At 37.1% G+C, this 144179-nt stretch overlaps 1 long non-coding RNA gene and 1 pseudogene across 1 annotated transcript; both read left to right on the forward strand.

The window, feature by feature from the left end:
* The first annotated feature begins 607 nt into the window (after positions 1–607).
* LOC145523746 (uncharacterized) lies at positions 608–92194 on the forward strand. The gene is made up of 8 exons (XR_014066869.1): positions 608–955; positions 11088–11199; positions 11560–11637; positions 78124–78177; positions 82825–82920; positions 86676–86718; positions 88978–89093; positions 91944–92194. It is a non-coding gene; the product is annotated as an uncharacterized LOC145523746 (long non-coding RNA).
* Positions 92195–95777: 3583 nt separating this feature from the next.
* LOC145522335 (ataxin-3-like) lies at positions 95778–96643 on the forward strand (annotated as a pseudogene).
* Positions 96644–144179: the final 47536 nt, after the last annotated feature.

Raw genomic sequence — 144179 nt, forward strand, 5'->3', positions numbered from 1 at the left:
CTGCAGTAGAACTGTGCCTGCAGGTGCATCTTATGGCCTTGGACACTCATGTACCTGAGGCAATGGGTCACTCTGGGATTCCGAGTGGTTTTAAAGATGAAGCCTCAGCTGACTTCTTGATGGTCCAAGTACCCAAGGGAAAGAAAAAATTAATTGTTGGACATTGAATTGATAATAATTCACAGGAAAAATCAGAAACTTTCCATGACAGGTCTGAGGAGGGCTCTGTCCCTTGCAATCCCAGGACAAGTACGGCAGAACTCAAAGCCTGGTGGGAAGAATATTTTACACTAAAATAGCATTTCCCTGATAGCTCAGTTGGTAAAGAATCTGCCTGAAATACAGGAGACCCCGGTTCAATTCCTGGGTTGGGACGATCCACTGGAGAAGGGATAGGCTACCCACTCCAGTATTCTTGGGCTTCCCTTGTGGCTCAGCTGGTAAAGAATCCACCTGCAATGAGGGAGACCTGGGTTCGATCCCCCTGGGTTGGGAAGATCCCCTGGAGAAGAGAAAGGCCACCCACTCCAGTATTCTGGCCTGGAGAATTCCATGGACTGTATAGTCCATGAGGTCATAAAGAGTCGGACACGACTGAGCAAATTTCACACTAGAATGATGGGCACTGAATAAACCATGAGATCAGGAATGGGAACATTTAAATAGACACAGAAATTCAGAGAGTCCTAAACCCCAGACTCTTAAGGGAGACCACATTCTTCTCAAATGATTTCCAATTATTCATCCTGAAGTACTTGCTTATAGGAAGTTCCTGAAGACACAGACCTGCAATCTTCCATCATTGTGAGGCCACTGTGAGATTTAAATCCCAGAATAAGGGAGAGAGATACAAGTACAAGAGTCACTTTTGAGGAAGAACTCACCCTCACACTGAAAAGCATGTATTCATGATTTTGTGTAGGCAGCAGAGTACATACGACAGTTGAAGGTCACTGTAAGTCCAGATGGGACCGGGTTAATTAAAATGAGCTTTGTCACCTAGGATTTAATGGGTTGACTCATGAACCTGATACTGGCACTTACTTTCTGCTATTAGTGTAATTGGAGCCTGATGCAATGCTTTCATGAGTTAAGTAAGGTTCAGAATTTGAGACATCCTCATTACACTATCAGAAGGAGACAAAGTTTCAAGGGGGTGGTGTGGTTTGAAGGGACTATGTGTAAACAAGTCACTCAGCCTCCAATCACACTCCCCAGGAGAGCTCTGAAGAGGCTTTCTTCACTGAGGCAAAATAATTTGATGAGGGGTGTGCATTGTCCTTGACATTTTCCTTTCCTTTGAGGTTCGGGGAGGGAAAAGAGTAGTGGAAATTTTGCAGCAGAACTAGGTCCTCCAGGCTCTGTGGAAATTACATGATCTGGCAATGAGGGTGGTGTGACCTACACAGATGTATGGGAATCCCAGTTCCCCAAAAAGAAAAAAAATAGCATGTTAATGTGTTGTTACAATATTTCTAGAAATGATGGGCATAAACAAGTCACGTAGTGGTGTCTGATTCCTTGCTACCTCAAGGACTGTAGTCTGCCAGGCTCCTATGCCCATGGAATTTCACAGGTAAGAAAACTGGAGTGGATAGGCATTCGCTTCTCCAGGGGCTCTTCCTGACCCAGGGACTGAAGCCAGGTCTCCTGAGTGGCAGGGAGATTCTTTACCATTTGAGCCAAGATAATTGAAGATAAGCTGTCGTTTTCATTAAAGGGGATGGAACGCAAAAGTAGGAAGTCAAGAGATACCTGGAAAAACAGGAAACTTTGGCCTTGGAGTACAAAATGAAGCAAGTCAAAGGCTAACAGAGTATGTTAAGAGAACGCACTGGTCATAGTAAACACCCTCTTCCAACAACACAAGAGAAGACTCTACACATGGTTATCAACAAATGGTCAATACTGAAATCAGATTGATTATATTCTTTGTGGCCAAAGATGGAGAAGCTCTATACAGTCAGCAAAAACAAGACCGGGAACAGACTGTGGCTCAGATCATGAACTCCTTATTGCCAAATTCAGACTTCAATTGAAGAAAGTAGGGAAAACCACTAGACCAATAAGGTATGACCTAAATCAAGGGACTAGATCTGATAGACAGAGTGCCTGAAGAACTGTAGATGAAGGTTTATGACATTGTACAAGAGGCAGTGATCAAGACCTTCCCACAAGAAAAGAAATGTAAAAAGGAAAAATAGTTGTCTTAAGAGGCCTTACAAATAGCTGAGAAAGTAAGATAAGCTAAAGGCAAAGGAAAAAAGGAAAGATATACCCATTTGAATGTAGAGTTCCAAAGAATAGCGAGAGAGATAAGAAAGTCTTCCTCAGTGGTCAATGCAGAGAAATATAGGAAAATAATAGAATGGGAAAGACTAGAGATTGCTTCAAGAAAATTAGAGATACCAAAGAACATTTCATGCAACAATGAGCACAATAAAGGACAGAAATGTTATGGACCTAACAGAAGCAGAAGATACTAAAAAGAGGTGGCAAGAATTCACAGACGAATTAAACAAAAAAGATCTTCATAACCCAGATAACCACGATGGTGTGATCACTCAACTAGAGCCAGACATCCTGGAATGCGAAGTCAAGTGGGCCTTAGGAAGCATAACTATGAGCAAAGCTAATGGAGGTGATGGAATACCAGATGAGCTATTTCAAATCCTAAAAGATGATGCTTTAAAAGTGCTGCACTCAATATGCCAGTAAATTTGGAAAACTCAGCAGTGGCCACAGGAATGGAAAGGACAGTTTTCATTCCAATCCTAAAGAAAGGCAATGCCAAAGAATGTTCAAACTACCACACAATTGCACTCATCTCACACGCTAGCAAAGTAATGCTCAAAATTGTCCAAGTCAGACTTCAACAGTACATGAACTGTGAACTTCCAGATGTTCAAGCTGGATTTAAAAAAGGCAGAGGTACCAGAGATCAAATTACAAACATCTGTTAGATCATTGGAAAAGCAAGAGATTCCCAGAAAAACATCAACTTTTACTTTATTGACTATGCCAAAGCCTTTGACTGTGTGGATCACAATATACTGTGGGAAATTCTAAAAGAGATGGGAATACCAGACCACCTGACCAGCCTCCTAAGAAATCTGTATGCAGGTCAAGAAGCAACAGCTAGAACTGGACATGGAACAACAGACTGGTTCCAAATAGAGAAAGGAGTATGTCAAGGCTGTATATTGTCACCCTGCTTATTTAACTTATATGCAGAGTACATCATGAGAAAGGCCAGGGTGGATGAAGTACGAGATGGAATCAAGATTTCTGGGAGAAATATCAATAACCTCAGATAAGGTGATGGCAATAACCTTATGACAGAAAGTGGAGAAGAACTAAAGAGGCTCATGATGAAAATGAAAGAGGAGAGTGAAAAAGTAGGTCCATCACCAACACCAAGAGCTTACTCAAACTGATGTCCATCGAGTTGGTGATGCCATCCAATCATCTCAGCCTCTGTCCTCCCATTCTCCTCCTGCCTTCAAACTTTCCCAGCATCAGGGTATTTTCCAATAAGTCAGATATGCACATCAGGTGGCCAAAGTATTACAGTTTTAGCTTCAGTCCTTCCAATGAATATTTAGGACTGATTTCCTTTAGGATGGACTGGTTGAATCTCCTTGCAGTCCAGGGGACTCTCAAGAGTCTTCTCCAACACCATAGTTCAAAAGCATCAATTCTTCAGTGCTCAGTTTTCTCTGAAATCCAACTCTCACATCCATACATGACTACCGGAAAAACTGTACCTTTGACTACATGGACTTTGTTGGTAATGTAATGTCTCTGCTTTTCAATATGCTCTCTAGGTTGGTCATAGCTTTTCTTGTAAGGAGCAAGGGTCTTTTAATTTCATAGCTACAGTCACCATCTGCAGTGATTATGAAGCCCAAAAAGATAGAGTCTCTCACTGTTTCCATTGTTTCCCATCTATTTGCCATGTGGTGATGGGACCAGATGCCATGATCTTAGTTTTCTGAATGTTGAGGTTTAGGCCAACTTTTACATTCTCCTCTTTCACTTTCAACAAGAGGCTCTTTAGTTCTTCACTTTCTGCCATAAGGGTAGTGTCATCTGCATATCTGAGGTTATTGACTTTCTCCCAGCAATCTTGATTCCAGTTTGTGCTTCATTCAGCCCAGTGTTTCTCATGATGTACTCTGCATATAAGTTAAATAAGCACGGTGACAATATGCAGACTTGAGGTACTCCTTTCCCTATTTGGAACCAGTCTGTTGTTCCATGTCCAGTTCTAACTGTTGTTTCTTGACCTGCATACAGATTTCTTATGAGGCAGGTCAGGTGGTCTGTATTCCCACCTCTCAGTATTTTCCATATTTTGTTGTGATCCACACTGAGGCTTTCGCGTAGTCAATGAAGCAGAAAGAGATGTTTTTCTGGAACTCTCTTACTTTTTTGATGATCCACAGGATGTTTGCAATTCGATCTCTGGTTCCTCTGCCTTTTCTAAATCCAGCTTGAGCATTTGGAAGTTCACGGTTCACATACTGTTGAAGTCTGACTTGGAGAATTTTGAGCATTATTTGCTAATGTGTGAAATGAGTGCAATTATGCGGTAGTTTGAACATCTTTGGCATTGCCTTTCTTAGGGAATGGAATGAAAACTGACCTTTTCCAGTACTGTGGCCACTGCTGCGTTTTCCAGATTTGCTGACATAGCGAGTACAGCACTTTTACAGCATCATCTTTTTGAATTTGAAATAGTTCAACTGAAATTCCATCACCTCCACTAGCTTTGTTCATAGTGATTCTTCCTAAGGCCCACTTGACTTCACATTCCAGGATGTCTGGCTCTAGGTCAGTGATCACACCATCATGGTTATCTGGGTCATGAAGATCTTTTTTGTATAGTTCTTCTGTGTATTCTTGCCATCTCTTCTTAATATTTTCTGCTTTTGTTAGGTCCATACCATTTCTGTCCTTTATTGTCCTCATCTTTGCATGAAATATTACCTTGGTATCATTAATTTTCTTAAAGAGATTTCTAGTCTTTCCCATTCTGTTGTTTTGCTCTATTTCTTTACATTGGTCATTGAGGAAGGCTTTCTCATCTCTCCTTGCTATTCTTTGGAATTCTACATTCAAATGGGTATATCTTTCCTTTACTCCTTTGCCTTTCACTTCTCTTCTTTACTCAGCTATTTGTAAGGCCTTATCAGACAACCATTTTGCCTTTTTGCATTTCTTTTTATGGGGATGGTCTTGATTCCTGTCTCCTCTACAATGTCATGAACCTCCATCCATAAATCTTCAAGCACTCGGTCTATCAGATCTAGTCAGTTGAAACTATTTTTCACTTCCATTGTATAATCGGAAGGGATTTGATTTAGGTCGTACCTGAATGCTCTAGTGGTTTTCCCTACTTTCTTCAATTTAAGTTTGAATTTGGCAATAAGGGGTTCATGATATGAGCCACAGTCAGCTCCCAGTCTTGTTTTTGCTGACTGTATAGAGCTTCTCCATCTTTGGCTCCAAAGAATATAATCAATCTGATTTCAGTATTGACAATCTGGTGATGTCCATGCATAGAGTCTTATCTTTTGTTGTTGGAAGAGGGTGTTTGCTATGACCAGTGCATTCTCTTTGCCAAACTCTATTAGCCTTTGACTTACTTCATTTTGTACTTCAAGGGTAAATTTGACTGTTACTCCAGGTATCTCTTGACTTACTAGTTTTGCCTTCCAGTTCCCTATAATGAGGAGGACATAGTTTTTGGGTGTTAGTTCTAGGAGGTCTTGTAGGTCTTCATAGAACCTTTCAACTTCAGCTTCTTCAGCACTACTGGTCGGGGTATAGACTTGGATTATTGTGATATTGAATGGTTTGCCTTGGTAACAAACACAGATAATTTTGTCACTTTTGAGATTGCATCCAAGTACCGCATTTCACACTCTCTCATTGACTATGAGGGTTACTACATTTCTTCTAAGAGATTCTTGCCCATATTAGTAGATATAAAGGGCATCTGAGTTAAATTCACCAATTTCTGCCCATTTTAGTACACTGATTCCTAAAATGTCGATGTTCACACTTGCCGTCTCCTGTTTGAGCACTTCCAATTTGCCGTGATTCATGGACCTAACATTCCAGGTTCCTATGCAATATTGCTCTTTACAGGATTGGTCTTTACTTGCAACTCCAGTCACATCCACAACTGGGTGTTGGTTTTTGCTTTGTCTCCGTCTCTTCATTCTTCTGGAGTTATTTCTCCACTCTTCTTCAGTAGCATATTGGGCACCTACCAACCTGGGGAATTCATCTTTCAGTTTCATACCTTTTTGCCTTTTCATACTGTACATGAGGTTCTCAAGGCAAGAATACTGAACTGGTTTGACAATCCCTTCTGCGGTGGACTACATTTTGTCAGAACTCTCCACCATGACCCGTCTGTCTTGGCTGGCCCTACAGGGCATGGCTCATAGTTTCATTGAGTTAGACATGGCTGTGGTTCATGTGATCAGTTTGGTTAGTTTTCTGTGATTGAGGTTTTCATTCTGATTGCTCTCTTATGGAGAAGGGTAAGAGGTTTATGGTCACTGCCTGATGGGAGAGACTGACTGAGGGGGAAATTGGGTCTTGTTCTGATGGGCGGGGCCATGCTCAGTAAATCTTTAATCCAATTTTCTGTTGATTTGGAGCTGTGTTCCCTCCCTGTTGCTTGACCTGAGGCCAAACTGTGGTGGAGGTAATGAAGACAATGGCGACCTCCTTCAAAAGGTCCCATGCACGCTCTGTTGCACTCAGTGCCTCTGACCCTGAAGCAGGCCACTGCTGACCCATGTCTCCGTTGGAGACTCTGGGACACTCACGGGCAAGTCTAGGTCAGTTTCTTGTGGAGTCACTGCTCCTTTCTCCTAGGTCCTTGTGCACACAAGGTTTAGTTTGTGCCCTCCAAGAGTTTGTTTCCCCAGTCCTGTGTAAGTTCTGGTGGTTCTATGGTGAGGTTAATGGCGATCTCCTCCAAGAGAGCTTAAGCCATACCCAGGTCTGCTGCACCCAGAGCCCCTTCAGCAGGCCGTTGCTGACCCGGACCTCCATAGGAGACACTCAGACACAGTTCTGCCTGAATTTCTGTGGGCTGGGCATGCGTTTTGTGCCCTTCCCAGGTCTGAGCAGCTCAGGGGACCAGGTCCTTGGCGAGCACAATATTTACTGTTGTAAATACCTTTGATGAGTATTTAGACTATTTCTTGCTTTGCATTATTACAGGTAAAGCTGTTATGAAATATTTTGCACATATCTGGTGGACATATATATATATGTGTGTGTATATATATATACATATATATATGGATTTATTTTGGGTATAAATGTTACAGGGTATATATATGTTTAATTTGCATAAGTAATAAGTAACGATAGACTATTTTCCAAAATGACTATATCAATTTGTCATCCCACTAAGCACATAGAAATTACAATGGTTACATATCTTCACTAACATGAGTATCTGTAGCCTTTTAATTTCAGTTATTCTGGGGTGTTTGTAGTATTATCTCATTATGGTTTCACTCACCTATGAAGTGAATTAACCAGTAGTCAAAGTCAAGTCTGTTGTTGTTACTGCTGCTGCTAAGTTGCTTCAGTCGTGTCAGACTCTGTGCGACTCCATAGACAGCAGCCCACCAGGCTCCTCCATCCATGGGATTTTCCAGGATTCCCCTTTATTCTCTAACCTAAAGCTTAATGGCTTAACTCCACTAATCCAGTAAAATTGGCTAGTTGAAATTTCTAAATTTAAAATATTATATTTCCTTTGAAACAGCCATGAGCAAATAGCAAATGTGCCATTAAGTAATTTTTTCCTTTAAATTTCTAATATATAGGCATAGTTTATGGAAATATTCAGTGAGCTATCTGTAAAAAACACTGTGTTTTCAGGGCACAGATAATTAAATGAACAAAGAAAGGAAGGAGGGATGGGAGAAAGGAACGGGGTAGAAAGGGAGGGTTCTTCTTTTTACTGATGACACCACCTTTCAATATTTTATTTTCCTGAGAGGAGTAACAATCCTATGCAAGAAGGTTATTTAAATTGTATTTGCCAATGTAATTAAGTTTTAAATAGGTGAAGCTTAGAGGAAAAGAAGTATACCTGTGTGTATCATTTCTGAAGATAATGTGCATCAGAATGTGAATATGATCCCACGTGTCTTTTGCATGGGCATCTTCTTGCTATTATCAAGTTGCAATACCAGTTTTCCAGCAGTTGTCATGTCATGGATCTGCCCCTGTGGGATGTACAGAGGTCTGAATGTGTGTGTGTGTGTGTGTGTGTGTGTGTGTGTGTGCGTGTGTGTGTGTCTGTTTCCAGTATTAAAGTATGGTGAAATTACCCCCAAAAATTGTGACAAATAATGTTTAAATATATTTTCAAGATATCTTGTTTTCATATCAAGACAAATAAAACTATAGAAGCCAAAACAAAAAATGAACTAAATAGCAAATAATCTTGATATCTCAGAAAATGTCCGTTTAAGCATTTAACTATGACACAGTATAACAATATAAAAATAGAGTTGATATACTCATCATCCCTCTAGAAAAAATATACTCTATGTTTATATATTTTATATAAAGGACACTATGTAATGCTGGGAAAGATTGAGAGCAGGAGGAGAAGGGGACAACAGAATATGAGATGGTTAGATAGCATCACTGACTCAATGGACTTGAGTTTGAGCAAACTCTGGGAGATAGTGAAGGACAGGGAAGCCTGGTGTACACAGTCATGGGGTTGCAAAGAATCAGACTTGATCTAGAGACTGAACAACAACAAAAGACTTTAAAATTAATTACTTATGAAATAAATTACTGATAAAGTGTGAAGAAATATACTCAGTAATAACATACATTTTTGTAATTAAAATCATATTAATATTACATGTAAATATTGAGATATTTAGAAGCATTTAATCACTATAGGAGACTATGTTGCTTTAAGTGTGGGCAGTCAAATGCAGTCATAATCTTATTTAACACTGCACTAACAAAGAGACTGTTGGTCATGCTCTCTTCCTTAATTGCCCTCAAGTCAGCCTGAAATCTATGCTCCAGTAAAAATGCATCAGAATTAACTACACGTTTTGTTTATTTATTCACACAACCATCACTGTTGTTCATGAGGAGAGAAAAAAGGAAAAGAAGAAAGTATTTACTAAATTGCTCTTAAATTGCTAAAATCTCTACACTAGAAAATATTTAGTTGTGTGTCCATGAGATAAAATATCTTTCAAAAAACACTAAAAATAAATTTAGTAAATAAATAATACAAAAGACTATGTTGCAATAAAGCCATTCTTAAAGTGAAATAAAAATTAACATAATTTTCTCAAATTATCAAATCCATCAATGACCAAAGCATAGAGTTGTTACAAAACTTGAAGTAAATAAATTATTCTTTATATTAATCCTTAGCTAAATTGAAGATATATTTCTTTAGAATTTTAAAATGATGTGCCAAATACTTGTTATGCATCTTTCAATCCTTTGGCAATGTATGAGCTGGCTCATGTGCACACATGCACACGTGCACATACATATGTGCATTCAGTTCAGTTCAGTCGCTCAGTCGTGTCCAACTCTTTGCGACCCCATGAATTGCAGCATGCCAGGCCTCCCTGTCCATCACCAACTCCCAGAGTTTACCCAAACCCATGCATGCATACATACATACAATCACTTGCTTCTATGGCTGAGCCAAGAGGACTTTGGCATGTAGTTCATTTGTGGAGAACAGTGAATGGACTGAGGCTTTCAACTGTCTGGTTCAACAGAGCAGCACATCTACTTTTCATGTGTTGCATTCACTGGGCTTCTGTGTAATATACAATTGGGGAAAAACAAAATTGGCAATCTTATCCTCCTCTTCACAGACAGATAAGAAATAATAGGCTCATCATGAAGGATTTGGTTTGGATAGGTCAAGAGGTAAGTCATAAGATTTCAGTAAATCCCAGATCTCATCATCATTATCATTATATTGTTGAGTGGTTAATATCATCATTATAATTAATAAGGAAATATACTTTCATACAAGACAGTCTGAAAAAAACTTTCTGCTACATGTATCACCCCAAGAGTGGCCCCCAGAGGACAGAGATGCACAGTTTTCTCTTCTTTCCCCTGCCATTTCCACAATCATAGTAGGAAACGTATTTATGGTCTTTAGATTGAAGTAGAAATAACATAGTTTAAGAATTGCAAACCCTGTGAAAAGTTTATTTTTGTAGTATTTCTCCAATTAAAAATCATATGATATTTTTAGGCTTCATTTGGTTTACATTCCCTGAAGGACTCCTGTGCACGTGAGGAAGAATGGTCTGGTTTAGTGCTGAGGTATTGATAACCAGGCTTTTCTGGGTCCATGCCCAGAGCTGGAGTTGAGCTATGTTATGATGACAGGGTGGAAGGTGATGTCCTGTGCAGAGTGGAAGGCAGGTGATAGCTGTAGGAAAATCAGGTGACTGATTGTCATCATTGTGTTGTCTGTTATGCTCTAAGGTAACACATGATGCATAGACAGAAAAATGGGTAAAATTCTGTTACCTGACTTAGAATAAATGAGTGCCTATCACATCACTCCAACACCCTAGAAACTCACACTATTGTCACTTTCCAATCACAGGTTACTGCTCATAGATAACCACTGTCCTCAACTTTCTGATACTCCTTAACTTGCTTTTCTTTACAAACTATATGTGCATTTTTTTTTTTCTGTTCTTGCCTTCTATAGTAAATTGAGTTTCATTCCTTTCCTTTTTTCACACAAAATTATGACTGCAAGGATCAGTCCATATTTGATAGCTGTAATTTGTCATTTCTGCATGCTGCTGATAAGTTGCTTCAGTAGTGTCCGACTCTGCGACCCTATGGACTGCAGCCTACCAGGCTCCTCCGTCCATGGGATTTTCCAGGCAAGAGTACTGAAGTGGGCTGCCATTGCCTTGTCCGCATTTCTGCATAGTACTTTATTATATGAATTAGCAATGTATTCATCAATTCTACTTTTGATGGATGTTTGTTTTCATTTGTTTCCTTTTCTTTAGCTATCATGGCATTCCATATACAAATCTGAAGTACACAGAAATGGATGCTCTTAAGACATCTATTCAAGAGTGAACTTTCTGGATTGCAAAGTCTTGTATTCAACTTTCATAGGTATTGTCCAACTATATACCAAATGACAGATGCCAATTAATATTCTTTTTTAGCATATGGAAGTTTCTGTTGTTCCAATCTGATTAATTGTTATATCCTGACACTTAAAGTTTGGTTTATCAGATCATTTCTAATTATACCTCATTGTGGTTTTAAATGGCAATTTTCTTGATTCAAAAGTATTTCTTATAAAGGAAACTTTAAATATTCTGACATCTTGATGATTCTGGAATATATTATCTTCTACAATAATTATATTAGTCTAAATAGTTAAGTTTGCAATCTACCTGAAGCTGAAGCTGAAGTAGTAACATTCTTTTATCTCTTTCCTTCTTTCTCTTTCTTTTTGCACCTGGTAAGCCTCCTGCCCAACCAACACTTACTGAACTGACACTTCTTCATCTACTGCTCTGTTGGGACACATCTGTCATACACCAGGTCAGGGCGGGGGGGTGCATATTATAGACTTTGTGTTGTCTCATTAGTCTCTCTGTCTCTCTTCATTTAAATAATGCCTTGTTATTTATATTATCTCTATGTTTAGTTGTAATAACTGATTGAGCAAGACTTTAGCTTTATTCTTTTTCATCAAGTGTGTCTAAGTTCCTCTTGATTTCCTCACCATATAATTTTTGGAATAAGCTTGTCAATTTTCATGAACTACTCTTTTGAGGAATTTGATTGTAATTCAGGTAAATCTAGAATTCAATTTTTTAAATAATTTATGTCTGATACATTTAACTTTACAATCTGTGAAACCAATCATATTTCTCATTATATAAAGGTCTTTAATTTTTTCCAATATAATTCTCCTACAAAGTCTTACACAGATTTTATAACATATAGTCCTAGGTAATTACAAATTTCATTTAATTTATCTCTGGCCTTTAAACTACAACACTAAATATTACTTTGTAATGATCATTTCAGATATTAGAGTATACATTTCTTTAAATTTACTTAGAGTTACTGTTGTACCATTTCCCATTAAATGTAAAAACTTTGTAATTGTATAGGTCCATTTGTTATGACCTTCATTTTTTATTCAATGGTAACCATATATACTAGTTGTATATATTCTGAAAAATTTAAGACAGAAAGTCTTTTACACTTCCCCACTGAAAAGACAAAAAGATATGGCACTGAAAGATGAACTCCCCAGGTCAATAGGTCTCCAATATGCTACTGGAAAAGAGTGGAGAAATAGCTCCAGAAGGAATGAAAAGGCTGAGTCAAAGCAGAAAAAGTTATGGGTGTTTCTGGTGGTGAAATTAAAGTCTGATGCTAAAAGGAACAATATTGCATAGGAACGTGGAATATTAGGTTCATGAATCAAAGTAAACAGGAACTGGTCAACTAGGAGATGGCAAGAGTGAACATTGACAATTTACTAATCCATGAACTAAAATGGACTGGAATGGGCAAATTTAATTCTGATGACCATTATATCTACTACTGTAGGCAATAATCCCATAGAAGAAATGGAGTAACCCCCAAAGTCAACAAGAGAGTATGAAACACAGAACTTGTGTGCAATCTCAAAAATGACAGAATGATCTCAATTCATTTCCAAGGCAAACCATTCAGTACCAGAGTGATCCAAGTTTGTTCCCCAACCACGAATGCCAAAGTAGCTGAAGTTGAACATTGCCATGAAGATATACAAGACCTTCTAGAACTAACACCCAACAAAGATGTGCTTTTCAAAAGTAGGAAGTCAAGAGAGACCTGGAGTAACAAGCAAGTTTGGCCTTGGAGTGCAAAATGAAGCAGGGCAAAGGCTAACAGAGTTTTGCCAAGAGAAAGCACTGATCATAGCAAACACCCTCTTCCAACAACACAAGAAACAGCTCTACACATGGACATCACCAGATGGCCAATATCAAAATCAGTTTGTTTATATTCTTTGCAGCTGAAGATGAAGAAGCTTCACACAGTTGACACCACAAGACCGAGAGCTGACTATGGCTCAGATCATGAAAACCCCTTATTAAAAAATTCAGGCTTAAATTGAAGAAAGCATGGGAAACCACTAGACCATTCAGGTATGACCTAAATCTAATCCTTTATAATTATACAGTGGAAGTGAAAATTGATTTAAGGGATTAGGTCTGATAGACAGAGTGCCTGAAGAACTGTGAATGGAGGTTCATAATATTGTACAGGGCACAGTGATCAAAACCATAACAAGAAAAAGAAATGCAAAAAGGCAAACGATTACCTAAGGAGGCCTTACAAACAGCTGAGAAAAGAAGAGAAGTGAAAGGCAAATGACAAAACAAAAGCTATACCCATCTGAATGCAGAGTTCCAAAGAATAGCAAGGAGAGACAAGAAAGCCTTCCTAAGTGAACAATGAAAAGCAATAGAGGAAAAGAATAAAACAGGAAAGACTAGAGATCTCTTCAAAAAATTAGAGATATCAAGGGACTATTTCATGCAAAGATGGGCATGATAGAGGGCATAAATGGTATGAATCTAACAAAAGCAGAAGATATTAAGAAGAGGTGGTAAGAATACACAGAAGAACTATACAAAAAAGATCAAAATGACCAGGATAACTATGATGATGTAATCCTATTATAGATGATGTAATCCTATTATGATGATGATCACTCACCTAGAGCCACATATCCTGTAGTGTGAAGCTAAATGGGTCTTAGGAAACATTACTATGAACAAAGTTAGTGGAGGTGATGGAATTCCAGCTGAGCTCCTTCAAATCCTAAAAGATTATGCTGTTAATGTGCTGCACTCAATACATCAGCACATTTGCACACCTCAGCAGTGGCCACGTGACTGGAAAATCAGTTTTCATTCCAATCCCAAAGAAGGACAATGCCAAAGAATGTTCAAAATACTGCAAAATTGCACTCATTTTACATTCCATCATGGTAATGCTCAAAATCCTCCAAGCTATGCTTCAACATAACATGAATAAAGAACTTCCAGATTTAAAAGCTGAATTTAGAAATAGTAGAGGAATGACAAAAAACTGGAAGTAGAACTGCCATATAACCCAGCAATCCCACTGCTGGGCATACACACTGAGGAAAGCAGAATTGAAAGAGACATGTGTACCCTAATGTTCATCGCAGCACTGTTTATAATAGCCAGGACATGGAAGCAGCCTAGATGCCCATCAGCAGATGAATGGATAAGGAAGCTGTGGTACATATACACAATGGAGTATTATTCAGTCATTAAAAAGAATACATTTGAATCAGCTCTAATGAGATGAATGAAACTGGAGCCTATTATACAGAGTGAAGTAAGCCAGAAAGAAAAACACCAATGGAGTATACTAACACATATATATGGTATTTAGTTAATCGGTAAAGATAACCCTGTATGCGAGACATCAAAAGAGACACAGATAAATAGAACAGTATTATGAACTCTATGGGAGAGGGCGAGGGCAGGATGATATGGGAGAATGGCATGGAAGCATGTAAATTATCATATGTGAAACGAATTGCCAGTCCGTGTTCGATGCATGATACAGGGTGCTCGGGGCTGGTGCATTGGGATGACCCGGAGGGTGAGAGGGGGTTCTGGAAGGGGAAAACATGTACAACCATGGTGGATTCATGTCAATGTATGGCAAAACAAATACAATATTGTAAAGTTAAAAAATTGATAAATAAACTAATTTAATAAAAAAGAAAAGAAAAAAAAAGAAATAGTAGAGGAATGAGAGATCAAATTGCCAACGTCCATTGGATCATAGAAAAAGCAAGAGAATTCCAGAAAACATCTACTTCTGCTTCATTGACTATGCTAAAGCCTTTGACTGTGTGGACCACTATGAACTGTGAAAAATTATGCACTAGATGGGAATACCAGACCACCTTAGCTGCCCCCTGAGAAACCTGTATGCAGGTCAAGAAGCAACAGTTAGAACTGGGCATGGAACAAGGGACTGGTTCAAAATTGGGAAAGGAGTACATCAAAGCTATATATTGTCTACTTGCTTATTTAACTTCTATGTGGGTTACATCATTTGAAATGCCAGACTGGATGAAGCACAAGCTGGAATCAAGATTCCCGGGAGAAATATCAATAACCTCACAGCCCCCCCTAGTACAGCCACTATGGAGAAGAGTGTGGAGATTCCTTAAAAAACTGGGAATAGAACTGCCATATGACCCAGCAATCCCACTGCTGGGCATATACACCGAGGAAACCAGAATTGAAAGAGACGCGTGTACCCCAATGTTCATCGCAGCACTGTTTACAATAGCCAGGACATGGAAGCAACCTAGATGTCCATCAGCAGACGAATGGATAAGGAAGCTGTGGTACATATACACAATGGAATATTACTCAGCCATTAAAAAAAATACATTTGAATCGGTTCTACTGAGATGGATGAAACTGGAGCCCATTATACAGAGTGAAGTAAGCCAGAAAGAAAAACAACAATACAGTATACTAATGCATATATATGGAATTTGAAAGATGGTAACGATAACCCTATATGCGAGACAGAATAAGAGACACAGATGCATGGAACAATTTTATGGACTCTGAGGGAGAAGGTGAGGGTGGGACGTTCTGGGAGAATAGCATTGAAACATGTATATTATCATATGTGAAACAGAACACCATTCCATGTTCGATGCATGTGACAAGGGCTCAGGGCCGGGGCAATGGGATGATCCAGAAGGATGGGATGGGGAGGGAGGTGGGTGGGGGGTCCAGGAAGGGGAACACATGTAAACCCATGGCTGATTCATGTCAATGTATGGCAAAAACTATTACAATATTGTAAAGTAATTAGCCCCCAACTAAAATAAATAAATTTATATAAAAAAAAAATAACCTCACATATGCAGATGGCACCACCCTTATGGCAGAAAGTGAAGAGGCACTAAAGAGCCTCTTGATGAAAGTAAAAGAAGAGAGTGAAAAAGCCGGCTTAAAACTCAACATTCAAAAAATGGTGATCATGGCATCCAGTCCTGTCACTTCATGGCAAATGGATGGGGAAACAGTGGAAACAGTGACAAACTATTTTCTTGGGCTCCAAAATCACTGTGAATGGTGACCCCAGCCACAGTATTAAATGATGCTTGCTTCTTGGAAGAAAAGCTACGACAAACCTACACAGCATATTAAAAAGCAGAAACAAAGGTCTGTTTAGTCAAAGGTATGGTTTTTCCAATAGTCTTGTATGGGTGTGAGATTTGTACCATAAAGAAAGCTGAGCACCGAAGAATTGATGCTTTTGAACTGTGGTGTTGGAGAAGACTCTTGAGAGTCCCTTGGACTGCAAGGAGATCCAATCAATCCATCCTAAAAGAGATCAATCCTGGGTGTTCATTGGAAGGTCTGATGTTGAAGCTGAAACTCCAATACTTTGGCCACCTCATGCGAAGGGTTGACTCACCGGAAAAGACCCTAATGCTGGGTAGGATTGGGGGCGGGAGGAGAAGGGGACGACAGAGGATGAGATGGTTGGATGGCATCACCAATTCAATGGGCATGAGTTTGAGCAAGCTCCAGGAAATGGTGAAGGACAGGGAGGCTCTGAGTGCTGCAGTGTATGGGGTCACAGAGAATCAGACTATACTGAGCAACTGAAATGAACTGAACTGAACTAAACATATTTACCATTTATGATATTCTCCCTTCCTTTCTGATGATATGAGTGATTATTGTTATCATTTCATTTCAACCTCAATCACCTTCAAAATCTCTTGTGGTTCAGGTAAATTGATAATTATGCAGTTGTTGGAAAATGTTTCTATTTAACCATCATTGTTAAAGGATATTTTCACTGGCTACAGAGTTCCAGATTGGCAATTCTGTTCGCCATCATTTTAAGATGGTTTCATGTCTTCTGGTCTTCATTATTTAGGAGGAGAATTCATTGCTTATTTGTATTGTTTCTGTTCAGTCACTCTGTCATGTCTGACTCTTTGTGATCCTATGGACACCAGGTTTCCCTATCCTTCATCATTTCCCAGAGTTTGCTCAAACTCATGTCCATTGAATCTTTTGTCCTGGTCTCTCCTGTCTTCTATCTTCTGAGCATCAGTGTCAAAATCCTTCAAGCTAGGCTTCAACAGTATGTGAATCGGGAAATTCCACATATTCAACCTGGATTTAGAAAAGGAAGTAGAAACAGAGATCAAATTGCCAACATCCGCTGGATCATAGAAAAAGGTAGAGAATTCCAGAAATGCATCTACTTCCCCCACATACGTTTGTGCTTTTGTTTATTCACTGGATGATTTAAAGATTTTCCATTCATGTTTGATTTTCAGTATTTTTATTATGAAATACCTAGATATGTCTTACTTTGATTTAGTCCAGTTGATATTCTGGAAATTCTGATAAAGATGGTACTTACAGGGCAGTGGTGAAAAATGGTCTTTTTTAATAAACAGTGGCTCCATTGGAGATATATGCAGGTAAAAAAATGAATCTGTTATCTCATCACACACAAAACAAATTCCCAGTATATTCTGGATTGAGAATGGTAAAACTTTGAGACTTTTAGGAGAAACAGAAGGACATCTTCATGACCTTGAGTTGAGCAAAATTTTTCTTAAATAAAACTTAGCAAGCCCTAGTCAATATAAATTTAGGCTACATTTTAATAATGTTTGGAACTTTCTATCAACTGACACCATTTAAACAGTAGAAAAGCAAGCCATAAAATAGGAAAAGTTGGCTACAACATATGTATCTGATAAAGGGCTCATACCTTAAATGCCTCAAGGATTAACAAAACTCAATAACAGAAAGATAGGCAAAAGAAAAAAAAGGACAAAATTCGTGAATAATCTCTTCAAAATGAGGTTCTTTAAATGACCAATAATTGTATTAAAACTTTATGACCAGGGGTTCAACATCATTAGTTGCCATGGAAATGCAAATAAAAACTATAATTAACCACAATAATAGGATTACAAGATGGCTAAAGTCAAAAAGGCTGACAATAGCAAGGATGTGTAGTAACCAGAGCTCAACTTCACTACTATGGGAGGGAAAATTATTCAACCACATAAAAAACTACTTGGCAGAATCTTGTAAATTTAAAAAATACACTGTCTTGGCCTAGGTCTTACAGTTGCAGAATCTTAACTAAGGATTAAGAGGCCAACCTTTTATAAGAAAGATGAAAGTTCATGGCACAGAGGAAGCAAGGAAAGAACAGAGACAAAGCAATGTTATGTGATATATTATTTCACTGGCCATTGCTTCACAATTAGTCCAAGTTTCATTGAAAAGTTTGCATGGAGGAATAGCTCGAAAATATTCTAGGACATATACAAATTATAAAGAAAATTATCTGCCCTGTATTCTACTGGTCTAGGTTAACCTAAAGGGGAGATAATTGTTCTATTTCCTATTCAACTCTTTTAAATTTTAGCTCAGAAATGATTTCTGCATTTGAATATCAGTGGAACTTAGGGCCATTTCAAGTTTGGAGCTAGTAACTGAGCTACTTCACTTTCATTTTTCACTTTCATGCATTGGAGAAGGAAATGGCAACCTACTCCGGTGTTCTTGCCTGGAGAATCCCAAGGACGGCGGAGCCTGGTAGGCTGCCGTCTATGGGGTCGCACAGAGTCTGACACGGCTGATGCGACTCAGCAGCAGCAGCAGATAGAATGCTGCTTCAGTTGTTTCTGAACAATTTTGTGCATGTGTAAAAAAGTGAAAATGTTAGTCATTCAGTCGTTTCCAACTCTTTGTGACCCCTTGGTCTTTAGCCTGCCTAGTTTCTCTGTCCATGGAATTCTCCAGGCAAGAATACTGGAATGGGACTTTCTGGTGGTCCAGCGGCTAGGTCTCCAGTCTCCCAATGCAGGGGGCCTGGGTTCGATCCCTGGTCAGGGAAATAGAGCCCACATGCTGCAACTAAGATCTGGTACAGCCAAATAAATAAATAAATATTGAAAAAAAAATACTGGTATTGATAGCCATTCCTTTCTTCAGGGGATCTTCCTGACCTAGGCATCGAACCTGGGTCTCCTGTGTTTCAGGCAGATTTTTTACCACCTGAGCCACCTACATCCATGCATTTCTATTCGTTTCACAACTAGGGGTAAATTTCTGAACCATACAGTGTGAATGATTAGATGTACCTTTTAAGTTTCCCAGAAATGCTTCCATGTTTCTATATCTTGTAAAATACCTCATTAGCACAATATTGGACTTTTAGTCTGAAGGTAAAATTAATTTATTTGTAATTTCCATAGCCATTGAAATATCTTTAACATTATCTTCTTATTTTAATGTCTTGAATTATATGAATAAAAGTAAAATACAAAAAAAAAAATTCCCTTTACTAAAATGCCTCTGTTTAGTTAAGTCATGTCTGATTTTTGCAACCCCATGGGTGGTAGCCTGACAGGCTCCTCTGTCCATGGAATTTTCCAGGCAAGAATACTGAAGTGGGATGCTATTCCCTCCTCCAAGGGATCTTCCCAACCCAGGGATCAAACCTGCAACTCCTCTGTCTCCTGCTGCAAGGAGGCAGATTCTTTACCACTGAGCCACCAGGGTATCCCTTTCTAAAATGAATTTGTTTCAAATATGGTATTCTTTTCATATTTTACTGGACTTGTTTTGTTAACTTTAAAAGATTTTTGCATCTATGTTTATAAATGAGCTCAACCTCTAATATGTGTTTCTTATAATGTCTTTGTCAGGCTTGTGTTTCACAAGGACTCTTTTCTTTTATTGGAAATGTTTCTGTTTTTCTAGTCCCTGGAAAAATTGGTAAAATACTACTGTTCTTCTTTAAATACTTAGTAGACTTGATTATCATTGAAGAAATATAGGATGGAATTTAATTGGAGAAGATTTTTTATAAAGATTCAATATATTTAACATATATGAGCTATTTAGGTTTTCTCTTTCTTTTGTTTCAGTTTTGGTAAATTGTTTTTTACAAAGTTACATATTTTTTTCTAAATTTTGTTTGCCTAAATATAGTAAGGACTGAGGATCAATTGCTTAAAGAAATCAGTAGGAGATTTTAAAAAATTGCAAAAGAAACTATAACTATAATAAATAGATAAGAGATAAGGATGAAAGTGCAAAATGTGATATCCAAAACACAAAATTAGAATATAGCACTAAGAAAATGTTTTTCAGAATGTGATTGAACCTAGAGGATTCCAGTTTAAAATAAGTAGAGATAGACATCAACATATAAAAACACACGGTAACCAAGAATCCAAAATCTACAATAGACACAGTAAAATTAGAAAGATATGAGCATAAGCATAGTATTAAAGAAATTCATTAAACCACAAGGGAAGAAACAAAAAATAAGAATAAATAAACAAGGAAGAGTTAAAAAAAATGGAAAACAGGTAACAAAATGGTAATAAGTACAAACATATCAATAATAATTTTATATATGAATGGGCTAAATACTCTAATCAAAAGATGTAGGATGGCTCATAGGATGTTTGACAGAGAGACTTCAATATGCTGCCTACCAGAGATTCACTTCAGGCCTAAATATATATATGGGGTGAAAGTGAGGGGATTGGGAAATAAATTTTAAGAAAATGGAAACGATAAGAAAGTGGGAGCAGTGATACTCATCTCAAACAAAATAGATTTTAAAACAAAGCTAATGACAAAAGACAAATAAAGGCATAAAAAAGCAAAGGAGAAAAGGAAAGATATTCCCATCTGAATGCAGAGTTCCAAAGAATAGCAAGGAGAGATAAGAAAGCCTTCCTCAGTGATCAATGCAAAGAAATAGAGGAAAACAACAGAATGGGAAAGACCAGAGATCTCTTCAAGAAATTTAGAGATACCAAGGGAACATTTCATGCAAAGATGGGCTCGATAAAGGACAGAAATGGTATGGACCTAACAGAAGCAGAAGATATTAAGATGAGGTGGCAAGAATACAAAGAAGAACTGTACAAAAAAGATCTTCACTTCCCAGATAATCACGATAGTGTGATCACTCACCTAGAGTCAGACATCCTGGAATGTGAAGTCAAGTGGGCCTTAGAAAGCATGACTACAAAGAAAGCTGGTGGAGGTGATGAAATTCCAGTTGAGCTATTTCAAATCCTCAAAGATGATGCGGTGAAAGTGCTGCACTTGATATGCCAGCAAATTTGGAAAACTCAGCAGTGGCCACAGGACTGGAAAAGGTCAGTTTTCATTCCAATCCCAAAGAAAGGCAAGCCAAAAAATGCTCAGACTACCACACAATTGCACTCATCTCACATGCTAGTAAAGTAATACTCAAAATTTTCCAAGCCAGGCTTCAGCAATATGTGAACTGTGAACTTCCAGATGTTCAAGCTGGTTTTAGAAAAGGCAGAGGAACCAGAGATCAAATTGCCAATATCCACTGGCTCATCGAAAAGCAAGAGAGTTCCAGAAAAACATCTATTTCTGCTTTATTGACTATGCCAAAGCCTTTGACTGTGTGGATCACAATAAACTGTGGAAAATTCTGAAAGAGATGGGAATACCAGACCATCTGACCTGTCTCTTGAGAAACCTGTACGCCGGTCAGGAAGCAGCAGTTAGAACTGAACATGGAACAACAGACTGGTTCCAAATAGGAAAAGGAGTACGTCAAGGCTGTATATTGTGACCCTACTTATTTAACTTATACACAGAGTACATCATGAGAAATGCTGGGCTGGAAGAAATACAAGCTGGAATCAAGGTTGATGGGAGAAATATCAATAACCTCAGATATGCAGATTACACCACCCTTATGGCAGAAAGTGAAGAAGAACTAAAGAGCCTCTTGATGAAAGTGAAAGAGGAGAGTGAAAAAGTTGGCTTAAAGCTCAACGTTCAGAAAACTAAGATCATGGCATCTGGTCCCGTCACTTCATGGGAAGTAGATGGGGAGACAGTGGAAACAGTGTCAGACTTTATTTTTTGGGCTCCAAAATAACTACTGATGGTGATTGCAGCCATGAAATTAAAAGACGCTTACTCCTTGGAAGCAATGTTATGACCAACCTAGATAGCATATTTAAAAGCAGAGACATTATTCTGCCAACAAAGGTCCATTTAATCAAGGCTATGGTTTTTCCAGTGGTCATGTATGGATGTGAGAGTTGGACGGTGAAGAAAGCTGAGAGCCAAAGAATTGATGCTTTTGAACTGTGGTGTTGGAGAAGACTCTTGAGAGTCCCTTGGACTTCAAGGAGATCCACCCAGTCCATCCTAAAGGAGATCAGTCCTTGGTGTTCATTGGAAGGACTGATGTTGAAGCTGAAACTCCAATACTTTGGCCACCTCATGCGAAGAGTTGAGTCATTGGAAAAGATCCTGATGCTGGGAAGGATTGGGGGCAGGGGGAGAAGGGGATGACAGAGGATGAGATGGTTGGATGGCATCACCAACTCGATGGACATGGTTTGGGGTAAACTCCGGGAGTTGTTGATGGACAGTGAGGCCTGGCATGCTGCAATTCATGGGGTCGCAAAGTGTTGGACACCACTGAGCGACTGAACCAAACTGAACTGAACAATGATAAAGACATTAATACAAGAACAGGATATTATATTCATTAAAATAAGTGTACACTATACAGAATCATGTAAATACATGATGCAAATAGTAACAATCATAAAGGGAGAAATTGAAAACAACACAGTAATAGTAGGGGACTTTAATATCCCACTTACATCGATACACAGAACATCTAGACAGAAAATTAATAAGATAACAGAGATATTAAATGACAAAATAGACTTGTTGGACATAATAGAAATCTACAGAACACTGCATCCAAAAATAGCAGAATACTCACTTTTATCAAGTGTACATAGAATGTTTTCCAGTATAGATTACATACTAGGCCACGCAAGTCTCAATAAATTTAAGAGGATAGAAATTACATTAAGTATTTTTTTTCTGAACACAACCAGTATGAAACTAGAAATCAACTACAAAAAGAAAAATAGGAAAAGAATAAACACATGGAGACTAAATAAGTTGCTGCTAAATAATGAATGAGTCCATGAAGAAATCAAACAGGAATTTACAAAACACCTCAACACAAATTAAAATGGAAATGCAGCACTCCAAAATATATGAAATGTGACAAAAGCAATTCTAAGAGGGACGTTTAGAGGGATACAGTCCCTCAACGTACCAAAAAAATAAAAAATAAAAAAAACCTCAAATAAACAATATAACCTAACACCTAAAAAAATTAGATAAAGAAGAACAAATAAAGCCTAAGGCCACAAGAAGGAAGGAAATAATAAAACGAGAGTAAAAAAAAATAGAAATAAAAATACGGAAAAGATCAATGAGATCAAGAGACGGCGTTTTTAAAAAGCTAAAAAAAAAAAAAAAAATTGGTAAAACGTTAGCCAGTCTCACCAAATAGAAAAAAGATAGAACACAAATGAAAAGGATAAGAAATGAAAGAGGCCAAATAACAATCAATACCACAGAGATGTATAAACTTATAAGAGAATACTATCAACAGGTACATGCTAATAAATTGATCACCCTAGAAGAAATTAAAAAAAAATACAGAAATTAAACAAGAAAACTGACAAGACTGAATCAATAAGAAACAGACAGTTTGAACAGACCAATAATTAGTATGGCAGGAGGGTTCTTTACCACTAGTGCCACCTGGGAAGCCCTCACTATTAAAAAGTCACAAGATCATCTCAATAGCTGCAGAAAATGTATTTGACAAAGTTCAGCATTTGTTCATGTTAAAAGTTCTTATCAAAGTGGCTCTAGAGGAAATGGGTCTCAGTGTTACAAAGACAGTTATGAAAAGCCCAGAATAAATAACATATTTAATGGTGAAAACCTGAAAACCCTTCCTCTAGAATCAGGAACAAGACAAGAATGCCCACTCTCACCACTTCTCTCCAACAAAGTGTTGGAAATCCTAGCCACAGAAATTGCACAGCAAAAATAAATAAAAGGCATCCAAACTGGAAAGGTAAATGTAAGACTGTCAATATTTGCGGATTACATAATGCTTTATAAATAGAAAACATTTAAGTCTCCACTCAAAACCAGTTAGAACTAATCAATAAATTCAGCAAAGTTGCTGTATGTAAGATTAATGTACATAAATCTGTTGCTTCTCTATACCCTAAAAATAAACTAACAGAAAGAGACAGTAAAAATAATCCCATTCAAGATTTCATCAAAATGAAAAGAGAAAAAAAAATAACTAGGAATAAATTTAACCAAAGTGTTGAAAGACCTATGCTTTGAATACTATAAAAAAATTGAAGGAAATTGAAGATGATACTAATAAATAGAATGATGTTCCATCCTTTTGGATTGGAAGAATTAATATTGTTATAACACCCATGCTGCTGCTGCTGCTGCCAAGTCTCTTCAGTCATGTCTAACTCTGTGCGACCCCAGAGACGGAAGCCCACCAGGCTTCTCCATCCCTGGGATTCTCCAGGCAAGAATACTGGAGTGGGTTGCCATTTCCTTCTCCATATAACACCCATACGCATACACACATACACAAAACAATCTTCAGATTTAATGCATTCCCTATGAAAATATCCATGACATTTTTCACAGAACTAGAACAAATAATTCTAAAGCCATATGGAACCACAGAAGATCCCAAATTGCCAAAGCAATTTTGAGCAAAAAGAACAAAGCTACAGCTTTTACCCTCTCAGACACAAAGCCATAATATAAAGCTATGATAGTCAAAACAATATGGTACTGGGACTAAAACAGACACATAGATCAAAGTAACTGAATAGAGAGCCCAGAAATAAACCTACACATCCATGGTCAATTAATCTATGACAAAGGAAGCAAGAATATATAATGGAGAAAACACATTCTACTCAATGAGTAGTGCTGGAAAAACTGGACGGCTACATATAAGAATAAGATTAGAACATTTCCTCACATCATATACAAGAAAAAAAAAAAACCTCAAAATGGATTAAAGACCTAAATGTAAGATCCAAAAACATAAAATTCCTAGAAAATAACACAGACAGAATACTCTTCAACATAAACTAGAGCAATTATATTTTTTGTATCTGTCTCCTAAGTCAAAATAAATAAAAGCAAAAATAAAGATCAAAACCTAAATAAACTTAACAGTTTTTCACAGCAATGGAAATCATTCTCAAAACAAAAAGAAAGCCTACTGAATGGGAGAAAATATTTTCATATAATATAATTGACAAGGCATTAATATACAAAGCATTAATATGAATATTAACTAAAGAGCTTATACAACTCAATATCAAAAACAAAAACAACCCAATCAAAAAATAGACAGAAGATCTAAATAGACATTTTGCTAAAGAAGATATACAGATAGCTAACTAACACATAAAAAGATGCTCAACATCACTAATTATTATAGAAATGCAAATCAAAACAATAATGAGATATCACTTCATACCTAACAGAGTGGCAATTATCAAAGAATCTACAAGTTCCAAATGTTAGTGAGAGTGTGGAGAAAAGGGAATCCTTTGCATATTGTTGGTGAGAATGTAAATTGGCGCAACCACTATGGAAAATATTATGGAGATTCCTCAAAAAAACGAAACATGGAACAACCATATGATACAGCAATTTCATTCATGGGTATATACTTGGAAAAAATAAAAACTACAATTTGAAAAAGTAAATACATAGCGGCACTATGTTACAGTAGCAAAGCTGTGGAAAAAATCTAAGGATTCATCAACAGATTAATGGATAAAGATGTGGTAGATACACCATGAAATATTATGCAGCCATGAAAACAATAAAATTTTTTCCATTTGCATCGTCAAGGTGGATGGACATAGAAAATACTAGGCTCAGTAAAATAAGTCAGACAGTATAAGACAAACACTATCTGATGTAAATTACATGTGGAATCCAAAAAATAATACAAACGGATATAGCAAAATAGAAACAAACACAATAAAGAAAACATAGGTGAGAGGAAAGGGAGGTCGGCCAAGTTAGGGGTATGGGATTAAGAAATACAAGCCACTATCAACAAAATAGGTAAGCAACAGAGTGTACTGTTTATCCCTTCCTTGGTGGGCTCAGATGGCAAAGAATCTGCCTGCAATTTGGGATACCCAGGTCTAATTTCTGGGTCAGGAAGATCCTCTGGACAAGGATATGGCAACCCACTCCATTATTCTTGCCCAGAGAGTTCTATGGACAGAGGAGCCTGGAGAGCTATAGTCCATGGGATTGCAAAGAGTCAGACGTGACTAAGTAACTAACACACACATCTTATAGTAACTTTGAATGGAGTATAACCTGTAAAAATACTGAAATGCTATTCTGAACAGCTGAAATTAATACATATCTATTGTAAATCAAAACTACACTTCAAAATAAAATTTAAAATATGAATTTTATTTGCATAGATTTGCTGATATTATTTGATTCCCTTTTAAATATCTGCAGTATATTTTGATAATCCATTTTTATTACTGATATTGGTCATATTTGTCTTCATAAATATGCTTATTCCTTCCTTCCAGAGATTTATTAATTAATCACAATTGCCCAAATCAATTATTAAATAGGATGGGCAAAAATCATACTTTTCCTGATTCACTCAGTTATTCCCTATTTATTGGCTGGCATTATACTTTGGGGGGAAGAAAAAATTATGCTTTCTGAAACGATAAAATGTTCCATACTCACACTAATGATATATATATTTTTTCTTCCTGGAGCCTATAATTAAGCCTTTTTTCCAAAGAATATCAGTTCCTTATAAATGGAAAGAGATTTACACTCTAAACTCTGGGTGATCTCATCACTAATTAGCTATCAATTCTTCTGAGCAGTGAATTCATCCCCAAACCTCAAATTCAAATCTAATTTATTTTGATTTGAGAAATCTATTGGATTTGTCCTCAGATTTCTCCACCTATATAGATTTTTCCCTTCTCCCTTATTTGGTTATATAAATTAGCAATAATTTTACTCATTTAATGTATCCTACAATACATATAAAAATAGTTTCAGGATGGTGATATTTATAAAATTTGAGACAAGCTTACTATGTAAATTTCAAAAAAATTTTTGCAGATTTGTTTTGTTTCTGGTTTTGTTTTCATTGTTTGAATTGCCCTGCATATTTTGTGAGTGTTGTTTAGCCATATCATCTCTAAAATAAATTTATCTAGCTCTAGAGATAGGGGTTTACAGTTTTTTTAAGTATAATTGCATAAAACATATAGTTTTGCAAAAGGAGATTAGATATATTCATTCAGTTGAATCATTCAATCCAAGAACAAGACTTTTTATTTTAATTTGGCTCACACCTACTTTTGTGCTTCTGAGAGATATTTAATAATGTTTCTCATAGATATTTTGCATATTTCTCATTATGCTGCTTTCCTAGGTATTTTTAATTTTTGTTACCAAAATGAAAAGGTATTTTCTTTTCCTTATATCGCCAAACAATGCATTGTTTGTATATATAAATGCTACTGATTTACATATACAAACTTATTGAGATATTGCAAAAGTTTGACTGCACCATCTCCTTTAATCTACTTTGACAAATATAATCACCTGGTAATGATCATCAAAACCAGATGTAGACTATTTCCTTCATGTTAGAAAATTGCCTCACCTTATTATGCAGTCAATCTCCCCACTCCCAACAGCAGATCTAGGCTGTCACTGCTTATTAGGTTTGTGTGTGTGTGTGTGTGTGTATAAAATTATTTACTTATTCATTTATGTATTTTTTGTGTGTTTTTGTGTGTGTGTGTGTGTGTTTTATAAATTTATTTATTTTAGTCAGGGGCTAATTACTTTACAATATTGTAATAGTTTTTGCCATACATTGACATGAATCAGCCATGGGTTTACATGTGTTCCCCCTCCTGGACCCCCCACCCACCTCCCTCCCCATCCCACCCCTCTGGGTCATCCCATTGCCCCGGCCCTGAGCCCTTGTCTCATGCATCGAACATGGAATGGTATTCTGTTTCACATATGATAATATGCATGTTTCAATGCTATTCTCCCAGAACGTCCCACCCTCACCTTCTCCCTCAGAGTCCATAAAATTGTTCTATGCATCTGTGTCTCTTATTCTGTCTCACATATAGGGTTATCGTTACTGTCTTTCAAATTCCATATATATGCATTAGTATACTGTATTGTTGTTTTTCTTTCTGGCTTACTTCACTCTGTATAATGGGCTCCAGTTTCATCCATCTCAGTAGAACCGATTCAAATGTATTTTTTTTAATGGCTGAGTAATATTCCATTGTGTATATGTACCACAGCTTCCTTATCCATTCGTCTGCTGATGGACATCTAGGTTGCTTCCATGTCTTGGCTATTGTAAACAGTGCTGCGATGAACACTGAGGTACACGCGTCTCTTTCAATTCTGGTTTCCTCGGTGTATATGCCCAGCAGTGGGATTGCTGGGTCATATGGCAGTTCTATTCCCAGTTTTTTAAGGAATCTCCACACTGTTCTCCATAGTGGCTGTACTAGTTTGCATTCCCACCAACAGTGTAAGAGGGTTCCCTTTTCTCCACACCCTCTCCAGCATTTATTGCTTGTAGACTTTTGGATAGCAGCCATTCTGACTGGTGTGAAATGATACCTCATTGTGGTTTTGATTTGCATTTCTCTAATAATGAGTGATGTTGAGCATCTTTTCATGTGCTTGTTAGCCATCTGTATTTCTTCTTTGGAGAAATGTCTGTTTAGTTCTTTGGCCCATTTTTTGATTGGGTCGTTTATTTTTCTGCAATTCAGCTGCAGAAGTTGCTTGTATATTTTTGAGATTAATTGTTTGTCTGTTGCTTCGTTTGCTATTATTTTCTCCCATTCTGAAGGCTGTCTTTTCACCTTGCTTATAGTTTCCTTTGTTGTGCAAAAGCTTTTTATTTTAATTAGGTCCCATTTGTTTATTTTTGCTTCATTTATGTATTTATTTGACTATGTTGGGTCTTAGTTGCAGCACATGGGATCTTTTGATGAGGTGCATGGATTCTCTAGGGCTTCCCTCGTAGCTCAGTGGGTAAAGAATCTACCTGCAATGCAGGAGACCCAGGTTAGATCCCTGGGTCGGGAAGGTCCTCTGGAGAAGGAAATGGCAACCCACTCCAGTATTTTTGCCTGGAGAATTCCATGGACATAGGAGACTGGCAGGCTATACAGTGCTTCGGGTTGCAAGATTCGCAAATGACTTAGCTGCTAAACCACCGCCACCACCATGGATTCTGTAGTTGTGGTGCGAGGGCTCAGTAGTGTGGTGCACAAGCTTAGTAGTTGTGGCACACGTAGGCTTAGTTGTTTCAGTGTATGTGGAATCTTAGTTCCCCAACCGGGGATCAATCTACAATCCTTGCATCACAAGGTGGACTGTTTACCACTGGATCACCAGGCAAGTCCAGGCTTTATTTGTTCTTGAATTTCACAAAAATATATTCAATCAAATGGTGTCAGAGTGATGTATACACATTAACCCCGCATATCTGTGACTATTGCCTTACACTGCAAAAAGAAATTTGTCAATGACAAGAAACAGTCTGGAGAGGCACTATACACGTTGTGTTGAGCTACAATGTAGGGGTGGAGTAGGGAGGAGAAAAAGCCATACAAGATGATTTTGAGTGAGCTCCAGTTGTACATCCTAACATCTGAACAGGAGAATCAGTCATCGTTTTGTGTCTGTTTCCTTTTTCTCACTGTAATGTCACTGAAATCCATCCATGCTGTCATCTGTTTTAATGTTGAGAAATATTCCACCATATGTCCATAACACAACATATTTATCCAGTTTTCTCAATGTTGTTCTAAGCAAATGACTATTATCAATAAAGCTGCATTTTGGAATCATAAACTTTCATTTATAATAAGTGACAAGCAGAATAACTGAGTCATTAAGTAACTTTATGTTTACTTTATAAGCCATGGCCAAGTTGTTGTTGTTGTTGAATAGCAGTTATATAATTTTATATGATCATCAACAGTGTAAGGGAGTTCCGGTTGCTTCATCCTTTCTGGCCATGGGTTCCAGTCTTATTTATTTTACTCAGTCTGCGGTGGTGTCTCATTTTCATCTTAATTCGCAAATCCCATTTTTGTATTCTATTAACATTTCAATTTATATCTCATTTTAGACAGCACTTGTTCATTAAAAATCTCATTCCTAAATATAACAATTAAATAAATAATTTAAACTCATATTAGGGATGTTTTTCTTCTTATTAAATTGTAACAGTTCTTTATATCTTCTGAATAGAAGACCTTTAACATAAGTATATGTCGCAAATATGAGCTAGTAGCTTGACCTGTCGTTTCTAAATGATATTTTTTTAACTTTTTATTTTGTATTGGGACTTAGTCAATTAACAAACAATGTTGTGATAGTTTCAGGTGAACAGCAACAGGACTTGGACATATATATATATATATATACATATATATATATATATGTCTCTGTGTGTGTGTGTGTATACATATACACGTATTCATTCTGCCCCAAACTCTCATCCCATTCGGCCATTCAGCCTGCCACATAATCTTGAACAGAGTTCCATGTGCTATAGAGAAAGTTCTTGTTGGTTATCCATTTTAAATAAAGCAGTGTGTACATGCTCACCCCAAACTCCCCAACAATCCTATACCCCATTCTTCCTTCTGGCAACCATAAGCTTTTTCTTGAAGTTTGTGACTCTGTTTCTGTTTTTTAAATTCATTTGTATCATTTAGATTCTACATATAAGGGATGTCACATGATATTTCTCCTTCTCTCACTTGTTTCACTCCGTATAACATTCTCTAGGTCAACCCATGTTGCTGCAGATGGTGCTATCTCATTCTTTTTGATGGCTCAGTATTATTACATTGTATATATGTGTCACATATTCCTATTGATTCCTCTGTTGATGGATATTTAGGTTGCTTCGATGTCTTGGCTATTATACATGATGTTTCAATAAGCATTAGGGTGCATATATCTTTTTGGATCATGTTTTTCTCTGGATATATGCCCAGGATTGGAATTGCAGGGTCATACGGTAACTCTGCATGCACACTCAATCGCTTCAGTAGTGTCTGACTCTATGTGATGTTATGGACTATAGCACACAAGGCTCCTCTGACCATGGGATTCTCCAGGCTAGGACACTGGAGTGGATTGCCATGCCCTCCTCCAGGGGATCTTCCCAACCCAGGGATTGAAGCAGCATTTCATGTGTCTCCTGCATTGAAAAAATATTCTCTACCACTGAACTGCCAAGGAAGCCTACATATGGTAACTATTTTTAGTTTTTCAGGAAACTTCATACTGTTCTCCAAAGTAGCTGTACCAACTTACATTCCCACCAACTGTGGAGGAAGGTTTTCTCCATTCCACACCTTCTCCAGCATTTACTGTTTGTGGACTTTTTCATGGTAACCATTCTAGCTGGTGTGAGGTGATACCACATTTTAGATTTGATTTGCATTTCTCTAATAATTAGTAATGTTGAACATCTTTTCATGTGCTTATTGGCCATCTGTATGTCTTCTTTAGAGAAATACTATTTAGGTGTTCTCCCCATATTTTCAAGTGGGTTGTTTGTTTTGATGGCATTAAGTATCATGAGCTGTTTGTAAATTTTATAGATTAATCCTTTACTGGTTACTTCATTCACAAATATTCTCTTCCAAATAAAAAGAAACCATTGTTATAATTCATCATATTAATTCATCTAGGGAAAAAATGGTAGGGTTATCTCTATAGATGTGAAAAATTGTGTTAAAACTTTAAACACTCATTCATATTCAAAACAGCAAACAATGAAAATTTATTGATAAATCTTTAACATGACAAAATACACACACACACACACACACATATATATATACACCTAGCTCAATAGCTAGCAATTTACTTAATGTGAAAATGCTAGAGTCTTTTCCATTTAAATATTTATGAAAGAAAAGAAACTATGTCAAATATAAATTAACATTTTGAGAATGTAACTATTATTTTCAAATATAAGCAAACAATTAGTGCTATAAAATATTAGTTGCTCAGTAGTGTCAAATTCCTTGTGACCCCATGGACTGTGCCTCTGTCCATGCAATTCTCCAGGTAAGAACACTGAAATGGGTGCTATAAAAATGGGTTTTCTTTTTATTTTGTTTATTGTTTCTTTTACTGCGTAAAGCTTTAGAGTTTAGGTAGGTCTTCTGCTTAATTTTGTTTTAATTTTCATTATTCTATGAGACAGATTATAAAAGATATTTCTGCAATTTACATCAGAGAGTATTGTGCCTATGTTCTCCTCTAGGAGTTTTACAGTGAACATACCTCAACATAATGAAGCCCATATGTGCAAACCTACAACTAGCATCATACTCAGTGGTGAAAAGCCAAAAGCATTCCCTCTAAAATCAGGAATAAGACAAGGATATCCACTATCACCACTTTTATTCAACATAGTTTTGGAAATACCAACTACAGCAATTAGAGAAGAAAAGGAAATAAAAGGAATCAAACTGGAAAAGAAGAGCTGTCATGTTTGCAGATGACATGATACTACACATAGAGGTCCCCAAGAATGGTACCAGAAAACTGCTAGAACTCATCACTAAATTTGGTAATGTTGCCGGTGACAAAATTAATACACAGAAATCTGTTGCATTTCTGTGTACTAAACAATGAAAGATCAGAAACAGAAATTCAAGAAAAATTCCATCTACTGTCCCTTCAAAAATAATAAAATATCTAGGAATAAACCTACCTAAAGGATACAAAAGACCTGTATTCCAATAAAGATAAGACTCTGATGAAAGAAAACAAATGGAAAGATAAATGTTCATGGGAAAAATCAATATTGTAAAAATGACCAAGAAAATCTACGGATTGAGTGAAATCCCTATCAAATTACCAATGGCATTTTTCACAGAACTACAATTAAAAAAAAAAAACAAAACCTCAAAATTTGCATAGAGAAACAAAAGACCCCAAATAACCAAAGCAACCTTGAAAGGGAAAAATGGAGCTGGAGGAATCAGACTCTGACTTCAGACTATACTACAAAGCAATAGTCACCAAAACATTATAATACTGGCATAGACAGAAATATAGATTAATAGAACAGAATAGAAAACCCAAAAATAAGCCCATGCACCTATAGTCAATTAAACTTTGACAAAGGATGCAAGACCACACAATTTCGGAAAAAATAATCTGTTCTACAAATAGTGCCTGGGAAACTGGACAACTGTATGTAAAAAAAGGGGGGGGGATTAGATCATCCTTTAACTCCATACTGGAGAAGGAAATGGCAACCCAGTCCAGTATTCTTGCCTAGAGAATCCCGTAGACAGAGGAGTCAGGTGGGCTGCTGTCCAAAGAGTCACACAGAGTCGGACACGACTGAAACGGCTTAGCATGCATAGCGTGTATTAACTCCATATGCAAAGAAAAAGAAGCTCAAAATGACTTAATGCTTAAAAAGACTTACTTGTGAAACTGGACATGATATTCTTTTTAAATTTACTTTTCCAACAATCAGAAGCTAGTGTTAGAAATACAGTTGGTGTGTCCTATCTTTGTTTCTCTGTGAATGAAAGCAGGTTTTGGTTTTTTTTTTCTTTTCAATGTAGATAGTTGTTTTGTTTTTATTTTCTAATTGCATTTTTGAAGTTATTTCATAAAACATTTAATAAATGATGAGTAGATATCCTTACATTTTCCCTAATCTTACTGATATGTGTTCAATGTGTAACATTCAAGTATGTTAATAGCTACAGTTTTCTTCATAGATATTTGTATTAGTTTTCAATTAGTAAATAACAAATTGCCATAAGTTTATCAACTTTGAAACGTCTTAAAATGAAGGTCAGAAATTCAAGACAGGTCTCCACAGATTAAAATCAAGGTATGGGCAAAGATATGCTCCTTTCTAAAGTTTCTAGGAAGAATCTTTTGTTTTAAATTCTCCTTCTTTTCCTAGCTTCTTAAGGTGGAAATTTAGATCATTGAAATTGACATTTTTCTTCTTTTAAAATGTAACATCACTATGAGACTGAGTCATCTAATCTATGAATTATCTGTTGCTATTCATTTAAGTCTCTTTCTTTTCTTTTTGAAATGTTTTGATGTTTAAATGTGTAGGTTTTGTACATATCTTGTCATGTTTCCTGTTATTTTACACTTTTTCCACAATAAAAGGTATTGCCTCTTGCTTTATTTCAGCAGACTAGGCTTTAATTTTGAACATATAAAGCCTATTGTTTTTTATTGATTTTTTTAATTTATCAGTTCAGTTCAGTCGCTCAGTCGTGTCCGACTCTCTGCGACCCCATGAATTGCAGCACACCAGGCCTCTCTGTCCATCACCAACTCCCGGAGCCTACCCAAACCCATGTTCATTGAGTCGGTGATGCCATCCAACCATCTCATCCTCTGTCGTCCCCTTCTCCTCCCGCCCCCAATCCTACCCAGCATTAGGGTCTTTTCCAATGAGTCAACCCTTCGCATGAGGTGGCCAAAGTATTGGAGTTTCAGCTTCAACATCAGACCTTCCAATGAACACCCAGGATTGATCTTTAGGATGGATTGATTGGATCTCCTTGCAGTCCAAGGGACTCTCAAGAGTCTTCTCCAACACCACAGTTCAAAAGCATCAATTCTTCGGCACTCAGCTTTCTTCACCGTCCAACTCTCACATCCATACATGACCACTGGAAAAACCATAGCCTTGACTAGACGGACTTTTGTTGGCAAAGTAATGTCTCTGCTTTTAAACATGCTATCTAGGTTGGCCATAACCTTCCTTCCAAGGAGTAAGCGTCTTTTAATTTCATGGCTGCAGTCACCATCAGCAGTGATTCTGGAGCCCAAAAAAGTAAAGTCTGACACTGTTTACACTGTTTCCCCATCTATTTCCCATGGAGTGATGGGACCAGATGCCATAATCTTAGTTTTCTGAACGTTGAGCTTTAAGCCAACTTTTTCACTCTCCTCCTTCACCTTCATCAAGAGGCTCTTTAGTTCTTCTTCACTTTCTGCCATAAGGGTGGTGTCATCCGCATATCTGAGGTTATTGATATTTCTCCCAGCAATCTTGATTCCAGCTTGTGTTTCTTCCAGCCCAGCGTTTCTCATGATGTACTCTGCATATAAGTTAAATAAGCGGGTGACAATATACAGCCTTGACATACTCCTTTTCCTATTTGGAACCAGTCTGTTGTTCCATGTCCAGTTCTAACTGTTGCTTCCTGACCTGCATACAGGTTTCTCAAGAGACAGGTCAGATAGTCTGGTACTCCCATCTCTTTCAGAATTTTCCACAGTTTATTGTGATCCACCCTGTCAAAGACTTCGGCACAGTCAATAAAGCAGAAATAGATGTTTTTCTGGAACTCTCTTGCTTTTTCGATGATCCAGCGGATATTGGCAATTTGATCTCTGGTTCCTCTGCCTTTTCTAAAACCAGCTTGAACATCTGAAAGTTCACCGTTCACGTATTGCTGAAGCCTGGCTTGGAGAATTTTGAGCATTACTTTACTAGCATGTGAGTGATACTTAATATTGGTTTTCTAGTTTTTTCATTAGTCAAATACAAAATTATAGACATTTGATTCTAATTTTTATAGCACCCACTTCAGTATTCTTACCTGGAGAATTACATGGACAGAGGCACAGTCCATGGGGTCACAAGGAATTGGACACTACTGAGCAACTAATATTTTATAGCACTAATTGTTTGCTTATATTTGAATATAATAGTTACATACTCAAAATGTTAATTTATATTTGACATAGTTTCTTTTCTTTCATAAATATTTAAATGGAAAAGACTCGAGCATTTTCATATTAAGTAAATTGCTAGCTATTGAGCTAGGTGTGTGTGTATATATATATATATATATACATACATATATGTGTGTGTGTGTATTTTGTCATGTTAAAGATTTATCAATAAATTTTCATTGTTTGCTGTTTTGAATATGAATGAGTGTTTAAAGTTTTAACACCATTTTTCACATCTATAGAGATAACCCTACCATTTTTTCCTTAGAAGAATTAATATGATGAATTATAACAATGGTTTCCTAATAGCAGGCCAATTTTACATTTATGAAATAAACCCTTCATTTTGGTTTCTTAGCTGTTTACCATGCTGTTGAATTTTGTTTGCAAATATTTTACCTAGGTATTTTATATTGGCATATTTATCTGAAAGCTTTATTTTTGCTATTGTTATCAGGTTGGAGTGTTAATGATATCATCTCTAGACAGCAAGAAATTGAATTTTTCTGTATTTCTTCTTCTCATAATTTGTGAAATATTAGAACCTCTGCTTTAGAAGGATTTACAGAATACTTATGTAAAAACACTGGGCATACTGATTATTTGTGGAGGCTCTTGGATAAATTTGGATAAATTCCTTTGTTTTCAATTGAAACATAGTATAATTTCCTCAGAAATTACCCATATTTCTTGGGTTTCCAAATTGATTTGTAAAGAGTTATTCAAACTTAATTCATAATTAATTTTTTCTGTTCAAATCATTATTTCCACTTATGTCAACATGGACATATTTATGATTTCTTGGTTTTCTTTATTGTACATGTAATAGTTTATTCATGTTGTTTAAAATTAAAGAATCAGCATTATAATTTATTTTGCAGTTCTCTGATTTTTCTGTTTTCTTTATTAGTTTTAGATGTTGCCTTGTCTTTCTTTCCTTCTTTAATTTATTTTCTCTTTTGATTCCTATGCTTTTTGAATTGGGCATTTACTTATTTTTATTATTTCATTTGTATACTTATAAATATGCAAGGCTATGATTTTTTTTTGTTTTTTGAAGCTGCTTTACTTTAGTGCATAGATTCTGATTTGTAGTGCATTATAATTGCTGTTGTAACAAAATATGAAAATTTGAACTTTCATATATCTAGAACCAAATGTTGATTGTTAGAACTATAAAATTTTCAAATATATGTGACATTTTTTCTTGATTGTTGTCACTAATCTATGGTTGTATTGCATGGGATTTCCCATATTATTTAGTGAGGTTTTTTACATGAAAATTAACTACCAAGATTCTTGTGTTCTGTTGAAATGTCAATAAGTCTTCTTTTTTTAAAAAAGCTACATTTACTATTATTGTTATTTGAAAATCATATATACATACATATATGTAGAGGTATAAGCCTTAAACAAATTTTATTATTTATGACTTCTATATTTTAATTGGGCTTCCCTGGTGGTACTGCAATGTGGTAGACTGGGGTTCAATCTCGGGGTCTGGGTTGGGAAGATCCGTGGAGAAGCGAATGGCTACCCACCCCAGTGTTCTTGCCTGAAGAATTCCATGGACAGGGGAGCCTGGAAGGCTATAGTCCGGGGGTCTGTTTCTTCTTTAGCAAATTGATGCTGTGTTATGCAATGTACACTGTGTATTTTATGATACTGTGTTTTATTTCTCAATGAGATTTGCCTTTTAAAATTTTACTATTTATTCCTTTTTGTGCATATTAAACTGCACATTTTTGTGCAAAGAGAAGAATTTCATACTTCTTATAATGTACTAAACTCTATTTTTGCTCACTATACTTTCTACAGTTTATTTTTAATAGTATTATCTGAAGTGCACCTATTCTTTATCATAAATTAATACTACCTTTATCTTTTTGTCACTCGTTTCCTCCAATTTTAACTTGTTTTTATTTAATTAAATCATATAACATTGTATTTAAAAAATCTTCCATTCCAAATTTCAGTTCAGTTCAGTTGCTCAGTCGTATTCAACTCTTTCCAATCCCATGAATTGCAACACTCTAGGCCTCCCTGTCCATCACCAACTCCCGGAGTCTACCCAAACCCATGTCCATCGAGTCAGTGATGCCATCCAACCATCTCATCCTCTGTCGTCCCCTTCTCCTCCCGCCCCCAATCCTACCCAGCATTAGGGTCTTCTCCAATGAGTCACCTCTTCGCGTGAGGTGACCAAAGGATTGGAGTTTCAGCTTCAACATCAGTCCTTCCAATGAACACCCAGGACTGATCTCCTTTAGGATGGATTGATTGGATCTCATTACAGTCCAAGGGTCTCTCAAGAGTCTTCTCCAACACCACAGTTCAAAAGCATCAATTCTGCGGCACTCAGCTTTCTTCACCGTCCAACTCTCACATCCATACATGACCACTGGAAAAACCATAGCCTTGACTAGACGGACTTTTGTTGGCAAAATAATGTCTCTGCTTTTAAACATGCTATCTAGGTTGGCCATAACCTTCCTTCCAAGGAGTAAGCGTCTTTTAATTTCATGGCTGCAGTCACCATCAGCAGTGATTTTGGAGCCCAAAAACATAAAGTCTGACACCGTTTCCACTGTTTCCCCATCTATTTGCCATGAAGTGATGGGACCAGATGCCATGATCTTACTTTTCTGAACGTTGAGCTTTAAGCCAACTTTTTCACTCTCCTCTTTCACCTTCATCAAGAGGCTCTTTAGTTCTTCTTCACTTTCTGCCATAAGAGTGGTGTCATCTGCATATCTGAGGTTATTGATATTTCTCCTGGCAATCTTGATTCCAGCTTGTGTTTCTTCCAGCCCAGCATTTCTCATGATGTACTCTGTGTATAAGTTAAATAAGCAGGATGACAATAAACAGCCTTGACGTACTCCTTTTCCTATTTGGAACCAGTCTGTTGTTCCATGTCCAGTTCTAACTGTTGCTTCCTGACCAGCATACAGGTTTCTCAAGAGACACGTCAGATGATCTGGTATTCCTATCTCTTTCAGAATTTTCCAAAGTTTATTGTGATCCACACAGTCAAAGGCTTTGGCATAGTCAATAAAGCAGAAATAGATGTTTTTCTGGAACCCTCTTGCTTTTTCGATAATCCAACAGATGTTGGCAGTTTGACCTCTGGTTCCTCTGCCTTTTCTAAAACCAGCTTGGACATCTGGAAGTTCATGGTTCAGATATTGCTGAAGCCTGGGTTGGAGAATTTTGAGCAATACTTTACTAGCATGTGAGATGAGTGCAATTGTGTGGTAGTTTGAGCATTCTTTGGCATTGCCTTTCTTTGGGATTGGAATGAAAACTGACTTTTTCCAGTCCTGTGGCCACTGCTGAGTTTTCCAAATTTGCTGGCATATCGAGTGCAGCACTTTCACAGCATCATCTTTCAGGATTTGAAATAGCATAACTGAAATTCCATCACCTCCATTAGCTTTGTTCGTAGTGATGCTTTCTAAGGCCCACTTGACTTCACATTCCAGGATGTCTGGCTCTAGGTGAGTGATCACACCACCGTGATTATCTGGGTCGTGAAGCTCTTTTTTGTACAGTTCTTCTGTGTATTCTTTCCACCTCTTCTTAATATCTTCTGCTTCTGTTAGGTCCATACCATTTCTGTCCTTTATTGAACCTATCTTTGCATGAAATGTTCCTTTGGTATCTCTAATTTTCTTGAAGAGATCTCTAGTCTTTCCCAATTTGTTGTTTTCCTCTATTTCTTTGCATTGATCGCTGAGGAAGGCTTTCTTATCTCTACTTGCTATTCTTTGGAACTCTGCATTCAGATGGGAATATCTTTCCTTTTCTCCTTTGCTTTTCACTTCTCTTCTCTTCCCAGCTATCTGTAAGGCCTACTCAAGCAACCATTTTGCTTTTTTGCATTTCTTTTCCATGGGGAGTGTCTTGATCCCTGTCTCCTGTACAATGTCATGAACCTCTGTGTATAGTTCATCAGGCACTCTGTCTATCAGATCTAGTCCCTTAAATCTATTTGTCACTTCTACTGCATATTCATAAGGGATTTGATCTAGGTCATGCCTGAATGGACTAGTGATTTTCCCTACTTTCTTCAGTTTAAGTCTGAATTTGGCAATAAGCAGTTTATGATATGAGCCACAGTCTGCTCCCGGTCTTGTTTTGGCTGACTGTATAGAGCTTCTCCATCTTTGGCTGCAAAGAATATAATCAATCTGCTTTCGGTGTTGACCATCTGGTGATGTCCACGTGTAGAGTCTTCTCTTGTGTTGTTGGAATACGGTGTTTCCTATGATCAGTGAGTTCTCTTGGCAAAACTGTATTAGCCTTTGCCCTGCTTCATTTCCAAATTTACTTCTTTTTAAATCTGAGATTTATAATTAAATTCTGTTGATGATTACTGCCAGGCATATTCCCTCAGTCATTTCTTAGTGCATTAACCATGTTTCTCTCGGATTCTTTACAAGACGCTTTTGTAAATACTTTCCTAATATTAAGGAAATGCATACTAAAACTACAGTGGGACACCACTACTCATATATTAGGATGGATTTTAAAAAAACACTGAAGATATTGAGCTTTGGCATAGACATGGAGCAATTTGTAGACATTGCATGTGGAATTGCAAAATGGTGCAGCTGCTTCGAAATAAAGTTAGGCCATTTCTTAGGAAATGAAACACACTTATATAACCTAGCAATCCACTTTTAGCAACTTACACAAGAGAAATGAAAACCAATATTCAAAGGAAATAGCATGTCTTGAATACTCTTTGGCATTTTATATCCCCAAAAGTAAGAAATTCTTTCTCAATTTTAATCAATTTAAATCAGTCTGGAGGAAATTCGCTTCTTTGTATTTTTGAGTCTTCATTAAGAAAAGAGATACTTTTAATATATTATATTCCTTTTTGCTGGAATAAAACACAGAGTAAACTTACATATTTTGACCTTTTATCCAATAAGCTTGACAACTAGTGATATCTTCTAATGATTTATATAGAAATTTTTTTTTATAAATTTATTTATTTTAGTCAGGGGCTAATTACTTTACAATATTGTAATAGTTTTTGCCATACATTGACATGAATCAGCCATGGGTTTACATGTGTTCCCTTTCCTGGACCCCCCACCCACCTCCCTCCCCATCCCATCCCTCTGGGTCATCCCATTGCCCCGGCCCTGAGCTTTTGTCTCATGCATCGAACATGGAATGGTGTTCTGTTTCACATACGCTATGGCTGATTCATGTCAATGTATGGCAAAAACTATTACAATATTGTAAAGTAATTAGCCCCCAACTAAAATAAATAAATTTATTAAAAAAAAGAAAGAAAGAAAGAGACGCGTGTACCCCAACGTTCATCGCAGCACTGTTTACAATAGCCAGGACATGGAAGCAACCTAGATGTCCATCAGCAGACGAATGGATAAGGAAGCTGTGGTACATATACACAATGGAATATTACTCAGCCATTAAAAAAAATACATTTGAATCGGTTCTATTGAGATGGATGAAACTGGAGCCCATTATACAGAGTGAAGTAAGCCAGAAAGAAAAACACCAATACAGTATACTAATGCATATATATGGAATTTGAAAGATGGTAACGATAACCCTATATGTGAGACAGAATAAGAGACACAGAAGCCTAGAACAGTCTTATGGACTCTGAGGGAGAAGGTGAGGGTGGGACGTTCTGAGAGAATAGCATTGGAACATGTATATATAGAAATTTTTTAAAGATTTTTTTACATACATGAACATGTCTTCTGTAAAACAAGATTAATTAACCCAGGAATTGGATTGCCTAGAAGCTGGCTTGTTGATGCACCTTAAGGTTGAATGAGGATACCAGGTCACCTCTCCTCCCTTGCTGAAGATCACTTTTTCTCTCATTAACCATGAGTGCATTCACATTTTTGCTCACTTGTCAGTTTCTTAGCACCTTTACTGGAAGCAGAAACCAACAGACAATACTGTTTTTATGAATTGTCAGAAGCTTCCAAAGGAAATATGGTCCCAAATACTGGATCCACTATTGTCTCAATTTCTTTAGCATTTCAAGCATAATAGTCAGCCTTCAGTCAACTTAATATTACAAATTATGAGATAAGTCAAATTATGAGACAAATTATGAGACATTATCAAAAGACCATAATGTCTTTTATGTGATATTCTTATCAAATTGCAATGGTAAGTCAAATCATGAGAAAACATGTGAAATGAAAAACATGAGTGCTTTTGCACAATTAGTTTGTAATTTTCTTTTTTTTAATCATTTTTTTAAATAAATTTATTTATTTTAGTTGGGTGCTAATTACTTTACAATATTGTAGTAGTTTTTGCCATACATTGACATGAATCAGCCATGGGTTTACATTTTCAATACTGTCATGAGATAATCATTTCTATACATTCTAGGTGATCAATGGTAAACTTTTTTTAGAATGGCTTGGTGTAAAAGGTAAGGTCAAGTTTATAGCTTCCAAAATCACAGTCCATCACACCTTGAAGAATCCTTTTAAATTCATAGGCAATGAGCTCTCTGTAAATATCTGGATCACAAAGAAAAATTCTTTCATTAAAAATAATTTGCTGAATGAATTTTCATATAAATATATTCACAGGAAAAAAAGGAAAGAGAAAATAAGGCAATATTTTTGTTGTTGTTTGTGTTACAAGACATTTAGTCAGTAATCTGCTAAGAATAGGTGTCCATGAGAATTATCAGCTTTTCCACAAGTTTCCTAGCTTGGGATGAATTAGTCAGAGACTGAGATCCTAATACTTTTCAAGATGGATGAAACTGGAGCCCATTATACAGAGTGAAGTAAGCCAGAAAGAAAAACACCAATACAGTATACTAATGCATATATATGGAATTTGAAAGATGGTAACGATAACCCTATATGCGAGACAGAATAAGAGACACAGATGCATAGAACAATTTTATGGACTCTGAGGGAGAAGGTGAGGGTGGGACGTCCTGGGAGAATAGCATTGAAACATGTATATTATCATATGTGAAACAGAACACCATTCCATGTTCGATGCATGAGACAAGGGCTCAGGGCCGGGGCAATGGGATGACCCAGAGGGATGGGATGGGGAGGGAGGTGGGTGGGGGGTCCAGGAAGGGGAACACATGTAAACCCATGGCTGATTCATGTCAATGTATGGCAAAAACTATTACAACATTGTAAAGTAATTAGCCCCCAACTAAAATAAATAAATTTATAAAATTAAAAAAATTAAAAAAAAAAAGAAATTAACTGATTAAAAAAAAAAATAGTGATCCCCATAATTTTGTAAACCTCTGGAAATTAGCTAGGGTTAACTATGTCAATGTGAAGAACAGGGAAGCCTGGCATGCTACAGTCCAGGGGTTAGCAGAGTCAAACATGACCTAGCAACTAAACAACCACAAACTGTATGTCAATTCAGCAACTCTTACTGCAGATGATATTCATTCTCACAAAAGCATAAGAATCAAAACCACAATGAGGTATCATTTCACACCAGTCAGAATGGCTGCTATCCAAAAGTCTACAAGCAATAAATGCTGGAGAGGGTGTGGAGAAAAGGGAACCCTCTTACACTGTTGGTGGGAATGCAAACTAGTACAGCCACTATGGAGAACAGTGTGGAGGTTCCTTAAAAAACTGGGAATAGAACTGCCATATGACCCAGCAATCCCACTGCTGGGCATATACACTGAGGAAACCAGAATTGAAAGAGACGCGTGTACCCCAATGTTCATCGCAGCACTGTTTACAATAGCCAGGACATGGAAGCAACCTAGATGTCCATCAGCAGACGAATGGATAAGGAAGCTGTGGTACATATACACAATGGAATATTACTCAGCCATTAAAAAAAAATACATTTGAATCGGTTCTACTGAGATGGATGAAACTGGAGCCCATTATACAGAGTGAAGTAAGCCAGAAAGAAAAACACCAATACAGTATACTAATGCATATATATGGAATTTGAAAGATGGTAACGATAACCCTATATGCGAGACAGAATAAGAGACACAGATGCATAGAACAATTTTATGGACTCTGAGGGAGAAGGTGAGGGTGGGACGTCCTGGGAGAATAGCATTGAAACATGTATATTATCATATGTGAAACAGAACACCATTCCATGTTCGATGCATGAGACAAGGGCTCAGGGCCGGGGCAATGGGATGACCCAGAGGGATGGGATGGGGAGGGAGGTGGGTGGGGGGTCCAGGAAGGGGAACACATGTAAACCCATGGCTGATTCATGTCAATGTATGGCAAAAACTATTACAACATTGTAAAGTAATTAGCCCCCAACTAAAATAAATAAATTTATAAAATTAAAAAAATTAAAAAAAAAAAGAAATTAACTGATTAAAAAAAAAAATAGTGATCCCCATAATTTTGTAAACCTCTGGAAATTAGCTAGGGTTAACTATGTCAATGTGAAGAACAGGGAAGCCTGGCATGCTACAGTCCAGGGGTTAGCAGAGTCAAACATGACCTAGCAACTAAACAACCACAAACTGTATGTCAATTCAGCAACTCTTACTGCAGATGATATTCATTCTCACAAAAGCATAAGAATCAAAACCACAATGAGGTATCATTTCACACCAGTCAGAATGGCTGCTATCCAAAAGTCTACAAGCAATAAATGCTGGAGAGGGTGTGGAGAAAAGGGAACCCTCTTACACTGTTGGTGGGAATGCAAACTAGTACAGCCACTATGGAGAACAGTGTGGAGGTTCCTTAAAAAACTGGGAATAGAACTGCCATATGACCCAGCAATCCCACTGCTGGGCATATACACTGAGGAAACCAGAATTGAAAGAGACGCGTGTACCCCAATGTTCATCGCAGCACTGTTTACAATAGCCAGGACATGGAAGCAACCTAGATGTCCATCAGCAGACGAATGGATAAGGAAGCTGTGGTACATATACACAATGGAATATTACTCAGCCATTAAAAAAAAATACATTTGAATCGGTTCTACTGAGATGGATGAAACTGGAGCCCATTATACAGAGTGAAGTAAGCCAGAAAGAAAAACACCAATACAGTATACTAATGCATATATATGGAATTTGAAAGATGGTAACGATAACCCTATATGCGAGACAGAATAAGAGACACAGATGCATAGAACAATTTTATGGACTCTGAGGGAGAAGGTGAGGGTGGGACGTCCTGGGAGAATAGCATTGAAACATGTATATTATCATATGTGAAACAGAACACCATTCCATGTTCGATGCATGAGACAAGGGCTCAGGGCCGGGGCAATGGGATGACCCAGAGGGATGGGATGGGGAGGGAGGTGGGTGGGGGGTCCAGGAAGGGGAACACATGTAAACCCATGGCTGATTCATGTCAATGTATGGCAAAAACTATTACAACATTGTAAAGTAATTAGCCCCCAACTAAAATAAATAAATTTATAAAATTAAAAAAATTAAAAAAAAAAAGAAATTAACTGATTAAAAAAAAAAATAGTGATCCCCATAATTTTGTAAACCTCTGGAAATTAGCTAGGGTTAACTATGTCAATGTGAAGAACAGGGAAGCCTGGCATGCTACAGTCCAGGGGTTAGCAGAGTCAAACATGACCTAGCAACTAAACAACCACAAACTGTATGTCAATTCAGCAACTCTTACTGCAGATGATATTCATTCTCACAAAAGCATAAGAATCAAAACCACAATGAGGTATCATTTCACACCAGTCAGAATGGCTGCTATCCAAAAGTCTACAAGCAATAAATGCTGGAGAGGGTGTGGAGAAAAGGGAACCCTCTTACACTGTTGGTGGGAATGCAAACTAGTACAGCCACTATGGAGAACAGTGTGGAGGTTCCTTAAAAAACTGGGAATAGAACTGCCATATGACCCAGCAATCCCACTGCTGGGCATATACACTGAGGAAACCAGAATTGAAAGAGACGCGTGTACCCCAATGTTCATCGCAGCACTGTTTACAATAGCCAGGACATGGAAGCAACCTAGATGTCCATCAGCAGATGAATGGATAAGGAAGCTGTGGTACATATACACAATGGAATATTACTCAGCCATTAAAAAAAAATACATTTGAATCGGTTCTACTGAGATGGATGAAACTGGAGCCCATTATACAGAGTGAAGTAAGCCAGAAAGAAAAACAACAATACAGTATACTAATGCATATATATGGAATTTGAAAGATGGTAATGATAACCCTATATGCGAGACAGAATAAGAGACACAGATGCATAGAACAATTTTGTGGACTCTGAGGGAGAAGGTGAGGGTGGGACGTTCTGGAAGAATAGCATTGAAACATGTATATTATCATATGTGAAACAGAACACCATTCCATGTTCGATGCATGGGTCAGGGGCTCAGGTCCGGGGCAATGGGATGACCCAGAGGGGTGGGATCGGGAGGGAGGTGGGTGGGGGGTCCAGGAAGGGGAACACATGTGAACCCATGGCTGATTCATGTCAATGTATGGCAAAAACTATTACAATATTGGAAAGTAATTAGCCCCCAACTAAAATAAATAAATTTATTAAAAAAAAAAAGAATCAATCCAGAATGATTTTATACAAAATCAACAGAAAAGAAAGTCATTTGTCTACTAAGAAAATCAAGGAGATTTTCTTCTCCAGAACATTTACATAAACTCAAATTTCCCAAAAGCGCATTAAAATATGATCAAATTCAATCTTCTGGTAACAAAGATAAACAATAAATGCAGTTCAAGGCAACTGACAATGATGGTGCTGAAGTATATAACAAAATTTATTAAATGATAAATCTTGATCCCTAAGATTGTGAAAACATTTAATCTCATCAATTGTTTCTTGCCAGATTTCCTTAAAGGCTAATGGCTAGTTAGGTCAATATTGAGTTAATCAAGACAGGTAGCAATAGAAGAGGTATCTTCTAAATACTATGCCACAAGCAGTGTAAAGCTTTAGATCTTTACAGTGAAGGACTACCAAGCCAAATACTTAAGAAATATGTGTTTACTAGCACAGTGTTAGAAATAACTTCTAACCAGAGGAATAGTTCATTTGAAAGTGCTTCCTGAAAAACCTTATCTTAAATGAAAAAAAAAAAATGTATGCATACTTAAATATATATGGGCTTCCCAGGTGGCACTAGTGGTAAAGGACCCGCCTGCTAGTGCAGGAAACATAAGAAATGTGGGTTCAATCCCTCCGAAGTTCCCCTGGAGGAGGAAATGGCAGCCTACTCTACTATTCTTGCCTGGAAAATCTCATGGACAGAGGAGCCTGGCAGGCTACAGTCCATAGGGTATCAAAGAAATGGACACAACTGAAGCTACTTAGCAGTCATGCATGCATTTGTATGTATGTATGTGTGTGTGTATATATATATACCTGTGCTCTTTAAAAAAGATTTATTTATAAGCAGAGCAATCTTAAATTACATATGAAAGAAAGATACTTTATATTTGCCTTTTCTGACAAGCAATATTTTTAAAAAAGATTATTTATAAGAAATTAATTTTATTATAAAGTAAAATTAGTATTTGTAGAAAATTCAGAGAGTGAAGAAGCTAGATTATAATAATTCTGCCATCTAGAGATAATTAATGAAAACTTTGCATTTTGTTAGAGAAAAAATAAGCCTATCTTGCAGTATAATCTTGTGAGAGAGTCTCTTTAGATGCATTACTTTTGCAAATTCCTGGCTTCTTTCTCTTGTGACTCATTATTATCTGTCTCTTTGAAATGTTGAGTGAAGTCACTCAGTTGTACCCCCCTGTTTGCAACCCTATGGACTGTAGCTTACCAGGCTCCTCTGTCCATGGGATTTTCCAGGCAAAAATACTGGGGTGGGTTTCCATTTCCTTCTCCAGGGGATCTTCCCAACCCAGGGATCAAACCCGGGTCTTCCGCATTGTAGGCAGACACATTATCATAAGTTAGTCTTTGTGAAATAAACTACTCTCTGAAATATTTGATATCCACCAATCCACTCCCTGCCCATGTCCCAAAAAAGAAAAATGTTTTAGAGGACAGTGATTAAAGCTGAGACTCAGAAAAGGCTGAAACTAATAGTCTGTGTTTCGTTGGGAATCTCATGTTTGCCTATATAATCTAGACTACAAAGAAGGCATGATTTCCATGATAAAAAAAATATATATCATCTTTTTGCTTTTATCATTACAGAGGAGTGGCATATTCAAACTTATAAATGTAGTTAGGAGCACAACTGAGGACATTTGCCTTGCTGATAATAGTAGACTAGATAAACCAAAGCAACACTTCTACTGAGGAAACTGGAAAACTCTGATGAAAATATTGTAAAAGCCCCTTGGAAAGAAAAAAAAAAGTTTAAAAAGCAAATATGCAAGGATAAATAATTAATGATTGTAGAGATCATTATCTGGTTGGGGAAGCATTACTAAGTGAAGAGAAGAAATGGCTCAAGAAGGCCGGTTTCCTAATGAGAGCATCTTTACAGTTGACTTGGTATCTGGGAATATAGGGGAGGGCTGGAAAGCTATGGATAATTTTGATAGGCTCAAGGGGCTCAGAGAATGGGAATCGAAATCCAAGACTACATAGAAGGAATTATGTGAATGCTCTTCACTTTGAGTTGTGATCCTAAAGAATTATATCATAGGATAAATGGAACCATAAATAAATATATAGTCAATAAATATTTTGTCTAAATATATTGACTAAACAGTCAATTAAATTATAATTTAATTTAATTCTGAACTATTTTGATCCCCAAAATGTTTCATACTGTTTCTATAAAAAATTTTGGAAAAATAAAGACTTCAGAGCCTACAAAGACTATAACAAGAGACAAAGAAGGACATTGTAGAATAATAAAAGGATAAATCCAAGAAGATATAGCAATGGAAAATATGCATGCACTCATAATAACAGCACCTAAATAGATAAAGCATAATCAACAGAGATAAAAAGAGATATTGACAGTAACACAGTACTGTGGGATTTTAACATTCTACTTTCTTCTAGGCTGTCCAATAAATTGGTCAATTTTCTAGAAACATGCAGCTTGTCAAAATTAAATCAGGACGGAAACATATCATTTTCTGTGGGAAAATCATTCAGTTCAGTTCAGTCACTCAGTCGTGTCCGACTGTTTGCGACCCCATGAATTGCAGCACGCCAGACCTCCCTGTCCATCACCAACTCCCGGAGCCTACCCAAACCCATGTCCATCGAGTCGGTGCTGCCATCCAACCATCTCATTCTCTGTCGTCCCCTTCTCCTCCTGCCCCCAATCCTACCCAGCATTAGGGTCTTTTCCAATGAGTCAACTATTCGCATCAGGTGGCCAAAAGATTGGAGTTTCAGCTTCAACATCAGTCCTTCCAATGAACACCAAGGACTGATCTCCTTTAGGATGGATTGACTGGATCTCCTTGCAGTCCAAGGGAGTCTCAAGAGTCTTCTCCAACACCACAGTTCAAAAGCATCAATTCTGAGGCACTCAGCTGTCTTCACCATCCAACAATCACATCCATACATGACCACTGGAAAAACCATAGCCTTGACTAGACGGACTTTTGTTGGCAAAGTAATATCTCTGCTTTTAAATATGCTATCTAGGTTGGCCATAACCTTCCTTCCAAGGAGTAAGCATCTTTTAATTTCATGGCTGCAATCACCATCAGCAGTGATTTTGGAGCCCAAAAACATAAAGTCTGACACCGTTTCCACTGTTTCCCCATCTATTTGCCATGAAGTGATGGGACCAGATGCCATGATCTTACTTTTCTGAACGTTGAGCTTTAAGCCAACTTTTTCACTCTCCTCTTTCACTTTCATCAAGAGGCTCTTTAGTTCTTCTTCACTTTCTGCCATAAGAGTGGTGTCATCTGCATATCTGAGGTTATTGATATTTCTCCTGGCAATCTTGATTCCAGCTTGTGTGACTTCCAGCCCAGCATTTCTCATGATGTACTCTGTATATCAGTTAAATAAGCAGGGTGACAATATACAGCCTTGACGGACTCCTTTTCCTATTTGGAAACAGTCTGTTGTTCCATGTCCAGTTCTAACTGTTGCTTCCTGACCAGCATACAGGTTTCTCAAGAGACAGGTCAGATGGTCTGGTATTCCCATCTCTTTCAGAATTTTCCAAAGTTTATTGTGATCCACACAGTCAAAGGCTTTGGCATAGTCAATAAAGCAGAAATAGATGTTTTTCTGGAACTCTCTTGCTTTTTCGATAATCCAACGGATGTTGGCAGTTTGACCTCTGGTTCCTCTGCCTTTTCTAAAACCAGCTTGGACATCTGGAAGTTCATGGTTCAGATATTGCTGAAGCCTGGGTTGGAGAATTTTGAGCAATACTTTACTAGCATGTGAGATGAGTGCAATTGTGTGGTAGTTTGAGCATTCTTTGGCATTGCCTTTCTTTGGGATTGGAATGAGAACTGACCTTTTCCAGTCCTGTGGCCACTGCTGAGTTTTCCAAATTTGCTGGCATATCGAGTGCAGCACTTTCACAGCATCATCTTTCAGGATTTGAAATAGCATAACTGAAATTCTATCACCTCCACTAGCTTTGTTCATAGTAATGCATCCTAAGGCTCACTTGACTTCACATTCCATGGTGTCAGGCCCTAAGTGAGTGATTGATCACACCATCATGATTATCTGGGTCGTGAAGATCTTTTTTGTACAGTTCTTCTGTGTATTCTTGCCACCTCTTCTTAATATCTTCTGCTTCTGTTAGGTCCATACCATTTCTGTCCTTTATCGAACCTATCTTTGTATGAAATATTCCTTTGGTATCTCTAATTTTCTTGAACAGATCTCTAGTCTTTCCCAATCTGTTGTTTTCCTCTATTTCTTTGCACTGATTGCTGAGGAAGGCTTTCTTATCTCTCCTTGCTATTCTTTGGAACTCTGCATTCAGATGGGAATATCTTTCCTTTTCTCCCTTACATTTCGCTTCTCTTCTCTTCCCAGCTATCTGTAAGGCCTCCTCAGACAGCCATTTTCCTTTTTTGCATTTCTTTTCCATGGGGATTGTCTTGATAGAAGTGAAATAAAATATAATGAAAAAGGACACTGCAAATCAAAGTCCAGGACTGGATGGCTTTACTAGCGCAATATAGTAAACATTTAGAGAGGAGGTAACACCTATCTTTCTGAAACTATTCCCAATATTTAGCGAAAAGTATTGTAAACTCATTTTTTAAGATCAGCATCACCTTGATACCAAAACCAGACAAAGATATTGCACGCAAAAAGTAAAGAAAATTAAAGGCAAATGTCACTGATGAACATAGATGCAAAAATCTTCTGCAAAATGTTAGTAACCCAAACTCAACAATCCAGTAAAAGCGTCATACACCATGATCAAATGGGATTTATCCCAGTAATACAAGGAGGGTTCAATATCTGCAAATCAATCAGTATTATCACATTTATTAATTGAAAAATTAAAATCATATAATTATTTTATTAGATGCAAAAAAGGTTTTGACAAAATTCAGCATCAGTTTATGATAAAAACTCTCAACAAAATGGGTATAGAGGGAACATGCCTTAGCATACTAAAGGCTATATATGATAAGCCCACAGATAACTTTATATAAACAATGAAAAGTTGAAAGCATTTCCTGTATGATCAGGAATAAGATAAGGAAATTGACTCTTGATATTTTTATTCAACTTAATATTGAAAGTAAAAGCCACAATAATAAAATAAGAAAAGTTAATGAAAATAGTTCAGACTGGAAAAGAAGAAGCAAAACTGGCACTGTTAGCACATGACATGATATATACATAGAAAAATCTCAAAGATACTACAAGAAAAACTTTACCAATGGATTTGGTAAAGGTGCAGAATACCAAATTAATATAAAAATTAAAACAATCCCATTTTCAAGAATAAGACTGCCTAGTAGTAAATCTAAAGATATATATATAAAAAAAAAAAAACCCTTTACTCAGAAAACTATGAGATAGTGCTGAAAAAATTGAAGAAGAAATAAATAAATGGAAAGATACACTGTGTTCATGGATTAAAAGAATTGATATTGTTCAGATAACCATACTACCCAAGGCAGTATACAAATTCAAAGTAATCCCTGTCAGTTGCCAATGGCATTTTCCACAGAGCTAAAATATACAGTTCTAAAATTTGTATGGAAACACAAAAGTCCCCAGATAGTCGAAATAATTATAAGAAACAAAAACAAAGTTTTTGTGCCATAAACCCTGGAAGTGCCATAAACCCTAATTTCAATTATACTGCAAAGTAGCAGCAATCAAAAGAGTATGGAACTGGCACAAAAACAGACACACAGATCAATGGAACAGAATAAAGACCTCAAAAATGAACCCCCATTTATATGGGTAATTTATTCAGGAAAAAGGAGACAAGAATCTTCAGTAGGGAAAAACAATCTTTCCAATAAGTGCTGTTGAGAAACTGGACACGTACATACACAAATATTAAACTGAACTACTCTCTCATGCCATGCACAAAATTAAATTTAAAATAGAAAATTCAAATACAAGACATGAAGGCATACAGTTTCTACAATAAAATACAGAGAGTACAGTCTCTGACATTGGTCTTAGTAAATATTTTATTGAGTATTCTCCTCAGGTAAGGAAAACAAAAGTAAAAATGCCGGAGTCCCACTCCAGCTGGTCCAGGGGTCCCCAAGGGATGAACGGCGTCGGCGAAAGGAAAAGAGACAGAGAGTTTTTTTGATGGCCTAAAGATCACACTCTTTATTGCTTTAGTCTCTATTTATATAGCATATGATCTTCTACATAATGATTCTTACAATATTTTTCCATTTAGATCAACATCCCCTGATTGTAAGATGTGTTAAAAGTTTTTTCCTAGTCTATTGTCACATTTTGGTTACATGTTTACCCCGAAACCTATTTTTATTTTACTAAAACATAATCTATAAATTATATTATTCCATCTGTTTATTTTGTACAGCCTGCTACTACAGTGAGTACAGCATCTTGCTTCAATGACTAAAAACTATAGTGATGGCTAAGGGCAAAGTTTTTCATAGTACAGCCATTGTCAGTGGTGGCTTGTTTACCATCTACCCACATACCACAAGACTATTTCTGGCAAGGGGAAATCTTTTGCAGTTTACCTAGATACTATTTACAATACAATTTATATATATCTTTTCTGTTTGTGCTTAGATTTTGAGGGGAAAAGGCAATTGGCTTAGTTTCTGTAACCCTCCCTGATACATGACCCAAGTTTTCCAGTCATCAATAACAATTTTCTCATGAGGCCAGGTCACAATAGGCTTAGGGCTTGTTTTCCAAATGATCATGGCCTTATTCCCTGGCTGAATGTTAGGCACCCACCAGTCAGGGGCCTCAGTAGGTTTAATCATTTTTGGAATGTTTCTCTGGGGCAAGGGATCATTTTTCTTTTTATTGAACTCTCATGATCTCATCATGGAAGCCCCTATAACTCCAGCCATCAAAGAATGAAACAGAGTTAGCCACAACAAAAGCATAGAAACAGGAAGGAGGGAAGGTTCCGATCCTGGAGAGAAACCGCTTTGCAGTCTCTTCTTGATTGGTGCCGTGACTTTGTCATCCGGCAATAGATCCAGAACGGCTCCCAACAGAGAGAAAGAAACACAGCTAGCTACAACAGAAGCATAGAAACAGGAAGGAGCAAAGGTTCCGATCCTGGAGAGAAACGCTTTGCAGTTTCTTCTTGATTGGTGCCGTGACTTTGTCACCCGGCAGTAGTTCCAGAACAGCTCCCAACATAAAAATAAGCAAAAAGGACTCATTTTAAATAAATAATTTTGCAAAATGAAGGAAACTTATCAGCAAAATAAAAATGCCAGTTACTTTTGGGAAAAGATATTTGGAAACATTATATCTGATAAGGGGTTAATATACAAAAATAAAGAAATAGCTCAGACAACTAAACATGAAAAAAATAACCAATTAAAATTTGGCAGAATATCTGAATAGACATTTTTGTAATGAATACATACAGATGACCAAAAGAAATCTAAAACGTGCTAAACCTCACTAATCATCAGAGAAATACAAATCAAAACTATAATCTGATATCACCTTATACATGGCACAGTAGCCATTATAAAAATGATAACGAATAACAAGGGTCTGCCAGGATGTGGAGAAAAGGGAACAGTTGTGAAATTTTGGTGGGAATATTAATTGGTGTAGCCACTATGGAGAACTTCAAAAAATTAAAAATAAAATTAGCCAGAAATTCCACTCCTTGGGATTTTCCCAAAGACAATTAAAGCACAAATTGGAAATGATATTGTTGTTCTTCAGTCACTAAGTTGTGTCTGACTCTTTATGACCCCGAGGACTGTAGGCCATCAGGCTCCTCTGTCTTCCACTATCTCCCAGAGATTACTCAAATTCAAGCCCATTGAGTTGGTGATGCTATATAAGCATCTCATCCTCTGTGGCTCCCTTCTCCTTTTGTTTTCAATCTTTCCCAGCACCAGGGTCTTTTCCAATGAGTCGGCTCTTTGCATCAGATGGCCAAAACATTGGAACTTCAGCTTCAGCATCAGTTCTTCCAATGAATATTCAGGACTAACTTCCTTTAGGATTGACTGGTTTGGTCTCCTTGCAGCCCAAGGGACACTCAAGAGTCTTCTACAGCACAAGTAGAAAGCATCAATTCTTTGGTGCTAAGCCTTCTTTATGGCCCAACTCTCACATCTGTACAACACTACTGGAAAAACCATAGCTTTGACTATACAGATCTTTGCCATCAAAGTAATATCTTTGCTTTGTAATACGCTGTCTAGTTTTGTCATAGCTTTTCTTCCAAGGAGCAAACATTTTTTAGTCCATGGTTGCAGTCACTATCACAGTGATTTTAGAGCCCAGGAAAAAGAAATCTGTCACTGCTTCCACTTTTTCCCTTTCTATTTGCCATAAAACGATGGGGCTGGATGTCATCCAAGATCTTTTTTTTTTTTAATGTTGAGTTTTAAGCTGGCTTTTTCACTATCCCTTTCACCATCAAAAAGAGGCTCTTTAGTTTCCTCTTCACTTTCTGCCACTAGAGTAGTATCATGTGTGTATCTGAGATTGTTAATATTTCTCCCTATAATCTTGATTCCAGCTTGTGATTCATCCAGCCTGGCATTTCACATGTTGCACTCTGTATACACGCTAAATAAACAGGGCGACAATATACAGCCTTGTCATACTCTTTTCCCAATTTTGAAATAGTCCTTTGTTCCATGTCTGGTTCTAACTGTTGTTTCTTGATCTGCATACAGGTTTCTCAGGAGATAGGTAAGATGGTCTTGTATTCCCATTTTTTAAAGAATTTTCCACAGTTTGTGGTGATCCACACAGTCAAAGGTTTTAGCACTGTCAATGAAGCAGAAGTAGATGTTTTTTCTGGAACTCCCTTGCCTTATTCATGATCTAATAATTGTTGGCAATTTGATCTGTGGTGCCTCTGCCTCTGCTAAACCCAGATTGTACATCTGAAAGTTCTCAGTTCATGTGTTGCTGAAACCTAGCTTGAAGGACTTTGATTATCACCCTAATATTCATTACAGCATGATTTACAGTAGCCAAAATATGGACACAATCACTGCTAGATGAACAGATAAAGAATATATATATATATATATATATACATATATAAAATGGAATATTATTCAGCCACAGAAAGAATGAAATCTTGCCATTTGTGACAACATGGATAGATCTAGAAGATATTATGTTAAGTTAAACAAGCCATACAAAGAAAGACAAATGATGTATAATTTCACTTATATGTGGAAATTAAAAAAAAGAACAAACACAACGAAACAAAAACAGTTTTGTAGATATAGAGAAGAAATAGGTGGTTAAAAAAGAGGTGGAATGTGAGGGGAGTAAAGAAATGGATAAGGGAGATAAAGAGGTACAAAATAGCAATTGTAAAATAAACATCACAGGAATGAAATGTACAGTGTGAGAAATATATGGTAACCTATCATGACTGATTTATCATGGTGATCAGTTTGAAATGTATGGAAATATATAATCACTGTGTTGTGTAACAGGAAATGAAAAAATATCCTAGATGTCACATTATTTCTGTAAACAATTTTGTAAAGACAATGCCCAGTATGCAATAAACAATAACCAGACATATCTGGAGAAAATATACCATTCAAAAAACAAATATGAGCAATAGAAAATAAAAACAGACCAATAGAAATACTCAATACTCACATTATCATGCACAGATACTAACATTGTGCTCAGTCTTAAAGGTAAGATGATGACATGGAAACAAGACTTGATCTATTCGATCCTTCCTCTCTAAACTGATAATTGAAGTAGGATAACAGGAAAAAAAAAAAGTCCAGATAATATCTTCAAAAAAAACTAACTGATAATATTTTTCTAAAGATATCAGATGCTATGTTAAGAAAAATGTTGATAGAGAAGAGGCTAACCCATCAAGAGTAATTATAAAATATTAATACTATTTCCCCCAAAAGGAAATCTCACACTTTAATTGAATACTCAATAGATAGGTCTGTGACAGCCATTGAAACTGTGTTAAACCTTTACATTTTCATTATGACTACACCCAGCAGGGGATGAAAGCAAACAATGAGTATGATAAGGCAAACTAGGCCTTCAAAATCTCAGACATATTCTGACAAATGTAAAGGTTTACACTGAGTAAAAGTTGATCACAATAGCAGAGAAATTTTCATACAGATAATTCTGATATTGAAGCAGAGAAATTCCTTGTTGGCAAGGAAATAAGAAGGGACATATCTCTGAAAGTGTTGAAGAAATTATCTTCATAAGAGACCCTTTTCTTGAAGTCTCTAAAGTCAAAAATGCCACTCTTGGGTATATAGCCAAAGAAAATGACATTGAAGCAATATCTGTACTCCCATGTTCATTACAGCCAAGAAATGGAAACAATCTAAATTTCTTTAATTGGATGAATAGATAGAGAAAATATGGCATACATATACACAATGGAATATTATTCAGCCATTCAAAATAAGGAAGTGCTGATATTTGCAACCACATGGATAGAATTTGAGGGCATTATGCTAAATGATATATCAGAGAGAAAAACACAAACATTGTATATCACATATATGCAAAATTAAAAAAAAAAAAGCTCATTTCATGGAGAAAGGCTAGAATGTGATTGTCAGGGACCTGGGGCAAGATTATGTGGTATTTGAAAAACTAATGGCTGAGAACCTTCTGATTCTAACAGAAAGCACTGGGTTATAGTTTACAGAGGCCAGCCCAGCAGCAAGGGGCATGACTGGTGGAAAGTACAGTAGAGAGAGACATAGACCAGATCAACACCCCCAAAGGAATGGAAAGAAAACTGCCATCCCAAATAAATAAAACAAAAAATAAGAAAACGGTGGTAGAAAAAATTACTGCCAACTAGAGCTAAAATCTATCATCAATATATTTCAAGAATTGAGGATGGAAGAAGATATTTTCAGACAACAAAATGAGAGAAAATTTGTGACCCTGACCCGCGGACCTCTCATAAAAGAAAGAGAAAAGGGTGTTTTTATCACAGAAGAAAGAGAATCTTAGAGGGAAAGCTCAAGAGATGAAAAAGAACAGAAAGCAATTGTTGTTCAGTCGCTCAGTCATGACTGACTCTTTGCAACCCCCTGGGCTGCAGCACACCAGGCTTCCCTGTCCATCACCATTTCCTGGCGTTTGCTCAAACTCATCCATTGAGTCGGTGATGCCATCCAACCATCTCATCCTCTGTCGTCCCCTTCTCCTCCTACCTTCAATCTTTCTTGGAATCAGGGTCTTTTCTAAGGAGTCAGCTCCTCACATCAGGTAGCCAAAGTATCGGAGCTTCAGTATCAGTCCTTCTAATGAACATTCAGAATTGGCTTCCTTTAAGAATGACTGGTTTATTCTCTTTTCAGTCCAAGGGACTCTCAAGAGTCTTCTCCAACACCACAGTTCAAAAGCATCAACTCTTCAGAGCTCAGCCTTCTTTATGGTCCAACTCTCTCATCCAAACATGATTACTGGAAAACCATAGCTTTGACTTTACAGAATTTTCTTGGGAAGTAATGTCTCTGGTTTTTAATATACTATCTATGTTTGTCATTACTTTCCTTCCAAGCAGCAATCGACTTAATTTCATGGCTGCAGTCACTGTCCACAGTGATTTTGGAGCCCAAGAAAATAAAATATGTCACTGTTTCCATTGTTTCCCCATTTATTTGCCATGAAGTGATGGGACCAGATGCCTTACTTTTTTAAATCCTTTAAATGACTTTATTGAGATCAAATCCAAATACCATATAATTCACTCATTTAAAGTATACAGTTCAGTGGCTTTTTGTATATTCACAGAATTGTGTGTCTATCACCACTATAAATTTTAGAACGTTATTGGTGGTGGTGGTGGTGATCTAGTTACTAAATCATGTCTGACTCTTGTGACCACATGGACAGTAGCCCAACAGGCTCCTCCATCCATGGGATTTCCCAGGCAAGAATAGTGGAGTGGGTTGCCATTTTCTTCTTCAGGGGATCTTCCTGACCCAGGGATAGAACCAGGGTCTCCTGCATTGCAGGCAGATTCTTTACCAACCCCAGAAAACTTTGAAATTTAAGTCTCCACTTCTCATTACTCTTAAATCCTCCAGGTCTAAGCAACTACTAATTTTCTACTTTCTGTCTCTACAAAGTTGCCTATTATGTACACTTTCTAAAAATGGAATTATAGAACATGCGGTCCTTTATACAATGGAATATTATTCAGCCATAAAAAGAATTTTTATTTTTGAATGGTGAGTTTTAAACTAGCTTTTTCACTATCCTCTTTCACCTTCGTTAAGAGGCTCTTTAGTTCTTCTTTGCTTTCTGCCGTATGGGTGGTGGCATCTGCATATCTGAGGTTATTAATATTTCTCCTGGCAATCTTGATTCCAGCTTATGCTTCATCCAGCCCAGCATTTCACATGATGTACTCTGCATCTAAGTTAAATAAGAGGGTGACAATATGCAGCCTTGATGTACTCCTTTCCCAATTTGGAACTAAACAGTTGTTCCATGTCTGGTTCTAACTGTTGCTTCTTAATCTGCATAGAGGTTTTCCAGGAGGGAGGTATGTTGGTCTGGTATTCCCATCTCTTTAAGAATTTCCAAAATTTGCTATGATCCACACAGTCAAAGTCTTTAGTGCAGTCAATGAAGCAGTACTAGACATTTTTCTAGAATTTTCTTGCTTTTTCTATGAGCCTACAGATGTAGACAATTTGATCTCTGGTTCCTCTGCCTTTTCTAAATCTATCTTGAACAGCTAGAATTACTTGGTTCATATACTGTTGAAGCCTAGCTTGGAGAATTTTGAGGATTGCTGCTCATAGCAAACACCTGGTTCCAACAACACAAGAGACAATTCTACACATGGAAATCAGCAGGTGGTCAGTAATGAAATCAAATTGATTACATTCTTTGCAGTGGAAGATGGAGCAGTTCTATACAGTCAGCAAAAACAAGACCAGGAGCTGACTGTGGCTTAGATCATGAACTCCTTATTGCAAAATTCAGACTTGAGGAAAGTAAGTAAAACCTCTAGACCATTCAGGTATGCTCTAAATCGAATCCCTTACAATTATACTGTGGAAGTGACAAATAGATTCAAGGGATTAGATCTGATAGACAGAGTGCCTGAAGAACTATGGACAGAGGTTCGTAACATTATACAGAAGGCAGTGCTCAAAACCATCCTCAAGAAAAGAAATACGAAAAAGTAAAATGGTTGTCTGAGGAGGGCTTACAAATAGTTGAGAAAAGAAGAGAAGCAAAAGGCAAAGGAGGAAAGGAAAGATATACCCGTCTGAATACAGAGTTCCAAAGAATAGCAAAGAGAGATTAAAAAAAAAAAAAAGGCCATCCTAATTGAGTGCTGAAGAATTGATGCTTTTGACCTGTGCTGTTGAAGAAGACTCTTGAGAGCTCCATGGACTGCAAGAATATCCAACCAGTTCATCCTAAAGGAAATCAGTCCTGGGTGTTCATTGGAAGGACTGATGTTGAAGCTGAACCTCCAATACTTTGGCCACCTGATGCGAAGACCTGACTCATTTGAAAAGACCCTGATGCTGGGAAAGATTGAAGGTGGGAGGAGAAGGTGATGACATAGGATGAGATGGTTGGAGGGCATCACCAACTCAATGGATATGAGTTTGGATAGACTCCGGGAATTGGTGATGGACAGGGAGGCTTGGCATGCTGTGGTTCATGGGGTTACAAAGAGTCGGACACAACTGAGTGACTGAACTGAACTGAACTGAATGGATCAGTGCAAAGAAATAGAGGAAAACAATAGAATGGGAAAGATTAAAGATCTCTTCAAAAAATTAGAGATACCAAGGGACTATTTCATGCAAAGATGGGCACAATAAAGGACAGAAATGGTATAGACCTAACAGCAGCAGAAGATTTTAAGAAGAGGTGGCAAGAATACACAGAAGAACTATACAAAAGAGATCTTAATGACCCAAATAACCACAATGATATGATCACTCACATACAGCCAGACTCTTGGAGTGCAAGGTCAAGTGGGCCTTTGGAAACATCACTACAAACAAAGTTAGTGGAGATGATGGAATTCCAGCTGAGCTATTTCAAATCCTAAAAGATGATGCTGTGAAAGTACTGCACTCAATATGCCAGCACATTTGGAAATCTCAGCAGTGGCCACAGGACAGGAAAAGATCAGTTTTCACTCCAGTCCCAAAGAAAGGCAATGCCAAAGAATGTTCAAACTACCACACAGAAATCAATGGAAGACATAATTATATGTGATCATATTGTCTTTAAATATGGGTCCCTAACCTCACATCCCAGTGTTCATACCAGGCTTCTAGGCAGCGTGTTTCCAAACCCTCAAAGCCACCACCACATACTTTCCTATTTTCTCTCAGTGGAAAGTCTTCTTCTTCTTTTTTTTTTTTTTTGGTCTCTCTCTAATTCATGAGAATTTTTACACATTTCTACAACCTGTGGTGATATGCTATTAATATTATCAACACAGTCAATAATCGTGATTTCTTCTGCACTTCCTTTTTCCTCTCCACAGCTGCTACTCTGAGGTCAGCTTGATTCACTTTTCTATTTTACAGAGAATTGGAATAATGTACCAAATGATGAGAGAATTTTCCAAGCCTAACTGTAGTCTTTGATGCACAGTTAATATTGGAAAATACAGGAACTGAAGTTCTTAACTGCTGTCAGCTAGATGAAGCCTTTTGTCACAGCACAGCCTGATAGAAATGTGTAACCTGAATACTTATATACCAACACTATTTCATATCAGATACTGATTTGGTGCCACTGGACACTCACCTTTTTCTGAAATTAAGAGAGTTTCTATTTCAAATGTGTAGGAGATATCAGAAATACAATAATTACTACTTATTTCTTCCAGATGGATTTTTCTTTATCAAATACATAACTGAATGGTATTGAAAACCAGTTTTCCCCTAAGCAAAAGTAAAATAGACTGTAGTATGTGAAGTGAGCTTTGCTGCCTTAAAGAATGATGCCTTTGTTATTAGGTTCATGCTAGGAGCTTAATTACCTAACAATTCACTTAGGGGAAGAAGAGGAATAATAAGAAAAGGAAATGTTCCTTATTGAACATGATTTTAATTTCATTCCTCTTGGTGCTTTTTCCACTTTCAATAGACGTTAAATCAGTCACTGAGGTGATTACCTCCTATGCCTTAAGCACAAACACATCAATTTACCAAACATCACCCAAGATGACATATGTGGTTGCAGTTTTTCATTGACAATAAAGACTCCACAAAACAAAGATTATCAACTATTATGAATTGATACTTTAATCCTTTTAGCTTTGCTAATCATAATCATTTTCACTTAGCATCAAAAAAATACAACTCAAGTGTGCTAGATTTCCCAGCCATTTTAGTTCCACTGAAGTATTCATTCCAGTCTTTGTACAGCAGGTAAAGCTGTGTCTTCCTCCCTCATATAGGGAAGTAGGTTCTATCAGGTTTGTATTTGGTTGGTCTGTCCTATCATGGAAGTTTTCAGTTACAATAGAGTGACAGAGAAGGGAAATATACAGTTAGATTATTAAACCTACAAAGAAGGATCTAATACATAGTGTCTGTCATATTGGAAGATCATTTAAAACATGCAAATTTGAAGAGTTGATAAGAATCTTCGAATACACTATGGCCTGTGGTTTTCACAACATCCTTATGCAGTTTATACTATTATTCTTTTTTTTTCTTTTTATTTTTTTTTATTTTATTTTTTTATTTTATTATTATTATTATTTTTTTAGTTGGGGGCTAATTACTTTACAATATTGTAATAGTTTTTGCCATACATTGACATGAATCAGCCATGGGTTTACATGAGTTCCCCTTCCTGGACCCCCCACCCACCTCCCTCCCCATCCCATCCCTCTGGGTCATCCCATTGCCTTGGCCCTGAGCCCTTGTCTCATGCATCGAACATGGAATGGTGTTCTGTTTCACATATGATAATATACATGTTTCAATGCTATTCTCCCAGAACGTCCCACCCTCACCTTTTCCCTCAGAGTCCATAAAATTGTTCTATGCATCTGTGTCTCTTATTCTGTCTCGCATAAAGGGTTATCGTTACCATCTTTCAAATTCCTTATATATGCATTAGTATACTGTATTGTTGTTTTTCTTTCTGGCTTACTTCACTCTGTATAATGGGCTCCATTTTCATCCATCTCAGTAGAACCGATACTATTATTCTTTAGTGCCGTCAAGCCTCATTTTCAGTTGTAGGAGAAACATGATTGTTCATATATGTTTCTTCAGCCTTCTCTAATAATGAAAAATAATCAGTCAGTTCAGTCCTCAGTCGTGTCCGACTCTTTGTGACCCCATAGGATTGGAATGAAAGCTAACTTTTCCAAACCTAAGGCCACTGGTAAGTTTTCCAAAATGTGATGGCATATTGAGTGCAGCACTTTCACAGCATCATCTTTTAGGATTTGAAATAGCTCAGCTGGAATTCCATCACCTCCACTAGCTTTGTTCGTGTGATGCTTCCTAAGACCTACTTTACTTTGCATCCCAGGATGTCTGGCTCTAGGTGAGAGATCACACCATCATGGTTATCTGGGTCATTAAGGTCTCTTTTGTATAGTTTTTCTGTGTTTTCTTACCACCTCTTCTTAATATCTTCTGCTTCTGTTATGTCCATACCGTATCTTTCCTTTATTGTGCCCATCTTTGCATGAAATGTTCCTTTGGTATCTCTGATTTTCTTGAAGAGATCTCTAGTCTTTCCCATTCTATTGTTTTTTTTCTATTTCTTTGCATTGATCACTGAGGAAGGCTTTCTTATCTTTCCTTGCTATTCTTTGGAATTCTGCATTCAGATGGGTATATCTTTTCTTTTCTACTTTGCCTTTCATTTCTCTTCTCTTCTTAGCTATTTATAAGGCCTCTTCAGACAATCATTTTGTCTTTTTCTTGGGGATTGTTTTGATCACTGCCTCCTGTAAAATGTCATGAACCTCTGCCCATAGTTCTCCAGGCACTTCTGGCTATCAGATCTAATCTCTTGGATCTTCCACTGTAACTTTCACTGTAACATCATAACTTCCACTGTATAATCATTTAAGGGATTCAGTTTAGGTCACATCTTCATAGTCTAGTGGTTTTCACTACTTTCTTCAATTTAAGTCTGAATTTGGCAATAAGGAGTTCATGATCTGAGCCACAGTCAGCTCCCGATCTTATTTTTGCTGACTCTATAGAGCTTCTCCATCTTTGGCTGCAAAGAATATAATCAATCTGATTTCAGTCTTGACCATCTGGTGATGCCATGTGTAGAGTCATCTCTTGTGTTGTTGGAAGAGGGTGTTTGCTATGACAAGTGCGTTCTCTTGGTAAAACTCTGTTAGCCTTTGCCCTGCTTCATTTTGTACACCAAGGTCAAACTTGCCTGTTAATCCAGATATCTCTAAATTTCTACTTTTGCATTCCAGTCCCTTATAATGAAAAGGACTTTTTGGTGTTTGTTCTAGAAGGACTTACAGGTCCTCACAGAACTGTTCAACTTCAGGTTCTCCAGAAGTAGTGGTTAGGCCATAGACTTGAATTATTGTGATATTGAAAAATTGATATGATCACATATTCAGTCTTCAGAAGTTGCTCAGTTGCTCAGTCTGACTCCTTGCCATCCCGTAGTAGCCCACCAGGATTCCCTGTCCATGGGATTCACCAGACAAGAATACTGGAGTGTGTTGCTATTTCCTAATCCAGGGGATCTTCCCAACTCAGGGACTGAAACCAGGACTCTTGTGTCTCCTGCATTGTTAGGCAAATTCTTTACCACTGAGCAACTCTTTAGAATGCTTTATTTCACAAAGCTATGAAACTGTATATTGTTTTCAATTTCTGTGACAGAATACTCTGCATTATGGGTTTGCTTATATCAGTATATGTGTGTATGCAATAAATACTCTTTCTTGATATTAACCAACAGTTAAGTCTGAAACTCTAAGCCTCAGAGAATTGCTTGAACAACATAGAGTCCTTTCCACTTTCATTCTTGTCTGCATTATTTATCTTATTCAAACAACAAGACATAGAATTATCTAAAAATGATACTCTTTGGAGGGGTTGTTTGTTTTGATGAGTTTTTGGTGAGTATTTTTACTGAATATGGGCTTAGCATTATTGCCTCAACTTCCACAGAGAAACACATAAGAATCATACAACCACATAAAATGTATGTTTATGTTGGGAACGCTATTTGGGGTGTTGTCTACAACATCACATTTTGCCTCTTGTAGGAGTACTCAAGGGAGTAACTTCCCTTCAAATTTCTGTGTTCCTTTCCTGAGAAAATGGTTTGTTCTTCTCTTGAGTACATATTTTATTTGTTTCTCTGAGCAGTTATTTAAGACCTTATGATATTCCCTTCGGAGAAGGCAATGGCACCCCACTCCAGTACTCTTTCCTGGAAAATCCCATGGATAGAGGAGTCTAGTAGGCTACAGTCCATGGGTTCGCTAAGAGTCGGACACGACTGAGCGACTTCACTTTCACTTTTCCCTTTCATGCACTGGAGAAGGAAATGGCAACCCACTCCAGTATTCTTGCCTGGAGAATCCCAGGGACAGCGGAGCCTGGTGGGCTGCCATCTATGGGGTCGCACAGAGTTGGACACGACTGAAGCGACTTAGCAGCAGCAGATATTCCCCATCTTATTATCCTTTACCATGTACTTCTCTCAATATTTAGGGCTCAATATATTTGAGATATTTCTATAACTTTTCCAAAAAAATGACATGCATATGAAAGAATATAATGCAGTACCACCTTCAACACATTGTTGGAATAAGTAAGTCTCAGAGAGATTAATGAACACATTTTTAAAATCAGGATTGAGCTTCCACGATTAACTCAACCTAGATTCTAAAATTTAGCATCTGATTCTTCTGCCTAGAAATCTAGAAATGAGTCACTACAATGCTAGCAAAAAAAAAAAAGAAGTCTGTGTAAGCTACAAAATCGTAACACATTCTGAAGCTACCTGACAGCTGAGATTATAGGGAAACTAAGGAGCCCAAGATCTGAGGAAAGGCAGGCCCCGATATGGAGAGAAAGGATGTGCAGACTGGAAAACCTGGCCAAAGCACAGAAGTAAGGAATGGCTTCCATATGGGTGGGTGAAAATAAATCAGCTAAAATTCAATGATTGTTTGCTAGCAGGGAAGAAAAAAGATGCTGGGAAGTTGAGACAGAGGAAATTAACACTTTAAGTCTCTTTTCCATGGACCTCCACTTAATGTCCGCAAGAGAGATAGGGAAGGAGCTGGGCACCAGACAATATCTCCCTATGTGCGACAGATGTGCAAGAAACAGCCAGACCTGCAGGAAAGTGTGAAGGCCACACCCTCCCTCCTACTCTCTTCTGTCACATAAACCAATCACATTCAGCATTAGCAATCAAACTGAAGGTCATTACTCCTCACAGTAAGAAAAAAAAAAAAAACCTGAACAAGTTGAAAACTATCAACTCTTTTAGAATCATCAAAGAATTGAAGTTATAGGTCAAACAGCTGCCCTAGGTGTTGGAGACATAGATGAATAGAAAACCGAGGATTATCAAGAACAGAAGCCCATGATCAGAAATTGACTGTGTGTACCTGTAGGAACACCAAAAGTGTGATCCATGAATTGCTGGAGGTTCTATGTGGAAGAGATTGAGATAAAAACAAACAAACAATCAAAGTTTATGTGAGCAATCGAGATGTTCCTCAGCAGGCAAATTAATGAAAAATGGTGGTATATCCATATAAAAGAATATTATCAGTGATAAAAAGAAATGAGCTATCGATCCATGAAAACATAGATGAAACTTAAAAAAGCATATTGCTAAGAAAAAGAAGTTAATATGAAAAACTACTATATGATTCCAAGTATATGACATTCTAGAAAAATAAAAAACTAAGGAGACAGTAAAATATCAGTGGTTTCCCAGGATATGGGGAAAAGGAGATAGCGCTGAAATCAGGGGGAATGAAGGCAGGGGGAATAGAGTAAGACAACAATTCTGATACTGTGATGATAGATACAGATCATTATACATTTATCAAAATTCACAGAGAATGGTCCCCAACCTTGCTTCCGATGGTAAAGAATCTGCCTGCAATGCAGAAGACCCAGGTTCGATTCATGGGCTGGGAAGATCCCCTGGAGAAGGGAATGGCAACCCATTCCAGTATTCTTGCCTGAATCCCATAAACAGAGTAGCCTGGTGTGATACAGTCAATGAGGTTGCAAAGAGTCGGACACGACTGAGTGACTAAACACAGTTTAACAGAGAATGGAACTCAAAGAGTGAAGTCTGATGGACTTTAGCTAATAATATGTATCAATAGTTATCTGTCTTTTTCCAGTAGTCATGTATGGATGTGAGAGTTGGACTATAAAGAAAGCTGAGCACCAAAGAATTGATGCTTTTGAACTGTGGTGTTGGAGAAGACTCTTGAGAGTCCCTTGGACTGCAAGGAGATCCAACTAGTTCATCCTAAAAGAAATCAGTATTGGGTGTTCATTGGAAGGACTGATATTGAAGCTGAAACTCCAATACTTTGGCCACCTGATGCAAAGAGCTGACTCATTTGAAAAGACCCTGATGCTGAGAAAGTTTGAGGGCAGGAGGAGAAGGTATGACAGAGGAGAGGATGAGATGATTGGATGGCATCACCAACTCAATGGACATGAGTTTGGGTAGACTCCCGGAGTTGATGATGGGACAGGGAGGTCTAGCGTGCTGCCGTTCGTGGAGTCGCAAAGAGTCAGATACGACTGTGCAACTGAACTGACTGAACTGAGTTATCTGTCTATTGTAATAAATGTAACAGAAAATGCAAGATGTAAAAAAATGAGAAAACTATGGGGATAGGTGAGGTTGAGGGTATACAGAAACTCTGCTTACTGCTCAATTTTTCTGTAAATTTAAAGTCACTCTAAAAAGCAAAGGCTATTAATTAAAAATTTAAAAAGAACATCAAACTACTCTTGGGAGAAACACAGTAGAGATAAACTCATTCTTGAGTATAGATAAACATACTGAAGGGAAATATAAAAGGTGAGGCTAGAAAACAAACACAGAAAATTTCTCTGAACTCTCATTTCACTCTCATCACAAAATGCTACTAAAAAGATATGACACCTACAGTGCTTATATTGTCAATCTGTGACAATGTAGCCAAGACTATAGAATGAGAAAGTACAGTCTCTTCAATGAACAGTGTGGGGAAGATTGAACATCTACATGCAAAAGCATCAAACTGGACTATGTTCTCACTCCACATAAAAATAAACTCAAAATGGATTAAAGATTTAAACGCAACACCTAAAACCATAAAACTTCTAGAAGAAACTGAAGGCAATATTCTCGGAAGTATTCTCTTGAACATCAGTCTTAGCAGGATTTATTTTGGAATTTACCATATAAACATAGGCTTGTTTCTAGGCTCTCTATCCTGTCCCATTGAGCTATGTGTCTGATTCGTATCAGTACCATATTATTTTGGTTACCATAGGTTTGTAGTGCAGTTTAAAGTCAAGGAGCATGATACCACCAAGTTTCTTCTTCCTTGAGACTGCTTTGGCTACTCAGAGTCTTTTGTGTTTCCACACAGTTTGGAGAAATGTGCCTGACTCCTGAAGCAAGGCAAACAAAAGGAAAAGTAAACAAAATGGACAAACTAAAAGGATTTTGCACAATGCAGTAAGCTATCAACAAAATGAAAATGCTGCTTACAGAATGGGAGAGGTTATTTGCAAATGGTATATTAAATAAGGGATTGATATTCAAAACAAATAAACAGCTCATACAACTCAGCATCAAAAAGCAAATAACCTGATTAAAACACAGACAAAGGATGTTGCTTTAAAGAAGGAATACAGATGGTCAACAGACACATGAAAAGATCTTTGACATCACTAATCACCATGAAAATGCAAATCAAAGCCACCAAAAGATCCTACCTCACACCTGTTTGAATGGATATCATAAAAAGACAACAAATAATAAGCATTGGTGAGGATGTCATGCACTGTTGGTCAGAATGGTACATGTTGGTACAACCACTTGGAAAACAGTGTAGAGGTCTCTCAAAACATTAAAAATAGAACTGCCATGTGCTCTAGCAATTTCACCTTCCTTCTCAGTATACACACACGCAGACGGGAATATTACCTAACCATAAAAAATTAAATCTTGAAATTTATGACAGCATGGATAGATATAAAGGGTATTATACCAAGTGAAATGTCAGACAGAGAAAGGAAAATGCTGTATAATTTTACTCAGTTGCAAAATCTAATATCTCCTCCAAAAAAAAAAAAAGAAAGAAAGAAAGAAAGAAAGAAAAGAGAGAGAGAAAGAAATGGAAACAGTTTCATAGATAACATAGAATAAACACACATTTGTCAGAGGACAGTGGGTGGGGACTTGGGTGAAGGGGGTTAAAAGGTATAAATACAAACTTCCAGAGAGAAAATAAGTAATCCATGGGTATGTAATATACAGCATAAAGTCTATGGTCAATAATATTGTAATAACTGTGTGGTGACAGATGGTTAGTATACTTGTCATGCAAATATCAACTCACTATTTTCTACATACTAATGGATTTAGCTATAGTTCAATAACTTTAAAAATTAAAAAAATAAATTGATAAAATCTCATAAAAACTAAATAAAAGAAAATAAGAAAATTAATTGTATGATAACACTAGCACAACTTGAGAGGAAGCAATTGGAAGTAACATAAATTTCTTACATTAGAGATGAAGCAGTATAATAATTTGAATATGGATAATAATATATCAAAATTTTATATTGTAAACTCCTTGGCAACACTGAAGATATTAGAAAAATGCTATAGCTAATTAGCCATAGTGGAGGAAAAATGGATCACAAAATCAAATATTCAATAATCTAAAAGCAAAAAGAAAAAGAACAAAACATAAAACAAAATAAAAAAATACTAACAAAATGGTAGATCTGGCTTTAACCATATCTATAAATACCTTAAATGTAAATAGTATAAACACATCGATTAAATGATAGAATTTTAATACAGAGTTAAAAAGCAAGACAAATTATATATAATAGCAATACATTTTATTTAAATTTGTAGGTGTAATGTTACAAATTTTAAAAGATAAACTGAAAAAAAAAAAGAAAGACATCTTATTTTAACACTAAACAAAAAATGCTAAAGTGGCTGGACTTCATAACAAGGAATGTACCAGAGATAAAAATGAGAAATAAAACCATAAGAAAGGGACACATTTCTCAAGAAGATAACAATCCTGTGTATCACATAACAGCGGAGTTTCAAACACAAGAAGAAAACTATAGAACTGAAAAGATCACAGGCGCATCCATTATGAAAGCCAGTGATCTCAACATTCTCCTTAGTCATCAGCAGAGCAGGCTGCTAGAGTTACTATGAACAGAGGAAACCCTAACACCATACTTCAACACTCCACTCAACAACAGCAGACTAACATTTTTATAGTGGAATGTTCACCAATACAGTTCAGTTCAGTTCAGTCGCTCAGTCGTGTCCAACTCTCTGCGACCCCATGAATTGCAGCACGCCAGGCCTCTCTGTCCATCACCAACTCCCGGAGTTTACCCAAACCCATGTTCATCGAGTCGGTGATGCCATCCAACCATCTCATCCTCTGTCGTCCCCTTCTCCTCCCGCCCCCAATCCTACCCAGCATTAGGGTCTTTTCCAATGAGTCAACCCTTCGCATGAGGTGGCCAAAGTATTGGAGCTTCAGCTTCAACCTAGATAGCATGTTTAAAAGCAGAGACATTACTTTGCCAACAAAAGTCCGTCTAGTCAAGACTATGGTTTTTCCAGTGGTCATGTATGGATGTGAGAGTTGGACGGTGAAGAAAGCTGAGCGCCGCAGAATTGATGCTTTTGAACTGTGGTGTTGGAGAAGACTCTTGAGAGTTTCTTGGACTGCAAGGAGATCCAATCAATCCATCCTAAAAGAGATCAATCCTGGGTGTTCATTGGAAGGTCTGATGTTGAAGCTGAAGCTCCAATACTTTGGCTTCACCAATACAGACCACAGCTAAAACTTTAAACATTGTAAAGTTCTGTCTCCATACATAGTGTATTTTTCGACCACAATAAAATTAAACTTGAAATCAGTAACAGAAAAAGCATCTGAAAATAGGCAAATATTTGTTAAACAACATATCTCTAAGTATCGCTTATATTTACAAAAAGAGCCAGTACACAGACATGTATAGTACATTTACTCCTAATATTCAAATATTGAGAGAAATGCCCAATGAACCATTAGATAATCAAACTTGTGGATCAGCACAAATACTATTTAACAATAAATGACCAGTTACTGAGCAATGCAGTAACAAGAATGCAGTAGCAAGAATGGGTCTTAATATATTGTAATAAAGGAAAAGAAGCCAGACTCAAAAAGTGCACAGTTCATAGATCCATTTACATTCTGGTTTGGAAAAGGCAATCAGTTCAGTTCAGTTCTGTCGTTCAGCTGACTCTTTGCAACCCCAAGGACTGCAACACACCAAGCTTCCCTGATCATCACCAACTCCCAGAGCTTGCTCAAACTCATGTCAATCGAGTCGGTGATGCCATCCAACCATCTCATCCTCTGTCGTCCCCTTCTCCTGCCTTCAATCTTTCCCAGCATCGGGGTCTTTTCCAACGTGTCAATTCTTCATCTCAGGTGGCCAAGGTATTGGAGCTTCAGCTTCAGCATCAGTTCTTCCAATGAACATTCAGAACTGATTTCCTTTAGGATTCAGTGGTTTGATATCCCTGCAGTCCAAGGGACTCTCAAGAGTCTCTCCTTTACCCTTGGACATGGGGTACCTTTTTGTGGTGGGATCCAACATTCTCCTGTCAATGGTTGTTCAGCAATGAGTTGCAATTTTGGAGTTCTTGCAGAAGAAGATGGAAAAGACAATAAAATGGGATCAGAAAACAAGTAAGTAGCCACCAGTGACAGGGGCTGGGAAGAGTGGCTGTTTGCAATGGAAGAAAGGGAACATTTTAAGGTAAAGATTTTGAAATGTGTGTCTTGATTACTCTAGTACTTACTATGAATCTGCCTGCAATGCTGGAAACCAGGGATCAAACCCTGGGTTGGGAAGATTCCCTGGAGAAGGGAATGACTACTCTCTCCAGTTTTCTTGCCTGGAGAATTCCATCGACTGAGGAGCCTGGCAGGCTACAAACCCATTAATTAAAGGATTATGAACATGACAAATGAGTGTCATATACAGAGCATTTTGTATTCAAAGAGAATAATCTTAGAATCTAGCCTATTTACGTTGCCGTTTTAGCATATAAAAAGGAATTTAACTGGAGCCTGAATTCTTCTAAAAATAGAAATTTATATAAGATCTTTATCCCAATCTGTTTTGTTTCTTTGTTCCTTGGAGGTCTTTAGGATGTAAATATACTCTTAACTCTTTCTCTTTTAACTTCCTAATGTAATAATTAGCTGTTAGAGACTTCAGGATGAGTTCCTAATCCTGTGATCTCAGCCTGGATCTCGGCTTCCCTGGTGGCTCAGATGGTAGAGTCTGCCTGCCGTGCGGGAAAACTGGGTTCAATCCCTGGCCACAAAGATCCCCTGTAGAAGGAAATGGCAACCCACTCCAGTATTCTTGCCTGCAAATTCCCATGGAAAGAGGAGCCTGGCAGGCTGCAGTCTATGGGGTTGCAAAGAGTTGGACACGACTGAGCTACTTCAGTCACTACATCACTATTTGCCAACATTCATAGCACAGGGCATTTAGAATGTGAATTCATGTGAAGCAGGAAACTATGTATGGGTTAATGTATGCAAAGTATATCGTAAGACATCTAACATAAAAAACAATGAAATCTCTTTCAGTCTGCCTTACCTCGACCTCGGAATAAGCTAAGCTTTTGTACCTGGGATACAAAACATAACTTCTGCGGGTGATGGTGTGGGAAAAGTCTACTTCTGCCCATCTTTGAAAGCAGGGCTAGTTATACAGGAAAGATTATAAGCATTATCTGCTTTTATACCATAGGTATAATGGCAGAACTAAATTGATAGGTAAAACCAATTTATTCTAAGGAAACACTGTTTCTTTGCAATGAAAAGAGTTAACTGGAAAAGATAACTTTGAATTTGAATTTTTCATTGTTGTTGTAGTGAGAGTTTAATATTTATTCAGCAAAAAATAAATAAATAAATCCAAACTGTGAGAAGTATGTTATTTTCCAAAGATACTTAAGATTTTCAGTGTTAAGAGTGAATCAGTAATGCATTTCAGTTGCTTTTCTGGAAGCTACAGTCTATTTTTGATGACTCTGGAACATCATACAGCTAAATATTTTAAATTATATTATTACAGTGTATATTTTGTAAGAACATGCATTGAAATCTGTTAAAAATTAAAAAAGATCTTCTAAGGTGTATTTGGTTTAATTTGGTATCTTGTGTCTAAGTCTAATGAGGGCAGATTTATATAAAGTTCATGAGTCAGTGACCAAAGCAGCAACATGAAGTACTTTATTTTCAAATATAAATTATTTGAAGATGTCAATAGTCTAAATTTGATGTAATTTTAAGTTCATTGATGGGTCATTTTGTCAGTTAATTGTTTTATAAAAAATATTAGAGCTACAAATTTCATTTCTCTTCTAGTAAATGCATCCAGATTCAAGCAAAATAGGGTCCTCACACTACAAACAAGTGTGCGCTTAAAGTTCATCATGTAGGCTAAGCAGTAGAAATGTCAGGGATCCTAGAAAATAGTATATAGTACCAAAGGAACGTTGTTTAGTGAAGTTATTACTTGTCTTATAAATCTCAGAACATAAATGTATAGCTCATCCTTATAGCTTTATTTAAATTATTTTTTTTTAATTTGAAGTTTAGTTAATTTACAATGTATTGTTAGTTTCAGACGTACAGCAGCAAAGTAACTCAGTTATGGATATATACATATATTGTTTTTTCTGATTCTCTTCCTTTATTTATCATTACAAAATGTTGAATATAATTCCCTGTGCTATACAGTAGGTCCTTGTTGATTATTTTGTATACAGCAGCACATGTGTGCTAAGTTGCTTCAATCATGTCCAACTCTTGTGACCCTGTGAACCATAGCCCACCAGGCTCCTCTCTCCATGAGATTCTCCAGGCAATACAGCAGAGTGGATTGCCACACCCTTGTCCAGGGGATCTTCCTAACCCAGGGATCAAGCCCGTGTCTCTCACATCTCCTGCTTTGGCAAGCGGGTTCTTCTTTATCACTAGCAATACCTGGGAAGCCCATATGCAGTAGTACGCATCTATTAATCCCAAACTCCTAATTTATCCCCTCACCCCTCTGGTAACTATGTTTGTTTTATCTATGTCCATAATATATTTCTGTTTTGTTTATAAGTTTGTTTGCATGACTTTTTTAGATTCTATGTATAAGCGGTATTGTATGATATTTGTCTGACTTATTTCATTTAGCATGATAATCTCTAGGTCCATGCAGCTTCAAATGGCATATTTCATTCTTTTTATGACTGATTAATATTCTGTTTTATATATGTACTACATATTCTTTATCCATTCTTCTGTTGATGGATATTTAGGTTTCTTCCATATCGTGACTATTGTAAATAGTGCTGCTATGAACAGTGAGCTGCAAATGTGCTTTTGAATTAGAGTTTTCTCCAAGTATATGCCCAGAAGTGGGATTCCTGGGACATAAGGTAGCTCTATTTTTAGTTTTTAAGAAACCTCCATACTGTTCTTCATAGTGGCTACAACAACTCACATTCCCACCAACAGTATAAGAAGGCTCCCTTTTCTCCACATCTTTTCCAGCTTTTATTATGTATAGACTTTTTTTTTAATGGTGCCATTCTGACTCTTGTGAGGTAATACCTCATTGTGGCTTTGATTTGCTTTTATCTAGTAAATAGCAATATTGACCATCTTTTCAAATGCCTGTCAGCCATCTGCATGTCTTCTTTGAGAAATGTCTGCTTAGCTCTCCAGCCTATTTTTTTAATAAAGGACTTGTCTACTAAAACAAGGCTATTCCAAATAAGGATAGTGTCTACTTTCAATTATTCCATCCAACTGAAATATTGAGAAAACAAGTTAAATGTTTTCTGTTTCTAATTATGTAAGGTACCCCTTAGTACTCATCCAAAATGAATAAATATTATGCATTTTAAAGATAAATCTTTACAAGTCATCTGTTATATCAAAATATTAAATTGTGTCTGTGTAAGGTTATGCTTAAAATCCTCCAAGCTAGGCTTCAGCAATGTGTGAACTGAGAAATTCCAGATGTACAAGCTGGGTCTAGAAAAAGCAGAGGAGGCAGAGATCAAATTGCCAAAATTTTTGGAGCATAGAGAGAGTAAGAGAATTCCAGAAAAAAACATTTACTTCTACTTCATTGACTACACTAAAGCCTTTGACTGTGTGAATCACAGCAAACTGTGAAATTTTAAATGATGTGGAAACACCAGACCACCTTACTTGTCTCCTGAGAAACCTGTTTGCAGATAGAAAAGCAACATTTAGAACCTTACATGGAAGAAATCACTGGTTCGAAATTGGAAAAGAAGTACATCAAGGCAAAATATTGTCACTCTGCATATTTAGCATCCATGCAGAGTACATCATGCAAAATGCCAGGCTGGGTGAATCACAAGCTGGAATTAAGATTGCAAGAAGAAATAACAACAACCTCAGACATGCCAATCATACCAGTCTAATAGAAAGTATGAAAAGGAATTAAAAGTGAAGCTGAAAAGGAAGTAAAGAGTTTCTTGATGAGGTTGAAAGAACAGACTGAAAAAACTGATTTAAAACTCAACATTCGAAAATCTAAGATCATGGCATTCAGTCCCATCACGTCATGGCATATAGATGGGGGAAAAGTGGCAGCAGTGACAGATTTTATTTTCTTGAGCTCCAGAATCACTGTGGATGATGACTGCAGCCATGAAATTTAAAAAAAAAAATTGCTTGCTCTTTGGAAGAAGAGCTGTGACAAACCTAGACAGCATAGTAAAAAGCAAAGGCATCACTTTGCCAACAAAGATCCATTTAGTCAAAGCTATGACTAGTCATGTATGAATGTGAGAGTTGGACCATAAAGAAGGCTGAGTGCCAAAGAATTGATGCTTTCGAACTGTGGTGCTGGAGAAGACTCTCGAAAGTCCCTTGGGCTCCAAGGAGAAGAAATGATTCAATTCTAAAGGAAATTAACCCTGAATATTCATTGGATGGACTAATGCTAAAGCTGAAACTCCAATACTCTGGCCACCTGATGCAAAGTGCCGACTCATTGGAAAGCCCCTGATGCTGGGAAAATTGAAGGCAAAAGGAGAAGGTAGTGGCAGAGAATGAATCGGTTAGATAGGATGACCAACTCAGTGAAAATGAATCTGATCAAATTCTGGGAGATATGAAGGATAGGGAAGCCTGAAGTGCTACAGTCCATGCAACTGAACAATAACTATCTTATCCAGTTTATATTTTATTTCATATTATTTATTTTCCATCACTAGAAGTTATTTTGAAGTTATTGCAAATTCTGGATTCCAGAAAATAATTATCAGGCATGCAAACAATGTGGATGATATGATTCAGTCAACAGACTTGGAAACAACAGACGTAATAACACTAGCAAACTAGGATGCAAATCATGTTATAAATACGTTCTATGTGTTAAGGTAAAAGAAACCATAACCATGGTAAGATTCTTTGTCTCAAAATGTACTGATAACAATACAGTCACTACAGCTTTCTTATAATTAGTGTGGCTTATATTTTTTCCATCTTTAAATATTAAACCATCTTTGTCTTTATAATAAAAGTATGTTTTTGTAGTTTTCATCCCATCTGGCATTATCTCCAATGTATTTTGTGTGCCTAGTTTTTATACATATAATGTAATCAAATGCATTTATATGGGTTTAAATGTATCATTTTCCTGGTTTTCAATTTTTTATATATATATATATGTGCATACATACATATATATATATATAATTTCCTGGTTTCTTTGGATAAGTTGACATTTATGTTATTCTATTTTAAAAGCAATTGGACTTTAGCTATACCTTCTCCTTCTTAATTTATTATTGTATACATATTATTTGTTCTTAACTTCTGATACTTTTTCATGAATTAGCATTATAATTCTTCATATATAATGTAAAAATCAAAAACAAGTGACTATTTAACCCTCACTGTTTTTGCACAGTTGTTGTTACACATTATATCTAAATATATTATAAACTTCATAATGCATGCATGCTAAGTCGCTTTAGTCATGTCCAGCTCTTTGTGACCCTAAGGACTTTAGCCCACCAAGCTCCTCTGTCCAAGAGATTCTCCAGGCAAGAATACTGGAGTGGGTAGTCTTGCCCTCCTCCAGAGCAAACTTCATAATATACGGCTATTAATTTTGTCTATACATAGAAAAATCCTAGTTGAATAGTTCTTCTTTTCCTTACTTCACTCAGTTTTCTGACCTGCATTGTTTTCAGCAAGAATTAATGGATTTTAAATTACTATTCCCTTGTGTTATTGTCTTGTTTTATTATAGTGATCCATGGTCTGGTTTTGGAGGCCTTTTCTAGATTGGAATTTATTAAGGCTCTTGGATCTCTGTGTATGTGTTTCCCTAATTTGGAAGAAATATCACCTAGTACATAGTCATTTTTTTTCTACCCTAGTTTATCTTTTTTCTCTTCTTCCGGGTCTCAGATTGTCCATATGATATTGTCCTCAGGTTGTCAAGATTTTATTTATTTTTTCACTATTTTTTTCTCATCTTCATGCCCTCAAATTTTTTTATCTGCAGTTTCTCATGTACATTTAGGCCCACTGAGTGATTGTTTTTCCCACATATTCTAATTTCTAGTTAGAGAATTACAATTTTTGTTACAATATTTTCTAACTTCCTTCTGATATCATATTCTTCACTTATTTTATTTGTCTTTTACTTTACTTCCATAAGTAGTAATATAGTATATACTTTAAAATAATTGTCAATATCAATATCAGTATCATTTCTCAGTGGTAAAGAATCATCCTGCCAATGCAGGAGAAGTGGGTTTAATCCCTGGTTCAGGAAGATCCCCTGGTGAAGGAAATGGCAACCCACTCCTGTATTCTTGCCTGGAGAATTCCATGGACAGAGGAGCCTGGCAGACTATAGTCCCATGGAGTTGCAAAAGGGTTGGACAAGTCTTAGCAACTAAGCAACATCATTGCTGGGTCTGCTTATATGCTGCTTTCCTGCTATATAAAGTATTAGACCCAGGTTTGGGTATAGTGTTTTATAGAAATGAGATTTATGTTTTATGCCCTTAAAAGCTGTTGATTTTTATTTTTTTCCTAGAAGTCAGTTAATTTCCATTGACCATTTTGATACTTGTTTTTAAGCCTTGGCAGGTAAAGTCTACACGAGTTTGACTTGGAATTACTCTGATACCCAGGTGTTACGAGAACCCAGTCCCCACACCTCTGTTCTCTGCAGTTTTCCATCTTTGGTATTTCTGTTTCTCTTACAGTTACTAGAGGCTGTTCTTTTCCAGGTCATGGAACATCCCTTTTCATGGGCTGCGAAGTGTGCAGCCAGGGACTTTGCGGTAAGTCTATATAATTCTGTGCAACCCTGTCTGCAAGTGTTAGTCACTCAGTTGTGTCCAACTCTTTGTGATCCCATGGACTGTAGCCTGTCAGGCTCCTCTGTCCATGGGATTTTCCAGGCAAGAATACTGGAATGGGTCTCCATTTCCTCCTCCAGGGAATCTTCTCAACCCAGACACTGAACACAGATCTCCCACATTACAGACAGATTCTTTACTGCCTGACCCCCAGGGAAAACTCAGAGACCTGCACAAAAGCCAGCAGTTCAGCGTCCCAGAGCTATCTTCTCCATCCCGTCACCTCTACAGGACTGTTTATTCTGTTAGGCATGTCCTTTCTGCCCTTCATTCTGCAATGTATTTCTGTCCAAAGAGGCACTTCAATATGTTGCCTGTTTCCTATTCTCAGAGATCACATTATTATCTAACCTCCGAAAAGACTTGTTTCATATCCTCTCCAGGTGCATGGTTTCTGAAGGCAGAATGGCTAGTCTGGTGGTAGTCTAGATTATGACTAGAATCTGGTACAGAATTTATCATTTTTTTAAATCAATATTATTTATGTCAGGTTGTAAAAGAAAAGTATGAAGGTATGATTCCTTATTTGTCTCTGGAAGAGCTAATGCTGTATTACTATTATTTCTATCTAAAATAATGAAATTCACTATTGAAGTCAAAGTTTCAAAATTTCTTTTAAGGTATGTCTTATTATAAAACCAATTCCATTAATAGATGTAGGACTATTAAGTAACTAAGAAATAATTACAAGAGCCCGGAAAAAAAAGTTTCTCTAAAAGAAAAGTGTTTGCTTCAGACTTCCACAAATCCTAATATCCACAGCTTCAAAGGGCTTTATATTGTGAAGCAAATGCTCCATCCTCAGAGAGGCTATCATTTATGTGTGTGAAAAAAGGAATTTAGACAAGCAAGGACTATGAAAGTATAACACCCACATATCCTTTCTAAAAAAGTTACTTGAAATATTTCAGCAGCTTGAGAGATAAATGAACCTTTCAAATCAGTGTTTTTATAAAAAGAAGATAAAAAATGAACACAAGAGAAAATTTAACAAAATTGGGCAAGAGGGGAAAAAGCTACATATAAGTTAGCTTTAAGGGCAAAATATAAAGTAACATGATAGAATTAAAAGCATACATATCTTCATTTATTATTTACACAGTGATAGCACATGGATCAAAGTTTTATTCTCCTATGGGACCAAAAACAATGTGATACTCAAAGAGTTGAATATAAGAGATGGGCAATGACTTCCAGTTGCAAATGATACAAATTCAACTTCTATCAACTTGAAAGACCCCATTTTAACTTACTTCACTGGGATGTGGACTGGTTTTAGGCACAGCTAATGCAATAGTTCAAAACGATGCTTGAGACAACATGTCCGTACCTTTCTCCATTTGGGGGCTCTGTGTATCTCTAACAGACCTAATTCTATAAGTAAGTTTATTTCTCCATGCAAGATTGAGAGCCACTGGAGAGCCAGACTTACAGCATTCCATGGGGTCAGAATTGCTTAGGCTTGATTCATGATCCCACCTGGAATCCTGGAGATGGTGCAGAAAGCTTAAATCACATTGGGTGTCTTCCTTCTAAGAAAAAACTATATTCATAAGATTGGGGGAAAGAGTTCTAAATCAATAAAATAACAAAACCAGAACAGAAGACAAGAGAAATTAACAAACCTTTGACAATAGTTGTTTATATTTAACTCATTTCTGTATGTGTATAATCTATACTGTAAGCAATAATCACATACTTTTGATATTAATTATGAATTGTAGTTTTTTATTACAATGAGAAGAGAGGATTCCTCTAAAATAAAGTGCCTTGTAAACTATAACCAGAGATGAATATTTTTATAAGTTAAGTGAATTTATCCCAGAAAAACATATTTTAAAATATTGCTGCACTGTCACCTTTAATGGCTTCCTAGTATTTCATTTTGCATATGGAATTTAAAGTTCTGTCTAATAACGAACATTGACATATTTCAATTTAAATATGCAGGTGTGTGTGTTCGTGCATGTATGTAGGGAGAGAGAAAATTCCTTACATGCTTAAATTTAGGTGTAAAACCACATCAAACACTGAGCATATCAAAGATTATCCTAAAGCTTCTGATATGTTTAACATATTTGAATTTTCATTCAATCCAAATAAATTTAGTACTAATAACAAAAGTATTGTGAAATATGGAGATTTTCTTTCTCATATTGGGTGTCATTTTTTTCTGGACAATTACGATTAGTCCAGGAGGAAGGACGAGCTGGTGCTGAGTAGTTAAGTTGGGCTGTGGTGTCAACTTAATGGAGGCGAATAGCAGGCAAAAAGGCTGGAATGATGGCTTGAAAGTTTAAGGCAGCATCCACTCATGATGGATCAGGAAAGCTGGGTTGAAAGCATTGAGTTTCTATTTTACTCAGTGAAGAAAAAAAGAGATGAATGATATTCAAAGTCTCTTCCTTAGGCAGTGAGTTGATTGGAGCAGGTAGAATACTGTATGAAGACAAAGGGTGGAATCTTTCATTATTTAGGCTCAGTGCCACTGCTCTCCAGACTTCCTCTGCAGGGAATACTTCAATGTCTTGTTTTTTTCAGGTCTGTACAATTAATTCTGCTATTTTCAGCCCAATACGAAAGGTAAAAATGTCTGTAAATGTGGCTTATGTTCTAAATCTCTCAACTTCAGGTACAAATAGCTTTCTTTTATCACTCTTTGGATGTGTATCTCTTAGTGCCATATATCCTCTTGATCTTGCAAATACACTGGAGGCTTTATATTACTTGCAAGTAAATTATAACTAAATAGTATAGACTAACACTATACCTTGAAGCTGTAATTCTTTATTAAATGACTCTGTATAACACAATTAACTTAAATGTACTATAAATTTAAACTGTTTCTTTTCTGTTGGGCTTGTAGCAGGATTACTGTAAACAATTTCTACATAGGACTTGAGCTGATTTATACTGTGTGTTGTTCATGCATTGTGCTTCCTCTGTATGTTACCTTCTCTTTCCAAGCCTGGGTTCACTATGGCAAACACATAACACATAAGTAATCTCTTTCAGATGTTAACCAATAACAAACACTTTTTCCTTTGCCTCTCAAGACATCAGTTCACTTTATGATTCAGTTAATTTAAAAACATACTTCTGAGAATTGAAGAAATAGCTACAGGCACTAAGCTTGCCTAGAACCATCAGTCCTACTCTTTTTTGTTTGCTGCTAAGATTTACTAGAAAAGAATAATTTTTCCTCTATTCTAAAATTATCTTTTAAACTTAGTTTGAGCATTCTGTTTCAAGAAAGAATGTCATAAATATTAAGGAAACTGAGTGTGAAAGATGAGAAACAATGAAAAATATGTTTAGATACTTATCACAATAAACCCTATACTTGAATACTTTTTGAAGGAGGAAGAGCCACAAACAGAGCCTACGGTCCCTTCAAGGACAAAGTGTGTGTCCTAAACTAGAGCTGATTCTGCCCACCCTGCAGAAGTGATGAGATGGGGTCACAAGTAAACAACATCTGCTTTTTGAAAGAGGCCAACATAAAGTTAATCGAGAAATAACAAAAAGGCCCAAGAGAGAAGATCCAGAAGCAATAGATAAATTTTTTTAAATGCATAGTTTTGTAGATAAGTCATTATTGTCATATTTTAGATTCCACACATAGGTGATATATAATATCAATGAAATAGAAACAAACTCACAGAGAACAGACTTCTGGCTGCCAAAAAGGGTGGTAAGGACAGGTTGGAGTAGGAGTTTGAAGTTGGCATATAGAAAGTATTATATTTAGGATGGATAAACAACAAGGTCCTGCTGTATAGCATAGAGAACTATATTCAATATCCTGTTATAAATCATAATGGAAAGAATATATATATATATGTATATATGTGTGTGTATATACATATATATATTCTTATACAAAAAAGTGAAGTGTTAGTCACTCAGTCATTTTCATCTCTTTGCCACCCCACAGATTGTAACCTGCCAAGCTACACTGTCCATGGGATTCTCTAGGCAAGAATACTAGAATGGGTTGCCATTTCCTTTTCCAGGGGATCTTCCTGACCCAGGGATTGGACCCAGGTTTCCAACATTGTTGGCAGATTCTATACCATCTTAGCCACTAGGGAAGCCCTATATTCTTATATATATGAATAACTTTGCTGTACACCAGAAAATAACATAGCATGGTAAATCAACTATATTTCAAATATTCATTTCAAAAATTATTTAATTGAAATAATTTTAAATGAATAATTTCCCTCACAATATGAGGTTTCAAAATAAGAACTATTTAACCCTGAAATGGTTTTTGTAAGAACCAAGTTCATTTCCTTCCACTTTGAAGTATTCAAGGATGTAGTCACACATTGTAGAAAGGATTTCTGATATGTAAGGAGACAAAAGCCTGCCTTTAATGCAACTGAACCTGGACTTAAGGGTACTGAAACAACTTTATCTTAAAGATGTGGTTTGATTCACTATAAGTCTTTATCTGAATATTGGTTAAATGTCTACTGTATTCTTAACTGAATGCTGCAAATTTCATTGAATTCTGCAGTTCACCCACCCACTGCTAATCAAATTCATTTTGTCTTTCTACAGCCTTTACAAAACTTCATTAAGATCCCCATATCCAACACTTGTCTGCTTCATCAGTAGAAAACCTTGTCTACTAACTCATTAAGAACATTGAAACAGGTGTGTGAGCCACATGAATATATTTCATATGAGAGGCGGTGATGATGACTCAGTCTTTATTATTAGCATTATTTCATGTTGGTGTCATTTTCTATTGCTGTTATTAATGATAGTTTTATTTCTTAATATTTTATACATGTGTAGAAACCCATGAGTAAGGAATCTTGCTTCAAAAACAAGGAACTCCTTTGGAGACTAAGTTGCATCTCCAGAACTTAACTGGTCCCCTTCCATCCTTGGCTTGCTATGATGATGAGATAAATCTGCAATACTGATAAAGCATATTTCTCTTCTTGGATCAATAGTTTAGAAGAACTGGCCATCTTTTTCAGAAAATTGCTTGGAAGGATGGATAAAGGAAGTAGTAAAGCAATAATTTGCCAGAGGGGCTGAATATTCCATCCAATGACACTAACTTAGTAGATGGATGGAAAGATGATCAGAGACCCAACTGTGCCTCTGAATCCTCTAACAAATTCCAAGGAAAAATGTGGCACCTATTGGGACTATAACAGCAAAGTGGACTTGCCCTGGGCTTCCTAGAGAGAGGAGTAGATGGTAATCAGAAGTCCACATCAAACATGCATTATGTTAGTTTTATTAAAAAAAAAAAAGAGAGAGAGAGAACAATTACAGTTAAATACAGTACATAACCTTCCAAAAATTAAATAAAATAAAGACAATAATAAACACAGCAAAAAAGTCAACTAAAAATAGATATTGCCCAAAGAAAGGCAATGCCAAAGAATGCTCAAACTACTGCAAAAATGCACTCATTTCGCACGTTAGTAAAGTAATGCTCAAAATTCTCCAAGCCAGGCTTCAACAATACGTGAAACATGAACTTCCAGATGTTCAAGTTGGTTTTAGGAAAGGCAGAGGAACCAGAGATCAAATTGCCAACATCCACTGGATCACTGAAAAAGCAAGAGAGTTCCAGAAAAATATCGTATTCTGCTTTATTGACTATGCCAAAGCCTTTGACTGTGTGGTTCACTACAAACTGTGGAAAATTCTGAAAGAGATGGAAATAACAGACCACCTGACCTGCTTCTTGAGAAATCTGTATGCAGGTCAAGAAGCAACAGTTAGAACTGGACATGGAACAGCAGACTGGTTCCAAATAGGAAAAGGAGTATGTCAAGGCTGCATATTGTCACCCTGTTCATTTAACTTATATGCAGAGTATATCATGAGAAATGCTGGGCTGGATGAAGCACAAGCTGGAATCAAGATTCCTGGGAAAAATATCAATAACCTCAGATATGCAGATGACACCACCCTTATGGCAGAAAATGAAAAAGAACTAAACAGCTTCTTGATGAAAGTTCAGTTCAGTTCAGTTCAGTAGAGTGAAAAAGCTGGCTTAAAGCTCAACATTCAGAAAACTAAGATCATGGCATCCGGTCCCATCACTTCATGGCAAATAGATGGGGAAACAGTGGAAACAGTGGCAGACTTTATTTTGGGGGGCTCCAAAATCACTGCAGATGGTGAGTGCGGCCATAAATTTAAAAGACACTTGCTTCTCGGAAGAAAAGTTATGACCAAACAAGACAGCATATTAAAAAGTAAAGACATTCCTTTGCCAACAAAGGTCCATCTAGTCAAGGCTATGGTTTTTCCAGTAGTCATATATGGATGTGAGAGTTGGACTATAAAGAAAGCTGAGTGCGGAAAAATTGATGCTTTTGAACTGTGGTGTTGGAGAAGACTCTTGAGGGTCCCTTGGGCTGCAAGGAGATCCAACCAATATTCCCAAAGGAAATCAGTCCTGAATATTCATCAGAATGACTGATGCTGAAGCTGAAACTCTAATACTTTGGCCACCTGATGCGAAAAACTGACTCATTTGAAAAGACCCTGATGCTGGGAAAGATTGAAGGTGGTAGGAGAAGGGGACGACAGATGATGAGATGTTTGGATGGCATCACTGACTCAATGGACATGAGTTTGAGTAATCTCTGGGAGTTGGTGATGGACAGGGAGGCCTGGCGTGCTGCAGTCCATGGGCCACAAAGAGTCAGACACAACTGAGTGACTGAACTGAACTGAAAAATAGATATTAAAACATAAATCATGATACAAATTGGCAAAGGTAAGATTAATATTTGAGTCAATTAAGATTGATAGTTTACATTTCTCTATGAAAAGGCAAAGGATGATTCAGTAAATGAAAAAGCAGTAGGAGATATTAGAAAAAATATATAATTGGATAATAAAGAAGACAGATGTATCTGTAATAACATATGCTGAAATAAATTTTAGATTAATTGCAAAGTTGAATTTTCCTAAATAATTAAGGAAATAATGTACTTTGTCAATTCTAACATATATATATATATATATATATATATATGTGTGTGTGTCAACATTTTAGTATAATTAAAAGAGTGATGCACATTACAATGAATAGCATGTCATAGTTTTATTTCATAGGAGTGCACAAAGTAATTGTGTATCTTAAAACCAAGATGTCTTGATTTTGATGGAGAATGATAAATACGTGCTGTGTATGCTCAGTCGTGTCCAGCTCCTTGCAACACCATGGACTGTAGCTTGCTAGGCTCCTCTGTATAAAACTCAGTAATTACATATCTGATCATGAGTTGGAGAAGTATTTCTAAGCAATCTGGAAATTATTCAAAAAATCATAGAGAAAACTTCTGTGATAAATAATAATAATAAACAGTGATGGTGTTAAAGTACAATAAACTGGAAAATTTTGGAAAATCAATGACATATAATAATAGGTAGGTTATGCAATTTTTTTTCATTGTACATAATTTCATATATAGAAATTAAAAAGCTAGAATAAAGAATTCCAGTATACTCTTCACAAAGATTTTTCAAATGCTAACATTTTCCGTTATTTGCTTTAGCTTTGTATCTTTTCATGGCAAGGTACTTATAAACATTATGAATCTGCATATACTTTGAAAATAAATGACAGAGATACTGTTCTTCAATCAACAAGGATATTTTCACATAATCACAGCACAATTTAAAAAAGAAAACTAACATCGATACAACACTATTGTTAATGGATAGCCACTATCAAAATTTTAATAAGTATTTCAAAAATTTTCTTTATAGAAATAAACTTTCAGATTTTGAGTTACATTGAGTTATTATGGTCTTCTTCTTTTCTTTACTCTGGAATTGTGTTAAATTTTACTTTCTTTAGTGACTTTGAGTTTTTAATAAGTACAGGAAAACTAATTTATAAAATGCCCATCAATTTTACTTTGTCTTCTTTTTCCTCACCGTTGAATAGATTTTATTCATGTTTGTCAGAAATACCCTAGAAATTTTATGATGATCTTCTCATTGCCTCATATCTGAAGTCACAGAATATCAATTTGTTTCAGTACAGATTTTATCAACCACTTGATTAGATTCATGTCTGCCATATTTCTCCACTATAAAACTCTATTTTCCTTTTATAATAAATAACTATCTGTGTGTAGGTACTCTGGGAGAAGGAAGGCAATCCACTCCAGTATTCTTGCCTGAATAATCCCATAGACAGAAGAGCCTGGCAGGCTACAGTCCATGGGGTCACAAAAGTGTTGGACATGTTTTAATGACTAAATAACATAGATACTCTGATAACATGTAAAAGCCCTATTATTCATCAAACATTCTCTCTCTAGTTTTAGCATCTACTCATGTGCCTTGCATAAAACAATTATTGCTGCAATGGTTACCATGTTATAATTTCCTAATTCTATCATTTTTTCTATAAATATTAGTTGGCATTTTCCTGTAAGAAAAAGCTGCCTACCATTTACTAATGTAAGTATAAATTTGTGGATTCTTATTTTATTTCACAGGTAATAATCAATTAGTATAATTTATTTTGGCATGCAGATTGTCTCAGGGTAATCTGATGGGAGTCTCTTAAATCCAGCTCTGGGGTGTGTGTGTGTGTGTGTGTGTGTGTGTGTGTGTGTGTGTGTGTGTTGTCCTTAACCATTTCCTTACTTTTTGGCACAGAGATGTTTCAGGTTCATTTGTCATTTCTCTGGCTCAGCCATGGCTCTAGCCATTTCTCCAAGGAACCCTGGTTCTTTTTAGTGAATATGTGCAATAGATTTCCTAATTATTACTATGGTATCATTCCCCTAGCCTTTCTCAAAGAACAGAGCTGATAGATAGATAGATAGGTAGATAGATAGATCACATATCTTGATAGAGAGATAATATAATTAGATGCATAACATATAGATATAGGTAGTTACACTCAATATGTATTTATCTCTTTACCTATATATCTACAGTGAGACTGAGTAGTTATACACATACAATTATCAATCTATGTAATTATATCTATATATAATTATATCTGTATATATATAAACATGTAAATATATATTATCTATTGTTCCATCTATATAAAACTATAATTTCATATCCGAGCTTTTGATTTCAACATAATGCTGCAGAGTTCATTTCATATTTATAATTTTCATATCTGACAGTGAGAAACCTAGTTCCCATTAGCCACAATATGTTTATTTATTTGTTCAGTCCTAGAGTGTACAAAAAGGCACTTCGGAATAGCTAACCTATATAACTGCAAGGAAAAAATAGCCAGCAGTTATTACCATTTTTCTGCTTGTTTGTTTTAGCTTGAGGATATAGAGTCAAAGTACTCTGCAAATATCACTTGAGTTTGTTCTTGTGTCTCTACCCAGTGTTGCAATGTTATTCATTGTTAAAAGCATTAAGCATATTAGTTTCTATTTCAGATTGGACCTCTTTTTTTGGATCTTTGTTGAGAGTGTGAAATCCATAGCTGTGTGTGTGTGTGTGTGTGTGTGTGTGTACAAAATATGAAACAATAATAGAACTCCAAATGTCAACAATCTAAGAAGTTATAGTCAGAGAAGTGACCCTCTCAATTCTTTTTATGTCCTTCCCAGGACATCACGTTCCTTCCCATTCTTACCAGTGAATGTAGGTATTACCAATTATTAAAAATAAAATAATCATCTGTTGAGGGACATTAAGTTGTTTCCATGTCCTAGCTATTGTAAACAGTGCTGTAATGAGCATTGGGGTACATGCTTCTTTTTCAATTATGATTTCCTCAGAGTATATTCCCAGTACTGGGATTGCTGGGTCATATGGTAGTTTTATTATTAGTTTTTGAAGGAATTTCCATACTGTTCTCCATAGTGGCTGTATCAATTTGCAGTCCCACCAATAGTGCAAGAGGGTTCCCTTTTCTCTACACCCTTTCCAGCATTTATTTTTTTGTAGACATTTTAATGATGGCCTTTCTGACTGATGTAAGGTGATACCTCATAGTTTTGGTTTGCATTTCTCTAATAATGAGCAATGTTGAGAATTTTTTCATGTGTTTATTAGCCATCTGTATGTCTTCTTTGGAGAAATGTCTGTTTAGGTCTTCTGCCAAATTTTTGATTGGGTTGTTTGTTTTTCTGGTACTGAGTTGCATGAGCTGCTTGTATGTTTTGGAGATAAAGAAGTTGAAGTACATACATGCAATGGAATATTATTCAGCTATAAAAAAGAATGCACTTGAGTCAGTTCTAATGAGGTGGACGAACCTGGAGCTTATTATACAAAATGAAGTAGGTCAGAATAAGAAAACCAAATATTGTATATTAATGCATAAATGTGGAATCTAGAAAGATGATACTGATGAACCTATTTGTAGAGTAGCAATGGAGATGAAGATATAGAGAATAGACTTGTGAACATAGTAGGGAGGGAGAGGGTGGGAAGAATTAAGACAGCAGCATGGATACATATACATTACCATATGTAAAATAGATAGCCAGTGCCCTGTGACAATTTAGAGGGGTGGGATAGGATAAGAGGTAGGAGGGAGGGGACATATGTATACCTAAAACTGATTCATGTTCTTGTATGGCAGAAACACATGGATTTTGTAAAGCAATTATCCTTCAATTGAAATAAATAAATTTAAGAAATAAACTGAAACAGTTATATTTGACATAAAGACTATATATCATATAATTTGTATATAATATTGGAAACAATACCTTTGTTTTATGTCACCAGAACCACGGCTTGAGTTAAGGACACATGGGCAGGCTAGTTATTGAGAGTGTATCCCTAGAAGGCGTTGAAGAAACAAGGGGAGAAGAGAAAGAAGCCCAGCAGGTGTGGGATTTCAGGTAGATTGACATTCTGAGTATTTGGGAATCAACAGAACCAGTTGACAAAGGGTGGCTCTCTGATGGTGGTGGACTCTGTCAATTAGAAGTTAAGAATGCAGAAGATGGAAGAGCATAGCTCCCAGAACAGAAAGAAGAACTGGATGGAGTATCGAAATCCTCTATTCCAACATGGCTCTTAAAATACAGTCACAATATTGTAAAGTTAAAAAATAGAAAATAAACTAATTAAAAAAAAATACAGTCACTCAGCTTTATTGAAACATTCAGTTCAGTTCAGTTCAGTTCAGTCGCTCAGTCACGTCCGACTGTTTGCGACCCCATGAATCGCAGCACGCCAGGCCTCCCTGTCCATCACCAACTCCCGGAGTCTACCCAAACCCATGTCCATTGAGTCGGTGATGCCATCCAACCATCTCATCCTCTGTCGTCCCCTTCTCCTCCTGCCCCCAATCCTTCCCAGCATTAGAGTCTTTTCCAGTGAGTCAACTCTTTGCATGAGGTGGCCAAAGTATTGGAGTTTCAGCTTCAACATCAATCCTTCCAATGAACACCCAGGACTGATCTCTTTTAGGATGGATTGATTGGATCTCCTTGCAGTCCAAGGGACTCTCAAGAGTCTTCTCCAACACCACAGTTCAAAAGCATCAATTCTTCAGCTCTCAGCTTCCTTCACTTAGTCAAATGAAAACAGGAAAATGAGGAGGTGGATATTGGATAAAGCCATGAATAAAACTGAACATGTCTATCATCTTCACTTACACATTTGATGATTCTGAATATCAGGTTTGCCTCTAATCTTTCCAACGATAAAAATGGAAAAAATAATTCACAATCAGTTAAAAGATAGGCAAATATATAAATAGATAAGTAGATAGACATAATTAAGTATATTTAATTATGTACATATATAATTGTAGTAAGCTACAACTTTTCTTAGTACAATGACTGAAAATAAATTTTCATCTCCTTGAGTACATAAAGATAATTGTGAAATACTATGAACAATTTATTCACAATATTTGTACTATAAATCCAGCTGGTTTTTACTGTGATTTTAATTTCAGCTGTGCTTTTATGCTAAAGCAGAATTCAGTGTTAAAAGTTGTATAACATATACATTTCATGAGGCATTTTGCTTTTATAATTCTGATTGATTTTATAATTCTTAAATTTTTTTCTTAATTTGTCAGTAAAAAGTCTATTGAACTACCACTATTCCACATTTTATAACAGAAAATAAAGCTTAGCATCATCTTTCCTGGAAGTTTTGTCTTTCATGGATAGAGGACTAAAGGGAAAGTCAAGATGGAAAATGGATGTGAAATAATGTCCCAGGTTGGTTCAACAGTATCTAGCCATCTAGCTTCATCTCTGTATCTGTATCCATCCATCTATATCTATATCTGTTTATACTTGTGGCTTAGTGGTAAAGAATCTGCCTGCCAATGAAGGAGACCCAAGGTCGATACCTGGGTCAGGAAGATCCCCTGGAGAAGGAAACGGCTACCCACTCCAGCATGCTTGCCAGGAGAATTCCATGGACAGAGGAAACTGGTGGTTGCAAAGTCCATGGAGTTGCAAAGAATAGGACACGACTGAACAACTAACACATAAGGAAAGTGAAAAGAAAGTGGAAGTCGCTCAGTCGTGTCCAACTCTTTGCGACCCCATGGACTAGTACAGTCCGTGGAATTCTCCAGGCCAGAATACTGGAGTGGTAGCCTTTCCCTTCTCCAGAGGATCTTCCTGATCCAGGTATTAAACCCAGGTCTCCCACATTGCAGGCAGATTCTTTACCAGCTTAGCCACAAGGGAAGCACACATAAGGAAACACACATAATTATACACACACACACACACACACACACACACACATCCCTCTATATAAAACTTTGAATTGACATTGGTGTCTCTGACTTCAACCAACATCACAAGATTGTAAAGACTGACTTACCAGATATTTGAGAGTTCAGTTTAGATAATTTCCCAAACTTCAGACAAAGAAGGTTCAGATAGCAAAATGTCTCATTATATCCCAGAGCATGTCAAGAAGACTGCACACAGGAGTGTGTGACCTATAGCAGGAGGGACATTGACTCACTGAATTGGACCCAGAGGAGAGCTTTTTGCAATGGGAAATAGCCTTGAAACTGAGTTGTATATAACACAGTCAAAGGAACTTGAATATATAGCTTGTAGAAGAGAGGACTTAAAGAACAGAAGAGGGTGTTTTCAAGTTTTGAAAATGATTTTATGTACTGGTATTTAGAATTTGTGCATAGTGAATTTGCTGAGTTGAAGTTAATTTATGGATTAAAGGGAGACAATTGAAGAAGGTGAATTTTGAACAACTAAAGCCCCATATCCCCAAAAATATAAATGTCATGAGAGAAAACTTCCCAACAAGTTTGCAACTAGATGCATAAGATTTGGGTAATCTTTCCATTTTCACATCAAATTTCTGATGTTAAAGTAAGATATTCAGTCACTCAGTCATGTCTGACTCTTTGCAACCCCATGGACAGTAGCCTACCAGGCTCCTCCATCCATGAGATTTCCCAGGCAAGAATACTGGAATGGATTGCCATTTCCTTCTCCAGGGGATCTTCCTGACCCAGAGATCAAACTCATGTCTCCTGCATTGGCAGGCGAATTCTTTACCACAGAGCCACAAGGGAAGCCCATTAATTATTTTCAGAAAAGAAAGTACAAGAAAAAAATAAAAAATAAACCTGACACATAGCAAAGGAGCTAAGAATATCAATTTACCAAAAAAAAAAAAAAATCTACCTGGCACATAGTGGAAGAGCTAAGAATATTAATTTACTTCCTTCCTTTCCATTCCAGGTTACAGAATTTGTATCAAGATCCATTGAGACAAAGACTTGAAAGCACATAGTAAGATATACGACAATAGCATGGAACCATGCTCTTACACATAAGACTCAGTGGATTTATGAAAAGACCAGTAAGCAAACTCTGAATCTTGAAATATATTCCCATCTGTGTCCCTGTAAGTCTCTTTCCTCATTGCAAAATAGAGGAAACACCCTCATTTATCTCATAGGGCTGTTGTAAAATAAAATGATTAAAATGTACACAGAAAACTTTGGTAAAGTAATATTAAAATCCTATGTGATGATAAAACTAGTACCCTATTATTATAGTCATAACACTATAAGTAAAGTGTGTAGCCGAAATGTTAGGCCTAGAGTAAAAATATTATTCTTTTCTTGAATAGCTTTCCTATTTTAACTCATGGAAAATTTTCTTTGGATAAATGTATGTCCCTTGATCAACTTTCAGATTTGAGTATTTGGGAAAGCTGTCACATCAAGTCATGTTCATGCCCCTCACATTTAATTCTTAGGTCACAGACCTGCAGTGTTGTCCCAAATTTTATCATTAGCAGTGGTCTTGGAAAATGGCAAATAATCTTTCTTCATAGTCTAATTAGCTTTCACAGTCTAAAAAACAAAATTCTTACTTATCACTGTCTACCAATCAGAGCATTGCTTTTAAAAACTTATAAAATCATGTATACCCATGGTGGATTCATGTCAATGTATGGCAAAACAAATACAATATTGTAAAGTTAAAAAATAAATAAACTAATTAAATAAAAAAAACTTATAATGATTCATCTATTTCATAGAGTAGGATCATTGCAAGGACTCACAAGGCTTCATAGGGTGAACTCATGTAAAGCTTAAGTAAAGATAAAGAATACAGAGAAAAATTACCCAAGCAGGCATTGGGTACCTAAGAGAATTACAAACATCCTCCTTTCTCCTGGGTCCTTTCTCAGATGCACAGAATTTACCTTGCAGTAATCAACCTACTATTCCTGGCACTTCCCTAGTATTAGCACTTAAAAGTTCACATTCTAGGAAATTCTTGAGTGGTTGGTCACCAAAATCAAGCTTCAACTTCAGAATAGGAATAAAAATATGCATGAAGAAAGTTGCCTTCAGGAAGCCCCAGGCAAAAGTTTCCAGTGAGATCTATATGTCCCACTGGTCCTGCAGCAAATTCAGGCTGAATAACGTGGTGTACACAGGTATAAACCTCCAATCAATACATTTCTGAAAAATGTAGAGACACTAACCTTGAGTGCCTCCAGGGAAATTCCATTATAATTCACCAGCTAGCTCATCTCATTCTTATCCTGGACAAGTGTCAGTATGAGACTTTCAGGCCTACCAGGAAAAAGCACAGAGTTGCCCCAGTTAAGCTATAAGATTATCCAATCTTTTGCATTATTAAACTCAGAATTTAAGCACTTTAGAGTTGTAGAACAATCTTTAGAGTAATCAGCCCATGCAAAGTGGGAAGACTTTGAGCTCATCCCCTTCCATTGAACACCACAACTAGAACATATAGAACAACTACCTCTGAGAATGAGCTGAAGACCAGCAGAACAGGTTTTCTACAACTAAGAATATAAATAAAAGGCCACATGGGAATGGGGAGGAGGGACAGAGATGTGGTACAATCAGAACCCATACCTCCAGAGCAGTGACTCACAATTGAAGGAATATTCTAAATGTGGAGGACCCTTGAGGAAGAAGGGGTCCAAGTCCCAATCAGGCTCCCCAGATGAGGAGACAAGCCTTGGTAATATTTGACTTTGAAAACTATCCAAATTTACATCTGGAAAAGCAGCTGTGGGAAACCAAGACTCCTCTCTTAAAGGGCTCACATAAAAACTCACTTCAAATCCCAGCACAAAGGCAACAGCTTGAAAAGCACCTGGATCACAGAAGAAGGAGACTCACTGATTAATTTTAGGGTGGGTGCCATACGGGAAAAATCTGATAGAAATTACTCCAAGGATAGAAGTTCTCACAGGTGCATTTTTTGAAATTCTCCTTCTACCTAGTTAGCTCAGTCTGATGGGCAACTTTTATGTCACTTTCCATCAATTTAACTTACACTGTGCACACCACATTGGCATTGCCTTGAGTACTAGCCCCACTCAATTCACCTACCCGATGGCTGGCATCGCCAAAGCATCTCTGACCCTTCACCAGCTGGGAGGAGGATATTGCCTGCTCATGCCACCAATCCCCTAGGCCGCTCACCTTCTGGGAGCCAGATCCACACAACAGCAAGCCCACAAAAGTTATGGTTGAGCCTCACAGCCAATTGTGCAGGAGCACCCACAACAGTCATGACATAAACAAGCCTCATGACTATTTAACAGATATGCCTAATACATAGAAACAAACAGAGAGACAAAATAAAGAGGCAAACATCTTCCAAACAAATAAGACAGAACAAGATAAAAACCCAGACAAAGAACTAACTGAAAAGGAGATAAGCAATTTAATATATTAAAGAGTTCAAAGTCATGGTCATAAAAATCTCACTGAACTTAAGGAAAAAAACATGAGGTGGGCATAAAAATGTAGTGGTTTTGGAATTCACTCCAACTTAAACAGTCATCAAGTTAAAATAGACTATTATACATAGGTCGTTATACAAAAACATCATGGGAGCTACAAAATGAAAACCCACAACAAATGTAACAAATAAAGAAAAAGGAATATAAATACAACACTAAGAGAGTCATCATATCACCAAGGATGAGAATAAGAGAAGAAAATAACAGAATAATTACAAAACATTCAGAAAACAATTAAAGTGGAAATAAGTCATACCAGGCAATAATAACTTCAAAAGTATGTGTGTTTTGTCATTCAGTCATGTCCAACTCTTTGGGCTACAGAAGTATTCTTGCAACAGGTTATTCAAGCAAAGTTGAATAGCCTACCAGGTTCCTCTGTCTGTGGGGATTCTCTAGGCAAGAATACTGGAGTGAGTGCCCTGCTCTCCTCCAGGGGATCTTCCCAACCCAGGTCCCCCACATTGCAAACAGATTCTTTACCATCTGAGCCACCAGGGAAGCCTAAGAATGCTGGAGTGGGTAGCCTATCCCTTCTGCAGGGGAACTTCCCAACCCAGGAATTGAACCAAATCTCCTCCATTACAGTCAGATTTCATTACCAGTTGAACTACCTAGGAAGCCCATGAATTAAATGCTTTGATTAAAAGACATAACAAGACTGAATGGATAAAAAAATAAAAGCTATATATGCATTCTACAAATGACTGTTCTGAACTAAATACACATGAGATTGAAAGGGAAGAGATGGAAACAAAAAGAAATTTTGGGTAGGGATACTCAATTCCAACAAAATAGACTTTACAACAAAGGCTGTAACAAGATACAAAAAAAGGATATTACATAGTGATAAAACCAAACAAGAGGTTATAACATTGTAAATAATTATGCACCAAACATAGAAACTCCTAATACATAGTGCAAGTATTAACAGACATAAAGGAAGTAATTGAGAGTAATACAATAATATCAGGGGAATTTAACATCCTACTTACATCAATGGTTAGATCATCAAAACAAAATCAACAAGGAACACTGGCCTTAACATGACACATAAAAGCTGATTGATTTAATCCATATATATAGGACATTTCATCTAAGAGCAGCAGAATACACATTCATTACACATGAAACATTCTACAGGATGGATCAAATGCTAGGTCAAAAAATGTGTCTAATAAATTTAAGATTGAGGCCATATCAAACATCTTTTCTGATCACAATCACATGAAACTAGACATCAATTACAAGAAGAAAACTGGAGACAAATAAAAATGGAGTCCAACTGTCACAAAAATAACAAGGCTCACTTTGTGCTCAACTTTGCTTGAATAACCTGCTGCAAGAAGAATACTTCAGCCCTGGTGAATTATCTTCAGTTGCACACCAGCTAGATGAGTAAGAGAAAATGAGAAATGGCAGAAGGAGAAGTAATAGTGAAGATTATCACAAAATTTTGCAGCAGCCTTCTGGAAATATGGACCACAGGGCTTTTTTCTCTATTCAAGTTATAAGCAATGCCTTGAAAGTTTGGGGCTTAGAACTAATCCTATTTAGCAGTCCAGAGTGTCAGAAGCTTTGGATCAATCTCAAAAATGAAAGATCATTTATATGCAATTATAAAGAACACTGGTTTATAGTTAGAAAATTAGGAAAACAGTGGTTCAACTTGAAGTCTCTCTTGACAGGTCCAGAATTAAGATCACTTCTCTTGCACTTTTCTTGGCTCAGTTATAACAGGAAGGTTATTCTATATTTGTTATTAAGGATGATCTGCCAGGCCGTGACCAACTCTTGCAGATGATCAGAGTCCAACAAATACGTCGACCAAAACTTATTGGAGAAGAATTAACACACCTCAAAGAACAGAGAGTACAGAAAACAGATCTAGAACGTGTCTTAGAATAAATTATGGGTCAGTAATGTTAGACAAAGATGAGCAAATTTGCAAAATGCTCTGGTGCTAAGTCCCCAAGAAATTGACATGGAAGGTGAAAAAGCAGATCTCTGCAGGGCTATTCAGCACAGTATGCAAGGCATTTCCAGTAATACATGTCAAGATATTCCACAGACATCAGTTTCACATCTTACTTTAGAAGAGCTATGGAAGACATGAGAAGCCTACTTTGAAAAGCAGTAGCAGTAGCAGCAGCAACAAAATCCACCAGGACAGCTTACACATCTATGTGAAAAGCTGAGCACAAGTTCAGGAGCACCTATCAGTGATATAGGTGATTCTATGAATGAAGAAGACATGCTTCAGGCAGCTGTGACAATGTCTTTAGAAACTGTTAGAAGTAATCTCAAAACAGAAGGGAAAAAATATCTTTAACAAATCATTTAGATATTCATCTTTCCAATATTGTCCTGTGTGATTACAGCATAGGGTGCACTTGGATAATGGGTTAAAGAGAAAATTTTTCAACAGAGGAAATAAGACTTAACTGGTTTGCAAACAAAAAGATGAGAGGGTGAAAAATACATCAGTTGTAGATAATGATACTCCAAACACTAGTCAAAGAGGCATTAAACAATTAAATTTTAAATAATTTTCTTTTCACCTTGCTTATACTTTCCTTTGTTGTGTGAAAGCTTTTAATTTTAATTAGGTCCCATTTGTTTATTTTTGCTTTTATTTCCAATATTCTGGGAGGTGGGTCATGGAGGATCCTGCTGTGATTTATGTCGGAGAGTGTTTTGCCTATGTTTTCCTCTAGGAGTTTTATAGTTTCTGGTCTTACGTTTAGATCTTTAGTCCATTTTGAGTTTATTTTTGTGTACGGTGTTAGGAAGTGTTCTAGTTTCATTCTTTAACCAGTTTTTACTGGTTGACCAGTTTTCCCAGCACCACTTGTTAAAGAGATTGTCTTTTCTCCATTGTATATTCTTGCCTCCTTTGTCGAAGATAAGGTGTCCATATGTGCGTGGGTTTATCTCTGGGCTTTCTATTTTGTTCCATTGATCTATATTTCTATCTTTGTGCCAGTACCATACTGTCTTGATGACTGTGGCTTTGTAGTAGAGCCTGAAGTCAGGCAGGTTGATTCCTCCAGTTCCATTCTTCTTCCTCAAGATTGCTTTGGCTATTCGAGGTTTCTTATATTTCCATACAAATTGTGAGATGATTTGTTCTAGTTCTGTGAAAAATACCATTGGTAGCTTGATAGGGATTGCATTGAATCTATAGATTGCTTTGGGTAGTATACTCATTTTCACTATATTAATTCTTCCAATCCATGAACACGGTATATTTCTCCATCTGTTTGTGTCCTCTTTGATTTCTTTCATCAGTGTTTTATAGTTTTCTATATGTAAGTCTTTTGTTTCTTTAGGTAGATATATTCCTAAGTATTTTATTCTTTTTGTTTCAGCCTTTAGAATGGGAGAAAATAATAGCAAATGAAGCAACAGACAAACAATTAATCTCAAAAATATACAAGCAACTTCTGCAGCTGAATTCCAGAAAAATAAACGACCCAATCAAAAAATGGGCCAAAGAACTAAACAGACATTTCTCCAAAGAAGAAATACAGATGGCTAACAAACACATGAAAAGATGCTCAACATCACTCATTATTAGAGAAATGCAAATCAAAACCACAATGAGGTATCATTTCACACCAGTCAGAATGGCTGCTATCCAAAAGTCTACAAGCAATAAATGCTGGAGAAGGTGTGGAGAAAAGGGAACCCTCTTACACTGTTGGTGGGAATGCAAACTAGTACAGCCACTATGGAGAAGAGTGTGGAGATTCCTTAAAAAACTGGGAATAGAACTGCCATATGACCCAGCAATCCCACTGCTGGGCATATACACCGAGGAAACCAGAATTGAAAGAGACGCCTGTACCCCAATGTTCATCGCAGCACTGTTTATAATAGCCAGGACATGGCAGCAACCTAGATGTCCATCAGCAGACGAATGGATAAGGAAGCTGTGGTACATATACACAATGGAATATTACTCAGCCATTAAAAAAAATACATTTGAATCGGTTCTACTGAGATGGATGAAACTGGAGCCCATTATACAGAGTGAAGTAAGCCAGAAAGAAAAACACCAATACAGTATACTAATGCATATATATGGAATTTGAAAGACGGTAACGATAACCCTATATGCGAGACAGAATAAGAGACACAGATGCATAGAACAATTTTATGGACTCTGAGGGAGAAGGTGAGGGTGGGACGTTCTGGGAGAATAGCATTGAAACATGTATATTATCATATGTGAAACAGAACACCATTCCATGTTCGATGCATGAGACAAGGGCTCAGGGCCGGGGCAATGGGATGACCCAGAGGGATGGGATGGGGAGGGAGGTGGGTGGGGCGTCCAGGAAGGGGAACACATGTAAACCCATGGCTGATTCATGTCAATGTATGGCAAAAACTATTACAATATTGTAAAGTAATTAGCCCCCAACCAAAATAAATAAATTTATAAAATAAAATAAAATAAAATAATTTTCTAAGTGTTCTTTTTTTGTTTGTTTTTTGAATGTGTAATATCTAACTCATCAAAAATTAGGGCATTTTTCTTGGATCTTTTTGCAGACCAACTAATTATAACTACCTCTGGCCACAGAATTTCCCCACATCCTGTCTTCTTTTCCTCCTTTCTGCATAGGGAATTTGGCTTACATTTATCCTCTAATACTTGCTCTTATTTCTCTTTAACCAAATTAACCTTGTAAGACAGTGCCTTGCCTCTGTGTCAATAATAGTTATGGTTCCAGAAGGATATATTTTTTTCCCTCTGACTATGTATCATGCACTTGGGTGTTTTCTCATGTTATTTTCTCTGATTGCAGCTTCTCTGTTAGTTTTCATCATTTTCTACAACTCTTTTGAAAGATGGTAATGTTTCTTGAGTTTTTAAGCCCCCTAAGAGGGGATCATTATTTCATGATTCTGGTGCATTTCTAAACTCTGAAATCAGCTCTGCCCAAGTATTTGAGAATAAATGAGAATTTTGTTCATGTGTGAAAGAAAAGAAAACTGTGGGGGGCGGGGGTTACAAATATGGGGAGGATATGGCACCCCACTCCAGTACTCTTGCTTGGAAAATCCCGTGGATAGAGGAGTCTGGTAGGCTACAGTCCATGGGGTCGCTAACAGTCGGACATGACTGAGCGACTTCACTTTCACTTTTCCCTTTCGTGCATTGGAGAAGGAAATGGCAACCCACTCCAGTGTTCTTGCCTGGAGAATCCCAGGGACAGCAGAGCCTGGTGGGCTGCCAACTATGGGGTCGCACAGAGTCAGACACGACTGAAGCAACTTAGCAGCAGCAGCAGTAGCAAACAACATGATACTAAACAACCAATGAGCCACTGAAGAAATGAAAAATGATATCAAGAAATAATTGAAGGCAAATGAAAATAGAAACACAACACTCCAAAATCTGTGTGAGGCAGCAAAACCAGTTTTAGGAGGGAAGAGAACAGGAATACAAGCTTACTTCAGAAAACAAATAAACAAAAATTTTCAGATAAACAGTCTAACCTTATACCTAAAGGAATTAGAAATATAAGAACAAATAAAGCTCAAAATTAGTAGAAGGAAATAAATAACAAAGATAAGAGTGGAAATAAATGAAATAGAGACTAAAATAACAGTGGAAAAAATCAATGAAATGAAGAGCTGGTTGCTTGAAAAGATATGCATAACTGGTAAAGCTTTAGCCACACTCTCCAAAAAGAAAAACAGAGAAAAAGCCTCAAATAAGTAAAATCAGAAATGAAAGAAGAGCAATTGTAACTGAGAACACAGAAATACAAAGGATAACAAGAGGATATTATGAACAATTATATACCAACAAATTAAACAATCTAGAAGAAATGGATATATTCCTAGAAATGTACAATATTTCAAGATTGAATCAGGAAAAAATAGATAATATGAAAAGGATAAAATACACTAGTAGTGAAATTGAATCAATAATCTAAAGAGCCCCAACAAACAAAAGTACAGAACCAAATAGCTTCATAGGTGAATTCTACCAGATGTTTACAAAAAATGTTATGAAAATATCTATCCTTCTCAAACTATTTTAAAAAATTAAGAGGAAGCAAGGCCTCCAAATTCATGTTCAAGCCAATATTATCCTGATTACAAAATTATAGAAAGATACTTAAAAGAATAAACGGAAATTGCAGTCCAATATCCTGGATGAATATAGATGCAAAAAATTCTCAACAAAAGATTAGGAAACTAAATTTAACAATACATTAAAAAGATCGATGATCAAAAGGCATTTATTCCAGAAATAAAAGGATTGTCCAATATTTGCAAATCAATCCAAATAATATACCATATGAACAAAATGAAGGATAAAATCATATGATGATCTTAACAGACACAGAAAAAATATCTAACGAAATTCAACCTCCATTTATAATAAAAACCCTCAGTGAGGTGGACACAGAAGAAACAAAATGAATATAACAAAAGCCTCAATATAAAAAAACCCAAATATGCCGAATTCCCAACTAACATCATATTAAATGGTATAAAGTTGAAAGCTTTTTCTCTAAGATCAAGGACAAGACAAGGATGCCTACTTTTGCCACTTTTATTCAACATTGTATTGAAGTTCTCTCCATGACAATTAGGCAAAAAATTTAAAAAAAAGAAGACATTCAAATTAGTAATTAAGAAGTAAAACTGGCACAGTACAGAGATGACACAAAACTATACATAGAAAACACTAGTAGCTTCACCAAAAATCAATATAGCCAATAAACCAATTCAGTAAAGTTGTAGAATATACATTTAGTGTACAGAAATCTGTTGCATATCTATACACTAATAATAAATTACCAGAAAGAGAATTTAAGAAACACAATTCAATTATTCAAGAAGGTTAAAAAAACAGTACTCTGAAAACTAAGACCCTGATGAAAGAAATTTAAAATGGCACAAATAGAAAGATATACCATGTTCATGAATTAGAAGAGTAAATAATATTAAAGTATCCACACCACTCAAAACAATATATGGACTTGGTGTAATTCTGTTCAAAAAACTAACGGCATTTTTCACAAAATTGGAACCAACAATTGCAACATCTGCATAGACCACAAGTAGCCAAAACAATCTTAAGTAACTGGAAGAAAGCTGGTGGCATCAGGCCCCTTGATTTCAAACTAAACTAGAAACTAAGTCATCAAAACAGTATGATACTCACTAACTCAAAATTCTCCAAGTTAGGCTTCAGCAGTACAATAACCAAGAACCTCTAGATGTACAAGCTGGATTTAGAAAAGACAGAGGAACCAGAGATAAAATTGCCAACATCTGCTGAATTATAGAAAAGCAAGAGAATTCCAGTAAAACATCTACTTCTGCTTCATTAACTATGCTAAAGCCTTTGACTGTGTGCATCACAACAAATTGTGAAAAATTCTTCTTCAAGAGATGGGAATACCAGACCACCTTACCTGCCTCCTGAGAAACCTGTATGCAGGTCAAGAAGCAACAGTTAAAACTGGACATGAAAAATGGACTGGTTCCAAATTGGGAAAGGAGTACATCAAGGCTGTATATTGTCACCTGCTTATTTAACTTATATGCAGAATATATTATGCAAAATAATGGGCTGGATGATGCACAGGCTGGAATCAAGATTGCCAGGAGAAATATCAGTAGCCTCAGATATGCAGTGGGCAAACCCACTGTGGTCCACACACTGTGAGCACTCCCCCCACACACCAGCAATATTTATTTGCAGTGTTCCTCCCTTCCCACAACACAACAGAATAAGTGAGCCTAAATAGGTGATCACCTTCGCCCCCTTGTGTCAGGGTGGAAATTAGACGCTGAAGAGGCTTGCAAAGAGAAGAAGCCAAAATAAACAAAGAAGAGGGAACCTCTCTGGAAGTGGCAAGTGCAACAGATAAAACCCTGTAGTTAACATTGACTGAGCATTGGAAGGGGCCTACAGACCTTGAGAATAAGTACAGGCTGGAATAAGGAACTATCTGAAATTTAATTGACCCCACATTGCCCACAACAGCTCCAGAGAAGTTTCTAGATATGATTTTACCATTATCACTTTTTATTTTATTTTTAACTTCTTTATTACTACTTTAATTTTCATTTTTATAACCTACTATTGCATTGCAAAAAGAAACTTATTTTTTAAGCAAATTTCATATATATTTTTTATATAATTTTTGTGATTGATTTTGTCTTATATTTGCAATATTGTGTTTTTGAGAGACTAACCTCTATTCTAGATTTTTAATCTTTGTTTTTTGGTATTTGTTATCAATTTTGTACCTTTAAGAATCTATTCTTCATTATCCATTTTCACTTAGGGTGTGATTACTGGCTTGATTGCTCTCTCCCCTTTTGACTCTCCCTTTTTTCCCCCAGGTCACCTCATCTACTCCCTCCCCCTTCTCTGCTCTAATTAGCTCTATGAATCTGGGTGTTCCAGGCTGTGAAGTACATTTAGGAAACTGATTACTGGCTAGATTGCTTTCTCCCCTTTTGACTTCCCCTCTTCTCCTCCTTCCCCAAGAAAAAGAAATGCAAAAAAGCAAAATGACTGTCCTAGGAGGCATTACAAATAGCTGTGAAAAGACTGGAAGCAAAAAGCAAAGGAGAAAAGGAAAGATATAACCATTTGAATGCAGAGTTCCAAAGAATAGCAAGGAGACATAAGAAAGGCTTCCTCAGCGATTAGTGTAAAGAAATACAGGAAAACAGTAGGATGGGAAAGACTAGAGATCTTTTCAAGAAAATTAGAGATGCAAAGGGAACATTACATGCAAAGATGGGTTCAATAAAGGACAGAAATTGTAGGGACCTAACAGAAGCATACAATATTAAGAAGAGTTGGCAAGAATACACAGAAGAATTGTACAAAAAAGTTCTTCATGACCCAGACAATCACGATGGTGTGATCACTCACCTAGAGCCAGACGTCCTGGAATGGGAAGTCAAGTGGGCCTTAGGAAGCATCGCTACGAACAAAGCAAGTGGAGGTGATGGAATTCCAGTTGAACTATTTCAAATCCTGAGAGATGACGCTGTGAAAGTGCTGCACTCAATATGCCAGCAAATATGGAAAACTCAGCAGTGGCCACAGGACTGGAAAAGGTCAGTTTTCATTCCAATCCCAAAGAAAGGCAATGCTAAAGAATGTTCAAATTACTGCACAATTGCACTCATCTCACACGCTAGTAAAGTAATGTTTAAATTCTCCAAGCCAGGCTTCAGCAATACGTGAACCGTGAAATTCCAGATGTTCAAGCTGGTTTTAGAAAAGGCAGAGGAACCAGAGATCAAATTGCCAACATCCGCTGGATCATCGAAAAAGCAAGACATTTCCAGAAAAACCTCTATTTCTGCCTTACTGACTATTCCAAAGCCTTTGACTGTGTGGATCACAATAAATTGTGGAAAATTCTGAAAGAGATGGGAATACCAGACCCCCTGACCTGCCTCTTGAGAAACTTGTATGCAGGTTAGGAAGCAACAGTTAGAACTGAACATGAAACAACAGACTGTTTCCAAATAGGAAAAAGAGTACGTCAAGGCTGTATATTGTCATCCTGCCAATTTACCTTATAAACAGAATACATCATGAGAAACGCTGGGCTAGATGAAGCACAAGCTGGAATCAGCTTGCCGGGAGAAATATCAATAAAGTGATGAAAGTGAAAGAGGACAGTGAAAAAGTTGGCTTAAAGCTCAACATTCAGTAAACTAAATTTATGGCATCCAGTCCCATTACTTCATGGCAAATAGATGGGGAAACAGTGGAAACAGTGGCTGAGTTTATTTTTCCAGGCTCTAAAATGACTGCAGATGGTGATTGCAGCCATGACATTAAAAGACTCTTACTCCTTGGAAGGAAAGTTATGACCAACCTAGACAGCATATTAAAAAGCAGAGACATTATTTTGCCAACAAAGGCCCATCTAGTCAAGGCTATGGTTTTTCCAGTGGTCATATATGGATTTGAGCGTTGGACTATAGAGACAGCTGAGCACTGAATTATTGATGCTTTTGAACTGTGGTATTGGAGAAGACTCTTGAGAGTCCCTTGGACTGAAAGGAGATCCAACCAGGCCATCCTAAAAGAGATCAGTCCTGGGTGTTCATTGGAAGGTCTGATGTTGAAGCTGAAGCTCCAATACTTTAGCCACCTGATGCGAAGAGTTGACTCATTGGAAAAGACCCTGATGATGGGAAAGATTGAGGGAAGGAGGAGAAGGGGATGACAGAGGATGAGATGGCTGGATGGCATCACTGACTCAATGGACATGGGTTTGGGTGGACTCAGGGAGTAGTGATGGACAGGGAGGCCTGGCCTGCGGTTCATGGGTTTGCAAAGAGTCAGACATGACTGAGTGACTGAACTGAACTGAACTTCTCCTCCTGATCACCTCTATCTCCCTCCTCCCTCTTCTCTTATCCATGTAACTCTGTGAACCTCTCTGGGTGTCCCTCACTTTGGAGAATTTCTTCACCATTTACCTAGATGTTTTATCATTTGTGCTATATGGATGGAGAAGTCTTGAGGATACTGTAAGAATAAGACTGAGAGCCAGAGGCAGGGGGCTTAACTCTAAAACCTGAGAACACCAGAGAACTGATCCCAGGGAATATTAATTGACAAGAGCTCATCCAAAAGCCTCCATACCTACACTGAAACCAACCTCCACCTAAGAACCAACAAGTTCCAGAGCAGGACATATGACACTGATTCTCCAGCAAAGCAAGAACACAGCCCTGAGTATTAAAATACAGGCTGCCCAAAGCCATGCCAAACCATAGATATCCCAAAACTCACTGCTGAACACTTCATTGCACTCCAGAGAAAAGAGACCCGGCTCCACCCACCAGAACCCAGACACAAACTCTAATAACCAGGAAACCTTGACAAGCCACTACTCCAACCCCACCCACAGGGAGCAAGCTCCACAATAAAGAGGAACCACAAACTTCCGGCCTACAGAAAGGCCATCCCAAACACAGCAATCTAAACAAAATGAAAAGGCAGAGAAATAGTCTGCAGGTAAAGGAACATGATAAACGCCCACCAAACCAAACCAAAGAGGAGGAGATAGGGAGTCTATCTGAAAAAGTATGCAGAATAATGATAGTAAAGATGATCCAAAATCTTGCAAACAAAATGGAGTTATAGATAAATAGACTAGAGACAAGGATTGACAAGATGCAAGAAATGTTAAATAAGGACCTAGAAGAAATAAAAATGAGTCAGTCAATAATGAATAATGCAATAAATGAGATCAAAAACACTGTGGAGGGAACCAACAGTAGAATAACTGAAGCAGAAGATAGGATAAGTGAGGTGGAAGAGAGAATGGTGGAAATAAATGAAGCAGAGAGGGAAAAAAAAAAGAATTAAAGAAATGAGAACAACCTCAGAGGCCTCTGAAACTATGTTAAATGCCCCAACATTCAAATCATAGGAGTCCCAGAAGAAGAAGACAAAAGGAAAGAGCATGAGAAAATACTTGAGGAGAAAATAGTTGAACACATCCCTCAAATGGGGGAGGAAATAGTCACCCAAGTCCAGTAAACCCTGAGTCCCAAACAGGATAAACCCAAGGCAAAACAGCCCAAGACACATATTAATCAAATTAATGAAGATCAAACACAAAGAACAAATATTAAAAGCAGCAAGGGAAAAGCAACAAATAACACACAAGAGGATTCCCATAAGGATAACAGCTGACCTTTCAATAGAAACTCTTCAGGCCAGAAGGGAATGGCAGAACATACTTAAGTGATGAAAGAGAAAAACCTACAATCCAGATTACTATACCCAGCAAGGATCTCATTCAAATATGAAGGAGAAATCAGAAGCTTTACAGACAAGCAAAAGCTGAGAATTCAGCACCACCAAACCAGCTCTTCAACAAAGGCTAAATGATCTTCTCTAGACAGGAAACACAGAAAAGGTTTATAAACTCAAACCCAAAACAAGAACGTAAATGGCAACGAGATCATACTTACCAATAATTACTTTAAATGTAAATGAGTTGAATGCCCCATCCAAAAGACAAAGACTGGCTGAATGGATACAAAAACAAGATCCCTATATATGTTGTCTACAAGAGACCCACCTCAAACCAAGGGACACATGCAGGCTGAAAGTAACGGGCTGGAAAAAGATATTTCATGCAAAGGGAGACCAAAAGAAAGCTGGAGTAGCAATAGTCATATCAGATAAAATAGACTTTGAAATAAAGGCTATGTAAAGAGACAAAGAAGGACACTACATAATGATCAGAGGATCAATGCAAGAAGAAGATATAACAATTACAAATATGTATGCACCCAGCATAGGAGCACTGCAATATATAAGGCAAATGCTAACAATTATTAAAGGGGAAACTAAAAGTAACACAATAATAGTGGGAAATTTTAATACCCCACTCACACCTATGAATAGATCAACCAAACAGAAAATGAGCAAGAAACACAAACTTTAGGTGATACAATGGATCAGTTAGACATAATTGGTATCTATAGGACATTTCACCCCAAAACAATGAATTTCACCTTTTTCTCAAGTGCACATGGAACATTCTCCAGGATAGATCACATCCTGGGCCATAAATCTAGGGTTGGTAAATTCAAAAAAATTGAAGTCACTTCAAGCATCTTTTCTGATCACAATGCAGTAAGATTAGATGTCAACTACAGGAGAAAAACTATTAAAAATACAAACATATGGAGGCTAAACAACAGACTTCTGGATAACCAATAAATAACTGAAGAAATCAAAAAAGAAACAAAAATATGCATAGAAAGAATTGAAAATGAAAACATGACAACCCCAAACCTATGGGATTCAGTAAAAGCAGTGCTAAGGGAAATGTTCATAGCAATATGGAGAAGGAAATGGCAACCCACTCCAGCATTCTTGCCTGGAGAATCCTGTGGACAGAAGAGCCTGATAGGCTGCTGTCCACAGGGTCGCACAGAGTCAGACACGACTGAAGCGACTTAACATATATGCATTCATTGGAGAAGGAAATGGCAACCCACTCCAGTATTCCTGCCAGAGAATCCTGGGGACAGAGGAGCCTGGTGGGCTGCTTCTATGGGGTCGCACAGAGTCAGACACGACTGAAGCGGCTTAGCAGTAGCAGCAGCATCATAGCAATACAAGCTTACCTCAAGAAACAAGAGAAAAATCAAATAAATAACCTAACTTTACACCTAAAGCAATTAGAAAAAGAAGAAATGAGGAACCGCAGGGTTAGTAGAAGGAAAGGAATCATAAAAATTAGGGCAGAAATAAATGAAAAAGAAACAAAGGAGACTATAGCAAAAGTCATCAAAACTAAAAGATGGTTCTTTGAGAAGAGAAATAAAATAGACTAACCACTAGCCAGACTCATCAAGAAAAAAGGGGAGGAGAATAAGAGCAACAAAATTAAAAATGAAATTGGAGCAATCACAACAGACAATGCAGAAATACAAAGGATCTTAAGAGACTACTATCAGCAACTATATGACAATAAAATGGACAACTTGGAAGAAATGTATGAATTCTTAGACAAGTATAACCCTCCAAAACTGAGCCAGGAGGAAAGAAGAAAATCTTAACACACACATCACAAACACAGGAATTGAAACTCTCATCAAAAATCTTCCAACAAACAAAAGCCCAGGACCAGATGGCTGCACAGGTGAATTCTACAAAAATATTTAGAGAGGAGCTAACATCTATTCTACTCAAACTCTTCCAGAAAATTGTAGAGGAAGGTAAACTCTCAAACTCATTCTATGAGGCCACCATCACCCTAATACCAAAACCAGAAAAAGATGCCACAAAAAAAGAAAACTACAAGCCAAAGTCACTGATGAACATAAATGCAAAAATCCTCAACAAAATTCTAGCAAACAGAATCCAACAACATATTAAAAAGATCATACATCATGACCAAGTGGGCTTTATCCCAGGGATGCAAGGATTCTTCAATATTTGCAAATAAATCAATGTGATACACCACATTAACAAATTGAAAAATAAAAAACCATATGATTACCTCAATAGATGCAGAGAAAGCCTATGACAAAATTCAACATCCATTTATGGTAAAAACCCTCCAGAAAGCAGGCATAGAAGAAACATACCTCAACAAAATAAAAGCTATATATGATATACCCACAGCAAACATGATCCTCAATGGTGAAAAATTGAAAACATTTCCCCTAAAGTCAGAAACAAGACTAGGGTGCCCACTCTCCCCACTACTATTCAACATAGTTTTGAAAGTTTTAGCCACAACAATCAGAGAAGAAAAAGAAATAAAAGGAATCCAAATTGGAAAAGAAGAAGTAAAACTCTCACTGTTTGCAGATGACATGATCCTCTACATAGAAAACCCTAAAGAATCCACCAGAAAATTACTAGAGCTAATCAATGAATACATCAAAGTTGCAGGATATAAAATTAATATACAGAAATCCCTTGCATTCCTATACATTAACAATGAGAAAACAGAAAGAGAAATCAAGGAAACAATTCCATTCACCACTGCAATGAAAAGAATAAAATATTTAGGGATAAAGAAACAAAAGACCTATATATAGAAAACTATAAAACACTGATGAAAGAAATCAAAGATGACACAAATAGACGGAGAAATATACCATGTTCACGAATCAGAAGAATCAATATGGTGGAAATGAGTATACTATCCAAAGCAATCTATAGATTTAATGCAATCCCTAACAAGTTACCAATGGTACATTTTACAGAACTAGAACAAATAATTTCACAATTTGTATGGAAATACAAAAAAGCTTGAATAGCCAAAGCTGTCTTGAGAAAGAAGAATGGATCTGGAGGAATCAACCTGCCTGACTTCAGACTATACTACAAAGTTACAGTCATCAAGACAGTATGGTACTGGCACAAAGACAGCAATATAGATCAACGGAAGAAAATAGAAAGCCCAGAAATAAATCCACACACCCATGGACACCTTATCTTTGACGAAGGAGGCAAGAATATACAATGGAGAAAAGACAATCTCTTTAACAAGTGGTGCTGGGAAAACTGGTCAACCACCTGTAAAAAAAATGAAACTAGAACACTGTCTAACATCATACACAAAAATAAACTAAAAATGGATTAAAGATCTAAATGTAAGGCCAGAAACTATAAAAACCCTAGAGGAAAACATAGGCAAAGCAGTCTCTGACATAAATCACAGCAGGATCCTCTATGCACCACCTCCCAGAATATTGGAAATAAAAGCAAAAATAAACAAATGGGACATAATTAAACTTAAAAGCTTTTGCACAACGAAGGAAACTATAAGCAAGGTGAAAAGACAGCCTTCAGAATGGAAGAAAATAATAGCAAATGAAGTAACTGACAAAAAATTGATCTCAAAAATATACAAGCAGCTCATGCAGCTCAATTCCAGAAAAATAAATGACCCAATCAAAAAATGGGCCAAAGAACTAAACAGACATTTCTCCAAAGAAGGCATACCGATGGCTAACAAACACATGAGAAGATGCTCAATATCACTCATTATCAGAGAAATGCAAATCAAAACCACAATGAGGTACCATCTCACGCCGGTCAGAATGGCTTCTATCAAAAAGTCTACAAATAATAAATGCAGGAGAGGGTGCGGAGAAAAGGGAACCCTCTTACACTGTTGCTGTGAATGCAAACTAGTACAGCCACTATGGAAAATAGTGTGGAGACTCCTTTAAAAAAACTGGAAGTAGAACTGCCACATGACCCAGCAATCCCACTGCTGGGCACACACACAGAGCAAAGCAGAATTGAAAGATACACATGTACCCCAATGTTCATCGCTGCACTGTTTACAATAGCTAGGACATGGAAGCAATCTAGATTTCCATCAGCAGACGAACGGATAAGAAAGCTGTGGTACAAATACACAAAGGAATATTACTCAGCTATTAAGAAGAATGCATTTGAATAATTTCTAATGAGGTGGATGAAACTGGAGCCTATTATACAGAGTGAACTAAGTCAGAAAGAGAAACACCAATACAGTATACTGTCGCATATATATGGAATTTAGAAAGATGGTAATGATGACCCTATATGCAAGATAGCAAAAGAGACACAGGTATGAAAAACAGACCCTTGGATTCTGTGGGAGAAGGCTAGGGTGGGATGATCTGAGAGAATAGCATTGAAACATGTATATTATCATATGTGAAATAGAGCACCAGTCCAGGTTCAATGCATGAGACAAGGGCTCAATGCCAGTGCACTGGGACAACCCTGAGGGATGCGATGGGAACGGAGGTGGGAGGGGGGTTCAGGATGGGGGGCACATGTACCTCCATGACTGATTCATGTCAATGTATGGCAAAAACCACCACAGTATTGTAAGTAATTAGCCTCCAATTAAAATAAATAGATTATTTATTTTAAAAGTCCATACTTATATGGTCAGTTAACCTATGACAAAGAAGCCAAGAATATACAGTGGTGAAAGACAATTTCTTTAATACTGTTGAGGAAACTGGATAGCTATCTGAAAAAGAACAAAAGTGTACAATGCACAAAAATAAACTCAAAATGAACTTAAGTGTAAGACCTGAAACCATTAAACTCCCAGGAGAAAATGTAGGATGCTTGCCCTTTGACACTGGTCTTAAGAATTCATTTTTGGATCATTTTCCTCAGGCAAGGGAAACAAAAGTAAAAATGAAATGGGACTACACCAAATTAAACAGCTTTTGTAGAACAAAGGAAATCGTTTTCAAAACAAAAAGGCAACCTAATGAAAGCAAATGATATACTTGATAAGAGGTTGACTTCAAAATATATAAAGAACTCATGCAATTCAACAAGAAAAACATAATCTGCATTTAAAAAATAGACAAAGGACTTTAGTAGATGTTTTCCAAAGAAGATTCACAGATGGCCAATAGAAACATAGAAAAATGCTCAACATCACTAACCATTAGGGAAATGAAAATCAAAACTACTCCACAACTGTCAGAATGGTTATTCGTGAAGTAAGTTAGACACAAAAGCAGAAATAGTGTATGACATCCCTTCTATGAAAAATATAAAAAGACATGATACAAACAAACTTATTCACAAAACAAAAGCAGACTCACAGACAGAGAATGACTTTATAGTTGCCAAGGAAGGATGAGGGGAAGGGATATTTAGGGATTTGGGAGTGAGCAGGTTCACATCGCTATATTTATTAATAAAGTGGATAACCAACAAGGACCTATTGTATTGCACAGGGAACTCTACTCAATGTTATGTGGCAGCTTGAATGGGAGGAGAGTTTGAGGAAGAGTGGATACATGTAGATGTATGGTCGAGTCCCTTTGCTGTCCACCTGAAACTATTACAGTATTGCTAATCAGCTATACTCCAATAAAAAAAATTAAAAAGTTTAATTTTAAAAAAGGAATGATTATTATCTTAAGAAATAACATGTGATGGTGAGGATGTGGAGAAATGTGTACCCTTGTGCTCTGTTGGTGGAATTGTAAATTGGTGCAGCTACTTGGAAAACAGTAAGAAGTTTCCTCAAAATAATCAAAGGTAGTTCTACCAGAGGATCCAGCAATTCTACTTCTGAGTATTTATTAAAAGAAAACAAAACATTAATTTGAAAAAATATATGCACCCCTACGTGATTCATTATCGGCAAGATATAGAAACAACCTAAGTGATCATTGAGAGATAAATGGATAAAGATTTTACATACACACATACATATATATATACACATAAAAATATTACTCAGCCATAAAAAATATTTAAATATCTTTCAATATTTGAGAGAATAAGGAATGACCTAGAGAGTGTTATTCTAAGTGAAATGTTAGGCAAGAAGATACAAATGCCCCATGATTTCACTTATATGTTCAATCTGAGAGACAAGTCAAATGAACAAACAGAATCAAATAGAAGCCAATTCATAGATGCAGAGAACAAACTGGTGATTTTCAGTGGGGTGGGAGTAGGGGTTGGCAAATTAAGGGAAGAGATTATGAGGTATGAAATTCCAGTTATAAAGTAGTCTAAAGGATGTAATATATTGCATATGGAATATTGTCAATAATATTGTAATAACTTTGTATATTGATAGATGGTTACTAGACTTACATAGTTTCAATGCTTAGCGTCAAATCATGATGTAGTACACCTAAAATAATATAATATTGTATGTCAACTATACTTCAATTTAAAAAAATTTAAAAAAAAAAAGAAAAGAAAAAGAATACTCAGCCTGTGGTGAGCAGTATTCTAAGCTAACCTCCATAATTCCTACTCCCTGGTGTACATACCATATATCCCCCACCTCTTGTAGGCTAGGCATGTGAATATGATGGACCATCATTCCCATGGTCAGGATTCTGATAAGCTGGCTTTGAGTTCATCAAAAGGATGATTATTATTGTTGGGCTGAACTCAATCAGATGGGCCCTCTAAAAGAATGTGAAATATCAGAAAGACCCCCTCCTGTCCTTGGAAGGACAGTAAAAACAGGGACCTGCCTGCAACCTCAGGAAGTGAAGAGTAGTCCCTGGCTGACAACCATCAAGGAAACAAGACCTCAGTCATGTGCTACAAGAGACATTCCAAACACCAGTGATCCTGGAAGCTAAGAGCACAAGGCTTTTCGTACCACCTCCTGGCATCTCAAAGGTGGTGTCAACTAGCCAGGCTGTATCAACACCTTGTATGTCTTCTTCATTCTACTTATTTGTCAAGGTAACATTGGTTTAGAACATTATGTAAGTTTCATGTGTACGAAATATTTTGACTTCTGTGTACAGGACAGGATATCCAACCCTCAAATTTGATTTCTATCCATCACCAGACAAAGGACCCCATACTCATTTTGCCTTCCCCTAAAGACTCCCACACCTCTGCCTCTGGAAATCTCTACTCTGTTCTCTGTAAATTTGTTTTTTGTTTTATTTATTCATTTAATTTGTTATATTCTGCATATGAATGAAATCATATTTCTTCGCCCTTTAAAATTCATAGCAAGCACTATCAAAAATCAGCTTATTCATGTATAACATGACTGGTCAAAGGGCTGAAAATTAATTTCAATAGATCACTCTCAGTGGACTGTTGAATATACTACAAGCTAAGCAACAGCCTGAGAATGTCGTGATCTTTAAGCCTCACCTGAAATCATCACTAGCACATGAAGAGGATTAAAATCACATTGAAAACATTGGTTACCAATCACTAAAGACAGAGTAGGATGTCACTTCTTCTGTTCTTATTGCTATCTTCTAACTGGAAGGGCATGCATTTTGGTAAATGGATTTAACCTTTTATAGATAGATAAATAAGAATATTTCCATTTTGTTGAGACCAGCTCGACAAGCAGGGTGTCCAAAAGCGCAATACAGCGAGAGAATGAGAAAGGAGACACAAGAATACAGAGAAAAGCAGGGATCAGGGGACCAACACCGCTCCAAGGTGAAGGTGCCGAAACTGAATCCAAGCCAGCTTTATTATACTTTCAGCCGTGAATGAAAGAATATGCGGGGAGTTAAACTATAACCCATGTGGCCTTCAGGGCCAAAGAACAAAATGATCATTAACCATTGAGTAATTAGGAAACTGTGGTGTTGGAGAAGACTCTTGAGAGTCCCTTGGACTGCAAGGAGATCCAATCAATCCATCCTAAAGGAGATCAATCCTGGGTGTTCATTGGAAGGACTGATGTTGAAGCTGAAACTCCAATACTTTGGCCACCTCATGCAAAGAGTCGACTCATTGGAAAATACCCTAATGCTGGGTAGGATTGGGGGCAGGAGGAGAAGGGGACGACAGAGGATGAGATGGTTGGATGGCATCACTGACTCGATGGACATGGGTTTGGGTAGACTCCAGGAGTCGGTGATGGACAGAGAGGCCTGGCGTGCTGCAATTCATGGGGTCGCAGAGAGTTGGACACGACTGAGCGACTGAACTGAACTGAACTGAATTAGGAAACAGTAATCAATAACAAATCAGTAACTAAGACTAACATTCTTATCTATAGATTTTCCACCAGATACTTAAAACATGTGACTCTGAGACGCCAGTTGAGAAACAGTCTGGGGTCGGTTTTCCAACCCCAGGATCATATCTTGTTTTCAAGATTATGAACTGTTCCCTTTGGACTTGTTCCAAGAGTCTCATGCCTTTTAGCATCCAGTTTATCAATAATTATAAATTTCTTTTGTGGCCCTTGCCGGGGCCTGTTTTTCTTTTATTCTTCTGTCTCCTACACCATTTTATTTCTCTTCTAAAAAGCTAATGTTAAAATAAAGCCTCTTGAGCTACTGGAATTTTATGTACAATGCATTTTATAACTTTGCAACACTTATACATCTAAACATATATTTACAAAAGAGATTGTTACCTTATCAAGAGTTTCTAAACTGGTAGAAAAAAGGTGTTAGTCACTCAGTCATATCTGACTCTTTGTGACTCCATGGACTGTAGCCCTCCAGGCTCTTCTGTCCATGTAATTTTCCATGCAAGAATACTGAAGTGGGAAGTTATTCCCTTCTCCAGGAGATCTTCCTGACCCAGGGATCAGGCCTGGATCTCCTGCATCACAGGCAGATTCTTCACCCTGAGACACTAGGGAAGCCCCAGCTAATAGAGGTCAAAACTATCATTGTATTATTGTTGTTCAGTTACTCAGTCACACCCAACTCTTTGCAATGGTTGGACTGCAGCACGCCAGGCTTCCCTGTACTTCACTAATTCCTAGAGCTTGCTCAAACTCATGTCCATTGAGTCAGTGATGCCATCTAACCTTTTTGTCCTCTGTTGCCCCCTTCTCCTCCTTCCTTTAATCTTTCCCAGCATGAGGGTCTTTTCTAATGAGTTGGCTCTTCACTTCGGTTGATCAAAGTATTGGAGCTTCAGCTTCAAAATCAGTCCTTCCAATGAATATTCGGGGTTGGTATGAATTGCCCTTTCAAAGATGATCCTTAGCCTATTAGTATGGAAATTGCCAAGCATTTAATTTTCTACACTAAATTTGATTGTATCAAGGGAATAATTATTGTAAACATATATATTTAACACCAAATATAATAGAACACTAGTTAGAATTTATGAAAAATGTAACTATTTAACACTTTGTGAGGCTTAGGATCAGGAAATAGGAGAAAGATAAGACTCAATCCTGCAATTTCTATGACATTTCTTTCTTTCCTATTATTTTTTCTCTTTTTAATTCATTTTTATTGTAATATAGTTGATTTACAATGTTATGTTAATTTCAGGTATACAGCAAGAGTGTCAGTTATACACATACATCTCTCTCCTTTTTTTCAGATTCTTTTCCAATATAGGCCATTACAGAGTATTGAATAAAGTGTCCCATGCTATTACAGTAGGTCCTTATTAATTATCTTTTTTTTTTATATATAGTAGTATGTATATGTCAATCCTAGTCTCCCAGTTTATCCTTGCCCCTCTCCTTAGAGATTGTCATACTGATTGAAGCAAGCCGGACAGAAAAACAAATATCATACAATATTGCTTATATATGGAACCTTAAAGAATGGTACAAATGAACTGATTTATAAAACAGAAAAGAGTCATAGATGCAGAAAACAAACTGAGGGTTTTCTTTCCCATTATGGCAATGATTCTCCTGCAATGAGGGTAACCTCATTGTCATTCTTTATTTTACTGAGAAATCTCACTTCCCTTCCTCCTCCTAAGCCAGTTCAACCCCTGACTCAGGTAAATCATTTCTTTTTTAAAAAATCCTCACTCTTATCCTTCTTGTAGGGTAGAATAGACTCAGCCACATTTATTTTATTCACGAACGTCTCTTGTTTAGTCTGTGCTCTCTCCTCCGTAGTTGCCCTTTTGAGATTAGAGACCATGTTTCTATTATTTTATACACCTTACACTATGGTCTTCAGGTTGAATTGTCTTGGAAGATACCTTGACTCTCAGCTTCTCCTCAGGTGTGTTCGTCTCGGCTCCTGAACTATGATTTCAGTATTTTCCTTCCTCGAATGACCTCTATAATTGGTAATTCTAATCCTCTTCCCTGTGCTCCTATGCTTATCTACACTGGGAATTCTGTTGGAGGTGAGGCATCAGTATGGAAAGTCACGTAGCTCTGAGTGAAGCAGCGATGCTCATGGGCTCAAACATGTCAATCACGTTGGCCGTGGTTTACGTATCATTATTACGAAGCTGAATGAGCACATGAGTTTAATGGCCATGTGGGTCAGGAGGGTCTGCCTAAGCTTGGGAGGAAGAGAGGCTTATTCTTAGAGCAGATGTGATTCCGCAGATTCTAAAGGAAAGATGAGTGTCATCCAAAATCAATAAGACAAATGTTTTCCGATTTCTTGCTATATAAGATAATGATAACTAAAGCTCGTGAGAGCTGGTGATCTTTAGCTATCCCTTGTCATCAGAATAATGTAGGTATCTCTAAGTGACTCTTGGCTGTGTCAGTAACTTCATATCTTGGCCTCACGGAAGTTTCTCTACAGAGTCCAGGGCTCATGAATCAGTCTAGCATTCTAATTTTCAAACAAGGCACAGATATTAAGATACAGAATTTCATCCTTTCTTAGGATGAGTCAGCTGTGGAAAAGAGAAGGTGCGACTGGCTGCCACTTTCATAGTACCATAGAGGTGAATGTCCTCACTGAGGTTCGTTATGTGCTTATTCTTGAATTTAACAATAATGGCTGCCGACTCAGTAGTTACATTGTCTACCCATCTAAGTGTCCAAGATTGTAAACATTGCATTGTAAATAGTTTTAATTACTGAGGGCAGTCTCCTTAAAGTGTGACTCTCAGGTCAAATAGCAGCACATTTTGGGAGGCATATTCTTTAACAAGCCATAAGCAGTCACAGTGGCAGCTGACACATTTGACAGTTCCAAGATATGACACCAGCAAAGGTTTCAGCATTTCAAAAGGTCCCATCACAGAGGCAGTCAAGCTAGCACCATTGTTGCCATTGGTAACAGTCATTTTTGTCAGAGCTATGGGAAAAGAATAACAAAAGAGAAACTCTCTTATCAAAGCTATTCCATGAAGACCTCAGCCTTTCTGCATCTTTCACCACCAGGAAAAGCCAAAGCTTCATGTTCACTGGGAAACCAGCACCATTATATCTGAAAAAAATATCAGATTTTCCACAATAACAATGAAAGTCACTTGTTTGAGTCTATCATAACTTAATTCTATGCATTCTTACCAATCAATCTTTCAGTGCCAGTAGTTCTGCATCTATGATCTCAGCTTTCTACTAGATGTACTCCCTTAGGTAGAGGGATATTGACACAGGAGTAAAGAATGTCAAGGTCATTTGGACTTACTGCACCCTTCAGCAGGTCTGCAGTCCACTGGAGAAGGGTGTAGATGCCAGAACTGAAGACATGGGACTGCATTCAATAAGATGAGGCTATTTTGAAAAAGTTATCCACAAAATATATCTCTGTTATCATAAATTCAACTTCTGTCTTTCCATTTGAATCATGTTTTATGCTTTTTTATTGAATTTTGTCTATTTTGCTTTCATTGCACACAATCTGTATATTTTACTAAATACAGGGAACTGAAGAGTAAAGAAACATCTTACAATTTATCCATTTACTTAATTTTTGACAAATATTCAAAATACTGTATAATAAATTTTTGTATAATTATTTAACAAAGCATACTTTTTACTTCTCCCCCTCATTTTTGTCTTCTGTCATCTTTGTCAGTTGTCAATAAAAATTGTTAATTCTAAGAATTTTCATCTCATCTCCTTATCCATTTTAGTAGCTCTTCCAAGCCATTCTATATTCTGGCACATCATATTTGAAGCATACACTTTCAGCCACACTCCTTTTCCATGATTTGCTTTACTGAAATTTCTGCATTGCATTGCCTTTGATGCTGATTTTATTTTACCTGGTGCAGTTTTGCTTGAAGTGCAAAATCTGTCTTCTACAGTTTTATTCTTTGGTTAAGTATATGTTGTGTGTGCATGTGCTTAATCACTCAGTCATGTTTGACTCTTTATGACTCCATGGACTGTACCTCACCAGGCCCCTCTGTCCATGAGATTCTCCAGGCAAGAATACTGGAGTGGGTAGCTATTTTCTTCTCCAGAGGATCTTCTTGACCCAGGAATCAAACCTGGATCTCCTGCATTGCAGGTGAATTCTTTACCAGTTACCCTGTTTTTAATCTCATTATCTCATTGATAAAAATACTAATAGAGTCCATCAACACATGGATGGAAAAAGAGGATAAATGCTCAATGGAATATTACTCAACCATTAAAAGTATGAAATTTTGTCATTTGCAGCAAAATGGATGGACCTGGAGGGTATTATGTTTAGTGGAAATAAATCATACAAGTATATATGATATCAGTTATACTGGAATCAAAACAAAACCAATGAATACAATAAAACAGAAACAGACTCACAGATACAGAAAACAAATTAGTGGTTACTAATGGGGAGAAGGTTTAGAAGAGTGCAAAGATAAGTGAAGAGAATTAAGAGATACAAACTACTATGTGCAAAATGGATAAGTGACAAGGGTGTGATGTAGAGCACAGGGCATACAACCAATATTTTATAATAAATATATATGGGATATATTTTATAAAAATATTGAATCACTATGTTGTACACCTTAAATTAATATAACATGGTAAGTTAATTATGCTTCAATAATAATATAAGAGAATAACTTTAAAATATCATTTTATTTTAATGTAAATAAATGAAAGGGAAAAATGTACTTACCTTTCTTAAAGTTGAAAATTACTTTCAGCAATTATTATGTAAATATCATTGCAAATTAATCTTCACATCTTAAGTAAGAATGAATATAGTTGGAGAACATTATACTGACATGTGCTAAGGATGGAAATTTTGGTCATGGGTGTTGAAGCACAGAGTTCAAAAGATTAGAGGGTTGTAGATAGCAGAGTGATAGCATGAGGGACTCTTTATAAGTGTAGAGATTTTAAATAATGAGGAAGACAGTGAAATCAAGCATTTTAAGCCAAAACGTCTACCATTGGTGACATCTACCAATGTTTGTCCAGATGTCACCAAAAGCTCTCAGACCCAATCTGTCATGTCCCTTGAGCCACAGTGCCAGCAACATAGTAGGTGCTCATACAGCATGTCTGCCAGAAAAATAAGTGCACAGATTAATATATTAAAAGGAAAACTAAAAGAAAAAGGGAAAACAGTGAGCAGGAGAGAATAAAAGAGAAGAGAATAATCACATGTGTTCAGCAGCTTTTCCCTCTGTTCATGTCTAAATCCCAAAGAATTTCCCAACTCATAAACAGAACTAATTCCCTTCACAATATCTAGGTTTGCTAGAGTTGTGGATAAAATTAGGGGCTTAGAGGTTCACTTTTTAACAATAGAGCTTTACTGAGCATTTTAAAGTTTACGTAGAGCTTTAAAAAATGCATTACTAATTTAAACTCATTTTTGGCTGGTGGTTTCCTTATTGCCCAGATGAGTGTCAATATATCGTCACAAAATTTTTAAATGAAAGAGATCATATCATGTGAATAAGACCACTCTACTCATAGCCACTTTTTTTTAATGTTTAGAAAAACACAGTGTTTGTGTTTAAACTCATAAGCAAGGAGACAGAAAATTCGTTAACAGATAAATGAGATATTCTTCTGTTAAATCTATCATAAATTGCCTCAAATTTAGGACAGATTTCTTCCCCGTCCAGGAATCAGAATAGCTGATTGAGGCTGGAAAAACAGAATATGTTTTTTTGTTTGTTTGTTTTGGGAAAAAAATTTTTTTTTTTGGTTGTTGGCCTTGCTGCACAGCTTTTGGGACCTCAGATCCCTGAGCAGGAACTGAACCTGGGCCCCAGGAGTGAGAACCTGGAATCCTAAACACTAAGCCACCAGGGAACTCCCAGGTTATTGTTTTAAATAAAAGAGAAAGTGTTTTGACCACTACCATTTCCCCAAACCCTGGAGTCACTTTAGAGCTAGGAATTTGCACACAGTGGTGGCATCTTGGCTGGGGTCAGAGTAATGCTCATGGGAACAGCCCATCCTGACTCAGGCAGAAGTGATGCCTCGATTATGGAGAATCCAACAACAGTAATATAATCAACCAAGAGTCAATCATGTTTTGATGGTCACCACGCACCTGTCGTTATATGTAATGTCAGTAGTAAAACGCTCCTCCACACTAGCGGGCAGACCACAGCCCCCATCCCCTACCCTACCCCACAGCAGACCTGGAGTTGAGACATGGTGGGTTCAAATCAAAAACTCTAAAATGGGAAATACCTACCCTAGAAAGCCTTTACATGGTTCAGTTCACTGTCAGGCCCCTGACTCTTTAAGCTTCCTAGATGTATCAATGCTGATTTCTAATACATATCACAGTATATAGGATGTATCAGGAAATTAATGAGATCTAAGCTCACCTAGATATTTCACTTATTGTTCTAATGATAAGCATATTACATTATGACAGCTAATTTTTCCTGAAGTATAAAATTATGTTATTTCAAATGTCATATTTTGGATGTTTGAGTTTAAATCCTCTTATTAATCACCTACAATAAACTGATATCTGTAATAATGCAGGTATTAATTTGATCCCATCTTTTGCTATTAGATTATTAATGACACAAGCAAAAATGTGTCATTACAGAATTTACTGTCAGTATAAAGTTTATGCAGAGATTTTGGAGATGTGGTTTGATAAGAAGAAAATAAGTGAAGAGTGATGTGGAATGATTATCTAAAGTGATTTAAATAGACAAACAATCTATTTAGCTGAAAAGGAGCCTCATTATCAGTCCTAGACTAACTTTTGGAGAAGATAGATTCACTTGGGAATGCTTCCTTAGCCAGGAGGCAGGATTTGTTCTGGAAAAGGAGTATGGTAAACTTTAGGTTTGCAGAATCTGAGGCTGGGGCTTGCCTTTTCACTAACTTCACACCTGCAGCAGCTTCTGTCATTAGCTGGCTTTAAGGAAGCAGCATATTCAGAGCCTTCCAGATGTCTTTGAAATCAAGGGTAATGCTCTCTGATTTATTTTCCTCTTTTCCTCTTAAATAGCATTCAAGTGCTGCAAGAATTAAGTAGTTCATGATTTTGCCTGGTGAATTTAAGAATATGTAAAATCAATCTTCTTATAAAGCATGGTTTCAGTGTGTGTAACAGTTCTACTTTAGCTCAAAATTTAAGTACCCAGGAATAAGAATGAATTACTGATGACAAAGCAATTATTTCAACTCTTGTAGTTCACAGTTAAGCTAGAATAAAAGTAATTCTATTGTAAGGAAATAAATAAATCAGTCCATAATATGCATAGAAAAGATCTGGGAAGAAATTTCTCTTGTATTTGTATTTTTGCATGCATGAACTGACCTTCCTTTTTGTCATTCAAAAAAGATAAAATGATGGAGAAAGGAAACAAGTATTTACTGAATTTCCCTATGTCCCAGGCTTCTTTGTCACACAGAGTCCATGAACTGAGATATAGGTCCTTTGTAAGGAGCACACAAGTCTTCCTATGCACAGGAGCCCATGTGACCAGATGCCCCTGGACCATGTAACTTAATGCCAGTATTCTGGCATCATAGTTGGAGGGAGGGATGTTTCAGGTAGCATGCAAACCAGTCCAAATTCAGTTCAGTTCACTTCAGTCACTCAGTCATGTTCAACTCTTTGCAAACCCCATGGACTGCAATGCACCAGGCTTCCCCATCCATCACCAACTCCCGGAGCCTATCCAAACTCATGTCCATTGAGTCGGTGATGCCATCCAACCATCTCATCCTCCGTCGTCCCCTTCTCCTCCTGCCTTCATTCTTTCCCAGCATCAGGGTCTTTTCAAATGAGTCAGCTCTTTGCATCAGGTGGCCAAAGTATTAGAGTTTCAGCTTCAACATCAGTCCTTCCAATGAATATTCAGGACTGATTTCCTTTAGGATGGACAGGTTGGATCTCCTTGCAGCCCAAGAGACTCTCAAGAGTCTTCTCCAACACCACAGTTCAAAAGCATCAATTCTTCGCCACTCAGCTTTCTTTACAGTCCAACTCTCACATCCATACATGACTACTGGAAAAATCATAACTTTGACTAGACAGACCTTTGTTGGCAAACTAACATCTCTGCTTTTTAATATGCTATCTAAATTGGTCATAAATTTTCTTCCAAGGAGTGGATGCAGTCACCATCTGCAGTGATTTTGGAGCCCAAGAAAATGAAGTCTGTCACCGTTTCCACTGTTTCCCCATCTATTTGCCATGGAGTGATGGGACCACCAGATGCCATGATCTTATTTTTCTGAATGTTGAGTTTTAAGCCAACCTTTTCATTCTCCTCTTTCACTTTCTTCAAGAGGTGTTTTAGTCCTTCTTTGAAAGGGTGGAGTCATCTGCCTATCTGAAGTTATTGATATTTCTCTCGGCAAACTTGATTCCAGCTTTTGCTTCCTCCAGTCCATCATTTCTCATGATGTACTCTGCATATAAGTTAAATGAGCAAGGTGACAATATAAAGCCTTGATTTACTCCTTTTCCTATTTGGAAACAGTCTGTTGTTCCATGTCCAGTTCTAATTGTTGCTTTCTGACCTGCATACAAATTTCTCAGGAGACAGGTAAGGTGATCGGTATTCCCATCTCTTTTGGAATTTTCCACAGTTTGTTGTGATCCACACAAAGGTTTTGGTTTAGTCAATAAAGCGGAAGTAGATGTTTTTCTGGAACTCTTGCTTTTTCGATGATCCAATGGATGTTAGCAATTTGATCTCTGGTTCCTCTACCTTTTCTAAATCCAGCTTGAACATCTGGAAGTTCACAGTTCATGTACCATTGAAGCCTGGCTTGGAGAATTTTGAGCATTATTTTGCTAGCGTGTGAGATGAGTGCAATTGTACTGTAGTTTCAGCATTCTTTGGCATTGCCTTCCTTTGGAATTGGAATGAAAACTGATCTTTTCCAGTCCTGTGGCCACTGCTGAGTTTTCCAAATTTGCTTGCATATTGCGTGCAGCACTTTCACAGCATCATCTTTTAGGATTTGAAATAGCTCAACTGGAATTCCATCACCTCCACTGGCTCTGTTGGTAGTGGTGTTTCCTAAGGCCCACTTGACTTTGCATTCCAGGATGTCTGGTTCTAGGTGAGTGATCACATCATGGTGGTTATGTGGGTCATGAAGATCTTTTTTGTATAGTTTTTCTGTGTATTCTTGCCACCTCTTCTTAAGCCACAGCTTCTGTTAGGGCCATACCTAACCTTAAAAAATCATAAATTTTATATATATATATATATATATAAAATAAATAAAAAATCTTAAAAATTTATAACCTTAAAAAATCTTCTCTGAACCTACTTTCTGAGTTGAGAAATTGGACTTTCTGGAGTCCACAGACTTAACAGAGTCTCTCATATCATCAGCCTAGTATTATGTAAGGATTTTCTCCCTGAATTCCCATGTTGACTTTGACAAAAATGTTGCTGTCTCTCTTTTGCAAATGAAAAAATGCTATGAAAGATTAAGTTGGGGAACTTTATTTAATAACTTGTAACAAACTATAATGGGAAAGAATAAAAAAAATAGATGAATGCAATTATATACATGCATGTATATAACTGAGTCACATTGTTGTACACCTAAAACTAGCACAATATTGTAAATCAACTATATTTCCATTTAGAAAATAGTCAATCAAACCAAAGTTGATATATTTTTTTAAAAAGGAGAGAAAGATTAAGTCACAGGGAAATTTAAGTCTAGGCCTTCAAGACGTATGGACTTTCCTTTATAGCCATCTGTGTCCTAAAAAGAATTTGGAAATCTTCCCCTCTGATCTTTCCCCACACCCAAAATCAGAACCCCAAAGACAGGGAATTAATACCAGTTTGGGGAATTGAGAGGCAAGCTTCTTAATCCCAGGACTTTTCATGTACCTAATAATTGTTCAGTTTTTTCCTGATTCCACATCATTGCTATACAAAGTGGTTTCTTTGCTTTTTTGTTTGTTTGTTTGTTTTTTACATGGGAAACAACTGCTATTATGTTTTGCCATTTTGCAGAGGCTACATAAAGACACACTGTGCATCCCATAGTGACCAGATTTGAGGGCAAGTTGCAGAAACAGAGGTCAGAGCATGTGAGTTGCTAGAAGAAAAGCATATTTTTATGTTCCCTTTTTCAACATGGCAAGCAGATGGCTGGAGCCTTAGATGAGTGCCAGGAAGAAACAGCTGGGAAATCAAAACATACTGAAAGTTGTTAGAAGTGCTTATGAGCATTTGGAAGAAACAACATTTTTGAAAAAAGGGGAAAAGTTCAAGCCATACTTAACATGCAGAGCTGAGCTTGAAGCAGGAAACTGGATGGTGAAGATGCCTTGCAGGGAGGCAGGATCTGGCTCTGATTCCAGCCCTCTTGAAGGCATCTGCTGGGCTGGGAGGTGGTGGCTACAGAAACATAACAGAAAGGTAATTCAGAAACAGTGAGAAGGAGGATGAAACAGAGAGTGAGATGAAAAGAAGAGACAGAGATGTTGTTTTGGCACCTCCTTGAGAGCTTTCCAGGTGAGATCTGAAACTGGTCCCCACACATGCAGAGCAGGAAAAGAACAAAGAAGGAGATAGATTCTCCAGATGGGAAGGCGGAGAGTTTAAAAAGCACAGAACTTACTTTATGATTCTTGTCTTGGACACCACAAGAAAGGTAGATCTCCATACCTGGGAGCAAGAATCTTGAAAGTGTATATGGAGGCCTTCACTGGGTTCAGTCATGAATACCATCTGAGTGGTATTAACAACACTCTACTATTTCAAGGCTGTGTCCATAGGCAGCTTCTATCCTGGGAAAGGCAAACAGGTCACATCTTCCACGAACAGGGGAGGAGCAAGGAGCCTCCGGTTGCCCTGGTCCTGCTTGGAGAGTCAACTGACATTTGTAGAAGATCAGTAAGAAAGTGGAAGTGCCAGAGAAAGGAGAGTAATGGGAAGAGTGGGGAGCATGAGAGAGAACAAAGGAGAGGGAATTTAAAGGAGTGTCCTGGCTCCTAACACAAGAGACTCCAAGTCCTTGGAATCTCCTGAGTGATTCTCTTTTATGTTAAAAAGATGACTGCTGGGTGGAATCTCTAGATAGTGTCAAGATGGGGGTTTCCAGAAAGACCACCACGTGGCTAAAGGTTGGAACTTTCAGCCCCATCCCTCAAACTCTGGGGAAGGGAGAGGATCTAGAGTTTGTGTCCAGATCCTCCTCATTGGTTCAGGTCATTGGCCATTGAATCACCAATGGCCATGATTTAATGAATCATGTCTATACAATGGCGCTTCTATATAAATCCTGGAGGATGAGATTCAGAGAGGTTTTGGGTTCATAACCACATGTAGGAGCTGGGAGGATGGTGAACCTGGGAGGGCATGAAAACTCTGTGAAGCTCTGTATCCTTTATAATAAGCCAAGAATAATTAGTTCAAAAAAGAAAGAAGAAGTAGAGGGAAAAAAGAAGTAGGAAGAGGAGGAGGAACATAAGTGGAAAAAGAAAGAAAGATGATAAATTATTCTCAGCCACAGTAGTCAGCTCTTCTCAGAATGCCAAGGTTCACACTCTTTTTCAATTTCTGTTTCACCATTCTATTTAAGCATTTAAAGCACCTCTCTTCTTTCTGCACAGGGAAAGAACTGAGTGATTGCCAGTGAGGCAGAATGTAAACATCCTCAAAGGCTTTTCTAAATGCAGCTGGTCTTTTTTGGTTTCAATAGGAGCAAACATGTGGAAAACTTCCCAGGCTGTACCACTCAGACCCAGGGTAGCCAGGGGGCAGGCACCTGAAGATAGGGGATCATCTCAAGACATACAAGTGAAGAGAACAGTGAAAAGAAAGTGAAAATCACTCAGTTGTGTCTGACTCTTTGAGACCTCAGGACTATACAGTCCATGGAATTCTCCAGCCCAGAATACTGGAGTGGGTAGCCATTTCCTTCTCCAGGGGATCTTCCCAGCCCAGGGATTGAACCCAGGTCTCCCGCTTTGCAAGCAGATTCTTTATCAGCTGAGCCACCAGGGAAACCCTGAAGAGAGCAATAAATAACATCAGATACATCAGTCTCTGGGTGGTGCTGTTGTCTCTGAGCCTTGAGCATCTCATTCAGAATATAAGGATAACACCTACTTTATAGGCTTGATGTGGGAATCAAGTGACACAAAATCCAAATCATCAAGTAAATGTTCTGCACACTTGGAGATATTAAATCAATGCAAAGGAAAGGGTCCTCATAAAATAGTTATGAACCATGACAATTATAAATTTATGATAGATATCATTTGTTCCACGTTACTCCAGAGGTAGGAATATCTATATATGGTCATTGGGGTGGTCTAGTCTCTAAGTCGTGGTCAACTCTTGCTACCCCATGGACTGTAGCCTGCCAGGTTCCTCTGTCCATGGGTTTCTCCAGGCAAGAATACTGGAGTGGGTTGCCATTTCTTTTTCCAGGGGATCTTCCTGGCCCAGGAATTGAATCCAGGTCTTCTGCATCAAAGGCATATTCTTTACCAACTGAACTATGAGGGAAACCATATGATCATTAGTATTTGAATTTTCCTAATTTATATATGAAGTGTTTATTTTTCTTCAATATATTCAATATTTGAGAGTTATAGGAATAATTGATTTTAAAAATGAGAGATTGAACATGAAATATTTACGTGTGAAACTCTGATAACATTACTACTTTACCTATTGGAAGGGCTAACGTGAAAATGACAAGAGTTAACAAATGTTGATGAGTATGTGTACAAAAGGGAATTCTCATGAACTGCTGATGAGAATGTAAATTGATGCAGCTACTATGGAAAAGAGTATGGAGGTTTCAAAAAATTAAAAATAGAATTATTATGTGATCCAGTAATCCTACTTCTGAGCTTATATACAAAGGAAAAAAAAATACTATTTTAAAAGTATTGTCACCCTCATGTTCATTGCAGCATCATATACAATAGCCAAGAAATGGAAATAACCTAAGTGACCATTGATGAAAGAATATAGATAAATACAAACCTATACTTTGTATTTGTGATGTAATAATTTCTGGAGATATAATATACAGCAAGGTGACTATAATTAATAACACTGTACCATACATTTGAAACTTGCTAAGAGGGTAATATTAAAAGTTCTCATCGAAAGGAAAAAAAAATATATGGGTGACAGATGTTAACTAAATTTGTGGTAATCATTTAACAATATGTATATATATCAAACCATCATGAGGTTATATGTCAATCATACTCAAATAAGCCTGGGAAAATTAATTTTGCTACTTTGAATATTTTGATGAAATTTATCCAAGGCAGACTAATTAACTCAAATATCTAGTACATAACTGGAAACTGAATCAATGGCTTTATAGACAATAACAGAGTGCAATAATTGAGCCAACATGTCAGGTAATTTTGGATTCAAATGAATGTCAGGTAAACCTAAGATATATATTTTAGCCTTTGGTGACTGAGAATGCTCACTTATGAAATACATTTATAAATACAAAGTATGTATTATAAATAAATACAAATAAATGCAGAGTATTTATTATAAATGACAGTATGGATTATATGAACTGAAGATATCTTCCAACTTATGACATGTCTTACCATTGGTGGACCTAATGCTGTTTTGCTGAATAGGACCCAGGCGAATTCATAAAGGAGAAATTGCTCTCTTTCCATCTTTAATAGAGTTTTCCCTTGACCACTCTCAGCTTCCAAATTCTTTCAAAGTTGCCTTCTAAACACCTAAGCTTTTCCACCCTGGCTCCACCCAAATTTCATTCTGGTCAAGTTAAGAACTGGTCCTGTTAGGAACTGGTCCTACTCAAAACCTTCTTGGAACCTCATAACTTATTTGGACTCAACCACATTTTTTTTTTTTAGTTTTAATCAAACAAGTCCTATTAAGACTAGAGATAGGCCCAAGATGTGATTAAAAGTGGGCATGTTGGAGGAAGGAATAATTTTAAGGCAGATCTGAAATAGCCTGACATCTACTCTATGGATTGTAGATCCAGCCCAGTGTATTTGCAAATCACTGGCCAGCTCCACTCTTCACAGCATTTTAGGGCCTCCTCAGTTGAAGTGGAGGTCATAGAATTCCAGTTGAATTATTTCAAATCCTGAAAGATGCGGCTGTGAAAATGCTACACCCAATATGTCAGCAAATTTGGAAAACTCAGCAGTGGCCACAGGACTGGAAAAGGTCAGTTTTCATCCCAATCCCAAAGAAAGGCAATGCCAAAGAACGCTCAAACTACTGCACCATTGCACTTATCTCACACGCTAGTAAAGTAATGCTCAAAATTCTCCAAGCCAGGATTCAGCAATATGTGAACCGTGAACTTCCAGATGTTCAAGCTGGTTTTAGAAAAGGCAGAGGAACCAGAGATCAAATTGCCAACATTCGCTGGATCATTGAAAAAGCAAGAGACTACAAGAAAAACATCAATTTCTGCTTTATTGACTACGCCAAAGCCTTTGACTGTGTGGATCACAATAAACTGTGGAAAATTCTGAAAGAGATGGGAATACCAGACCACCTGAACTGCCTCTTGAGAAAGCTGTATGCATGTCAGGAAGCAACAGTTAGAACTGAACATGGAACAACAGACAGGTTCCAAATAGGAAAAGGAGTACGTCAAGGCTGTATATTGTCACCCTGCTTATTTAACTTATATTCAGAGTACATCATGAGAAACGCTGGGCTGGAGGAAGCACAAGGTAGAATCAAGATTGCTGGGAGAAATATCAATAGCCTCAGATATGCAGATGACACCACCCTTATGGCAGAAAGTGAAGAACTAAAGGGCCTCCTGATGAAAGTGAAAGATGAGATTGAAAAAGTTGGCTTAAAGCTCAGCATTCAGAAAACTAAGATCATGGCATCCAGTCCCATCACTTCATGGCAAATAGATGGGGAAACAGTGGCTGACTTTATTTTTCTGGGCTCAAAAATCACTGCAGATGGTGATTGCAGCAATGAAATTAAAAGACACTTACCCCTTGGAAGGAAAGTTATGACCAACATTGACAGCATATTAAAAAGCAGAGACATTACTTTGCCAACAAAGCTCTATTTAGTCACAGCTATGGTTTTTCCAGTGATCATGTATGGATGTGAGAGTTGGACTATAAAGAAAGCTGAGCGCAAAAGAATTGATGCTTTTGAACTGTGGTGTTGGAGAAGACTCTTGAGAGTCCCTTGGACTGCAAGGAGATCCAACCAGTCCATCCTAAAGGAGATCAGTCCTGGGTGTTCATTGGAAGGACTGATGTTGAAGCTGAAACTCCAATACTTTGGCCACCTCATGCAAAGAACCGCCTGATTTGAAAAGACCCTGATGCTGGGCAAGATTGAGAACAGGAGGAGAAGGGGATGACAGAAGATGAGATGGTTGGATCGCATCACTGACTCAAGGGACATGGGTTTGGATGGAATCCGGGAGTTGGTGATGGACAGGGAGGCCTGGAGTGCTGCGGTTCATGGGGTCACAAAGAGTCGAACAGGAAAGAGCGACTGAACTGAACAGCCAAAGGGACAACTTACCAGAAGCAAAAATGGTTGTAGGAAAAGCCTCTGAGACCTGGTATCAAACTATCATAAAATTTATATATTTGATTCTCAGTCATTTCTCTCTATGTCAAAAAAGACCATTCATGGTTAGAATGTTCTTCCTTATGTCAGTTTGCAAATTGTCTCCCAACATTTTTCATCTCTTGGTCCTAGTTCTGTCCACTGGATCAGCTCTTTAATTTATTTTCTGTTTTAACATGTATCAGCACACTCCAATGGGAGTATAATTGCCATGGTATTTGGTATATCAGAAATGGTTTTCCTTGTAAGCTATTTGATTAAAATGATCATCAGGGATGCATGCACACATCCTGGCACAGCATCTTGTTCTACCATTTAAGAAACAAGTACAGCATTGTAAAGTTAAAAAATAGATAAATAAACTAATTTAAAATAAAAAAAAACCCTGAAAATACAACATATATAAAAAAAAGAAACCATGTCATTCATTTATTTGCCCATCCATTTGTTAACAAATATTTATATACAGCCTCCCATGGGCCAGGTTGTGTTCTAGGTGATAAGGACGTATTGGTGATTAAAATAAATAATATGAGTCTACACCTGAAGTTATTCTGTAGAAAGTTGGAAGATTTAGTGATGAGCCAACCATTTTATCAACCATGAGGACAGTCACAGTGTCAACAGATAGGGCTGTGTCAAGGTTGGGTGTGCAGAAAGGGTGGGGGGATGGGTTCAGAGACTGTGTGACTATAACATTAAATTCTTCTTCCTCAGCAGGCTGATGGAGGGTGGCCCTGAAGAATCAGTGGTATAGAACAATGTGTCTACAGCAACATAGAGCTCCAGATAGCACAACCCAAAGGGGTGGGAAGGAGATGGGCCATGGAAGATAGTGTGGACAGAGAAGAAATGTGTGGAGACCAAAATCAGCACAGTAGGTCCTAAATCAACTTCTGCTGCAATTTCAAGCCAAATCCCAGTAGACTCAGCATCACAGGTTGGTCTCACTTTGATGCCTATACAAATATGTCGCATGGAAATTTCTTCTGTGATGAGTGAGAAATTTACAAAACATAAGCAAGATTATTTTTATTTCAAATTTTAAAATCTCTTAAGATCAAATACAGTTTGTTTTGCCTCATTCAATTATTCTCCTACATTTACTACAAGAACCATGAGCTTAATGTGAAGATCTTTTTGTGGTTTCCTAAAAGTGGAATGGAAGGATCAGAATTCAAGTTCAATAGGCGGTTTAGTCTTTCTATAGGAACCAATAATCTGGGAACCAGAAGTGATTCTCTGAAATCATTAAAGATTTTGCTCTGAGTTGTTTGTTTCCTGTTACCTGCTTGGACTGGATTCTAGTAGCTGCCTTGACCATTAATAGACCAGGGGGAATTTGCTGGTAATTTCATGTTGCCAGTTGCTAATAGATTGTGTCTAGCTGCTGTGTGAAATATTTAACTAAAGGAACCATCAGGGATGCAATGGAAAGTATTCCACATTGAAATACTCTTGTCCATAGCTGTAAAACCAGCAACTTTTCTGGTTCCAATAGTCATTCCGTTCACATTTTCATTTTTCTACAACAAGATTAGTTGCAAAGACAGAATAAACCTCAACACCTAGATAATCTCTGTTTAACCTTCCCATGCTCTATTGGATTAAGACTGTAACACTGCTCAACCCACATCTTACACACCAGGAAGGTGTAAACTACTGCCATGGCTCTAGCCCTCTGTTCTCTGTCCCAGTGGATTTCTTTTATAGAAATAAAGGCAGGAAATTCCTAAGGTTAATTTTTAAAGTTCTCCTTTTCATGTATGTCTCCCCGCTGTATCTTATTTATGTCTTCCATAATTCCAGTTTATAAATTCTTTTTTTTACTGAAATATTCCAAATGCAACTGACATTTACATAATTGATTAAGGATGTGGGAAACATATGAAGATATGATTCTTGCAAGCAAATGTTTATATTGAAATGTGATCATGTACTCTGATGGCCTAACTTCTTCCAGGGTAGGTGTGTGAGATAATGCACTTAAATCATCCAGCATGATCCAAATGTCTGCTCACTAGTAATTATGTCATCTTAATAATTCTTTCAATGAAGTGCACACCTTCCTTTGGTAATATTCTCAACTTTTTTCCTTGAGATTACACAGTATAAATCTAGTATACTTTATTTGCTGCTCATTCCAACTGCCCTTTCTTTGTACTTCATAGTGAAGTGTGGTCTGCCTTTCCCTCACTACCTAAATCAACTGTCAAGTTTACCTATAAGCATTGCAAAACAAAATGAAGATATCTTAGTCTTCATCTCATTCAACAAAGCAGCAGCATTTGACACATTTGGTGAATTTTTCCTACTGAAAGATTTGTTTCACTTGACAACTGGGACACCATTTTTTTTTAAATTTTTCTCCTATCTCATTGGCCATTTCTTCTCCATTTCCTTGCTGATACCTTCTTCTATGGATGTCTGAGAAATCTATGTATCCCAGGACTCACTTCTCCTCTATCTAGTGTTTTCAGTTGCATCCAGGCCCTCATTACCTCTTCAGTATGTGCTGTGCTGTGCTTAGCCACTCAGTCATGCCTGCCAGGCTCCTCTGTCCATGAGATTCTCCAGGCAAGAATACTAGAGTGGGTTGCCATGCCTTCCTCTTTGCCTTCAATTCCCCACAGTTCCTCACCTGTCACAAAGACTTTCCCCAAAATGAAATTCATATTTCTACATTTATCTGAACATTTCCATTTGTGGATTTAAGAGACATCTCAAAACCAACTTCTTCAAAAAAAGATCCATGATTTTTTTTTTCCTATCGCCTACTCTTTGGAAGACCATACAATCCATTTGTGTAAAAGGCAACACCATCTGATCAGTCTGAAATAACTCAGAATTCCTGACTTATTTTTATATGCTACATCCAAACAATCAACAAATCCTGTTGAGTTTTACTGCAGCATTGTTCATGATAACCAAGATATAGAAATGGCCTATGTGTCCCTTGACAGATGAATGGGAAAATGTTAATGAAATATAATCTGCAAAAATATTGAATCACTATTGCACACTTGGAACTAACAGAATATTATAAATCAACTATACTCCAGTAAAAATATATATAAAGAAAATTATAAAAAAATAAAATTATATATATATATAATATTTTATCAGCCTTAGTAAAGAGTGAGACCCTGATATTTGCCACGTATGGATGAACCTGAAGGAAATTATGCTCAGTGAAATAAACCACATAGAAAGAAAAACACTGCATGATCTCACTTACATAAGAAAGCAAAAGGGTTACATTCATAGCTAGAACATTTGGGATGTTTTGGTAGGGGGCCGAATGGGGAGATGTGGATCAACTGTACACAGTTACAGTTATGTAGGGTGAATATGCTCTAGAGACTAAGATACTACACCATGACCACAGAAAATAATATTGTCCCTTATACTAGAAATTGACTAAGAGTGTAGATCCCAGGTTCTCTCTCCACATGAACAAAGGATAACAACTTGAGGAAATTGATGCTAATTAGCTTGGTTGTAATAATCATTTCACTTTGAACATGATTATCATAATGAGGTACAGCTTATATATATATATGCACATGTAAAATTTATATATAGGAAGTCCTTATATAGATATAGATATAGTTTTTCTTTTAAAAAAAGAAAATTTAAAAGCATAAAATTCCAAAATCCCATATGGCCTTTAAGTTGCACAGCTCTGCTATTGCCACTTTGCACTATGCCCTGCTGTGCTCCCAGGTGGTCACATGGGTCCTTACATTGCTGAAACAGCCAAAAAAGGACACAACCCAGAAACACTGAACCTGCTTTTTCCTCTACCTGGACTCTTCCTCCCACAGACAGTTATCTGGCTTGACCCCTCTCTTCATTTATGTCTCTATACAGATTTCACCTACCGGAAAAAACTTTCTTGAACACAGTTTCCTGAATAAACTCTCATTATCACCTGACGTAGGATGTACTTATTTTGTCATCTGATTTTACACACAATATAAGTTCCACAAAGGCAGAACCTTGACCATTTTCTTCATTCACATACTAACTTTAGATGAATAAGAGAACAGGTGAATTATCAAATAAATAGAAAGCTAGCTTAAAACATGACCATTCCCTAGAACATGGCCAGTACACAGGACTCTGCCATCATCCAGGACTCTGGCCTCAGGAAGGCTCACCTTTGATTTAATCCCTGGTGGCTCTGATGGTAAGGAATCTGCCTGCAATATGAAGGGAAGGAAGGGAAGACGCTCAGTCGTGTCCGACTCTTTGCGACCCCATGGACTGTAGCCTACCAGGCTCCTCCGTCCATGGGATTCTCCAGGCAAGAATACTGGAGTGGTTTGCCATTTCCTTCTCCAGGGGATCTTCCTGGCCCAGGGATCGAACCCAGGTCTCCCGCATTGGAGGCAGACGTTTTAACCTCTGAGCCACCAGGGAAGTCCATACCTGCAATATGGGAGACCCAGGTTTGATACTTGGGTAGGGAAGATCCCCTGGAGGAGGAAATGGCAACCCAGTATTCTTGCCAGGAGAATCCCATGGACAGAGGAGCCTGACCGGCTACAGTCCGTGGGGTCACAAAGAGTCCGACATGACTGAGCAACTAACCCTTCCCTTTCCTTACCTTTGATTTAATATTATTCTGTTACCATTTTAAAATTCCTTAAACAACAAGGTCTTGGTGTATAGAACAGGGAACTATGTTCAATATCCTGTAATACACCATAATAGAAAAAATATATATATATATATAACTAAATATATATATATATAACTAAGTCATTTTGTTGCACAGCACAAATTCAACACAACATTGTAAATTAATGATACTTCAATAAAATTATTTTTAAAAGTCTTAGTTATTTTTGTGCCAGGGACCCCACAATTTTATTTTGCAAATTCTATAGCTGGTCTTGCCTTCTAGGCTGCCTTGACCACTGTACTTGATCCTCTGTTGTTGCATTTTATGGAGAGATCTGACCAGCTATCTCCTTTGTATTCTTAGCCAGTTTGTTTTTGTTGTTTTGAATTCACTGTCTTCACCTTAATAGACATCTGTGTTGTAAGGCTGGGCAGTGTCAGGGCTATCAGAAACTGAATCCCCAGTCGTGGGAAATATTGAATTCCAAGGTAGAATGAAGAGTTGGCATGTTTATAAAACTGTAGAGAAAAGTTCTTGTGTCATGATGTTATTCCCTCCAAATTGTTCATTACAAGCTTCAAACTTCCTTCATATTTCATCCTCTTCCCATCAACATAAAGTCAACTACTCAGAATTATTTTAATTGACTTCCCCATAAAAGGATATTTGCACTTAAGTAAATATGACAGCTGTGATCCCATGGACTCTGAATACATCAATGTTCATTTTTAGCAACTGCATTGATTACATTGCTCTACATTTTAGTTCTTTTTGTTTATTCTAGATCTGTTGCAACCATGAATAAACCCTAAAAACAAATGCCAAGAAGTCTGCCTCTGTCAAACAAGCTTTACTTGCAATAAATAAAGGGAAAGGAAACAGAGGCTGAGGAAGCAGAAAAACATTCTGCCTTTTAAGACTTTTTCTGTTGACTTCTTTCATTTTTTTCAAAACTAAATATTTTGGTTCATGTTTATCTCAACTTTTTTAGTTTTCTTTTTCTTTGACATTTAAGTTTTCTCTCTCTACTGGGTTAGATAAATCATATGTTCTTAGCTGTGATGACATCTATGTTTTCACATTTTCCTACATGCTGTTTAGGGATCTGTTATGTCATCTAGGTCTTCTAACTTCTTTGCATAGAATTTTTAAAAATGTCTTTATTTTGAAATGTATTTCTCATTTCTTATTTCTGTAATTGGTTAATAACCACTTTCACTTATTAAAATTATTTTAACTAGCGTTTTGATTATTTTGTTTATTTTCCCAAGAACTGGATATATTTTATACTTTAAAAATATACACATTAAGCTTTTATACTTTAAAAATACACACATTAATATACTTTAAAAACATACACATTAAAATATACACAATATGTACATATGCATATACAACTTACCTATTTTATTAAGGTGATTTCACATATTCATATTTTAGTAGCACTGAGTATATTCACAATGTTGTGTAACCACCACCTGTATCTAATTCCAAACCATTTTCATCTCCTCAGAACAAAATCCCATATCCACTAAGAAGTTACTCCTCATTCTTTCCTCTCCAAACCCTGGAAATCATCAATCTACTCTATGTGTCAGTGGATTTATCTGTTCTATACATTTCATATAAATGAAATCATATAGTATGTGACCTTTCCTATTAAGCTCCTTTCATTCAGCACTGTTTCCAAGTTTCATTTATGCTATAGCATGTAGCAGAGTCTTTTACGGCTTAAAAATATTCCATGTAATGGACATAGCACAATTTGTATATCCATTAATCCTTTGATGGACATCTGAGTTGTTCTACCTTTTGACTCTTATAAATACTGCTGCTATAAATATTATTGAGCAAGTATTTGTTTTAACACCACTTTTCAATTATTTTGGTTATATACCTAAATGAAGAATTCCTGGGTTAACCATTGAGGGAGTGCTAAACTGTTTTCACATAGTGGTTTTCACATAGGTTTCACATACCTTCCCACTAACCATATACATGGGTTCCAATTTCTCCATATTCTCACCAACTCATGTTGTTTTCTGGTTTTTGTTTGTTTGTTTTTCTTTAGTATGGACAACTTAGTGGCTGTGACCTAGTATCTCACAATGGTTTGGCTTGCATTCTCCTGACACTAATGGTGTTGAACATCTCTTCATGTGCTATTTGACCATTTGTATATCTTCTTTGGAGCAAAGCCTATTCAAATGTGTTCCTACTTTTAAATAGGTGGGTTTTATCTTTCTGTTGTCAACTTGCATTTTGGCCCTCCTCATTGCTTTTTGTCTCCATGTCTTTTTTCACAAGGTAAGCATACACTCCTGAGGGCTCGCCTGCTCATCTCAGTCTCTCTCTCTCTTTTTCTCTCTGTCTCTCCCTCTCTCAGCTTACTGACATCCCCCTCAAGGCCATGTAAAAATAGATCTGAAGAAACAGCACACCACTCCAGCACTGTAAATAAGTTTGGGTTCAGGTTTTCAACCAACGTTTTCTGTCATTCACATCCTTCTTGGATGTCATCTTACTAATAGGATTCTAGAAGCAGTCAGCATTCCCAGCCTTGACCTCTGAACTTTCTCTTTCCATTGACCTTGACTTGGCAAGCCACCTGTTTTAGTCTAAACATTTATTTATTATATTCCTTGCTTTGGGAATCCAATAATAGTCAAAACACATTAAAAATCTGGATCTTTCCAGCCAACTTCACTGAAAGCTGCATGTTAATCAGGTGTATGTTTATCATGTCATTTCATATGATATCATAGCCTATCATGTCATTTTAAGAAACATTGAACCAAATGCATCTTTACTTCACACCATGAGTTTTGTGGTTTCAAATTACAATGACAGTGGCCATTTGCTAAGACAATGTTTCAAACACACCACAAAGTATCATTTTCCAATTTAGTTATGGTATCATATGAACCTCCAGATTCAAATATATACAAAGCAGTTGAGGGCAGATATGATTTGAGTGGTTATGTTAGATTCCTATTGCTGCCCTAATGAGTTACCACAGACTTGGCTATTTAAAATAGCACAAATCTTTTAGTTTACAATTCTGGAAATAAGAAAATAAATAGGTCTTAATGGGCTAAAATCAAGGTGTCAGCAGAGCTGTCTTCCTTCTCAAGGCTCTAAAGGAAATATATTTTCTTGTTTCTCTGGCTTCTAGAGGTTACCTACATTTTTTGGCTCGTGGCCTCTTTCCCTTTTCAAGCTGCACAAAGGCTAAGTGAATTATCTCACAGGGAATCACTGTGACATACTCTGTGTACTCTGCAACTATATGGGTTCTTGTGATTACACTGGCTCCAGGGAATAATTTGGGATGATCTCTTCATCTCAAGGTCACCTAATTAGCAATATTAACTCCATTTGAAAGCTTTATTCTTCATTATCATGTAACTGAATATATTGACAGGTTTTGAGGGTTAGAATGTGGACATCATTTGAAGGGGGTCTGTAACAAATGACAAAACAATATAAGGCCGTAACTCACATGACAGTCCAAAGAAGATTTTCCTGGTCAGTGGTTGGTCTTCCACTTGGGAACCCAAGATACCAGGCCTCCATCATTTTTTTGTCTACACCATTATCAGAGTAGATTCCAATCCTGCTATGCTTGGCACAGAAGGAAGAAGAGTTTTGAGACTCAGAGTTTTCTGCAAGTGAAGCAGGCTGTTTCTTGGCAGACTCACAGACTAGAACTCAGTCACAGAAATGCAATTAACAAACTCCTATAGGGATCTGAATATTAGTCTCAATGTTTACACTAAGAGCACAACACAAATTTAAGTGGGCAGCAGGCTAGACTATGTCACATCAGGAAAAGGATTTATGTGGGGAGGCGTGCAGCTACCAGGAGGGCACAATAGAGTGCAAAATCTTAGGTTAATACAATCAACCTTTCCAAAGATAATTTTGCATTGAAATGTGATGGGGAAACATCATTCAGATGTTTATACTTTAGCCCTGCAAAGGCTCAAAACTTGCTTCATGACAAAGTCCTTGGGAGAGTCATTGAACATAAAGATGTGTTAATAATCTCTCTTTAATAGAATCCTGTTGGTTTTTTTTTTCCTGAATTAGCTCACATTTTTAGCTATAACATGCATCCAGTCAGTCACATGATAGCCAGTGGATGCTTTTCAGTTAAAAAAAAAAATGCTTTAACATGTATTTTCAAGTACAAAAATGTGAGAAACAAACCGCATTTTGAAAATAGTTATTTAGAAATGTTCTCATTGCATGTGATTTTGTTGCCAAAAAAAGATATGCAGAAATCACAAAACTTCTAATATTTTCACAAGAAATAACTTGGAAACAGAATTTTCTAACTTGTTTAAAATATTCATAACTGAAAATATTTTATTGAGATTTAAATTTTTGGTTGGGGCTTCCCCAGTAGCTCAGCAGTAAAGAATCCACCTGCAAAATAGGAGAAACAGTTTCAATTCCCGGCTCAGGAAGATCCCCTGGAGAAGGAAATGGTAACCCACTCCAGTGTTCTTGCCTGGGAAATCCCATGGACAGAAGAGCCTAGCAGACCATGGGGTCAAAAAAGAATAGGATATCACTGAGTCACTAAACAAGTTCTTTGTTTATGTAAAAAAAAAAAATAACATTTTGATCATTTTGCCCTGAAGCAGCAGCATCATCATCATAATATGTACTAGTTGAATTTCACTCAATATGCCAGCAAATTTGGAAAACTCAGCAGTGGCCACAGGACTAGAAAAGGTCAGTTTTCATTCCAATACCAAAGAAAGGCAATATCAAAGAATGCTCAAACTACCGCACAATTGCACTCATCTCACATGCTAGTAAAGTAATGCTCAAAATTCTCCAAGTCAAGCTTCAACAGTATGTGAACCGTGAACTTCCAGATGTTCAAGCTGGATTTAGAAAGGCAGAGGGACCAGAGATCAAACTGCCAACATCCGTTGGATTATCGAAAAAGCAAGAGAATTCCAGAAAAATATCTTATTCTGCTTTATTGACTATGCCAAAGCCTTTGACTGTGTGGATCACAACAAACTGTGGAAAATTCTGAAAGAGATGGGAATACCAGACCACCTGACCTGCCTCTTGAGAAATTTGTATGCAGGTCAGGAAGCAACAGTTAGAACTGGACATGGAAAAACAGACTGGTTCCAAATAGGGAAAGGAGTACATCAAGGCTGTATATTGTCACCCTGCTTATTTAACTTACATGCAGAGTACATCATGAGAAACGCTGGGCTGGATGAAGCACAAGCTGGAATCAGGATTGCTGAGAGAAATATCAATAACCTCAGATAGGCAGATGACACCACCCTTACAGCAGAAAGTGAAGAAGAACTAAAGAGCCTCTTGATGAAAGCGAAAGAGGAGAAAGAAAAAGTTGGCTTACAACTCAACATTCAGATAACTAAGATCATGGCATCTGGTTCCATCACTTCATGGCAAATAGATGGGGAAACAGTGGAAACAGTGGCAGACTTATTTTTCTTGAGCTCCGAAATCACTGCAGATGGTGACTGCAGCCATGAAATTAAAAGACGCTTGCTCCTTGGAAGAAAAGCTATGACCAAACTAGACAGCATATTAAAAAGCAGAGACATTACTTTGCCAACAAAGGTCCATCCAGTCACGGCTATGGTTTTTCCAGTGGTCATGCATCGATGTGAGAGTTGGACTATAAAGAAACCTGAGCACCGAAGAATTTATGCTTTTGAACTGTGGTGCTGGAGAAGACTCTTGAGAGTCCCTTGGACTGCAAGGAGATCCAACTAGTCCATACTAAAGGAAATCAGTCCTTAATATTCTTTGAAAGGACTGATGTTGAAGCTGAAACTCCAATACTTTGGCCACCTGATGTGAAGAACTGACTCCCTGGAAAAGACCCTGATGGTGTGAAAGATTGAAGGCAGGAGGAGAAGGGGATGACAAAGGATGAGACGGCTGCATGGTATCACTGACTCAAAGGACATGAGTTTGAATAAACTCTGGGAGCTGATGATGAACAGGGAGGCCTGGCGTTCCGCAGTCCGACTCACAGAGTTGGATACGACTGAGTGACTGAACTGAAGTGAACTGAATTTCAGTAAAAGTTACATAATTGGTGAGTGAGTTTTAAAATGTCTTTGGAAGTATCACATTTTTTTTTAAATTAAGAAGCAGTAAAGAGAAAGATATGCAACTGTTTTAGAAAAGTTAAAATGCAAAAGCAAATAATAATGTGCACCTTAATATACAAATTTGGTAGCAATTTACACACCTTTCATTTATAACTGCATATCATTGTGAAGTTTCTTCTTCAGATATGACAGCCACTAATTTTAATCAATGATATAAAGCAAACTCAGAAACAAACCTTCAATCTGCTGCTTCACATAGTGTTAAAGGAAGATATTAACATATACTGAGGTATGTTCATGGAGAAGGCAATGGCACCCCACTCCAGTACTCTTGCCTGGAAAATCCCATGGATGGAGGAGCCTGGTAGGCTACAGTCCATGGGGTCGCTAAGAGTCGGACACGACTGAGCGACTTCACTTTCACTTTTCCCTTTCATGCATTGGAGAAGGAAATGGCAACCCACTCCAGTATTCTTGCCTGGAGAATCCCAGGGACGGGGGAGCCTGGTGGGCTGCTGTCTATGGGGTCGCACAGAGTCGGACACGACTGAAGCGACTTAGCAGCAGCAGCAGCAGAGGTATGTTCAATCACGCTATGTTAGGTTACAATAGAAATAATTTTAATGCTAATAAGAGAAATAAAGGATTTTGTACAATTAGTATGTATAATAGATTTAAAAGTATATTGAAATATTGCTCATTTCACTACTTTTTGAAAATGTCTTTTTGTTTTATTTCTACAAATCGCATAAGAGATCATGTGGATGAATAATTTTAAATTAATCACTAAACAATCTATATACATGTTTAATGTATGAATAAATGAAATATGTTGGGGAAAGATTTTTTATCAAAACAGATCCTCCAATCAAATGTCCTGAGTTCGTGGGTCCACTCTCCTCTGTAAGTCCCCAGTACCTGACTCTCCTTTCTTGTCTGTTTTGGGTTTCAGGACTCGCTTGTTCTGAATGCTTATTGTCTCCAAGTACATTATGACTAAGGCCTTATTTCAACCTGTTCTTCTGTCATGGTACCTTTCTGTTCTTCTCCATAGGTTAAAAACATCTTCTTTTAAAAAAGGAAGTCAGGGTGTGTGATTACATACACACCACTCTTCACCTTCAGTCTACCCTGGAGAGTCTCCATTCTCACACCCATGCCCATCTTACCATCTGGTTGTGAGACCTGCAAGAACAGTAAACAGCTGGTTTGTCTTTAAACCCCTAACCCACCCCAGACTGTGGCTCTCAGAAAGTCACTCAAGATGTATTTAAATAAATGGGGTGAAATGAAAATAACAAAAGTAAGAAATCCCGTTTATTGCCTTCCTTCTATAATCTAGGAACTGGATTATACAATTTACAAATCCACTCACCTGTTTGATTCTCAGTCTATCCAAATGACAAAACATCTGAGAAGTTAAACAACTGTTCTGTGATTAAAGGATTAGTAAGTGTCAGAGACAGAAAACAAAGCCATGCCTGTGTTCCTTCTTGTGTTTGATGGCACCAGTGAAGGTACATGAATAGATAATATGTGTTTAATTCTGATGTTCAGTGATGTAATGTTTAATTGAGAACTGAGATCAGGCATCTAATTTCTGCATTTTTATAGATAGTTTGATCTATTATAAAAATGTATAAGGCACTTACACTTAAACAATAGATTATAGTTTTATCATTTGGTTTCTAACAAATATATGTTTTTAAAAATATATATTTAGAATATTTTGAAATGTTTATTTCTGGCAGACTTATGTTGAATAATAAACAACTCTGGCAGGGGAACTCTTCCAATCCAAACTGTAGTGGTATCATCTCTTTCTTGCCTTGGAAATGTTCTGACAATACCACTTCCTGATCTGAGAGTCTCCTTCTCATATGCTGAAAGCTTCCCCTGTCTAGGGCTTCTGATTATGAGTCACCTAAGAAATGTTGTCTATTTCCCAAATGATAATCCTGCATGGAATGTTTCTGAAAGCAACATGCCCACCATTCTATGGATTGAGACATGTTGGGCATCTTGCCATTAATCAGTTAATTAGAACTAGCATCACAGCTTCTCCTCCCCTTCTCTCCAGAGATGCAAATGCAAAACTATTCAGTCTCTGCTCCCCAGGGACACTTGCTGGATTTTCACAGGTTAAGGAGTTTCCCTAAGCATCCTGTGCTTTCACACTCTTCTCTTACACCCAGGGAGCATGTGAGGGAGGTGACTTTCACTGTGGTTAGAGATTTTATTCTGCACTCAAAAACTAAGCAAGCAACACATAATCTTTACTGCTTATATGATAGTAATTGATTAATCAATTTAATCGCCTGGCTATTTATTGAAGTTTTATTACATATTAAGTTCTGTTCCAGGAACTAGGACTTAGATGAATAAGACACAGTCCCTCCGTTCAAAAGTGTAGAGACAAATAGAAAACTAGATAAGTAGGTAATGCTTTCTTATAGTGTGGTTACAATTACAGGAGGGCTGGGGGTGGGGTATGAAGAGAGAGATCCGTACAAGCTACAAAATTAGGGAAGGATTAACAGACACTGAGGATGAGAAACACACAATAAAGGTAAAGGAAAAAATATTCCATCAAAGTTCAGAGGCTGAAAGAGCATGATACCCTATTTGCTCCAACATAGAAGCTGCAGAAAATGCACCATAAGTATTTCTATCAGGAGGTAAGGTGGGAGAAATAGGATGAATTATGATAAGAAAGAGAATAGATGTTCTTTAAAATGTTGGTTGTTTCCTTATGGACAAACAGAATCATTATAGAATGCAAAGAACTAGAATCATGCAATCACCTTCACAATTAGAAAAATATCTTTTGAGAGTGGAGGTGAATTGCCACAGTCCAGTTGGACATTATTGCAAACCTGAATTGACATAGCAGGGGTGGGGCTGGAGAGTGAGGACGCAGACAGGAAGAAGATTGGCTAACATCAAGATGAAGTTTCGACCATCATCAATCTTCTGTCTCCAATACAACTGGGGTCTACGTGCTTGCACTCAGAAGTTTTCATCTGATGGGAGTCTGGTGATTGTGTGTCAGATGCTGTTATCCATGTCCTTCAGGGAGGAAACTAAGTTGTGTGATTTAGTTACATGGCAGACCTTTATGTTTTTAACAGTTTCATTTGCCCAAGTGCTATATTTGTTTCTACATATTTACATTCTTCTAATCACTGACCCTTGAGCCAGACTTTCTGAGACTCAGGGAAGGTGTAAGGAACTAAAGCAAAGTCTTTTACTTCAAGAA

Source organism: Giraffa tippelskirchi, chromosome 10 (genome assembly GCF_054371585.1).
Source record: "Giraffa tippelskirchi isolate mGirTip1 chromosome 10, T2T-mGirTip1v1.2.pri, whole genome shotgun sequence".
NCBI classification, from domain to species: Eukaryota; Metazoa; Chordata; class Mammalia; order Artiodactyla; family Giraffidae; genus Giraffa; species Giraffa tippelskirchi.